Source organism: Hirundo rustica, chromosome 2, assembly GCF_015227805.2.
Source record: "Hirundo rustica isolate bHirRus1 chromosome 2, bHirRus1.pri.v3, whole genome shotgun sequence".
In the NCBI taxonomy this organism is placed as follows: Eukaryota; Metazoa; Chordata; class Aves; order Passeriformes; family Hirundinidae; genus Hirundo; species Hirundo rustica.
In genome coordinates this window covers 25567246-25693128 of record NC_053451.1, presented here as the reverse complement: position 1 = coordinate 25693128, position 125883 = coordinate 25567246, and the positions used below count along the sequence as shown (strand labels likewise).

The 125883-nt window shown below is 45.5% G+C and overlaps 2 protein-coding genes across 5 annotated transcripts; one reads left to right on the top strand and one right to left on the bottom strand.

The window, feature by feature from the left end:
* Window positions 1–28385: 28385 nt before the first annotated feature.
* On the top strand, window positions 28386–107547 carry ARHGAP31 (Rho GTPase activating protein 31). Of its 4 annotated transcripts, none has more exons than XM_040054716.2 (13): window positions 28386–28440; window positions 35232–35416; window positions 83306–83408; window positions 83898–84042; window positions 88680–88762; window positions 89370–89477; window positions 91154–91299; window positions 92589–92787; window positions 94544–94668; window positions 97084–97143; window positions 97965–98585; window positions 98914–99224; window positions 100116–107547. In XM_040054716.2, the coding sequence occupies exons 2-13, from the start codon at window positions 35398–35400 to the stop codon at window positions 102573–102575; spliced, it is 4380 nt and encodes a 1459-aa protein (XP_039910650.1). In that variant the 5' UTR covers window positions 28386–28440; window positions 35232–35397; the 3' UTR covers window positions 102576–107547. The 4 variants fall into 4 exon arrangements, with proteins under 4 accessions (XP_039910650.1, XP_039910649.1, XP_039910651.1 ...); XM_040054717.2 differs by lacking the exons at window positions 28386–28440; window positions 35232–35416 and adding an exon at window positions 47360–47494 and having other exon boundaries at window positions 100116–100293; window positions 100612–107547; XM_040054715.2 differs by lacking the exons at window positions 28386–28440; window positions 35232–35416 and adding an exon at window positions 46765–47494.
* Window positions 107548–113053: 5506 nt separating this feature from the next.
* Window positions 113054–124769, bottom strand: UPK1B (uroplakin 1B). The gene is made up of 8 exons (XM_040055941.1): window positions 124712–124769; window positions 119430–119517; window positions 118712–118912; window positions 117139–117213; window positions 116290–116400; window positions 115827–116006; window positions 114946–115029; window positions 113054–114316 (listed from the first exon to the last, which is right to left on the bottom strand). Exons 2-8 carry the CDS (start codon window positions 119496–119498, stop codon window positions 114266–114268), a joined length of 771 nt encoding a protein of 256 aa, XP_039911875.1. The 5' UTR covers window positions 119499–119517; window positions 124712–124769; the 3' UTR covers window positions 113054–114265.
* Between the last annotated feature and the right edge of the window lie 1114 nt (window positions 124770–125883).

Below are 125883 nucleotides of genomic sequence, written 5' to 3'. Positions count from 1 at the left end.
GCAGCCAGCAGTTGCTGCCTGAAGAAGGCTGAAAAGCCACTCTGCAAAGCTCTGCAGTTTCATTTCTCTCCCCCTTGAAGCACCAGAGCTGTACACTAATCAAGCTATTTCTGCTACAAGCTTGAGAGGAAAGAAAGAGGGATTGTTAGTGTTAATGCTATTTTTAAATACTTTGCAGACTCTTGAATAGGATGATGATGGGGGCCGGGTAAGGACCCAGACAGAGACAGATTGATGTGTGGTAAACACATCTGCTGTTCTGCAACTGGGAGGCAGCTCTTTCGGCAGCACCACTCTAAGGTGCAGTAAGGAGCCCCTGTGAGGGCTCACAGCCTCCGACAGGGCTTTGGCTTGGTGCTTCCAGTGCTCCCCGCTCCTTCCTTGGCACCTGCAAGGCAGTGTTACTGCAGAGAGGCTTAGAGCTTGCAAAGCCCCCAGGAATCTGCTTCCAGTCGCACAGCATGTGTAAAGGTTGCTGCATGCAGGCCAGAGCCCTCACACACCTTCTCTGTGGGGGGAGCAATTGCCTGCTTCTGCATGTACCTTGCACCCTAGGGATGGGGTCTGTCCATGAAAGGCTGGAGAGAACCTGAGTGACTGCCTTCCCTCAGATCCTCCTGCCCACCAGCTAAAGAAACGCAGAACTAAAGAAAGTCTCAGGTTTTGGCCTCATCCCTGCAGGAGAGAATGTCCCCTTGTGATCGGGAGAGACCGGGATGGGAGCAGGGAGGTGAGAAGGAGTGTTGTACTGATGGAGAAGTTTAAAGAAACCCTGAACCATCGAGCTGTTTGGACAGGGGCTCCGTGTGTACCCCAAAGATGACACTTCAGCATTCTTCCCCTCTGGAAAAGTCTTTCAAAGGGAAAATATGATTTACCTTTTGATTGATTTATGACCCATTCTTTAGTGTCAAGCAGAGAGCTTTATCCTGAGGGTTGATCTCTATAGAATGGCTTGAAAAAGGAAGATGCTCTCTGTTAAACTGTCAGCTTTAAGAATTATTTCTATACCATTCTGTCAGTCTTGTCTCCACTAAATTCCATAAGGCTTTTCCTTAAAAGTAACTGCTTTTGTAAGAAACTAGATCTTAAGTGTGCTATCTGCTGAAAGCATGGACGGATCCTCCATCCCATTACAGCGAATCGATGCACGAGTACTTTTGAAAGCACTGTCATAGAGACCCCGACCTCGACGAGGAGATGTTGCCACTCAACACACCCCGACCACAGCACTGCCATTCTCATCTCTCTGTGCTGCTTTTCCTAACAGTCAGTACCGAACTTGCATCCAGGAGGATGCGAACGGCCCTGCTTTCCATCACCGCTCCGCTGACAGTGATGTCAAATCCCTTTTCCAGAAGCCGATCGTGACACATCCTTTGTCTGTTCCTTCTGGGAGGCGGAGGGAGGCTGGGGGTGGAGAACAGAGGGCAGTTGTCACCCAGCTCCTCGGCTCTATGAGAAAGTGGCTTCTGTTTCCCAGCTTCTCTCTGCTCCATGTCTTTCATCGACATGGAATTGAACAAGACTTTCTTTTGTACGAGGGGAATGAATGGTCCGCGCAGGGGTCAAATAGCACCGCCTGCCCAGGCTGGGACCTGCCTCACACAGTATGGGCTTGTCCTGGGGACACACAATTGCCGTCAGTTGTAAGTGCCCCCAAGGCCGGCCTTCCCTCCTGGCACTGGACACAGGGGGGCAGAGTCCATGCATCCATCCAGGCACGGAAGGAGGCGAATGTCAGGGCAGTATCGCCCTCTGCAACATCCTGTGCTGCATCCATGCAACATCTAGTGGCTGGGGAGGGCTTTCCTGCGCTTGGTGTCCCTCACTTGCTGGGTTAGTGCTTGAATGCAAGTCTGAGCATGCCGGCAGTTCCATGTAGTCACAGCTGTGAAATCCTGTGTATGAAAGACCTACATGTGGAGGTCAGGTAGGGAATTTCTCTTGATGTGGTGGTGTTCTGATCTGGGTAACAGCTCTAGTCGTGATTTTTTGGTCTTTAAATGAGAGGCAGCTGCAAATCCCTATGGATTCTCCGAGTCAGCCACATGCCTCCTCCAACACAAGCTCGCAAAGTCATCTCATAAATGCGACAGAAGCTTTTGATCATCATCCGCTAGAACAGAATCTGCCTCCCGCTGTAGGTTATGCATCGCAGAAAGATGCATGTTGGTCTTTGCTGGTGAGCACTTAGATGTTTGTTCATCCGGCCTTCTAGTGCGTATGGGGCCTTCTGACTACGTCAGCCGCTGATGCCAGTCTTCTGAGGCTGGGTAGCCAAGTCTGGGCAGAGCCTACCCTCTTAGGAGGGCTGAATCTATTGATGAGAAATCATAATTTGTGAAGGCAGAGAAGGACATGGTGTCCGGTTTTCTTTGCAATGTCTTTTCCTCTAAGACTGCAAGCTCTCTCTCAACAAGAACAGCCTCTCTTACTCCAGTGTAATCCTACTTAGGTTTCTGCTTGGGAATAGCTTGGACATTACAGATTCAGTGCATTTAACATTCTTTGCTTTCTGGAACTCTCTTGAGCACTGTTCAGGCCAGGTGATTACAGCTGTGCTGAGCGGAGCAGCAAAAAAAGCCCAAGCCTGAGCCGAGTGCCAAGACAGGCTGTTTCTGTGTCAATCAGCAATGAAGAAGGCTGTGTCCATGGGCAAAACCAGGACATGAACAGGACAAGAGGCTGCAAATGTGTCTGTAGGAGAACTAAGGACTCGGTGATTGCTGTATTGTGCTACATTAGCAAATAAAAAGGCCACTGTGCTGGGCTCTTTGTTAAAGGCATCTCAACCTCTAAGCTGTCAGTTTTGAGTGCTTGTAATGCTTGCCCAGTTAATAATTTTTGTAACATGAAACTCTATTTCGGTCCTGAAATAGACCAGTGTGACAAGACAATGACATAAGAGGGCTCAGAAAGATTTCAGACCTCTGGACAGTGGATTATACTCCTGCTGATGGGCTGTCTTTAAGAACAAGATGCAGTGCCACCCATCCTGAAACAGGTGGAAAGACTCTAGAGCAAGGAAATGGGATGAGCTCATGACCACCGATATGGAAGTCCCTTCCTCTCCATCCTCCTCCATCTGTTGACCTCATCTCAGCACTGCAGAGGACACTCTGCGTGGGAGATTCAAATGTTAGTTCAGACTTTGGGCTTGCTCGGCTCTCAGCACCTCGCCCACACAAACCCTGCCAATAGTCATTATTGTGATGTCTTCAGAGCTGCTTCCAGTGAGGAATATTGGGAGAAAAGTGATGGGTGGATGTAATGTAATGTGCTGACACCCTGTGCACCTTGTACCCCACTCTTTATCTCAGTTTCATTTGTGATGAAAGGCCTCCTTGCTATTTCTTTGCTTTCCATCTCAGAAGCAGCAAAGGACCAGGTCAGGGATATGAAATGAACACAAATGTGCACATGCTCCATGTATGTGTGCATGCATGTCTCTTTGTACCTGTGCTGCACAAGGAATAAAGTCAATGATGTCTCCTCGAGTAAGTTATGGGTTACCTGTCACCTGTCTTTGAAGGTCTGATTTTGTCAGGCTGAAGACTGATTTTGTCAATAGGACATCTGTATGAAACATTGCCCCGAGAAGAGCTAGTACTCTCAGTGAGAAAAAGACTACATGTGTACTTTTGTATCCTTTAAGACTTGAATATTCTGGGAAGTCTGAGTTGTGTGGCAATAGAATAGCAGTTATTGCTCTAGCTATGTTATTTTAACTCCCTCATGTGCATAATCTGCTCTGGAATAGGAGTAATTACTCCAAAGTAAGAAAATGCTTTTATTCTGGAACAGCATCTCCCTGAGGGTGAATTATACTGAGAGCAGAGTGTGAACTAGTTTTTCCTGCCTCACCAGACTTTAGGATGCGAAAATTGTTTTCTGATCTGCACCAGAATAAGATTATTTTGAGATTTTTATCAGTGAAAATAAATCAGCGAGATCAGGAAGAGCTCCTGAGCAGCCTACTGATCAGTATCTGCTGTGGGTGGACGATGCACAGTTTGAGGTCCCTTGACTCTCTGATTCATGGATGGACATTTCCTTGGAAATCCTGCTTAGAGAGAAATGTCCTGAAAACACTTCACTATAATAAGTGCGTGTTCTGACTCTTTTTTTTTGTTTGGTTTTTTGTTTGTTTTTAATTTGAAGTGTCCTTGTCCTTGAGAAAAGTTTCATCTTTGATAAAATCAGTCGGTATTTTCCAAGGAAACACTGGTTTGTTAAAAAATTCATGACCAGCCTTGGTAGTATTAGCATAGATTTAATGGTATAATTATCTAACTATAGTTATGCTGGTCAGTTCCCTGAGGTACTGAAGCTCTAAGCTCATTTCTTCGTGTGCCTGCAAGCTCAAATGATAATGCAAGTCGAGTAATCCTCTCCCCTGAACATGGGCATCTCATCTCTTCCCTGAAACTACCCTTGCCAGTGGTGCCCAGTAGCACTTACCCGATCCTGCCATGCCCCCCCCCTGGGCTGCCCTTCCCGGGCTCCCCACACATATGCTAACAGCTGGGATTCCCCTGAGGCTCGCTCACCTTCCAAACAAGCAAAATCCCCGGCCACTGCATCCCTTGACCCCGTGCTCTGCGTTTTTCCGCGCTGCCAGCCCCCAGGAGCGCTCTGGGGCTGGTGACCTTGAAGCAGCAAGCTCTGTTATCTCCTCACCAGCCTGCCTGCCCACCAGCTTGCCTTTGCCTTCCCAGCGCATCCTCCCCCTCCACGGGTGCGCTTGGAGCTTGTTGCAGCATCTGCTGCCCTCTCATTTGGAGTCTCGGTGAACGCTGCTGCCCTCAGCTAACTGTCAGTATTTATCATGATATCCCATTAGCACAATCCACACTAATGACTGTGAAAGACGCATCCATTTCCATTTTCTAAAGGGCTCCCACTGGCTGGAGTCCAGCTGCAGGGTGAGGCTGGGGAGAGTGGCAGGGGGACAAATCTTCGTGTTGACAGAGCAAAGCGTACATGTCATTACCGAGTGCTCTTCCCTCCGGCAGCTGTCAGGGGCGAGCGAGGGATTCCTCTCCTGGCAGCTCAGCACTCGGTCGGGGCACTGCAAGGTGTGAGCTGGTCCAGGGGGGTGGGAATCGCCTCCCTTTTGCCATCTGCATGGACAGAACAGCTTTCCAGTTAAACAGACTGCAATTGTCCAAAGCTGCCGTTTCCCTCTGAAGTGTGTGCAGAGAGTTAAATCGGCAGTCGCACTCCCAGTGTGGAAGAGCCAGGAAACAGGATGCAAAAAGTTCATGGTCAGTGTGTATGTGCTGAGGAGTGGGGACAGGACTGGGGAATCATGATGCAACCTCTCCCTACCTTATACAGCCCTCGGTTCACCTGGTGTGCAGGTCTCAGTTCCTGGGGTCTATGTCTATAAGGTCTCTCCCCAAATGGTTCCAGTAAGGAAGAATTAATTTCTCCCATATAATCAGCACTGTTTCCCACTCCTTTTCAGCCCCTTCTCAATCCAAATCCAAGTTTGTGTCCCTTTTGTCTGACTGAATTGGACTTTACTGCAAAGGAACTGAGAGACTTCACCGTCAGTCTTGTGTAGAGAGAGGGAATGGGTCCATGGGAGATGCTCGAAGCTCTTGCTATGTCATTCTAGGTGGTGATAAATCAGTTCTGTTGCAGTGAGACAAAAAAATAAGGGTTACAAGAAATCAGATTTGTATTCTGAGCCCAATCCTCATTTCCTGCAGCAGTCCCTGGTGGGTGTTTTGGTTGGGGAGAAGATGGAAGAGCATATGGCAAGCAGAAACCCAGGGCAATCAAACATAGTGATGCCATCCCCTTCGTAGGACTTGACACCATTTTCTCCTTGTCCCTCTCACATCCTGACTCCAAAACCTCCCACCCACTGCTGGCACAGATCACTCTGTGCTACCCAGCACAGAGGCCTCAAGTGAAGTGGAGAGCTTCCATCTCTGCCATCAGGAAACTTTTCCACAACCCAGTGCAACTTTGGTCATAAAACTTACCTGATACTGCGTTGGAAATATCCTCTTTTGCTCCTAGCTTGTCTCCTGCCTCCCTAGCAACTTTGCCCTTTAGCTATTGATGAATAGCTGTATTTGCTTTTGGTCATTTATTATCCCACAAATATAGATTTAACTTCTGTAATACTTGTTGCAAATTTGACCTTCTAGCTCTCTGACTGGCCTCATCATTTTTCTCAGATCTCCAGTTCCAGAAATTGCCAGAAGTGCCACAAGTACACAGCTGATGTAAACTCTTGCCAGTTAGATTTTCCTCCACCTCTTTCTTAGGTGCCCAAAGCAACAATGACCATTTAAAGCACATTTTTATATTAAAACCTTCTGTTTAGTTGGTGCTTCTCTCCCTAGGACCTATGCTGTTACCAGAAACATTTCACATATCTTCTATTTGCTGAGTATGTGCTAGCAATATTTTAGCCTTGACTTTCTAAAATGAATCCCATCTGGATGTTTCTTGCTGAGGTTTCCAATCTCTCTTGCTCTGTTCCTGGTTTGCTTTGGTCTTCATTATTTAATCCCCAAGGAACCACGAAAGGTTTCTATAGTCGTCCTTTGATGTCTATCCTTGTCTCGCTGCCTGTATACTTTCCTTTTGCATTTTAATTCGCTGAGAAATTCCTTGCTTATCCAAATGGGCCCTGTGCTGAAATACCCAGTCTTCCTGCTGAACAAGATTTTTTGTTCCTAAGCTCCCAATAATTTTGTTTTAAGAATCAGTCAGCCACCCTCAGTACCTTAGCCCCTCACAGCAGCTTCTTTTTCATATGATTCTGTCTAGGAAGTCTCTTTAAAAAAAAAAATAATTTTGCTCTGGGAAAATCCAGAGTATTAACTGCTCTTTACTTTCCCAAACATTCTCTAGATCTTAAATTCAGTGATTGTATGGTCACTGTGGTCCAAACTACTTTCTGTGACATCATTCACCACTATTACCCCTGTTTGTGAGCAGGAAGAGCTTTGCTTTATCTCTGCAGTGTTTTGAGGTTCCTGGGACTTACTGGGGTTTCCTGTTGCCCTCCCAGCAGATGTCTGGATGGTTGATATTCCCTGGATCAGGGATCAGGGCCTGCACAAAGGAGATTTCTGTTAACTGTTTTTAAAAAGTCTCATTTACTTCCTCCTCTTGGTCAAAGGGTTTGTGATGGAACCCCAATGCAACCTCTTCATGCTTCTTTCTCTGCCCCTGCCTGTCTTTCCTAAAGAACACCCATGAACAGTTATGATTAACATCCTACCATGTCTCTGTGATACCACATGATCCTTCCTTGCTCACTGCAATTGGAAGATGGAGAGGAAGCTTGATGAAGGTACACACAGTTCCTTCATATGACTTCTCTTTGGGTAAGAAACCCCTTGCACCGTGTTAGTTCCCAGCCCTGTTCCCTTTCCTCGTGGTCATCAGTACTGTGGCACACTGCTTCCTCCCCTGCTGCAGCCTGGAAAACTCCATTGCCTGGTGTTACTGAGCAGAAGGAAGTGTTTTCTGAGGCATGACAGTGAAACAAAGCTAAAACCAACACAGAAAGATAGATGCTGAGATGCTCAGATTCAGAATGAGAATAGAAACAATAAATAGGCCTTACGGATAGAACATTTTTACAGCTCTAACCTGTTTTCCACTGCTGCCCTCTAGATTTGGTACAGTACATCATATGCTGTGACAGGGTGGTCTCGCTAAAAGCAAAATGATGTGTGATGTGAGTGAGAGACCCATGGCACATTGGAGACTGTCTTGTCTTGCTTGTCTGTCTGAGCTTTGTGTGAAACTGATACGCTCTGATTATCTCTGATAATGTGACCTGATGGCCAGAGGGAGCTCTGCTACACAACACTACAGCAGAAAGAGCTGTGTGAGACTTGGTTAAACATTTCCGAGGAGGCCGAGAAACTCTGATGGAGTAGAGCACTACTTCCAGTCTTTCCTCCCCGCAAGTAAAGCCATTTGAAGGTCTTTTGATCATCGCTGGATGGAAAAATTAGTGAAGAGGATGAACCAGGCCCGAAGAAGAAATGTAAGCAGGTGAATGGAGCTCAGGTGATTTTTGTCCTACATTTTGTGCACCCGGTGGGAGGTTGCACATGATTCAGCAGGACCTTCTCCGTTTGAAGTACTGAATGGCAGACAGCCTAAAGCCTTCTGGACTTCAGTCCAAAGCTAAACCCCAAACACTTCCATCACAGTTTAGAGATAATAGAGTGTAGTGTAAGGAAAAGCCTAGACAAAAAAAAAAAAAAAAAGGCAGCAAGGCAGGCTGGCTGATAAAACTAATCAGGCTGGCAATGAGGAAGAGCTTTATTGTTACTACCTGCAAGTGAAGATAAACTACAGGCAAAATGGCAAGAGCTGTTTGGGCTAAGCAGGGGAGGAAGTGGTGAAGATTATGGGATGGAGCAGTCTGAGGAGAACCTTTGAAGTTGATTTACTATGTATCCGGCCTGAATGAAATCCCAGGAAGCTCTGAACTGCACTTCATATGTGGAAGAAAAAAACCTCTTCTTTTTAAATTGTTTTTGTAGGTAGAAACACACAGTTGTGGGGGGAACAGGGGATATATAAGCAGAGGGATGGCTAGCCGGAGGAGCTAACATCTTCAGCGAGTTTGTCAACGCATTTGTACATAGGCAAAGGCAGCAATGCAGGGCAATGCATGACATCAAAAAGACATGCTTCTTCCCACAAAACAGTCCTCCAAGCGTGGGGTGAAGGAAGGAAACAGCACAGCTCTTGGTGTCTGCAGTGAACAGAATCCCTGCCCTTGCTGTCTCTTCACAGCCTTTCCCTTTGAAGCACCAGCTACCCTCTGCTTCACTGAGGTGGTCTGCTAGATATGCCAGACAGAAGCAGGTACATGGCCATATGAAACCTTGCCAGGGTGTATGGCTGATTGTCCCAGAGCTGGGATGCAAATGGAAATCTGCTCTGCCACCTCTGCAAGATTACACTGATGTCTGGACTCCTGGAGCCACAGGTGGTCTTCCAGCATCTCATGGATTTATTTCTGCAGCTCCGAGTGGAGGATAAGGCAGCCTAAAGGACATGATCTCTTACAGAACTGACTGCAGCAATGTTCAACCTCAGTGAAATTAGTCTGAGAACTAAACAAAGTGGGGATAACTAACTATCAGCAACTTTCTTTTCTACCTTTGCTGCTAAACATACACTGACTGGTTCAGAGAGTCGATACTTAAAGTATCTTAAGGACACTGGGAAAATCAAAACCAAGTAGTTTCTAAAGATGGAGTTGTAGGGGAAGTGCTGAATTACTATCTTCAAAAAGCAAGACAATTTTAGGGGTAGAAGATCATTATCAGATGTCTATTTTTGAATTTTTGCTTATTACCATGTTCCCTGACCAATTTGCTGGGGAAAAAAAAAAAAAAAAAAAGAAGCCAAAAATAAGAGAAGTAAATTAGATGGACAAATGTCAATGCACTTTTGATGCAATAAAGAAGGCCCTGAGACCAGAGCCAATGCTGATAAGCTCTGACTTCAGGATATCATTTATAGCACAAATGTATATGACCAAAATAGGACTGGTCACAGTAGCCAAAAGAAGGACACGAAGATCTGTGTATTTTATATAAGGAAGAAAATTTGCCCTTGGGAGCCACAGTACTGTACTGTGGAGAGGCTGCCTGGCACCAAGGCAGTTCTGCAGAATTTTCAAGTCTGTGCTTGTTGCAGTGAGAGGCCAGCATCCTCCGGCTTGCTTGAATACACAGAGACACACAGATACACACAGAGCAAGGTGCCACTCGGTTTCACAGTGCTGAGGTGAAAAAAGCCCTAAAAAATGGTTAATCCTGGGGAGAATGTAATCCACACATATGGGGAGCAACTGTGGGTGTGCACTGCACAGAGCAAGGGAGGCAGGACCGTCTGTCCATAGTGGCAGTGGGCTTTTGCTTCCCCAAAAGTGTAATGGTTCTCTGAGGAGCTGGTGGGTTAATCATGTTGGCAGGCAGCCTGATAAAAGAAATCTAATTGCTCACGGGCTCCTGTGTAGCCAGCAGTGAGCGAGAGAGAGGAGCAAGTGCTAGCTCTGGGGTGGGAAAATGTCTGTGTTGCTTTCATGAGGAAATTAAAAAAACCGGAAAGCTATTCTGATTTATTACTGAGATAAAGCTGATCACCGTTCCTCAGGAAAAAAATAATCCTCTGATTGCATGAAGCCAGATCTAATGCCAGAATCTGCCAAACATTACACACAAACACACACCTAATTGCTCAACACTAACAATGATTTTTTGCTCACAGCAGTAAGTTTCGTTCCCCCCCCATTTTTCCCTGCTCTATGTCCCTGCCTCAGCCGTAACTCACACAGGAAAACAAGCTCAGCAAAGGGAGTGGATTGCCTGGGGGTCAGGCAGTGAGTCAGCCTCAGAGTTTAACCAGAGAAAGTGTGACTTTCCAGATGCTTGCCCAGACCTCTGGCTGTTCTTCCTCCCCAAAGGTGCCCCCAGGCCCTGGGTGGGATTTCTCTGCTCAGTGTGCACTAGCAGAGAGGAGCTGCAGAGGGTCAGTCGTTTTGCTGACAGAACACTGCTTTACCTGAAGGATGCCAGAATTTCCCTTTCCCTGCATTGATCTTCTCCTAAATGACTTGGGAAAGAAACAGCCATGGAGGAAATGTTGACTACCAGGCTGGCAGCCTTGATGCAAATGTCCAGAGCGGCCAGGTCTTGGTGACATTAATCCTTTCAATGAAAGATTGTGGCAATAAATCTGTGTAAGGGGCGGTGAGGTCTGATGCATGAAGACAGTTTAAAACAACTAGAGATGTGTACTGTAGCTCGTCTGAACGATTCACACCTGCCAAGTGACACCCACACATTTTATTGTGCCTGTCAGTCTGCCCAAGCCCAGAAGGGGGGGGAAAAAAGCTGGTTTTCTTTTTCTCCTCGCCAGTCCTGTTGCTGCCCTTCTGGGCATTTGTGGGGCAGGTAACCTGCCTTCTCCCACTGACCCATTTGCTGAGGTCTCTCACACTGTGATACTGCATCCCGAAAAAAGGAAGCCAGTCAGGTACAGTTCTTTGAAAAGAGCCTCTGTGAAGAGTAGCAGACATGCAGTGAGGAGCCATTGTGCCGGGGCTTCCCCGGGGCAGAGTAGATGGAAATGTTATCTTCAAGAAGCGGTACACAAAGAGCACAGCTTTTTATAGCTCTGACCTCTTCAGACCAAAACTCCAGGCCAGAGAAGGAATTTTTTTCCAAGCCTCATGATTTGTGTCTGACTACAGGTCCTGCAGCATTGATGCCTGTCTGAACACAAGCCATGCCTGTGGCACGAAGGACTGATCTTCCCCAGTCTCGCCTGCCTCCTGGAGCAGAAAAGGCAGTGAAGGCTTAAAAGACGCACATTCTTCCTCTGCCCCTCTTTTCTTACTTCCTTGTATCCCATCATCTGCTCTCAGGAGGAAGATGAGAGACAAATAGACAATGCATCTACCTTTCCTCCCACCTCCCCTCCCCCTTCAAGCACAGAAAAATGCAATGAGAGCAAATTGTGCCTTGAGTTACCTTTACTACGCCCTTTTAGGCTTGGGAAGAGAAACAGGCTACTGCTAATGCCACCTTGAGATGCAGAGTTTCAGAAAGGAGAGAGAACAGCTCAGCCAGGAGCTGCAGGAGCAGATTTGGAAGAATGAGGTTGCTCCGGAGATGAGGGTTTCCAAAATATTTTTGGTGCATATACATGTTTTGGTGGTAACATGAAAGAAAGTACAAGCATCAGCTGGATGATGCTTAAAGGGGAAGGCTGGGAAATCTTCATCTTCAACAGGGTCCAAATCACTTTGGCTTTTATGCATCTTGAAACAATGAGTGTAAGGTTTTTTTAATTCCTCCAGCCACATATGTGAATGCAAACAGTGGGGGAATGTCCCTCTGCGTATGTGTGTGCGCGTCTCTGAGAAAGAGGGAGTAAAACAATGCACAGTCATCTTCTTTGCTTGGTCTAAAGTATGTGGGAAGGCATCTGACTCAGCATTTGGGGTTAGGCATTCCACTAGAGAGAGAAGTAACTCAAGACAAAAGTTGGAAGATGACACAGTTTCAGGGAATCTTAATGTAAGCTGTGCAGGGTTTTCATAAGTACTGTTCCTCTGGTTCTCTGACTGACAGCAGGTTGTGCTCCATCTAAAACCAGGGCAGCTCAGAGAGGTCTGGTAGGAAGACAAGAAGGGGTGGTCCATCAGCCTGGCTTAGCACTGTATCATTTAAACAGAGCTCTGCCTTCAATTCTTCCAGGGAGATTTCATGCATCTGATTTAACATCCTAAATAAGATATCAAATATTAATACAAAGTATTGCCTCTACCTCAGGGACTCAGAAGCTGTTCTTGCCATAAACTCAAGGCTTTCATTAAATAGGCTGAGGCTGCAGCTGCATTGTTCTTATAGAAACAGATAACTTTTCCTGTGTCAGGGCACTGCTGTGGTGGAGCTATGAGAGAGGGAATATGAGAGAAAATAGTATGGAACAAAAGAGATGATGGAAGAAGAGATACAGGGAACAGAGAACTGGAAAATAGCAGCTGGGGAAAGAAAGATCAAAGAAAGGAATAAAGGTGTACTGGTGATGGGGAGGAGAAAAGAGGCAAAAGAATGGAAAAGATATGTGTCAATTATGTGGCAAAAGAAAGAGAAAAGCTTGTTTCTGGTTCACAAGACTAATGCATGGTCCTGAGGGGATCAAGGAACTACTCTGGAAATTCTGGGAAACCACATGTGATTAATAACTGGCTGCAAGAAGGAGTTGAATTTTTTTTTTCCTTTTGGCTTTTTCCATTCTTTTGCCTTTACTCAGACTGCAAGGAGAAGTTCACCAAATTGACCTTCAGGAGCCAGCCCCTGGGCTGGCAGCAAAGAAATAATACCCAAGCATTCATACCTAAAACAGGAGGTTAGGTGCTCTGGTGGCCTCTGGCAAGTGGGTACTAGCACGTGGTGTATCACTGGTGGGGATACCTCATAAATCTGGGCAATTCCTACCCTCCTGTGGTCTGGGCTGTGCAGCCAGTCTGGCTCGACAACTAAACCAGCCCCCAACTGCTCTGGAAGTACTATCAGTGCTGTTTTGTCCTGTGGATTAAAGATCTTTTCTGGTTCTGCAGCTGCCTTTAGTTGCTCCTGCTTTGTACAAATTCTTTCCCTGCTACATTACAGCACAATGCAATACTAGCAAGTAATGCCAGAGGGTTTTAGCAAAAGACAGACTTTCAAATGAGAGAAGTGAGTTCAACACTCTCCACAATGCTATGCCACAAGTATCTTGTGCTTATGTTTTGCTGATTTTTATGGATTGCTACCCAAACCTCTAAAGGCAACAATAAAGAACACAGATGAAGGAGCAGCACAGTGTTAGGTTTCATTCTTTAGGGTCCTCATCTGCTTCCACAGTGGATGGTCAGTAGAGGGGAAAAACACATTTGCAGGTGGCAGAAAAAGACCCTTTTTTATTTTTCTGGAGATTAGATTTTTACAGTGTGGCTCATTTGACCAATAGAACACAAATGCAATTCCTGGGCCTGCCTCGTTTCAGGCTAAAAGGAGCCACAGTTTGATCAAACAGTCTGACCTTCTGTGCACTGCAGGTCTTTCTTATTCTTATTCCATTGCCACTATAATGGCAGGGAGAACTTGTGTTTCATGAAAGCATCTATTTTTCAGATGAGCATTTAGTCTTGATTCAAGAGAGCAGGGGATGTGACGTCCACATCTTATGTCAGTGCTGTTCCCTGGCTGACCATCCTCTTTGTTGAAATTCATGCTTTGCCTCCAGCCCAAATTTGTCCAGCTTTCAGTCAGTGACTCCTGCACTTTTTTTTTTCTGCTAGATTAGAGAGACCCCTTTAGTAGCTGGCATTTTCTCCTCATGAAAGTACTTGTAAGTTACAATCAAATCACTTCTCTGTCCTGGTTTTGATAAGCTAAACAAACTCAAGCCTGAGATTCTCATAGAAAGGCACTTTCTCCAGATCTGTAAAGATTTTAGTTGCTATTTATTTTTCCCTTTGATTTTTCAGCATCCTTTAAAGGATGGACACCAGATCTGAATGTAACATTCTTGACTTAGTCTGATTAGTGAGGGGAGACCCCACTGCAGTATACAGCTTCTGTGTGAGGGAAAGTGGAGGGACAGGTACTGATCTCTCCTCACTGGCAACCAGGACCTGAGGCAACCGCCTGACATTGTGCCAGGGGAGGTTTAGTTTGGATGCTAGAAAAAAGTTCTTCACCCAGAGGATGGTTGGGCACTGGCACAGGCTCGCCAGAGAAGCAGCCACAGCACCCAGCCTGACAGAGTTCAAGAAGTGTTTGGACAATGCTGTCAGGCACATGGTGTGACTCTTGGGGATGGTCCTGTGCAGGGCAGGAGTTGGACTCAGTGATCCTTGTGGGTCGCTTCCAACTCAGCATATCCCGTAATTTTGTAATACTGCCATGCAAACATAAAATAACCCTTCTACAACAGAGAAGTAAGAAATGCTTTTTTCTTCTGCATTGAAAGCTCTTATTATCTCTTTGTCAAACTATGGTACAAGATGATTATTGCTTGTCTGGCTTTGCCACTAGATCCTCTTCAGAGCTGACGTGTCACAAGACATTTATGGTAGGAATATCTCGTTTTCATTCTTCTTAGTTTTTCATTGAACCATGTCAAAATGCGTTGTGTCTGTAAGCATCCACTTGCTATGGAACGCACCTCAGGGTCTGTGATGGCTTTTTTTCTTATATTTACTACTCTGCCAAACTTTATCTCTCTATAAACTTTACTGGCTGTGATTTTTTTATTCACTTCCAGATCATTAGGCATCAGGCCCATTTCTGATTGTTGAGCTGTGTGAGACACCATCCCCATTTGAAGAGTTGTTCTTCCCAACAACTCTTTTTAAAGGCCTTACAGCTGTTTATTCTTAACCCATTTATGATGTGCTTTATGGATGTTGTAAAATCATCACAGGTTTGGTTTTTAATCAGAGTATCATGCACTACTAAGTGAAGAGAAATCTGTGTGGTTAACTTCTTCAGCTAAACTTGCAAGTCCAAGAAAATCACAGCAGGTTTGACATGTTGATTGTCATTAATTGTACTTCTGCTCATTAGCTGGTCAGCAGCGGACATCTGGCCATCTAACCTACCATTGGAGCAAGCTGCTCACATTTTTTTTGCTACATCAACACAGCACTAGAGTTTTCTTGGTCTTCGGAGATTTTGCCTCCATGCCAAGATTTGTTTACTGTAGATTACTGACTCTAATCAATAGGTGACACTGTGAACTCCCGTGGACTCTTGGGTAAAATTCATCCAGATCTGGAAACATTAAAATATCTAACTTTAGTGGGGGATGTTTAATAGCTTAAGACATTAATATACTGGATAGCACTTCTTCATCCTCTTAAAATGCAGCTGTGTTTTTTTAAATACAGACTAGAAGAAGTACTTAAGTCAGTCTTCTTTTTTCCAACATATAATAAAATATTATCTCCATTAGTCGTGAACCTTGATAGGATTTATTTCATTCCTTAAACACTGAAACTTTTTATTGTCCTTAACCTTACCACATACTTGTTTTCAACTTACGTTTAGTTTCCTTTATCAATTTTCTATATTCATGACTTCTAATTTATATTGACTGTCATCTGTTTTCTGATACAGTATAACTCAGTTATCGTATATGTCTTCCCAGTTTCTGATTGCTGCTTTGACTTTGAAGCTGAATAAGGATGATGAGCTCTCAAGGCAAAGCATCCCTTTGGTTGATTGAAAAGACATATTTTTTTTCCAGAAAACTTTTCTGTAAGACCTGCCAATTTTCATTCGTCTTTCATGCCTAATTTTTCCCCATCAATTTCACTTGTATTTTTCTTCTGCTGTTGAGAAATTAGCTCTTTGCAACTGCCCTCTGTTTGCCCACATTTAATGTGATCATCTCACAGTCATTATCATCTGTAATTTTAGAAACCTTTAAACTCTGTCAGCCCCAGCATATATCCTTATAATCAAAGCTCATTAAAACAGTGCTTTCATTTTTTTTCCCTTCTGCATTAGGTATGAAGAAGAGACAGGTGCTTAAAGAATAACTCACCTTATTTTCTGCTTTGATTTAGCACTCTGGAACATCCCTGTACCTGCGTGCCTCTTGAGTTTTATTAGGTAACATATGCATCCAACATTCTTTGGTTCTGGATTATCAATAACTCTAAATCAAGTAATGACATCTTTAATGCAGGCTGCCACCTCCACTTCTTTTTTCTGCTCACTTATTCCTAAACCCATTAAACCCATGGATTTTAACATTCCAACCGAGAATTGTCCCACCAGGTTTCAGCAATGCCAATTATATCAATGAGAATTTCTAATTCTTTTGCTCGTTACAGAGTCTCTTTGCACTGCAACGTGAGCAGCTGAAAAATTTCTTTCCCTATATGTTGCCATCTCAGTGCAGTTTGTCTGTGATGAGAGCTAAGTTCAGTGTCAGTTTTTCACTCCTGCACTCGTGGCTTGTCTCACAGGGTGTGGAGTGTGTGATCTGGTGTCAGGATTGTATCAACATCCATGTTTCATAACAGTGCTAGAGGCTAACTTTTAAGATGGCTTGCTCTTTTGCCTATAAGAACCATAAAAATTACTGCATTGGAACTCGGCTCCTGTCAAGTCTGCATTCTTCAGTATGCTCACGAAAAGATATTTAATGCCAAGACATACTAAATAAAGGAAGGCAAAGATGTCTTTGTTTGTCATATTTACAGCAGCAGAGTTTTGTGGGAGTTTGTGGAAAAGGTACTTCTTGTGCTTTGGTGCAAAGATGATGAGATAGAGTCCAGTTCACAGCTGGATCTGTGCAACTGTTCTGGAGGGAGGAAGTCCCTTAGATAGTAGCCATAAGGCAAGGCAGAATATTTCTCCATCTGCTTTTCAGCGAAATCTTTTTCTTGTATAATTGCTTTCCCTCTAGCTAATTATCACAGGATATGTTGAAATGGGGGCAGTGGTGCTGGCCGTGTCACATGCTCAGTTGTTTGGCAGTAGACTGGGAATCAGTGGCATCTCTCCATCTTCCCAAGGGTTTTCAGAGGGCAGTATTTTGACTTGTGCAGGCAGGAGCTTCCGAGGCTGATGAGCAACTGTCCATCATAACAGGATGCCTCGTCTGCAGCCTCTCTGGGGCCTGGGTTACAGGGACTGCTGAGCAGGGGACAGACAGATGGGAGAATGTCTTTGCAGCAGAGGACATCAAACATCAATAATAAGTGTGAGACTGGAGATCTGGAAGTACTGATACTCATACACATATGGATAGAGATTAAAATTTCATTATAATCCCCAGAAAAAAAATATTTCTTTTTTATAAATGGGCAATCCCACAGGTGTTGTGATCTCACTCATCAGTTTCAAATCCTTATCCTTGGGATCTCCAGGAAAAAGAAGTTGACCCAACTGACAAGTGGTTTCCCAGTCCATAGCAGGCTTGTTGGGGTCTCCAGGAGCAGGCCAGAGGGAGAGAGCCAGCATTGGTTCTTCCTGAAGCAAGATAAGCATCTACTCAACCAGCATCCTCACCTCTTGTGTAAGGGAAAAGCTTCGGTTACACTCCAACAATGGCTAATAGGGAAACAACCCAAGCAAGAAAAAACAACTCTCTCCAGCAAAACACATATCTTTATCAGAAATTTGCTTGTTCTCCATGCTTATCATTAGACTCTCAGCCACAATGTTTTATCACCAAGTGCAACACCAGACAGAGATGTTATTTGCTCATATGCCTCAGCTTGTTCTTGTTCAGCGTAAAAAAACAAACAGTAAACACCCATGAGGGCAATGAGAGGTTTATCTGGGAAATGCAGTATGTAAAATGGCAATTACTCTGAAATCTGCTTCTGGTGTACATTCACAACACAGCTTCTGTGCATAGACATGTGGGATATTGTTGTTCAGCTTTCTGCAAGCCATTGCCATTGCCATTGGACATGGGTCAGGATGGGTATCTTATTCCTTTGTCCCAGATAGCAAACATTTTCTCTGTCTGCCTTCATCTCTTCCCCTGCCACATTCAATACACTGTGAGTGTCAAGTCACCAAGTGCCAGCACTTGTGTCACTCTGGGCTAAGGAAAAGCCCAGGTACCTGCTGCAATGCAAATCATTCAGGAGATGCTTGGTCACCTCTCCGCTGAGTCAAGCATCTAAAAGAGAATACATCACAGGAAAGGGAAAATCAGCTGTTTCCTCAGCCTTTCATCTGTGTCTGAATGATAAAATGGAAGAGGAGCTCAGCTCCATCTGAATGGTATTAATCGTGGCTGGATTGTCAGTTGTGCTACAGGCCAAAAAGTTTAGCAGTAGTGTGGGTGAAGAGAAGCGTATTTGTCACAAGAGTTTAGGTCTCCTCTGTGCTGGCAGGGGGTTCTGGATTGAAACCCTGGGATGATGAGTGGGGTCAGGTGGCTGTTACCTTTCCTGACACCCTGACATCCCACTGAAGACTACAGACAAAAAAAAAAAAAAAAATCACAACATTCATTGCAAAATGCCTTGATGGTGCTTAAAGAGCACTCTTGGAGGAAGCCAGCTCAAGACATTGGCACCACAATTCCTACTGCCTAAGCTCTGAGCAAAGCATGATTTACACCCCCAGCCTTCTTGCACAAATGTGCTCCATGCCTTCAGGTCATGAAGTGTCAGGATTTATTCTACCAGACTCTGAGAATATGACAATATTGCATCTTCAACTAGATCTCACAAATTCTATCATTTCCCCCAGCATGTAGCTCTGCTTCAGTCCATCACTAGTGGCTCTCTTTCTTCCAGCAGGAATAAGATATTCATGGTAAATAAAAGAAATAGCAGATAACACTTATGTGTGTAAACTGTCCTATGGGTCATATATTCAGCCTGCAGTGGGAAGAACCAGGAGTATGACCAGAAGTTTAGCTTGCAATGGACAAATATCCTGCAGGCTTTCATAATGGACACACTACTATCCTGCTGTTATAATGTGCAGTGATTCGGGAACATCTGAATGCAAGAGTTTTCCAAGGTGATACAGTCCAGTATCAGCTAACAAAAGCAACTGTATCACAAGGCTTCTCATAAACTGATCAAGTCTTCATGTGGTTTGACCCCTCTCTCCCTTGGACCCCACAAAGGACCAAGGTTTATGAAAGACTTTGAAGCATATAAACAAAGAGAAGATACTTGCCATAGTGGCAGAGAAAGTTCAGCTGCTGAACATTGATACATCCAAGGGAATCATCTCACTGAGCCCTAAATATTACAGAACCCAAATTAGCTGTCCCTAAACAATCAGGTTATTGAAAACCTGTGCTTCATCCCAATGTTAATCCAAACCAAACAAACAGAAGAAAAGGAAGAACAGTACAGCACTCCCATATGTGTTGGTAGAAATATTTATTGAAACTTATGTTTGTAGAATTTTCATTCTGTGGTGGTTTGTGCTGACTGAGAGTGGTTACAGCTGTTGCACAGGATGGTGAGGCTGAATGCTGAGTGGGTACTTTGTGTCTTTAAGTCTGTCTATAAAGCTCACAGTTTTAAAAGATGCTGTATTAAACACTAGTTATTATAATAGTATACACATGCAAAGATGCTTCAGGCCTGGAATTTTCACAGTGTTTGTGTTACTGGGAAGAGTCACATGAAATGCTAACCCTACTTTTGGTCTTCCATTTGCTGTTATATATTTCCCTGACCTCACTCTTCTCATGTGTATCTTCTTTAAACTGAGATCACATCCTTGTCAATCTTTCCTTAACAGGAGTATCCCCAGCAGATAATTATTCATGTCATCCATCTCTGAACTACTTGCATTTCTGCTGCTACCACTTGATGGCTGGTGACTATGAATGAACACAATATTCCACATGAAGGCACACTATTGATTTATTGAATGGCTTTATGTTTTCAGTAATCTCTTTCACGCACACTTTTTTGCTACTGATGCTAGAGGAGTAAATGGATAAAAAATGTCTCTCAAATGCACTAAAGTGGAAAATCTCCAGTATAATCTCTTCCTCCCCTTGGAAAAGTTCCACATCTGACACCCTCTTTGTTGCAGAAAGTGCATATCCATCTTGGATTTTCAGAGAGGTGAACTTTTGACTTTTAGTGTGACTTATAAGAAAGTTGGTATTTATTGTGTTACTGCCCATTTGCAAAGTACCTGAGAACTGGGATTCAGTTAGCTGAAAATGTGAATAGCTTTTGTTGGGCTGAGATATGTTAAAGAAGGGAATGCTAAAGGACTTTTCTTTGCCAGTAACCATTTTTGAGAGTGGATTTTAGCTGTAGGCATCTGTAACTGTTTTAACAAAGTATTCTTTTTTCATATAAAATATATGGGTCTTCCATAACAGTTATGAATATGATAGCATAAAAATATATAGCTAAACTGAATTCCTGAAGTTCAGAATATGTACAGATGCCCTCAGACTAGGTAATAAATACCTCTTTTTCTTTAAGGCCTTTGTTCTGAAATTTCCCCTGTGAATTTACCATCCCTTGGAATGCAACACATTAGCAAAGTCTGTCATGCCCCTCAAAAACAAAAACAAAAACAAAAAATTAAGAGGAGACCCTCTTTTACACCATATCCTATGGAAAATAAATATCAAGAACTTTTAGGAAGTCAACAGTCACTGACTCCTGGCCACCTCTGGCATGCTCTTCTCAACCATCTCATGGATCCCTAATAGGTGTAGTTGGACTTTGAGAGTAGAAGGAGCCTTTTCCTTGTGTCCCTGAAGCAGCAGTGTGGACACACTCACAGGCAGCTGTGGACAGAATGCTGGCAGCCTTCTTGCTGACTCCGAGGTTCTTCTGCTCCTGTAAGGACTTAAGGATGAAGATTGCAGACATACAGGCACTTCGACTCTATCTATCTTGGCATATGCCAGTGTAGATAAAAGTGTATGGCTCTGTGCTGAGGCTGTCTGCTAGAGCCAATTGACAAGACATAAATGAAAAACATAACAGTTGTCATTATCACCAAGTGTCTTCTGGACACCCTCAGTGACCAGGAGCCCGAATGTGTAATGAAACAGGCAGTAGGATGACTTTGCATCCACCTTTCTGTCTGTTGTCCTCTCCAGAGTCCAGTACTGAAGTTTCTCAATGCACAGCCACACTGCATGGTCCACTAAATGGTTCAGGAGTTAGCCCTAATAAAAACAGGCAGCTGTGTGAGTAATGACAAGTAATTTACTCTATTTTTGGCATTGAAAGTCAGCTGAAGTTATCTTTATTGGTGTTGAACTAATCCAGTCCTGGAGAGCAATCTCAGTTTCCATTATAGCCATGACTACAGAAATGAATAGGAGAAATTTGCAGAACTTTATTATTTAGTCATGACACCACTTTTGTTAGCAAATCTCCTATACCTAAAGATCTTTTCTGGTGTTTATAACAAGCGCTGAGCCATTAGTATGGACTTGCAAGTACCCAGTATGAATCTTTAACTCTGAGTGTATCTCGGGGATTATGAACAGTTGTGCCTCTGAATTTTAGCCAACATGCGTTTGACGTCAGCCTACCTATCAGCAGGCAGCACAGGTGCTTAATAGACAGGGATGTAAAAAATAACGTCTAAGGAAGTTAGGGCTCCATGCAAATACCTCCGGATTAAGAGTTTGCTAGACATGACACATTTCAAAGCAACACGGAGAACTTCTCAGTCTGTTATTTGATCTTGCTCGTGTTTATCACCAAAGAATCTGAATATTTAACAGTGAATGCATCCAAATCCTAGAGTAAGGCAGCAGGTCTAGAGACATCTCTCTAAACAGCTCTTTCAGCTTCACACACTGCTGCTATGGCCAGAGATACTGCTGTGGTGGGAACATGAGGGGATAAACAGATGAATAAAATAGATTAAATTGTTCAGGATGATAAGGTTCAGGTCACTAACCATTAGTCTGATAGGTCAACTGCAGTCCCCATCCTCGAATGTTTCCAAGACCCAGGATAGACAAAGCCCTGAGCAACTCAATCTGATGTCATAGCTGGCCCTGCTTAGAGTGGGGGATCAGACCAGATGATATCCTGAAGTCCTCCCTTTCAATCTGAATTAAATTACTCTGTGACCCTGTTGCTAGGGTCCCAAATGAGTGTTCTGATGCCAGAGCTTCTTCAGCCTGTCATGCTTTCTTAGCTGACTCCAATCTTGCTATTAGTTTCACTCCTTGCAATGAACATTTTGAAAACATTCTGCATTCAATGAAGCCAAAGGTCTGGAAAAAGAATATCAACAGGGAATATCTGCGGCTGTGAAATTCACAGCCAGAGCTCTGACTAAAACTGATCAATGGTAACTATAAACTACCATCAACTTTCCCCAAACACATTTACATTTCATTAGGAATAGTAAAATATGGTGCCAGTTTTCCACTCATGACATCTCCTTGCAAATATATAGCTTTCAATTTTTTTTTGGTAGTTTCTGTCACCCCCAACTTTGTTTCATATAGATATGATCACTGAATCATAATTTCTGTTTCATGTGGGCCATCTCTCATCAGTCATATTAAGCAATTTCATCCTATTTAATTTCTGATACAAATATGTTTGTTTGTTTTAATACCCCTTCTTCAGACTAAACAAACAAAAAATTAGAGAAGAATCAAGTGCTTCTTTTATTCTGAAGAATTAAAATCTCTAAGGGAACAAGCACTTCTCATGAGCATTTGTTCCTTTGAAAACTCAGTTTTTGTTCACAAAAAAAAAAAAAAAAAAAGGAAAAGCAAGACTGATGAATGTATTAACAGTTCATTCTAACCAGGATAATAAATGAAATGCTCTCAAAGCAGAAAGAGCCCAATAGCCTCTTAAAACAGATAACTGCCTGTGATAGCTTTTTATGGACTGATGAACTTGGCACAGCATGCTCCTACCTTGCTTCCTCAAGACACTTTCCCACCTCCAGCTTAAGGCTACTGTGCTATAGAAATCCTTGTACCATGGCAGGAATCTCTCTGTGAATGTCTGCAGTGCATATAGGGGCTATATATAGTCTGAAATCAGGTTAATTGTCTATAGCAGTGCCCTTCACTCTCTTTGTCAAGTTTATCGTTGCTGAAAGATGTCATCCTGACAACTGCTCAGGCTGAAATCCCCCATCTTCCACAGGAGAGTGGAATATACTCCAGATGTACAACAGACTCCAGCAAGTTTTCATCCCTTCTGATGAGTTTGGGTATAAGGGGGACAACTGTGGTGACAGCTTTAACCTCAACCATTCCTCAAGAGCAGCAGGAGAGGATTGTCCACAAGAGGCAGCCATTTGTAGCCACTGGCAGCCACTTATGGTTACTTTTGAGTGGAGGAGGTTTGAGGCAGTCATATTATTTCAAAATCAGAAGCTTCACACATTTTTATGTGTGTGCATTTTGATGTATATGCATCTTTGCCACTCTGTGAACTCCTGGTGCAACGCCGTGAATAAACGACAGCTCCTTGGAGTATGATGTTCATGGCATAAAGCAACCAGGAGGAATTATTATCACAGAGGTGATCACAGCCCAGGTGGTGCCCTCATTGACCAGGCACAGTCCCACAGCACCAGGCAGGGTGCTGACTGAGGCAGAGTCCACTGACAGCCCCAGGCAAGGCAAAGTGAAGAGTAAAGTCCAGGTTCCCACCAGGGAACAAGACCAGGCCTTCTACAAGGTGGACCCAGTACATCTCCAGAAGAGGAATTAATTAAACCAGGACAGCACTGAGCACAGGTACACAGGCAACATTACACAGGAGATTTATTGAAGCTCAGGTCTGGGCTAATGGGTAGAGGTAAGCCAACCAGGGCAGTTCAGGTCTGTTAGTGCCCTCAAGGCATGGCAGATAAAATGTTGTAAATAAAGGGGAGCACCATTAAACAGAAAACGCGGACACTGAACCACAGGGAGCTGGCTCATGGCATCTTGTGAACAATTGCCTTAGGGCTGTGTGTGAACTGATTATTCAAAGATACTTTTTTTTTTTTTTTTTTTTTTTTTTTTTTTTTTTTTTTTTGTGAAGGGTGGAAAATATTTTCTTTCTGCATTGGAATACAGGCAGTAATACACAGACACACAGGATGCACATCACTCAGCAGAACAACCGTGGATTCAACACAACACAGCAATGGATGTTGGGGAGAAATCAAGGGCAGGGGAAAGGAATAGTTTAGCCAGTGCAAAACAACAGAATTTACAGAACAACCCAGTTGAGTGAAAACAAACTCCACTGCCAATTGTTGTGTGTCAAGGCCTAAATGGATCACAGTCAGGAAGGCATTTCTTTCCAAAATACACATGCAAACATGAGGCGTGTCATCAGCTATTTTACTACATCTTAGAACACATCTGTCGGATCATTTTTTAGGAGAGTGTGCTATGATGAATAGAGCTGCTCTAGCATGAAAATGTCCGCTATTCCTCTGGCTCCTTTGGATATGCCAAGCTGCATGCCTCCGGGAGATGGGCTGTGGGAGCCTGAAGCACAAGGTGTGAAAATGAGGCAGCAATGGGGATTACAATGATCAGAAGGATCTTTGTTTCTGTCTGGAAACACCATTGGGACTTGTGAATTTCTTAGGGCCGGTCTGTAGAAAATTGTGCCACACCACTGTCTCTGAGCTCTCCCTGCACACACTCCATGGGTTATTTGCACATGAGGAGGAGACTTAGACAGCAGATGCTGCAGAAAAGGGAATCAGTGAATATTTATTCAGATTCTGCACAGCTGCTCATCTCCACTCCTCCCCCACTGTCTTTTGTTTCTTATTCATGAGGACGGGTCTGAGTGGGGTTCTGTCTGCCATGTACGTTTGGGACACAGCTGTGGCGGAGGGGTGGTTTCTGCATTAGGAAGCAGAAATCTTGTAATTAAAAGCATTCTGACATGTAGTTCAAGAGATGTAAAGCACAGCACAACAGCGAGGGAGCCACTTACACGGCCTGAATGGGAGAAGGGAGCAAACTGCAGACACACCCCACTGAATGAAGTCTATTTGCATGAACCACTCATGAAATAATTACCAAGAGCAACAAAAAGCAAGGTCTGTTTGCTAATGATTCATGAGCTGGATAAAGACTTGAATTACTGGCATAATTTATTTGTAAAAATAATGTAGCCAGCTGTAATTAGAAGGCTGGATAGAATGATCTAGAAAGAGAAGGAAATCATTCCCAACAGCACATGACCTTCCAGAGGGCAGAGGGTGTTACTGTTTTTGAACAGAAGCATTCCTAAGAGCCTGTGAGCTTGCTGGGTTCAGGGTGGATCTGGTGGAGGCTTAAGAACCAGGATACTCTTCTTATTTATTTATTTTTTTCTTTTTAAGTGTAGGGATCCTTTCCTTTCTTGGCTTTGGCCTATTTGAGCAGTTGGTACTATTCCCAGTGGCTTTTGGGTGTAGATCAAAGCATTGCTGAAATCACTTTCAAGTCAAGCAGAGAGCATTTGGAATTAGATCAGCAACTAGCTTCATTTTAAAAGAGTTAGAGACTTTCTGTTGAGAAAAAAAAAGTTGTCCTTTTTTTTTTTTTTTTTTTTAAAAACATAGTAGGGCATTAACTTTCCTACAAGTTTCTCCACATAGCTCATATCTTCTCCCCAACTCCAGCTTGTACAGAGGCTGAAATAGGGATGCCCCTTGTGTGAAGCACCATCCTCTGGGGACAGCACCTCCAACCCATGATGAACCTCCACAGGCCTGTGTGTGATCGATCCCAGCGCTGCTCGTTTCGCTTGCCAAAGCCTTGAGCTCAAATGGTTCCTTGTCTGTCAGCTGGCCTGACCCTGACATGGCAGAGGATGACAATTGTGCCTTGTCCTCCTCTTTGCTGCAGGGCTATTCCCTTCCCCTCTGCATGGGGAATACAGAGGTCAAAGAACTTGGCTGAGCAGCCGGAGGATTGGAAAGGGGCCACAGGCAGGTAGGAAGCTCTTGGTGGGGTCATGGTACTGTGAAGAATAACCCACCTGTTGCTTTGCACAGTGTTTGCAGAGCATTGTCCCATCATCCTCCCAGAAGAACAAGCCAGCTTTTGCTATGGACCTTCCCCTCATCATTCACCTCCAGCCACATATGCATGCTAACAGCATGAAAATGGTGAGGCAGCTCCTTAGGAAGTTATCTGCCTCCCCTGGGCCAGTGAGGAGTTCTTCTCTGACCTCAGTCTCCCTGTTTCAGCCTAGCAAGCTGTGTGACTGGACCCTCCTCTGTTCAAAAGGAAAATTCTCTGGACAGAAAACAGGCACTGACTGACCCAAACATCAGCAGTTATGTCAAACTCACCTCTGCTGGTCTGCAGTTTAATCATCCCTGTCTGTTATTGTTGACCTGCTCTGAAGGCTTTGGAACAACACTTAAAGGGGCCTTTCCTTGAAATTTCCTTGCAATGAAATGTCAAAAGAATGGCTGCAGCTCCCCATTGCATGAGGAAGCAACAAAAGATAATATGCTAACCCTGCCCTTGGTTTTCTAACAAAGGGCTCTTCTAGGTGTCCTCCCTTTAAACTCTAAGAGTAATGCCTTACACAGGAGAGGTGACAAAACTCTCTTTCCTACTCATGAGGTGCTGCAGTTCAAGACAAGCCCTTCCCGACCTTCCCATTGCTGGAGTGAGCTCCATCCTGCTGCCAGGGAGGGCCAAGGCTCAGCTGGTGCCAATCAAAATAGGCTGAAAGCTTCATGTAGGGGTTAAAAGGACCTCACAAGGGGGGAAGTCTATTTTTAATTAGCTTAGCAAGTCAGTGTAATCATTTTAATGATTTGGAGATTGGTCCTCTAAGGTATATCTGGGAGCTACAGCAGATTTTTTATCTCTCCCAAGGGAAAATCAGCAACATTCAAAGAGAAGCAAGTCCCTTAGACACTGAAAAGCAACTGTTTGTTGCTATTCTGTGTAACAGTCCTGTACAGAGGGGTTTGAGAAAAGGGTGGGTGGGAAGGGTTTCCACCAGATCAAAATAAGACTGTGAATCATCAATGTCACACTGTTGTGAAAATGTGTAAGACCATACTAAGATGTATGGCTAGACTCCTGTGAAGAGCCTGGGTAGTAATCCTACAGAACCAGAGACTGGGATGATCTCATTCAGACAACTGGCATCACACTTCAAAATGTTTGTGCATCAACTGGACAGTCTGGGAGGAGGGTGCCAACAAAGGTCAGTGGTAGAGAAAACAAGATGTGTGAGAAAAGACAGAGAGTACTGCCTAAGCTAGAGAAAATGACATTGTTTGAGGAGGAGGATGTGATGCAGTCTTCAACACATAAAAGGCCACTGCAAAAAGTATGTGATTTTTTTTTTTTTCTTCATATTTTTGCCAGGGAAAAGAAATGTAATGAACTGCAGAAAGAGGAATTTAAGGCTACAGATGCGCTGAAGAAGATTGTCTTGGATGGGTGAGTTTCCATCACGGTAACATTAGATAAATATCTACCAGGAATGGCCCAGATATAGGTAATTCTCTTCTGTGCAGAAGATGGCTGAAATTAATGTTTGAGGTTCCTTTTAACCCATTTTTTTTACTAGTCTACATTCAATACGATAAAGCCTCCCACTAGTCACACACAGGGGGATAGAATTCTGGCACTGGTATGCAGGGATAAGGAATGGACATTTGTTCCAAAGGTTGCTGAGCCTTGAGAAGAGAATCGGAGAGTTTCCAAGTCAGAATACGGCATCAAAAAGGATTAATTTCATGCATTATAATGCCAAGCAGGATGCTGTCCACACATCATTAAGAGTCAAGGCTTTTAAGGTCTGCTCTACACTGGCACAGAAAACAAAATTTGTCCCAGTGGCCTGTGTGAAAGCCATAAAAATAAAATTCTCCCTCATGCCCGGCTGCCATGCACTGGGCTACTGAAGAAGATTTGTTTGTCACCCTCCAGCCCGGTGACGGTTGCCTTCGAGCGGCATTGCCAGAACGGCAGAAAGGTGCACGGAATACTTTGGGATGGAAGTTTCTCCCTACAGAGCCATATGGCCACAAGCAGATAACGTTGTGAGCAGCATTCATTAACAATTTCCAAATCTGCAGCAGCTGGAGCGTGGGATCATTTAAAACATGACTGATTTACTTCCTGCAGCCTTGAAAAGGAGGGATCGGTTGGAACCCAAATGCACAACACATTTCTCCGAACTTATCAAACGAAGCCACATGCGTCTCATTAGCATCACACACCGCACTCACAGAAGTTACCTCTCGGGGAGGGTACTGGAGAGGCTCACAGGACAGCTGCTCGATAGAGCATTGGCAGGAGACCAGGTATCCCAGTTGCTGGGGTGGCTCCAGAAATTGAGCAGAATGGAGAAAGCGGGAAGAATATTTATAATAATCCCGATGGAAGCAAAGTGTTGGGCTACTATTTTGTTTGAGCTGCAGCAAGAACAACAATAAAAGCTCTGAGGTAAGGGCAATTCTTTAGGCAAAACTGTTCTGTGAAGGCTTGTAATGAGCTGCACTTACCTAAAAATAGCGTTCAAGTTAGCACAGTGTACCCTTATTTGTGGGACAGTGATCCATCTTTGTGCCCACCAGATGTTACTTCATTAATTATTGACAACAACATGGCATTTCTATAGCACTTCATAGCATTAAGAGAGTTTTATAAATAGACAGATAAAAAATTAATCAATCAATTTTGTTAGACAATTAACTAGCATCCACCGTTTTAGACTGAGATGATGCCAAGATTCTCCTTTTTTTTTAAAGCATGCAAGAAGAGAAAGACTGAGCGTGCCAGAAAAAAGAGAGAAATGCTTCCAGCCTAAAAAATGCGAAATAATTTCTGAATGTTAAGCAATGGGGTTAAATGTTTAGCGCTTCCAAAAATTTTGGGCACTGGGATGGAATTCGTCTCCCTCCCTTGATTGAATGCAGATGTTTGCATCTAGGCTCGTCATTGCGTACCTCCTTTATAGTCAGCAGAAAGAAATGAACCATGCCCTTCAAGTGCCCGTTAGTTGTGGTTGATTTTAAAAAGAGATATTGTACATGTCAAGGCCTGACGTAGGCATTGCACAGCTGGGGGAGAAGAATCCTCCCCTGACATCTCCTTTGAGAATCTGTCAGGGAAAATATTTTGAGCTTCAGCCCTGGAGCTGCTGCAGTTTAGTTCTTTAAAGAGGATGCAGGATGGTACCTCAGGGGAAGGGTAGCCAGGCACGTGGCGGGCACAGATCCCAGCCAACGCAAGAATGGCACTTTCTCTGCAAAGGCATTGCATAAGGAGGGCACCTGCCAGAGGGCAGGGAAAGCTCTGCTCCTCCCGTGCCTCTGCGTGGGCTCTGCCTCTGAGCTGCACTGCTGCAAAGAGTAAGTGTCTGAGAGCCGGGTTGTGAAGGAAACTGTTGCTCGGGAATACATGGGCAGGTCTGTCCTGGCTGGCTGGTTTGTGTTTAAGTTGTGGTGGTGCTGGGGCTCCTGCTGGCTGCTGTAAGCACAGTGGGTCGTGGTCACTGGCTGCTGTGTACTCTGCCACCCTGTCTCTGTGTCTTGAGTGGCCTCTGTGGGCTCAGAGGGACTGAGGCAGTAACAGGAAGGTTTAAGCTGAAGAGTCATTCCTGATAAACAGGAACATTACCCAGAAACAGATTGCAGAAATCCTTGCTCTTTTGTGTCTGCAAAAGGGCATCAGAGCTGCTGATACACTGAGATATGTGACTTCTTTCAGCCATTTCTCCACAGCAAATGAACTGGTGTTTGTTTAGATGTGCAGGAACGGGAGCATAGAGAGCAAGGTGCAAAGGAACAAGAGAACAGAAAGCTGATATTGTGCAGGGAATACAGCATGTCCTTAAGGCTGGGAGATTTGCGGTGTAAAACACCGGGACCAGGATCCCCTCTCTGAATAGCAGAAACCAGCACCCACCTGAGTATTCAGAATTTCACCTTCCTAGCTGACAGGACTGCAGAATTGCTAGAGGAGACATAATGGGAGGAGAAAAGGGAAGGAAGAACTCCCATACACAGAGACAAAAAATCATATTTCTTCCTCCTGTTTTGAAGACCAAGACCAGAACCATTCTTACCTTGGGGACAGCAGCATACAACCCCACCAGCATTTTACAAATTTCACTAAAGACTTTCTCTGTCATTTTGTTTTAACATAATGTAAATTCACAGCAAAATGCAACCAATTTTTAAGAGAACAATACCATACAAAGCAAGAGCAGCACTGGTTATCATTATCAAGGTCATACTAACAAGAGAAGAAGATTCAGTTGCAATGTGTTGGGAGTCCAAAGACATGGCCATTATCTTTTCAGCTTTCTCCTATATAGGCTTTTCTGTGTTCATCTGAGTTACCACTCTCCAAAATATTATTGTGTTATTAAAAGAAATATATTAATGGAAACTTGTCAAGAGTACTCATAATGGGTTAACATTTCTAAAGAATGTTTTAAAATGTCAGAGTTTTTCTGTGTGTGTACTCCTGTGTAGCAATCTTCAATGGGGATTTCACTGGCCGTTCCCAGGAGTGGAGATGGACATGCAGCTACACAGGCTGATGGCAAAGATGGGATATGTAGGAGAAGACTGCAAGGTCTTTTATGAAGTAACGACCATATTTCTTCTGTTTTTCACTCTCTCCCTTGAAAAGAACTCTATATAATTTCATGTTGATAGTAGTATCTTGATTATGAATAATCTTTCACTGTTCTTGTTTGATAGTCTTCCTTTAAACCTCTATCACATTACACATGTCAACTTGTCAACCATGAAATTTTCTTTCACGATCACCACCAACTAGAAAACATAGAGATGCCACTGGCCAAGCTCCTGCTACTGCTAGATCTTCTCCTCTTTCTGTGGTTGTACCTGGTTTCTAGAAGAAACACTACCCTGTTTGTCCTGTGCCCCAAACGTTTGTGACACTCTCCTGGCAGATAGAGGTAATTCCTGCCTTGAGGAGCTCTTGACTTCAGTTAAGAGAAGAGAAAAGAAAATGCTTCAGAACTCTTATATATTTAGTTATATTTAAATACATGTACTATATATAAAATGTATTTTATAATTAACATTTATTCTTTTTGTTTCAGCAGCTATACACAGCAGGTCAAATTAATCCCTGGCAAATTATTACTAATCCCAATATACATATTAATCTAATGTTTCCAGGCAAACAGAGACACTGCCTGGCCACTCTTTATCTGCACAGGTTGCTTTCAGTGGGAAGAAGCAGATCTTGCAAGCTCAAAGGAGCTGCTCACCTTTGCAGTCCAAACTGCAAGCTTTGGACAGCATACAATTTCCCCATGAGATTCTGAGTATAGGCTGGGCTAAAATCATGTTTCTGAAGGGGTTAAGATACTTTCCCATTTTGATTGTAGAAAATGTGGAGAAGTAAAAAAATAAAGCACATTTCAATTTTTTGTAACCCTCTAGAAGTGTTAATTTGGGCTGCTGTTCAAATCACCTGAATAATTTTGCTCTTCCCTGCATTTTCTTTTAATAAAGATGCTTCTATCAGGGCATCATTATTCAGTTCCTAGCAGCAGAACAGCTAAGAAGACTCTTCTGGTTGCAATCATTAATGCCACCAATCAAACCTGAAGCTGAAATACCTCAAATTTATTTAAACTCAGCCTCCCAACAGACTTCCGAATTAACTATTTGCACGTCTTCTCTTGTTTTGTTAAGACCTTCCTGCTATTGCATAATGAACTAAGGGGTCATAAGCAAAGAGATCAAAACACAAATCTTAAAAGATGCTTCTTTTCTTCATGAAATATGACCTGGGTATACTATTAGCTGTTTTTCTGCCTTATTCAAAAGTGAGTGCAGGATAAAAAAAGCACATAACACTGATGTGTGGCTGTGCATGAAGCACACAAGCATACACCTCAGCTTTCCTGCGGCAGAATTGTGACCCTTGCACTCCCTGTAGGCGCTCTGGGATCATACCACGCGTTACCACTAGATGTCAAACTGTGTCCCAAATCCCACAAATGCCTCCCGTGTCAAGTGATGGAGGGCCCTACGTCCTGCTCCTGCTGCAGCAACCGTGTCAGAGCAGATTTTCATTTTATTTCAGAGGAAAATGCTAGACAAATGATTGAGTTCAGGGGCTTTAGTTACTTCAGACACAGGGATTTCTAAAGGGATACTTTGCCCAGAGAGGCAGGATCAGGTGTTACTAACAGCTACTAATTATGATTTTGTCCAAAAATTAAATCTACCTGCTTGCACTGTTAATGAAAGAAAAAATTAATATAGGTCGATAGGGGGAAAAGTTAACTTACCAGCAAGTGAGGCTGTATTATTCCTTTGTTCCCTTTTGGCAAATTTTAGTTGTTTTGAAACCAAAATCAGTAAGAAAAACTGAGCAGTCCTTTGCTAAGGACTGCAGCTCTAGCAGCATTCGTACACGAAGCACAAGAATCATGATCAGCATTTGGATCAAGGATTCCCCCGCGTGCAACAAAACCCACAAGAGAAGCTTATTCCTTCAAGTAGCTTAATCTGGAAGTGTTGGAGCTGCTCCCTTGCAGATGAGCTGCACACTGAAGGCCCTAATGAAGGGTGTTAACTACAAGTCCTGTGTTTTCCTTCCTCTCCTTCCTCATGAGAGGCCTATGGCGCTGTTACTCTAGGCAGGTTTGAATCAAACTGTAAGCTTGATTTCTCAGATGTGTGCTTCTTTTTACTAACCTTCAGGTTTAAATGACAGCTCTTTTACCAGCCAGATAGGGTTCTTTCTCAACAGGAGGTGAAGAAATTCCCATCTAACTGGGTGCTTTCTCCGTGAAAGCTGTTACGTAAAGGATAGGACCTTGCCTTTAGCATGTGTTGGAAAATACGGTTTGTTAGGTGTAGGCTTCTGAAAGGACATGGCTTGGGCTCTTTTTAGCCTCACCAGCATCCTTCCTGTTTCTACCAAAAATAAACACTGCGAAGCTTTTCTTCTTTAGCACTTTTAAGCTTTCTTGGCTTTGTCACAAGTTGTGTCACAGGATGTCCCACATCACCACAACACACCGCATCACCACAGCATGACATGGGCTGAGATCAGCCGTGTGTGGGGAAGTGTCTGGGCCTCTCCTGTCTCCAGTGGGAGATGATGAATCTCCCACTGGATCAAGAGTGATCAAGTACACGGGGTGCAGAACCTCCCTCCACAGCCTAATCAGGGGGATTTCATCATCTGGCCTTGACCTTCTCATTTAGCAGTGGTCTCTTCCGCCTCTGAAAGGCGTAAGGCACCCAAGCTCCCCCGCTGAGCAGAGCCTCAGTTCTTTCCCTGTCCATTTTCCACATACATTCAGCGTGCTCGTGTCCCTAATTGGTTCCTCCTCAATTCCCTCCTCCTGTGGTCCTCCTCTGTGGCTGGCAAGGTGGTAAGAGCCCTGGAGGCACAGCTCTGTAAGGACACAGGGTCTGGTCCAGCATGGCATGGTGGCTGTCTGCCTCCCACACAGGGAATGGAGGCTCCGGCTGCGGGACAGCCAAAGAGCCGTGTGGGAAGGAAAGGCTGGCTGGGCCTCAAGCCCTCATCTGGAGACATCGTGTCAAGGCCCACAGCAGGTCCTCTTTGGCAGCCTTGCTTTACTACATGGAGCAGCGGGTCTGAGAGCAGGGTCACCTGGACAAAACAGGCTGCAGAACAAGCATGGTTAAGAAAGCTGCTGTGTCTGGTTACTCGTCCCCAAAGCTGTCTCTCCAGCCAGAAAATTTCATCTTGACACATGGAGAGGGCCTCCTCAGCAAGTGTGCTCTATCCAAACCAGTAAAGAAAGGGCCTTGTGCCAACAAAACCAGGCCAAAACTATGCAATCAGACCTCCAGCACGTTTAAAAATATCTCTGGGTCCCTGTACATCCCACTTCTCCTGGCTCCCTTTCTGTTTCTCAATGAGAGGAAGGAATCTCTAGCTAGCGGAGGTTTGGGATGTGGTTGAGACGTTTCTGTGGTAAAAGGGTGGAGCTTCCTTGTTTTCTTCTTTTTCCACAAAGTGCTCTGGCTCTTGGACAGTGACTGTTGAACGAAATCATGTCGCTTTTCCCCTCCACCCCCTGCCTCTCCTTCCCTCACTCGGAAGGTAAAGGAAGGAGCTCAGGGATGACAGGAGCAAGCAGCAAGCCTGAGCTTTGCACCAAAGCTCTCATTAGAGCAAGGTGTGGCCAGCACACCACGGCAGAGGCCAGCCAAGACAAGCGCTTCCCTTCAAAGGGCCCTCCTTCCTACTACACCAACACTGGGACACCCTTTCATGGGATTTCCCTGCTGTGGCAGCCCACACCCACACAGTATTTAAAAGAAGGATGATTTTGGGATTATCCCTGTGTCACTACCTGCTCCACTTGCCTTAAGAGTTGCCTCCAGCAACCAAACAACAAATTATCAGGGGCAGGGATGGGGAAATAGAGAACACGAGGGTGCCCCTTGATAGCAATGAAATGAAGTGGCTTTTGGCAGCTTGACAATATAATTTCTCAGTCTTCATTGCTCTCTCTGAATTTTATATCTGAGGCTCTATCCTGTTCTGAATATAATTCAGAAGTTATTCTCCTTCAGTGGCATGCAGTTTTACACTTAAATTTTTCTCCCTTCAGCATCCTCCTTAAGTGAAAGATACAGGTGTAAAAGTGAACAGCACCTGAAGGTAATAATGATGATCTTTTTACAATCAAACACTGGCATGAGACTGTGCTCTTGATTTTTCTCAGGCCATGCTGTCTCACTAGTCACAGCTGGCCCAAATGCCTGAAATCACAACTAGTCAAAGTTCACAGTCAGTCCATGGAGGAGAGAAAGTAACAGCAGAAAACTTGCCAAATAGCCTATGATAATAACCTGTGGAAATTTCAATCTGTTCTGGGGTACTCCAAAAGTAGAAAAAGAAGTGAGATTTGCTGAATAAACATTTCATGGCAAAATTATTCACTGTGATTAGAATCCAAATAAAAGGAGGGAGAAGGATCCAGAATGTTTTATGGTAATAGACGGCATTATGGCATTGGCACAGGAGGAATGTACTTCCTAGGAGAGATGACAAAGGATCTGTCTCCTTATTGGCATTTTTCAGAAGCACAACAAGAGGCATGACTCTAGAAGAAAAATAGAAGCCGTTTTCATCCACTACCTATAGATCCTGGGGCCCCAGAGCTGAGCTGTCACATCTTATTTTTATATCCTACTCCCAGAGTGTGAGTGTTTTACCAAGATGTTTTCTTTTCTTCCATTTCGTATTTTCAGCATTTGCTATTGTTCTGCAGTCTCCAAAAGGGCTCTGGGAACCCAAGGACATCACGAAAAGCTGAAGTATGGGAAACATTGTACCCGGAAAGGGCAGAGCAGGAGGACTGATAGGGGTGAGAGAGACTCCAAGGTCTTCTGGAAACACGCTGCCTGACTATCCCTGATGCAAGAGCTGTACTCAGGTGCTGTGGTATTTCACAGAGAATATAAAAAGTGTTTATAACCCTCAGGTATTGAGTGGCTGTGGTTTCACATGCCTGCAATAAGCAGGAGCTAGTGTTAGCCTAGAGTGAACAGAAAAGGCAATGTTTTGTAATATTTTTTTCTTTTGTTTGGAGGTTGCTAAGCACATACTGAGTGCTGGGGGTCTCCGCTGCTATTTACCTCTTCTCTGGCCATAAAGAATGAGAAAAGCCAGCAAATACGTGAGAAATTGTGTTACTTATTGCAAAGGTTAACCTTAAAAGAGATGACCTTGCTCAAAATCAATTGAGGGTAGCCCAGATAGTTTAAAAGGGAGACAACTGTGAGTTGGCACAAATTGGGGTATCTTAGAAGAGCATTTGTAGTTTCCACATGACTGATATGTGATTATGCCTGTTTGAGATGGTGTGCTTTAAAAATATCAGCAAAAAAAGGATGATTGGTGTAATCTATTTTAATTATGCTTCATATTTGTAGTTATTTCTAAAACTCCATAAAAATTACCAGAAAACAAAACTAAACTGAACTAAAAAGGTTGCTTCCTGTTAGCTGGTAATTAAAACATCCTGATTTGAAACTAAATATAGCCCTTCCTCTAAATTTGGTAATTTTTTGCTAGACTGGGCTCTCTGCACATGTAAATAGAACAATCTAATTGCTCACTTTTATTCAAATTCATAATTTGCATTTACTTATGTTAGAAAATGGTGAATGGCTTTGCTTATTTATGTGATAATAATTTTTTTTAACTTTGATTTGTGTCAAGCTATTTTTAGATAAGAATTGAAATTCAATTAAGATGCAGAAAGACAGCATTTAAATTCTACTTTTCATTTGACAATGGAGCTACCCAGAAGTTGTGCAGGACATAGAAGCTGATAAAACTGATTTAGTAAGGAAAGGAAATAGTATCTGTTGGTGTGAATCTAATTGTTTCTTTTTGGTTCATATGTCTTACAAGGTTTTAGAGCTAATAGATCTCAGCCTTTCCAGCCTCACTTATAGTGAGATGAAAGAAGAAAATCTAGTCTTACTTGGTTTTCCAACTTGCTATGAACTTTGTAGTGCTGATAAGAGCACTAGTTGTTGATTCAAAATAATAATAAATAATGAATTAATTTAAGAAAACCTCCCAGAACTTCTAGGGAAAGGAGCTCTCAGACTTCAGCAGATTTTTCTATTTTTTTCACTGGTGACTTACCTTACATTGCTGGTGTGAGATTAAGCCTTCAGTACACAAAATTTCCCATTGATTTCTCATACAGGTTCATTGTCTAAAATGAAGGTCCATTTAATTTAAAAGCTAAAAACACAATTAAAAACCTCCAAACCAGCTGTGATTGCATCCCTAGCAGTCCTCCCGTTGCTCCCACAAATTTCACATCTAAACAGAAGTGTCTGCAAGAGGCTCTTCCCCGAACAGGACCCATTCTTCGATCACCAAATGCAGGCTTTTGTTGCATGTTCCTCAAAAAATTAGCACACTTCAGCAGCCATCTCATTGCCATCCCTGAGCTTCTCAGGATATCATTAATCCGCCTTCTCCTCCTGATTCTCCCTGCTGGCAACCTCCTCTGTTTCATGCTCACCTGGAGCCCAGGTCTTCTTCCACCTGACTGTGCTGCCACAATAGGTCACAAAAGGACCCCAAGCACAAAATCCCCCCGGCCATTCAAGCAGTTGCCTGGTACCTTTCTTTTAGGTAAGGGGCTGTAGCTCTATTTTGGAGAGTCAGAAAAGCATGTGGCTGCAGACCAATCCCTCTCACATCTCCTAAGCAACCACTGAAATAGATGAACAGTCTTTTCAAAATGGCACCATGATGAAGTGATTTGGCAAAATGCGAATATAATTTCCTGTTGACTGTTAAGGCTCCATAAATGAACTTTAGTCACTGAGCACAGTGGATCTGTGTTCTGCAATAAACAGCAAGTATGAAATAACCTCCTCCTGTATTGCAACACAAACCAAGATCACAGATTTCTTGTCCAGCCTGTGTGCACTAAATCAGGAGCTGCTACAGAGACATGCCTTTGTTTCTCAGCTTGACATCCAAATTTTTCCAAGTTTTAGGGTTTATATCTTTGAAATTTCTCTGTACACTAATGATTACTGTAGCTTTTTGGTAGTGCTTTATCCTGAAATCTGAGAGTTTTACAAGAAACCCCCTGACAGCAGGAGCTGGGACTTTAGGGCAGTTACTGTGAGACAGTAAAATTACAACTCAGAAAACCCAACACATACTGGCTTTTCTAATAACTCCCTTATCTCCTATGACAAAGGCAATTCCCAATTGCCTCAGTTTTATTAGGGGCCTTTGACTTACTCAAATTGTTTTCTGTGGTATGTTGAAGTGCAACACTGTAGACTCTTGCTTACTGTGTCCTACAGACCCTGTCTGCTAGGGGTCAGTGTGAAATACAGCCTCTCCTTGCTGCATTAATTTCTCCCTTTCTTTCTCCTGATTTACTTGTAAAACATGAATTGCAGCACTTGAGCGGTTCACTGTACCCTCCATTCTTCTAGTTTCTCCCTGAGACTGCTGTCCTACAAAGCCCATGAATCAGTGTTGTGTGCCCATGGTGTCAAAATATTATCTATTTATTTTTGCGCCAGCTACGTTTTTTTTCTGACAGCGTGCATTCTCCTAAGCTGTCCTTAAAAGTTGGTTCTATTTTCAAGTTGGAAATACTTGGTATTGTTACAAAAAGATGATATATAACTATAACTCAAACCATTGGATTTGGCCCAGCATCTCTTAAATTTGCCAGAGAACTGTGTGTATGGGGTGATCAGTGGAGTCAGAGCATGACACTGGCACAGGGGTTGCATTCACGCCTGCCCTCCTCGTCACAAGAGATTTATACCCCTCCTCTCAGGCAGGGCTACCAGATGTGTGGTTTAGGCAGATACTTTTCTAGCTAGTCTTTCTCTTTCCCTAAAATTTGCTATCATTCTGGTGCTCAGCATCTTTCTTACTCAGTTGGAAGTGTTGGCTTTTTAAAACCTCTCTAGTGCTTATAGGTCTAAAGGAAAACCCAAACCTGATCCAGCTGAAGGATGTTCCTGGAATCTCCCTCAGGGATACACATGTCCTATTCTGGCTAGAGATATATTGGCTCAGAGGGCCAAAAGAAGCAGCGAAGTTGGAACTTAAGGTAATGGAACAAATCCATTTTGGATGGAAATCTGTGATTTCCAGGCTCTCATCATTCAGGCTGCTGTGGATCAGGCCGACCTCTCAGTCTTAAAAGAAATTTTCATTCTCTCTTCTCCCTGTATGGCTTTTTTGTTTCTTTGCTTGTTTTCTCCCCCCTCTTTGTTTTTTCTTTGGCCCCATTTGTTTAAAAGAAGCAGAAGTAATCTTGTTCTTGCTCTGCACACTAGTAGGGCTGGGACTGCTTCTTCTCTCCCCTTACAGTGCTGCTGTAGCAGAGAATGGTGGCCAAACACCACAAGAGCACAGAAAGGAACAATTTGAGGGGTGAGGGAGAATGGCATCTGACCACACCTGTAACCCTATATGTACATGAGCAGCTTCTGCTACAACCAGGGCAGAGATAGCAAAAGCTTTCCAGGAACGACCTGCTGCTAAAATGTTCTCTGGCAGGAATACAGAATTAGGGGTGAGGGAGAACACAGAGCAGATCTTACATTGCTCCTTGCCATCCTGATTTGTTGTCTCTTGGCATCCTCCTCGTGTCTTCTGACACCTCCTCAAAGACAGTCCCTGGGACAGGGCCACACCACAGAGCTCTTAGCAAGGGGAAAAAGCCCATGGTGGAGGTTGAAGTGAAGAGTCACAATTGCTTCCCATCTCCCAGTACAGTATGTTACAAGGGGCCCATTGCAAAGCTTGGCCGCCTGACAGTTTTGTTTGCAAGAGCGTTGGCCCCTTTCCAAGCAATTCTTTCAGGTCTCATTGTTTGGTAGGAAACAAACAAGGGGAACAGCACTGGGTGGGCACACCAGAAGAGGGTCTAAATATAGCAGGGCAGCATTAGGGAGCCAGGCTTCTTAGCCAAAGCTTACTCTAAAGATGACAAACCCGCTCTGCTAGTCTACAGAAAAGACACCAGTTCTGCTGTAGGCACCCCAGTTACAGAGGAGAGGGCTCCCTAAATGTCCCAGTCTTCTTGGCCAGCTACAACGATGCTGCACTAGCCATAAAAGTTGAAAGCAGCCTGTTAAGCAGAGTAAGCAATTGCAAAGCACAAAGAGAATTATCACTGGTTCTAGCCTCAAGTCTTCTGAGTACTTTCTGCTATAATTTACACCCTGTATAACTTCAGCATGAGTCAGGAAATAATCTGAACTACAGACTTAGGCAATGGGGTGTCAGAATGAAGACAAGCCAAGCCCTTTTGACCTGTGATGGAAAGAAGATAACTTTGTGCCACCTTTGCCTGGAGGTGTTGAGACTCAGCAGGATTCAAAATAAATAATTTTGCTGACAGCACTGCAGAGCTGGTGACATTTCTGAAAGCAGAGGAAAAGAGAAAACAAGTGTGCTAAAGAAGTTTAAAAACACCCTTCATAGCTTGGCATATCCCCATGGAAAACACATCCTGCTAGAACAGCCAGGGCACAGGTAAGGAAATGTTAAAGGAGAAATGTGGCTTTCCCTGAGGGAGTATATGGAGAGCTTTAATTTTACACATCCTGAGCGAGGGGACACTCAAATTTCAGGCAGAAGGAATCTCCCCACAGAGCTGATTGTCTTGCTCAGTACCTTCAGCATTTGAGAGCACAGTAGAAAGGCAAGCTGTTTTTCCACTTAACCTAGGGGCACACCTGACCAAGAAGAGAGATGTGGCATGAGACAGGAAGAAAAAACACGAAGGAAGAGGGAATATGATCAGCCTTGCAGAGAAGACAATAGGAGATCATTTGTGCAGACCCACCAGAGCATTTCCTACAGGGATTTAGCTCAGCCAGCAGAAATAAGAAACAACAAATGTGCCAGAGCCTGCCACATGCAGGAACACCTGGCTTTGCCTGATGCAGCTGCCAGCACTCTGCCCCTCACAGCTGCCAGCCCTCATTAGAGGTGTCTGCAAAGAGGACATGTGGCTTTTGCAAACTTGTATTTCCTCTCTTCCCTCTTCCTGCCTCCAAATCACACTTTTCCCTGCTAGAGACAGAAGAAGGTGTGAAGCAGCAGACTGTCCTAGCTGAAGACCACCACCATATCTGGTGATTCTTCATAGGAACTCATCCTTGTGCTGAATGTTCAGGCACAATAAAAAGAATCTTAGTTGAAAGCTTGTGCTAAAACAAGATATAATCTCTCATACAAAAGATGATTCATGCAAGTGATCAAGAGAAGACCTTGGAATAAAAGAAGCCAGGTTTTAAGTGACTTTTAAAAATAGCATGTAACAGGCTAGCTTTTATCCCTAAAATAGTAAGTGTCCCCTGAGCTATTTGTTGGGGTTTTTATTTCCAACAACAACAAGAAGATTATTATGAAACGGCCCTTATCTTCTACAGAAAGTGACCAAAATGGATGATTGCTGGAGTGAACCCCCAAACTCACTTTTCTCCCTTCCAGCTTAGTCCTTATAATAGAGATTAATTCTCAGCCCTTAGCCTTGAATCACCGTTAAAATAATGCAAGGCTGCTGCAGTCAGGTTAACCCACAATTTCCTTCTCCCGTGGCAACATGATTAGCAGAATAGATGATAGGAGAGATACATCTGAAAGTGGAAATACAGGTAGTGAAGTGGGCGCTGGTTTCAGTGCTCTCTGCATGGTTGTGAGCTGGGCTAATCAGAAATTATACACGTGGGGTTTTTTACAGAGTGCTGCCAATGCTCTTGTTTGGCAGAACTGAGGACAGGAGAGACTAAAAGGAGAGACTAAATAGTTTTTGGTTTTTTCTTTAATTTTTAATTTTAGGCCTCTGGCTCAACAGACTTTTCATTACTGTTAGAACAGTGTTTATAGGCTAAAGGGTGGGGGAAACTGCAACAAAACCAGTGGGCTGCAAATGTGGAGGAAGAGATTGAAACTCTCCTTCTGTCTCTTAAGCTGTGGTAGTCAAGATCCCACACAGTGACAAAGCAAGGGGTGTCTGAAGGTATAGATAGATAGATAGATAGATAGATAGATAGATAGATCTCCTCAGGATTTTCTTCTCCAGCTGGGTTTTCTCAGCTCCTAGTCTCCATCTGTGATTAAAAATTCTGATTATCACTTGTATCCACGGGCTGGTAAGACATGAGAAAAAATGGCCTTATGGTTAAGACATTTCTCATGTTCACAGGTATAGATGATTGGGCTTTTTGCTGGACTATAGAGTCACAATGTAGTTTTAAGCAAGATTTTTAATTTCTGTAAGCTTCTTTGGTTAGCTGCTAAGGTGGAAAAAAGCAGGCAAAAACATTTCCTGGTTTGGTGGGAATCCTTTGTCGGTATTTGCAGTGTGGCAGTGTGTTAAAGGAATCACCTCTGTGACATACTACCTTGCTTGTACTCAGCATAAAGTTGCCAGCTGTCTCTTCAAAGTTATTCAAAGATTTACTGGCAAGATGCTCTCAAAAAGGCCTGTGTGACTTTGGAATGCCTCCATCATGGAAGGTTTGTGGTCTTCCTGCCTCACCAAATAGGTCATCCTGCTAGGAGGAGGTTCAGACCATACCTCTGAGATGAAGGAAGGTTTTGCTAGCTGTGTGGCTTGTCTGATAGATTTTTTCCCTCTGAATGTTTGTTTTACAATACCGTCATATATTACTGAGCCATCAATAGAGTTTTGCACAAGGAGACATAAAGCTTTTCTATAGTGGTCTTTATGTTGTTTAAATAAACTGTTTGGGTCCCCAGTCAAGAATTAGAGATCCACTGTGCTAGATGCGGGACAAACACAGAATTAGGTAAATGTCATGGCTGAAACAAGTTTGTGCTCTGGGTAAGGGAATGGAGATATGTTCCTCATCCTGTTTTCTGAATCCAAGACAACTCTGAAAGGACTGTGAACAGTGAGAGCAGGCAATATGGCTAAAAACATAGTTGCATGTTTTGTAGTTGTGCTCTGTATGGTACTCAGTACTGAATATCATGCTATACTGGGATACTTAGAATCATTTAGGCTGGAAAAGACCTTTAAGATCATTTAGTCCAACTGTTAACCCAGCAGTGCCAAGTCCACCACTAAACCTTGTACCCTTGGTTCCACTGTCATGTCATGGGCAGGCAGCCGGCAGCAAGGAGACTCAGTAACACGTGTGAGGTGCCTCCTTCGTTTGTACCAGAGGTGCCGGGTTCTACAAAGCAGCTGGCAAAACAGTTCCACAAGGCAGAGAGACACAGAGAACAAGGTATAGGTCAAGGGGGTGGAAGGCAAAAAAGGAGGTGAGAGCTGAGGAGACAGGGCTTGTGTGGTTGGGAACGGGTAAAATTAGGAACCAAGTGTGGTAGGTGCCCTGTGACAAGGATCAACCTCATAGTCTGTGGTCCAAAATGTACTCAGAGAAACAAAAGACTCCACGCCAGCCTTTGGCTTCACAATACACTCCAACTTTGGCCACAGAGATGGGAGTAGACAGGAAACTGCTCTGGAGAGGGGCAGGAGAGGAAAGAGTATGCTGAGGGGTGGGGAGGGAGGGTGAACTGGCGTGTCAGAGTCTAACAATGAACCGTCTGTGTCAGGAAAACAGACGTACTTGGCAGGGCTATTTTTAGGGGTTCTGATCTCCCCCTCTCTGAGTCCGTCTCCCCCCCTCTTCTGTGCTGAGTGGCGTCTGGCAGATCGGTGGAGATTTAAAGGCCACAGATAGGAAAGAGCTCAAGCACAATGAAGGAAATGCAGCAGGGAGGGGAGAGATGGGTGCCCAGAAATAGCCTGTGAGACGCCTCAGCCACAGCCCCCAGCTTTTAGTGGAAGGGGAAGAAATACTTAGCCCTAATGGCCAGAGCTTGTTCTCCAGGCTCTCGGAGTGCTTCTGGTGTCACCGATACCCTGTCTGTGAGAACTGTAAAGAACTGTAAAGTCATTATCCGCGCTGTGTTCATTCACACACAAGGCTGGCTCGCCACATCTGTTCTCAAGCCGAAGGGCGGGTGAGGCATCGCTGATCAGCAGCGAAGCGGGCTGGGAAGGTGCCCCAACTTCCTGTGTGAACCTCTGGCCCTCGCTGACCGCAGGAGCCTGCAGGCTTTTGTAACTAACTTAAAATCCTGACCTATATTTACAGGTTCAAAGGCAAGGAATTGAAGTCATTGTCAGGGGCCATGGCTTCCAGACTTTGGCTGTGGCACTGTGGAGCCACTGGCCGTTACACTCTGCATATGTTGGCAGAGATGAGGAAGGAATCTGTGTGGAGACATGGATGTTATGAGAACCCCGGTTTGGCTTGGTGTTGCTCCTATTCTGCATTCACTTTTTTCTTTTTCTGTTGTTTTTTTTTTAGGAGGGAGAGAATTTCCCTCTTCTTTTCCAGCTCTTTCAACCATGAATTCTGTTTTGCTTTCCATACTTCTTGCCTGAGAACTTTTCCTTCCAGGTTTGCCTGATCCTGTCTTTGAAAGCTTTTCCAGGAGGGGCACTGGCTTACTCCTTAGCCCTGCTCACTCAAACTAGTTCAGAGACTTGCCCTGCTTCCTGGGTTGCGCAAATCCAGACTTCCTATTTTTTCCTCTCTGGAGAACATCGCCCCTTTCCCTCAGAAAAATCCCTCAGCTCAGCACTGATTTCAGGCTCCGATATGAAGTGCTTTATTTGTAAAGCCTCCCTTGTTTGGCTCCTGCTCACCTTGTCTGACCTCCTTCTCCTCCCTCTTCTCCTCCTCCTCCTCCTCCTTCTTCCTCTTCTCCTCTTGGCCACAGGCTCCCTGGGCAATCCTGTAGCAACCTCCCCTCTGTCCTCTTGCTGAACCTTATCTTGGCAGGGGGAGAGCCACCCCTATAGCCCAGCCTGCCTGACAAGAGCTCTCCTGGAGCTCCTCATGTCTTTTTTCTCTTGCTGTGATGTGTTGACCCAGCAGTGCTGCTGAGCACCCATGCTCTGAGACTGTGAGCCTTGCAGCAGGGCTGTGCAAGGGAGGGGAGGGGGTCCATGCTGCACAGAGCTCTACCCTGCTCCTGGAGCCAGAACTACTTTGCTGGTGACATGAGGAAGCTTTACTCATGCAGGGGATGATTCTGTCTTTTGAATTTATCTATTTATTTACTTTAAAAGGAAGGCATCCTCTTTTGAAGATATCCTGTTTGGATAAACTTGCAAGAGAGCAGTGGAGGAACTGTATCTAAGGTGAGGGAGGGCAATGGAGATGGGGCAGGAGTGTGATGTAGAGGGTCACCAGATGAAAGTACAGGTGGACCCAGACCCTGTTAGTGATGTGACCTCCATCTGATGTAGAGCAGTGGATTAAACATCCTGTTTAGCTCAGAGAGGGAGGGGTCTGCCGAGGGGAGTTCAGGTCTTCGAAGAAGATGGTGTAGTTACTCGCCACATTGAACCTGTTCTCTCACCACTGGTCTGGTGTGGGGGCTCAGCCGTGTGGGAAAGGGCTGGTGAGTTCAGCAGGACATGCCTCCTCCCTGAGGGGGCTAGGACAGGGCTTTATCTTCCTCCAGAAGGCAGCCAGCCACCCAGACAGTGGGAGCATGGCCTGGCAAGACCTCCAGGTCTGAGCGTCCTGTTGTCTGTGCTAGCTGTGTGAAGTGTGGCCCTTGGCAGGCAGGCAGGATGCGCCGTGGCACGCGATGGCTTTGGCGGCACGCCGGCGTGGGGTGGGATCCCGTGCTCTGACTCGACATCAAGGTACTGTGAGAAGCCCAGGATAAATTCAAGGAAGTTCTGAGCATTTCATGAGGACTGAGGGTTCCTGAGACCAACCACTGGTCTGGTGGTGAGAGCTCAGTTTTCCTCCTTAGCCTGCGAGTGGGAGCAGGCAGGGAGGTGACAGGCCAGACATCTCTGTGACACATCCTGCAAATCATTTTCCCCTTAACCCATCAGGCATCAAGCTGTAAAATGAGGATAATTATGATAATTGAAGTGATAAACCGCTCAGTCTGAGTTATAATTGTACAAGGTCCCTCACTAGGTCCCTTGGTGCTTTTCCTTATGTGTGAAATGGTAACATCCAACACTTGTAAAGGAAAAGAAAGTCACCATACCAACAGAACCAGAACTGATTTTGGCACTGCTCAGATCTGAGAGAGGCTTGATTTCTCAGAAAAATTATTCTCAAGTGAATGAGGTGGTGAGTTTGCAGATGGGTTCCTCTGCCCCATGAGAGCGCAGAGCCGAGGCTTGTGAGGGGAGGCAGATTAAGGGTGTCCTTTGCCCTCTTTCCTAGACAGTTTTCCTCCAAACCAAAACTTCTTTCCTTGTCTTTGGCCTGATTTTTGGTAAAAAGCTGCAATATCCTGTTTTTCATTTGTTTGTTCATTTTTTAACCCAGACCCCTGCTGCTACATTTGGCACAGAGTAAGAGGAGTCAGTGAAGGCTTTGGAGAGTTAATTTTGCCTCCCCGGCTATGCTGGTGGGCATACCCAGTCCTGTAAAGCAAGCTGAATTTCTGGGATAAAAAAAAATGTGAAGTGCAAGGGCCCGCACTTATGAGTTGACATAGGCATGTACCAAAAACTGGACCAGAAAAGTGTTTGTGGGATGAAGGAGGTGATGACACAGACAAGGTTCAGGGCCTGAAGGCAGACCTGTGCCATTTCCCTTCTCGTTGTACTGAGTCATTTCGGCTCCTTATCTAAACCCCTTTGCTGGGCAGGGGGACTTTTTTGGGAGCTGACTCAAAAGTATGTGAACTTAGATGCCCGGACAGCATCTGTTTCTGCTTGCTGGGGAGGAGGGAGCTGAAGGTTTCCCTCCTTCCCCCTCTCTTTAATTTCCCACCTCTCTGTCCCCTTCTCGCACTTTAGCAGCTCCAGCCTGCACCTCCGTAGAGGAAGGCAGGTCCTGCAGTGACAGAGTCACTCTGGAGGGCAGGAAGGCACCCTGCAGGACCCGGCGAGCAGAGGCAGAGATTTATTGGAGAGGCTCCTGGTCTCTCTGCCCCTCGCCGGAGCCTGCCCGGCCTCTGCCGAGCTGCGGGCTGGTAGAGCAGGAAGCGCCTGCCCCGCAGTGATTTCCTCGCAGGCAGCCCGCTATCCGCCGCCTGTCACGGCAAACGCTCCCCTCTTCCTTCCCCCGTCCCCATCCCTGTTCCCCAGATCCTCTCCCCGCCTTCCCTCAGCCCCTCGCTCACACACACACGCACTTTACTGCCAAAAACCGTCCTCCGCCCCCCTCCTCAGCTAACTTCCTTTCAGCATTTTTTTGAGCTGGATAATCCCAGGATTTGTAAAACGGGGGAAAGGAGAGAGCGGCTGAGCGGGAGTCAGGACAGGAAGCCGCTTTCTCATTCCTCCAACTGTCCGAAGCAGGAGGAGGGGAAGGGGGGGGAGCCAAAGAGGAGCCTTGTGCAGACTCTTCCCCAGTCCCGTTTCATTAGTCCGTTTGAACTTCCAGTCTCCTCCGAAAGCCAAGAGGAGGACGACCGGACTGGGACGCCTTCTGCTGGAAGTGGCGACAGCGTGACTGACGAAACCCAGAAGGTGGCTGTGGAGGGTCCCGGGATCGCGCTGAGGGAAAAGACGTCCCCCCGCCATCTCCTGGCCCCAACTTTGCCAGCTCTGATGCAGGCACCCATCCACCACCCGCTTGCCTGTGATGAGAACCCTTCTGGGCTCAGGCTATGATCGCTGCTGCTGCGGGCTGTGGAGCCTCCTCTCGCCCTGACCCTCTCCTGCCACAGGAGCAACCCAACATCTGGTGGGGATTAATGTTTACTTCTCTGGCTGGACGCTGTACGGGACCCCCGATGTTGCTCCCTGGGAGCGGGACACGGGCGGTGGTCTGAGGAGAAGAGCAAGAATTTTGTCGCCCAGCGTGAGGCCGGGGGGAGGGGGGCAAGGCAGGAGGGGGGTGAACCTCTTTTGGGACTAACCTCATGAAGAACAAGGGAGCCAAACAGAAACTCAAGAGGAAGGGAGCCGCGAGCGCGTTCGGCTGCGACCTGACGGAGTATCTGGAGAGCTCTGGGCAGGATGGTAAATGCTTCTTTATTCTCACTCTGGCTGCAGAAAAGCCGAGCGCGTGTCCCCCTGTTCTTGCTGGTAGGACTGCAAGCCAGAGCTTTCCAAAAGCTCGGGGTTAGACAAGCTGGAGCTGATTGATCCCCGGGAAGTGGAGTCACTGCCCCATTACTCACGATGAATGAACGATCGGGAGATTGCCTTGGCGATGCGTCTGCATGACCCTTGCATGAGTAGTGCTGCGTGTGTGGAAAGGACTTGGCTGGGGTTCTCGGGCTGCCTATGTGTGTACAAAGACAGCCCGACAGCGGTTGTGATGCCCTCTCCCATCCGGCTGGCTGTGGAAGGGAGTAGCAGGCTTTTTAGGGAGTCGGGTTTGGAAATCTGAACTGTGCTTCAGTGTTCCCTCCTCCAGGATTTCAAAATCCAACTTAGGTTCATGAGGCTAGAATTTTGGAGGACTCGAGGGAGGAACTGGACTCCCGTACAGTTCCCGTGTTGTCCTTGGACTGCTGGATGGAGACAGGACAAACTGGGTTATGGGGTGGAGTACGGTGTGTGGTGTAGGAGGCATCTGAGCTAACATGTTCACCACCCTGTCTGTTGGATTTCACTCCTTCTCCCCTTGACCTTCATGGTCCCAGCTGTTGAATGAGAACACAGTAGCTCAGACAAGAGGTAACTCCAATAAGAGGGTCCTGAGTTTGAGATGGTCAGTCCTTGATGAGGGAAGGAACAGAATGTTTTTTCTTAAAGTGGGTTGGATGACAAGAGAAGCGGTTGTGAGTTTGGCCGGCAGAAGGACCTGCAATTTAGCAAGAGGGAAAATTAAATACAAGCCTGTTACCATCCCTGATGTTAGCATTAGGGTCCAGGTTTTACATTGTGTTCCAGTTTGAATTAACCAATTTTACCAGTGTCAGGTTATTTCGAGGCAAAAAAAAAAAAAAAAAGAAAAAAAGAAAGAAAAGAAAAACTACAAAAAAAATTCCAGCAGCAATGTCAGCTTCATGCAGGGGGAGAGCTGTACAATCAGGTCTTTCATTTGCTGATGAGCATGGCTGATGAACTGCAGTGTGGAACTGCACTGGCAGAGGGATGGACTACATAACAGGAGTGTTTTCCATTGCCCAGTGAAGAGGGCAGTAAATGTATCACTAAGATAAAATGTTATATGTGTGCATTTATTTAGGTATGGGGGAAAACCAGCCATTCAATTGCATTGTGGGTTGTCTGTGACAGGTACTGTATCTTTTAACTTATATAGCTGTTAACAGCAACTGAATTGAAATATCAAAAAAATAACAGACTTAATGAGCTGATGTCCCTTTGCCTGTGTGAGGTGCAGACAGATAAATTCCATCCAGTGCTACCATGAACCTCTGTGCTGGAGGAACTATTTACAGCTGTTTACAGGAGCACTGGAAAACAACACAGGGGAGGCGGGCACAGGCTGTATATTCATGGGAAGCAGCAAGGGGAATTTTAAAGACAAAAACATAGTGGTCGCAGTTGAAATTGGGCCAGAGGAGCAAAATCTATTACCTAAAATCCCATAGTTGTTTGTTTGTTTGTTTTGTTTGTTTTGTTTTTTGTTTTTTGTTTTTTGTTTTTTCATAGTCTTTGGGAACAAGAAGGAAGGACATTTTCTCAAATCTCATTTGTGGCATGGTTCACAGTTCCAGTGTACTTATCTCTCTATGCTGAGGAGCAGTGGGGGTGAATAAGAAGTTCCTTCCCTTTGTGGAGAACTGCTGTTTGTTCAGTAGCACATACCAATGCCCAGTGCTGTGGGATCCAGAAATGAAAGACTCATTTGTTATAAGTTTATTGGCAGAGGGAGAAAGTCAGATTGGAAGTTCCAATTCATCAGGACAAGGGGAAAAGAAATTTAAGTATTAGAGATATTAATTTTGTGGGTAGTAGGACTCTCAGGATGAATAGGAAGTGAGGTCTTGGGGAAGAAGAATGGTGAAATGATGTCTTGGGGAAAAAAATGAAGGTTGAGATGTAACCAGGACATCACAAACTTGCAACCAAATTAGAAGAGCATTTAGGATATGAGAGGTGGTTGATTTGGGGAAAGTTGAATTGTCTTGCTAAGAATTATTTTCAGTGAGAAGTCAGTGCTCCTGTAATCAGCAAGTTTTATAGAGACATAAAGCCGTAGCTTTCTCTCTGCTTTACATGGTGCTGTGTGTTTAACTGGTGGCATGCAGGATCAGGTTGTTCCCTGCTAGGAAGCAACAAAGTCCTAGGACTCTTCCTGGTATCTGCGAGTGAGGAGGAGCAGGAGAGCACTTTGGCTGCTGTCCAGCAAACGTTTTATTGTGGACCTTTCCGAAAGCAGGTTTTAAAGTGCACCCAGAAGGGTTAACTGGGAAAGAAGATGCTGTGGGCCCGGCAGGGCAGGACGTGAGTCATACTGGTTGTGCTTTCCGTGCTCAGGTTTGCTTTACACCATCCTGCAGTGCCGTTGTGTGTGATGGGAGCTGCATAGGCAAGGGGAGGCTGAGACCTGCTCTGCTGGTGCTGGCCAAGGGAGCACGGGGCATGGCCAAGGCTACTGAAGACGATTCAGTTTGGAATTTTCCCCTCTGGTTTAGTACGTGAGCTTTGCAGTTAGGGGGTGCTGCGCTACTTGTGCGATGCTTTGTGGAGGAGAGGCACAACTTGAGTCCCTACATGCTTGTGGTTGTTGACGAGCAGCTTGTGCTTTCTGCAAGGACCTTAGTCCCTGTGTTGTTGCCAAATTCCAGTGGAGAGAATTATATTCTGCTAAAGGTATCAGCATTTCCTCTCTTCCCATTTAACTCTTTAATAACTTGCTGTGGTTCACTTCAGAGACAGCCAAAGATCCCACTGTCTCCCTTACCAGATCCATGTACCTAAGGCTCTGTTAGAAAGAACTTTATGATGATAAAATAAAAGCTGCAGCAGAACTAAAAAGTATTTAAAAACGATCAAATAAGAAGACTTTAGCAGGTACAGTGAAGCAGCTCAGGAGCCAAAAATGTGATACAAAGCCTTTAGCCCTAAGTTGCTTCTTCAGATCTGACACAGGTCAGTGATGATGGGCAGATGTGGATGTCTGGTGGCTGGTTAGAAACTCAGATGTGTTGAATTTACTGTGTTCAAGTCAGTTCCTGTCAGTACCACATTTGACCTTACTTGGCCTTTTCCTGCTGGCAATCTCCACACAGACACTGGTCACACTCCTTATGGGGGCAGATTGCTATCAGTGCACACAAGCATTTGAAATCATGACTCAGGCCACAAAAACCACGACATAAAATCAATGCTGGGTTCTTTGTCCACTTGCTGTTTCCTAAAACTTCAGTGTGCATCTGGGTTATGTTTTTAAGTCTTTCTTTCATAAGTGGGCTAGAAACTTGGGGTAAAAGAAACTTCTCTTCCTCCTCACCATAATTATCAAACAATGGCTTAAATGGCAGCCTGTATGAGGACAAGCTCACATCAGACATGAAAGAATGATGTCTGGCAATACCACTGAGGAAAAGTTGTCTAATTTTACTTAGTTCCTCCTGTGCCACTTCCAGCACTGAATCCACACTTGAAGGAAAGTGATCTTTTGGAATATAAATGCTTAACTAGAAAGCAGTGTCCATGGCCCAGACTTTGGACATGGATAGGCATCCACACAGAAGGAAGTGACTACTAATGCCCTCTACTAAAACATTTTACTGCGCCAAACTTTATTGAAATGTATGAGTGCAACAGGCCTAACAGATAATAGTTTTTCAGGATTAACATTAGAGTCATGTTTTGGCCTCTTAATAACCAGCTTGGTTTCCAGAGAAGAAAAATGCATTCTGCCTCTGCTGAAGTCAGTGGGAGCTGCACATCAGGCTCTCAGTTCCTGTAATAACAACAGTATAATTTTCTGGTGACGAATGGGCCAGCAGAGAAGACAAGACACAAGTTAGTGCATCGTCTTTAGCTGAGGCAGGACACTCTGAACTGCTTAAGAAAACAGTCACAAAGAACAGTCTTGCTTCTGGTTATATCACAGAGGTGTTTAAGAGGAGGCTGTTTTATGAGTCAAAGCTGTTAAAGTAAGAAGAACTAAATCAAAAGGGAGTTTAATATTCCTAGTGCTTCTAGCTTTGGGAGGTTCAAACTGGTATTTCAGGTGCACAGCCAGGTACAACTTCCACTTTTTTTAGAATGGAGATGCACACAGCATCTACAAGAACTGGATTTTGATGGTAAATGATAATCCAGTCTTTTGCATATGAACTGCTACCGATCCAGACCTACCCTTGCTCGATATGCTCAGAGCCAGGTAGGACTTGGAAAAAGGCTGAATTGTTTCCTTTGGGTTTTTTGGTATGCTGGTATCTAGATGTTGGGTGCTATCAGGTCTGCATAAAGCCAATCTCAGACTTGATGCCTTGTAGTTGTGGTGCAGGTCAGCTTTGTGTGTCTGAGATTCCCCTATTTTCTGGAGAGTTAATTCTGCTGTTGCTGTACCCCTCTGTGGTTTCTTCCACATCTGTTTCCTGCCTTATGTTGTCTGGTTGGGTTGCAATGAGCTCAGCTTTTCCCTTCAACCCCCTCCCACACTCCCCACAGCTCCCTCAGTGGCTCTCATCCTGAGCCTGTAGCACCCAAAACACTTTCTATCTCTTCATCTAATGCAGCTTACTGGCCTTGTTTGTTACTTGCTTTAGAAAGAGGGCTGCTTTGCTGGAGAAGGTTTGAAGCCACCAACTCCCTTGTTCTCCCCACCTGAGGCTCTTTCTTGCCATGGCAGAGAGGGCAAAGCCTGCCAGCAGCACTCACTGAGGCAGGGGAGGGAGGAGAAGCTGTTGCCTTCAAATGTAGACAAGGAGACGTGAGGAAACCCCTACAAGTCCCTTGATTGTAGTATGGGAAAGGAGACCACAACATGGCTGGCCCATATGACACTCTCCTGTGCTGTCTGGCTGTGCAGTGGCTGCTTCTGCCTTGTCACAACTGTATTTGAATGAAAGAATAAGGAAAGTGTTCGTTTTGCATTGGTGGTCTCAAAAACGTGGTAGCTCTGGCCAGCCCTGGCTCCACAAGCTGGTTCTTAAATACGTGTGAGAGCTGCAGTAGGCAAAGACTTTGCTGTAGCGTAGGCAAGTAGTTCTGAGGTAAAGCAGTAACAATAATTCAGCAGTAATGAGCTGGGTACAAAAGGAAGGTGGGCTTGGATACTGCTTGCTTGTTTTGGTACAGCCCCTTAAGCACACTGTCCTCTGCATGATTTTGTCATTGTACATTTCACTGTGAAGCTGCTTTGTCCATACCTGGCACTCAGGAAAAAAAATCTTGCTTCAAGAAGAGACTCCCTTTGGAGCCAGTCATTAAACCTGCCACACAGATGTGGAAGAGCTTTTCTGGGCCCTGTGGCTTTCTTTCCTCACCCTTGCATGCCTTTTGGGATAGGAGCATGCCGGGATTAGCAGGAGGGCGCATGCAAGTCCATAGCACAAGTAAGTGTGTGCCACATAAGGCTGCATTTGTGTTCACTTAGGACATTTTTTTAAGCTGCCTTTCCTATACTGATGTTTCAAAGTGAAGGCATGCCCATACTTTTGGATTGGTGCTTTTGGTTGGTGAAGCATGCAAGAAGTCCTGAGAAAACTGCTGAAGAGTCATTAAAGGCAAAGTGGAGAAAAAAGACAAAGCTCTTTTTTTTTTTTTTTAAGTCCGCTTGGAAAAATGAAAATGCCACACACTCATTTAATCTGCTGCAGAAGAATGAAGAGCTGCTCAAAATCCCACTCTTAAAATTAGAAACTGTGGCACTGGGGATTTCTGTCTCAAGAACTGATCAAGCTGAAAAGAAACCTTTTTGTGGAGCCAAATTGCCTTCAATCTAGATCTTTTTCCTGACCTACCTTACTCTGTGGCTATGCAAACACTTGTCTCCTTTCAAGGAAGGAAGCAGCAGGAGCTGGGAGGAGAACAGGGCAAGAATGGTCTCCTGGGCTAGCTCAGAAATGCTTTAGTCCTCTTTTTTGTGTGTGTGATGTGCTGCTGGGGTCAGATCTACATTTTCACACTGCTGATATGCTGGGAAGCCACACGGCCTGCACTCTGTGGGGTCTATTCCTGGTCTATTCTAGTCACGCAGGCTATGTGGACATTTCAGACTGCATCCCCTCATCCTTGTGGCAAGAGCAAAAGGGACAATTGAATCCTGAAATTTTGGGGGAAAAGAATTGGGATTGTGTTACTGTACAGTGCAGGAGGACTGTGGCAGCAGAGCCTGAGAGCTGAGTACGTGTATTGGCAGGTGGAGGAGCTAGGCTGGGCTTTGAGGGGGAGACAGCTCCTTGACCTTTCAGTGTCTGCCAAAGCATGTCCGGTGGACAAGAGATGAGAGGCTTTGCTGCCAAAATGGATACTGTGGAGGAAATTATTAATAATGTAAATTCTTGCATTTTCTTCACCCTCTCTCACAAGTGGAGCATCACATTTTGAGTCCCAGATACTAGCTTCTATGGCAACAAGTGAGAGCAAAAAGACACTGGGAACAACGGGAACAGAAGCCATCTGTTTGCTTCTGTTACTTTGCTGTGCCTTCTTGTTTTGGATGATGTTTGTGTTACTTCCTCAATCTGTTTCTGGTTCCTGGGACCTGGATTTTTGTGTCTCTGTGGCACAGTGTTACTGTTGTTTAACATTCATGTTGCAAGCTCAGCTCCTTGTTCTGTATTGACTTTCCACTGCTAGCACTGTGTGATTAGCAGAGAACTCTTGCATGTTGCCTCCTGCTTTACATTTCCCTTACTGAGCCCTGCAGGAGGCAGATGTGTGGTTTGCATGTCTGAGCCCCACTTTGATCCTGCCTTCTCCCCCACCCCCTGCAAACAGCATGAATCACATCTTTCCTGCAGATTTTAGATTAGGACACATATTTTGATTTAGCTAATGTTTTCTCTTAGTTGGCAGCAGCTGATTTCATCTGAACTTGGAAACCAAGGAGTAGGGACTTCGCTGCTTGTGGTATCACAGCTCTCAAAGTTTCAGGGAAACAGCTGTAGTGGATGAAACATGGGCAGTGCACGGGGTGGATGTACCACACAGACCTGATGAACAAGTCAACCCCCATTGGTCTGAGGTGCTTGGGTCCCAGGCTTTGGTGTAGGCCTGGTTCTAGTTTGGAGTGCTCAGAAAGCATGCATCTGCAACTCGGGCTTTGCATATATGACACAGCTCTACAGCAGCAATGTTTGCTGGCAGTCGGGGTTGTGCCAAAAATTTATGTTCCAGTGTTTCTCCTTTAATGGTAATAAGGGAAATGAAAACAGCCTGTCAGTAATGGTATAACCAGCCCTGCTCTGAAAGGCCAGGGTTGGGGTGGCTGTCAGATTGACTGCCCACATCACGGCTTGGACTGGATCTCTCTCTGAAGGGTGGTTAAAGGATGGAGAGCTACCAGCATCTGCCTCCAGTCCAGCACCACCAACAGGGTGCCAGGTACACTTAGAGCTCTGACATGGAAACCTACAGATACCTTATTGCAATGGAAAGGCTGCTAAATGGCTGTCCTGCTGGTTATTTCAAGGGCAGCTAGTGTTCCTAGCTCCTTTCCATACATTCCCAGAGCCTCAAGCCTCAGCTGTCCTTTGCTCGCATGCCAGAGCCTTCAGTTTCTCTGCTGATAACTTCAGTTAATGTGTTTTGCATTGTCAACAAAAAAACCCCAAAAACTAAAACCAAACCAACTAAAAAAACCCAAACCAAAACAAGAAAACATTCTGCAGTATGTTTACAATGGACACAGATAGAGAACAGTGTAACATAAATTGAATTTAGTGTTAAATGAAATTACGTTGTGCAACTGTGCTGACTGTATTATTAACTTTCATACGTAATTCAATAATGTAGACTCTGTTTTCTACATTCATCTGAAACCACAAGCAGACTTTCTGATCCTCTGCACCAGTGTGATTGCAGATATCAGAGTACTTAACCATGGACCTAAGACCCACCTTTCTGTCAGATGCTGGGGCCTTTGCATATAATGAAGCTATAGACACCAGTACTAACCTTCACCCTCACTCACGTGCCAGATCACTGCTACCCCTGTGTGTGAAAGCGACGAGTTCAGTCCCTAACACTACAAGTCTTTTGGCATGTAAGTGCACAGGGAAGTGCCAGTGCTCTTCTGTTTCACCCCCCTGCCTTGAACACCACCGTGCAGCTGGATTAGATTCCCCATTTCCACCCAAGTGAGGGCCCTTTTGCTTTTAACAGTGCACCAAAAGGGGCAGAGCAGAACTCATGCTTTTTGCAGTTGCCTCCAGTTCTTCCACCTCAGTTGCTTTGTTCCCATTTGGGAGCAGTCACCTGGCCTAGGCTCAAACCAGCTTTCTTCTCTGTCCTGTCACTAGCTGATGATGTGTGTGACAGACTCAGTTCCAGGCAATGTCAGGATGGCTGGATGGCTGCCTCAAATGGGTTGATGCCCATATAGGTGGAGTTACCTTAACTGCAGTAGAAAATGTTGCAGAATCACAGAATTACTGAGATGATCAGGGACTTCTTGAGATTAACTAGACCAAACCCTATGCTTAAGCAGGGTCAGCTTGAGTCAGTTGCCCAGGATGGTGTCCAGTTGAATTTTTAATATCTCCACAGATGAAGATTCCACAAACTCTGTGAGCAAGCTGATCCAGCCTCATACTACCATTAAAGTAAAGAAGTATTGTGTTCAGATGGAGTCATATGGTTTTTAATTTATGTATCTTGTATTGTCAGTATGCACAGCTGAGACCAGACTGGCTCCTTTTTCTTTATTCCCTTTCAGCAGGCCTTCATTCACAGTGATAGATCCTTCCTGATCCTTCTCTTATACAGGCTGAACAATGCTGGCCTCTCCTCATATCAGACATGCTCCAGTGCCTAAATCATCTCAGTGGCCCTGAGCTTGAGTTTGCTCCAGAAGTCCTTTTTGTACTGTGGAGCCCAGAGCTGGACACAGGACTCCAGCTGTGGGCTCAGCAGTGCTGAGCAGAGGGGAAGGATCACCTGCCTCTAGCTGCTGGCAACTCACCTCCTAACTCTTCTGATGTTCTTAGTAATCTATACAGTTACTAGCAGAGATTTTCCTCGGTATTCCAGTTTTTGCTGGCAACTCAGTCAATAACTAACATGCAATCAGGAGGTTGTAAAGGATCCTTTCTGGCTTTCTTAATGCTCTTTCTGCCCTGGTTAATGCTCAAAAGGAATTGTCTTTTCATAAAGAGCCCCAGTTCTTTAATGGTTACTGAAGTTTTGCTGCTGGTCGGCCCCGATTAATTTATATAATACACTGCTGTGCTGCATCTTCTGAAAGCCATGAAGAGCTTTGGCTTAGTAGAAAGTCTACAGAAAATGCTTTGGGGCAGCACACCTTACTCAGGTGGTGTTTGTAAGATCTCCCCCTCTCCTCCCTCAAAGCCACGGTGCACAGAACCAGGGCACTGTGGCCAAGCTCCTATCTGCCAAAGCATGCCCAGCAGACTGGAGAGTGAGAAGCTTTGCTGCCAAAATGGTTACCCTGAGGGAAATTATTAATAATGCAAATCTTTTTCTCCGCCCACTCTCACAAGCGGAGCATCACATTTCCAGTCCCAGATACCAGCCTCTATGGCAACAAGGGAGAGAAGGAAGACACTGGGAACAAGGGGAGCAGAAGCCGTGTTACATCTCCAGCACGGGGATTGAGCAAGGGGAGGGGAAACTCACATCCCTTTGCAGGATTCTCAGCTGTGTCTGCTGCTCTTAGAAGTATGCCCTGAGCAGCTGACTTGGGTTCGTAGCAATTTATCTCCAGCTCCTCACTGCCCTCTTCTACACTCAGGGCTCAGCTAACTAAATGCCTTTGGAAATGCTATTATCTCCTGTGCTCTCTGGGGCGAGGAGCAGCGTGGAGATTTATCATCTGGAACAGGAGGCTTTGTTTAGTTCTATAAAGCACAGAAGAGTTAAAGAAAGAGCAAAAAATAAAGGCCAAACCAAATGCAAAACTCATTCTAAATCTCATGCCTTTTTTTTTTTCTCTCTCCAGTCTGGGAATGTGCATGTATTTTGTTTCATAATGTCATTGGATACTGTTACATGAGGAAATGGTTAGAGGAGATACACCTCCATCTCTAGAATAGGGGTTGAATACCCAAATGGCCAGGAGACATTCATGGTGTAACTAAGTTGTGTAATTTATTTCCTGAAGAGCATCAGACCAGGTCAGCTTCTCCAATACAAACTTCATTTAAAAGATGCCACTGCTGGTTTTCACTAAAGCAGCATCGATACTGCCTTTATACCTGAAAGATGCTGAAGCTGCTCACAAACTTTCTGTACACGTAGGATGCAAGGCTGAGAATCCAGGCTGGATCTGTGCCTGTCTATATTCACTGGCTCATCCAAAAATGCTGATTTAGCAGACAGAACACTGGGAGGGTGTGTGTGTGTGTGTGTGTTTATTTGCAGCTGAATATTTCAGTGAGGATATTTTTGATCCATTGGCATTCTGCATTTACCATCTCAGCAGTGAATGTGACTGTCAGTCCTGTTGCACGCAGGCAGCTTGGCAGCACAACAGAGCCATCCAGCATGTGGAAAACCCTTTGCTCCACACGCAACTTGTGCTGTTTTTTCTGTTCCTCTCCCACTGTGGTGCTGCTGCTAGTGGTGGCAGTCACACCTCAGGAGGTTCAGAGGTGTTATCAGGCAGGGTGAGCTTCCTTCTTGAGCCCTTGCATCTGTGCTCCGATTTGTGTGAATAAGCTGTCAGTGGGACTGAACTGTTTACTTTCTTTGTGCAAAATCAGAGAGGGAAACAGCTTCACCATTTTGCTCTTTCTGTTTTTATCTTCTCCATGTGCTCCACTTGGTATTCCTTTTTCCTTACCCTTGTTCTGGTCAGGTAATTTCAGATACATGAGAGGCTAAATGAGAACAAACTCCCTTGTGAGATTTATTGCATCTTCTGCTTCTAATCAAGCCAGAAAAATAGAGCAACAGACTTCCTTCTGTTATCCTGTTCTCTCCATTCCAGTCCTGACTGGAAACCAGAAGTACAACAAGGAGGAATGCAGAAAAAAAAAAAAAAAAGTTAAAACAAATGTCCTGGAATCTCTAAGAAGAGCGTGGGGTTTGGCCTGAGGTGATGGCCCAGGGGTGCAGAGGGGGCGTGGAGGATTCTCCCTTCTCTCAAATGTTTTCTATTCCCTCTACTTAGTTGGTGTTTTGTGGTTTTTTTTGTTTGGTGGTGGGTTTTTTTTTGGTTTTTGTTTTTTTTGGGTTTTTTTTTTTTGGTGTGTTTTTTTTTACCTCCCCCTGTGCTCCCCATCCCGTCTCTCTCCATTTCGATAACTTTATAGCTAGGTTGGCAGTATGCACATGTTGCCAAAGTCAATACATCAAGCTCTGTGCCCAAGGCAGGCTTCAGAGCAGTAAATGAGAGGAGCTGGTTTTGATCCATTGAGTCCATCATTCTTCCCTCCTGGCTCGAGAGTGACTTTCATACTGCTGCCTAAAGTTCGCTGTGTAAAGCCACAAACAGGGGCTGAGCTGGGAAATTCAGTTCTGTATCCCAGTAACTTCAATTTGGGGTCACTCTCCAGACTTGCCAGAAACTAGATAAGGAATGGAATCCCCTGCAGCCCTGTCTGTAGATCAGGTGGCTGTAGGTCACCCAGTGCCTGCTGTCCTCTTCGGGGTGGCAGGCAGAACGTGGTAGAGGCAGCCCTCCATCACTGCTCACAAACCTGCTTGAGGCAGGGAGGAACCGATGTGACAAACACAAAGGAGGGCTAGGAGTCCCAATTACTCCTAATTTCTATCCTGCTAAAATACCCATCTGTCACTCTGCTGCAATAATGAGATTTGAGAAGATTAACTGGATGCTACTGAGGCCCCTCAGCGTGGCAGCTCAGTAAGTGTGCCGCTGTTCAGCTTTAAGCCACGCTTGCAGCAACTACACCCCAAGCAGGTTTATGTCTGTTTAGCGCTTGCATGGGAGTGGCCCAAAAAAATCTGCTACAGGAATGGGGTGGGTGATTCAGAGGATGGCAAGCGTAGTACCAGCTCAGTCAAGTTGCTTTCTTGGCATCATTTGGGGAAATGTTGCCATTTGGGCACATGGTGAAGCAAGGACTCCAATATTTAAAAAAGATCTCTGGATGATCTTTTTCTTTCCTAGAGGATAGGCTCTCTTTTACACATGCACGTGCTGTGCTGCGTCTCTTCCTTTGCAGAAGCAATTTCTGCTGGAGCTAGGATTTGTTTTCTTATCCAGTGTCCTAAACTGTCACGTAGTGTTGCTCTGCCTGGCTCAACAGCTGCCACCTCCCAGCCTGGAGGTGGGTGGAGTGAGTCTTGTTTTTGCAGTTTGTGAAATATTTCAGGATGTAAGGCGCTCATTAAATTATTGATGTTAGCTCTTGGGCATTAAACAGATGTGAACTGCAGCTCTGGATCCTAAGGGCTTTAGAGGCGAATCCCTGCCCTGGTGATGGTTCCCTGCTTGAGTTTTTTCATGCATCTCTTACTACAGCTTTGAACTCACTGCAGGATGGTGGAAGGATTCAGGAGATGGACAAAGGGTGGCTGCAAGGCTTTTCTTTGCAACATTATATACCTGTGAAGCAAATCTAATTGAGCTTTGGTAGAAAAAGAGGAAAGACACCTGCATGTTTTCTTTAGGAGAATGGGAAAAATTAGAAAAATGTTTTTCTGCCTCTTGACAGAACATGTTTGCAGGGTATGAAAAGATTTTGAATAGTTGTGATTCAAGGAATGGTGCAAGTGCACCTGACATCAATTCTTCTGCTTAAGGAAAGATATTTTAGCTTGTAATGTACCTTATTTCTAGCTCTTTCCCCAATCCTGCCTCCTTGAAAAGTGGCTGACAGCAGTAGTGCTGCTGACTTCACCTCGTGGTGCAGGCAGGGTGGAGGTTGGGACTTCCAGTGCAGCCCTGCCTCTGCTGTACTTTCAGCTCTTTTGCTGGGCTGTGGTGGTGGCAACAGCACCTTGGCTGATGTGGGACAAGGAAGGGAAGGCAGCAAGCGTGGCACCATGAGCTGTTGAGATCTCTGGATAACTCTGAGGGCTGCTTGCTCTTCCCAGGGAGCCAACTGCAAACAAAACTACGTGTATGGCAGGAAAATCCACTCCCAGGTTTGACATGGGGTCCCGTGGTTGTGTTTGAATGGGAAGCTTTCAAGAGGCTTCTCCCCTCACCTCTCCTTGCCCACCCATTCTCCCCTCTCAGCTTTGTGGCGCTGTGGGGGCACAAACCCCTCCTGTTTGTTATGGAGCAGAAGAAGGATGAGGGCCATCCCTGACCCCCTCCTCCCCTTGGCAGTTTGCATGGTAATTAGCTCGTCCCTACTGAGACAAGCCCACAGCCCAACAGAGCTGCGATTCAGAGGCTGAACAATGTCCAATTATCCCAGCCCTGGGAGCAAGAGGCCACTCCCTGACACGTGGGCTCCATGTCCCTGGCCAGATGGCTCCTCAAACTCCCTTGGCTGGGCCAGCAACACTTCTTGGGGAATTTGACACGTGTCAGCAGTTTTGGCTGAGTGCTCTTGCGAGCTACCAGCAGCGCAGTTGCCTGAAGAGTTGGGAAGAGCTCTGCGTGCGCCCCGGGCAGTGCCACCCACTGCGTGTCCTGTGCTGAGGCAGTGCTGGTGGCTACAAGGGAACGTGAGTGTTCCCGTGTGGAGTGGGATTTCGCAGCCTCAGCTTGGCAACCTGCATCCCTCATCCTGTTTGGTGACCTGCTGAAGATGTAAGCAGCTTAAAAGCCCACCTTTTGCTTTTCTCTTTGCATTCCAGCGTTTGTGCACCAGTGAAGGCTGAATTGCTCGGATCGGAGTTTGAATTGCATGAAGGAGGTGGCAGGAGTCACATCCATGGCAAGCCACAGGCCGTGGCAAGCTCTGCTCCTGCCGATGCCTGGCTCAATGAGAGACCTTAGGGCACTCCTTTTTTTTCCACATTCCTCCCTAAGTGATTAAATGATGCTGGTGTCATTTTTTTTCGGTGCCAAGTTCCCATTATTGTTGTTATTAAATGGGAAGAGTCCTAGCTGTTTTCATCACCCAGTACTGAAAAGTGGGCTCTTGCAGCTCTGGGGAGTGACACTTTGGGTGAGAGTGAGCGCAGGAAAGGATTGGGCTCACCCAGCTTGCCTTTCTCAGCAGGTTCCAGACCAAGAGCCTCTGAGAGATGTGTGAGGAGCACCAGGGTGATGTTACATCTCCAGAGCGCTTTGTTCTGACTTGGTGAAGCTTCTGCCCCAATACGTGACAATTTAGCTTTGAAGAGAACATGACAGCCATTTACCATCTAACCTCTGGGGTTAGGAAATGGAAAAAACAATTCAGCATGGATCTGAAATAGCAGAAGAGATTACCCTAGACTGGAGCTTGGCCAGGATGCTTCTGCTAATCTTGCAAAAAAAAAAAAAAAAAAAAAAAAAAAAAAAAAAAAAAAAAAAAAAAAAAAAAAAAAAAAAAACCCACAAAAAAAAAAAAAAAACAAAACAAAAAAACACGCTACAAAAATCAAAAATTTCTGCAAGATTGCAATCTTCATTTTATAGTCTCTGATTTAGAAGGGAGAATATGCAATAGCATGGCTTTTCCTTTGCACACCATGGGATGGGTTCATTACTGACTCATGTAGGACTGCGCCTTACAAGTTGCCTGCAGCAACTTTGATTGATTCTGGTTTTGGGACCAGGCCCAACCTTAATTTATGGATAGAAGTTAATATTAATGCATCCAAAGAAACAGCTGGGAGGAAAGAAGTGTGGCAGAGAAATGGAAAAGGACACCAGAGGAAATGGATGGGAAAAGGGAATAAGGGAAAAAGTGGACTGGAGAGAAGCATGTGAGGAAATTTCAATATGCTTGAAAGGGAGGAGGTGAAGGTTGGAAAAACCTAGTCTGAGGGCAAAACTGACTGTATTGGAACAAATAGAGATGGCTAATAAATGATGGAAGAGCTGTAAGTGAGAACAGAATTCAAATTCCTGCCAGCTTTGTTAATAGGGGTGGAATAGAGGAAGAGATGCTGTTCTGGGTACAGACATCTGGAAGGATAGACAGGAATAAAGCAACATGCTCAAAGCAGTGACAACTCTTGTTATCCAAAACACCTCTTCCAGATTTTTACCCCAAACTGAGACAGGGCAAGAGGTAAAACTGTAATTTCTGACTCCTTTCAGCCCTTGAAACAAGCTTGTTTTTATGAAGGAGATGCTGTTAAGTTACTACGTTTCAAATGACGCATTTTTTTCATCAGCTAACTACATTTTTTTCATTCCCCTTTTGATGCCTAACTGATGTTAAAATGAGCTTCAGTCTCTGATTAGTTCCAAAGTCTATGGATGTGAACAAGAGCAGCTTTGCCTCGCTTGGATAAGCTTCCAATACTTAATGTTTAAATATGCTCGTCTTCAGCACCTCCTGAAGGATGCGGTGCATCAGCTTCCTTTGCTTTGGAAGCCTGTGCTTTGATTCATCAAAACTTCTCTTATTTACAGAACCTCCAGCAAGGTCCTGCTTTTAGATCATTCAGTACATCCCCCTTTGAGACACACCTGTGCAAGAACATGAACTTAGCCTGGAGTTTTCTTCCCTCTGAAACATGTCAGCCATGAACTAAAATCAGGATACAGGTCATGGCCTGAAGTGTGTGGCTCAGCTGTGCTGGCTGTGGAGAACTGCAAAGGCGAAGAGATGATTGACTTGTACAGCAGTACTGTAGCTATCAAAATGTGAGGAAGTTTGATTAAGTATGATCTCAACACCCTTTTCCTGCAACACCCCTTGTTGTGTTTGCAAAGTGTTTGTTAATGTCTCAAAGTCCTTAGTACAGCAAGATCCAGGAGTCAGAAAGACAAAAGAAACACAGTCCAGAAACCCAATTCCTGGACATTTGCCTTTGAGAAATGTAGTGCATTAAAGGATTTTTTCTTTGGTTACTTCCTCTTTCCTTGCTTCCTCCAGTCTTTGTTATTCCCAGCAACGACTTTATTTACTTATTTGCTTCTTCCCAAACCACTGGACAGACGGGGGCTTCATCAGGGAGCAGTTTAGCCAGAGTGGGCAAAACAATGGGGCTTTAATCAGGGTGCCTCCAGCAGCCACTGCTGGCCAGAGGTTTCTCTGAATTCCCAACATGGAACAGTTGCCTCTTTCATGGAGTGCCTGTGGGATGAGCACAGGATTGCTACACCCAAACCATTTTCATGCAGCCACAGCTCTCTGAAAGGAAACGCTGCTGAGGACACCGCCTTCAACGCCCCAAGCTACTGGGGTGACCAGCATGAGAGAGTCTTTCTTCCAGGCCTGGACTGTGTTTGCCTTCCACATGCAAGCTGTGAATGGCTCAGGTCTGGAAAGTGTTTAGGAGAGCATCTAACTTTTCTCTGAAAGGAGGAAAAAAAAAAATTAAAAAAAGGGAGGGGAAAAAGAAAAAGAGAACGTCAGGGATAAAGAAATAGTTTCCAGTGACTTGATGCAGTGTGGCCAAACTATTTGTAATAATTTCCTTTAAATTCCTTTTATATAGAAAGAATTAAATATGAAATCATGAATCAGGAAGCAGTCATCCTGCCAGCCAGTGACATGTACAGAGAGATCAGAGCAATGTGAGAAAGACACAGAACAGCAGGAGACTTGCAAAAACCTTTTTTAGCTCTCTCTTTTTCTTCCTCTTTTTGTTTAGTGTACACATTCATGTAGAACTAACATTTCTGACCCAAAAGAAGCTTCAGGAGTCTCCTGCTGTTCCTTGTCTCTCCGATGGCAGCCCTAAACCTTCCTGTCTTGATGTGTCTCATCTGTCTGTGTTTCCTGATGGATGTTGCAGTCCCCAGATGTTTGGATACCTGATTCATCTCAAATAAGACTGTGAAACATTAGGTATTTTTAAATACCCAGCTTTATAATTGCTTTGTTTAACTTTGCAGCATTCTGAACTCATATCAGGCAATAATAAAAATCACTGCTGTTTTCTTTCAGAGTTTTTTGCCATTGCTGCTTCTAAATTTGTGTGCACACAATGGCTTTTGCCTTTGTGCTAGCAAGGTTATAACATTCCTGTTTCCTGAATTCATATTTTTCCAATGGCTTTTTTTCAAACCCTCTGTAAATGTTCCTATCAGGAGTGCCCAGGCTTTTGTGTAAAGGAGGACGGACGTTACCCAAGTGCTACCAAACTGAAGTTAAGGAATTTCCCCAACAAAACCTGAAGTTGTAAGAAACAGACCTTGTGCCTGTTGTCTTCAAAGGTCTACAGGCCCACAAAGCTGACTTGAGTTGCACTTGAGTTTTGCATATCTCAGAATCCTGCTGGATTACATTCTGGAGCTCTCACACCGGCCTTTGCTGGGTCTCAGCCAAAGTTGGAGATGAAGATGCCTCTCTGAAGCCCTGTTCATTTCTTGAACTTATTCTTCTCAGATTGCTCTGATCAGGGATGAATTTGAAGTACAGACGCCTGACTTCAATTTTCTTGAAATACAGGGTGTTCAACTGCAGGATTTTTATCTGAGACTGTCTCTAGCTTGGCTCCAAGGGAAAGGAGGATAAATACTACAGGCCAGAAGACTGCAGATGCAAAAAATTATAGGCTTTAAAATGTCACTAGCTGAGCACATAATAGATATTCTTCACATTTTATGATTAGCTGTTGTGTTCTGTTGGCCAGTGCTGCCTTCCTGATGCAATTTATAAAGGAGTCTCAGGTCAGGGTGAGGCAAGCCAGATTCAAAACTGGATTTCCTGAGAACACCACTATCTTTTGCAACTTTTCCTTAGTTTTCTCTGGACAGGACAAGCTTGCCTGTGTACATCTCACTGTGACTCCCACCCGCTTTGCCATCTCCCTTTCCATTCCTAGTCCAACAAGACATCATCCACCCAAATATCTGCTTGCATACTGCAAAACCAACTGGTTTCTGAACCAGGTTATGCAGCTGAACCATGCCATCATGGCCAGCATTTCAGATCAAGGGAAGGGCATTATGTGTAGGATTTATACAACTGTCTCCCATCTCTGCCCAGAGCCGTCCTAGAGACTGGGATGACCGGAATGCTGTGAAACCAATCTCTACATGGGACCATCTGTGCCTAGGGGAACAGGGCCCTGGTCTTTAAACCTTGGCAGCTGTATCTGCACTTCATGGATTTTTACTGATGTGTTTACTTGCAACTCCTTTCATCCACTGCTCAGGTGGGCCAGAGGCAGAGATGGCCTCACTGAATGTCCCCTGCCTGGCATCCTCTCGTGTGTGAAGCTGTGGAGTAGAAAGGGCTGTGCAGAGCAGTGTGGCAAAGTTGGATGGAGCAGGGCTGTACAAGCCAAGGGATTCAGTTAGGAACATACCCCTTGTCTGTACGTTCTGCCACAAGCCTTCCCTAGCACAGGGCTCTTGTCACTCTGTGTGTCCTTTCAAGCACTCCTTACACAGAGTCTCTCACAGTGGGATGCAAGCAGTTCAAGGGATTTTCATGCTGTCAGAAAAAGAGTGTCTTCATTTTGTTGCTGTGGCTCTTAAAGGTTTTTCCAGCACCTTGCTGCTGACTCCTTGCTTCCATTTCAGCATGCTGCCTTTTACCTCTCAGCTCCTCCAGCAGCACAGCCTGCATGGCGTGGGGCCAGCCTCTGACCTCAGTGGTACTAGTATAAATCTGGGATACTGCAGCCAACTGGTATGGAAGGACTCAGCTCTGAATGTACAGAAAGTACTCCCAGCCATAGAGGGGCTTGTGATTTAGGTTAGTGAAACAGCAGACGAAAAGCGACTTCTGTGTGATGGGCATACTTGCAAATCCCTCTTGTGACAAAGTGTTTCTGCAGCATCCACACTTTCCCTGTTACTACCAGAGTGAGCCATGAATTAATCCCAAGGAAGTCCAAGGAATGCACCAGAACTCAACTGATGCTAAGAATGAAAAAAAAGAACCAAATTTTGGGTGGATTTATCGACAGAAGGCAGACTGTTGTAATTTGCTGCAATTGACATTGAAGACAGTGGTGCCGTCAGTTCCAAGAGGAGTAAGTTGCGTTGGCCTAAGACACTTCTCAGATTGCTGAGAGACTCTTGGTGAGGCTGGATATGGATCAGAGGAGTGCTCAAGTTGAAAGCTCCTATGACAGTGTCTGGATAGGAGGTTTTGGAGACCTGGAGACGAGGCATTGTCTGTTTTGAGTGCGCTTGACACAGAATGACCTTCCTTGAATGAAACCAAGCTGCACACGAATGTGATCTTTTGTGAGACTTGCAGCAAAATTCCTCTTTGGCCAGGATCCCTTTTTGCTGTAATTGAAGAAAATTAATTGATAATAAAGAGTGGGGAAAAGCATTGTGATAGAAAAAGATTAACTGAACCTGAGAGATGCAGAGCAGAGAGCAGGAAGAGCCTCAGCTCATTCCTACATTGGATCACATCCTTACCGTGATGCTTCCCAGGAAAGTGTGGTAGAGCAGCGTTGCTCAGGCTTCTCAGGCTGAGGCCAAACATGTTATTTCAGAACAACTGAGAGTTCATGACCAAAATTTTGCAGCATATTGGTAGGCAAAGCACAGAGAGTGAGCAGGACAAAAGCCCTGGAAATCCTGAAGATCTTCCTTGGTAGTGACACTTCAGGTGGGCTGAGGAGCAATGCTAGGGCAACCCTTTCAGGGCAGTGCAGGCTAAAAGTGTTTCCTGTGATGGGGCAGAAAAATATGGCCTGTGTCTGGTGGTCAACTCAGCTGATTTTCCCCATTCCGTCGAAGAACTCTGCCCTGGGATGCTGTGACAGCAGGCAGACACATTTTATGGGCAGTTCCCAGAGGTCAGGCAGAGCCTGCTGCTGGGCTCAGCACAGACTGCCCTGCCACCTTACAGGGAGCAATATAGGTCAGAAAGGTTCCAGGTCATCTCAGAGCAGTCCTGGGGGCATGTGAGGAGGTCTCTGGGGCAGGATATGCCTGGTCATCCCATCCCTACCCTGACATGCATACACTCGGATGTGAGAGAAGCCCTTTCTGCATGGAAGTCAGCAGAGCTAGAACAGTCATGAGATGTGAGTTCTGACAGCCCTGCAGTCTGTTGGCTCAGGAGACAGCAGTAATGCATATATTTGGAGTCTTCCTCCAGACAAAACAGGGAATGTGTCTGAAGGGGTGGATATCCATCCCAAGGAGAGTCCTGATCCCTCAGCATGGTTTTCCTCTCTGCCTGGTAGCATCAGCAGCTGCTGGTTTGGAACAGTCTGCATGTCCTTGTGCGAGTCAGGGCAGCTGGAGGTGGATTTGTTTTCTGCTGATTTCATGGCAATGTTGCTGCTTCAGGCCGCTGCCTTGGTGTGAGGAACAACAACATCCTAGAGGAGACACCCAGTGAACTGCTGACTGTTCCACGGCTACCCAATCCGCATGCCCAGCGTGGGAAGCGGTCAGACCACCCTGACGGCATCAACAAAGCCATCATGCTTGCTGACATTTCAAGGGAACATAGAAGGGAACAAAAGCTGGGAACAAAAGCTAGGAACAAAAGTCTTTGTTGCAGTTTAGAGCTGCAGTTGGATGATATGGGCCTGAACTGTAAATGGCAGATCCAAGTGCCTTTTTGCCGGGGAGGGATTTTAAACCTCCATCCAGGTCCCAAAGGTGGGGCTTAAGTCTGAATTCCAGGGAAAGAAAATTATACTGAAAACTGAGTTAGCTGTGAAATCAAAATGAAAGGTAAAAAAAGGAAAACAATGGGTGGCTGAGGAGATGGAAGAGGTCAGTAGACAAGGAATGCAAGAAGTGTGGTATAACTGATGTGTAAACAGAGCATCTTTTCCAAGGAATTCAGGCCTCTCCTCACTCACCCCCCACCCCCAACCTCCCTTCCCTGAAATGATCAGAATATTGCAGTTTCTCCCTAGATGACCCCTTGGTAGCGTCTAGCTATTATTGTGGTATTCTGTTATGAGACAACCATTCAAGAGGAAAAAAAAAAGAAAAGAATTACAAAAGTGACACCAAGCCACAGAGCACAGGACCAGTTCCAAACATGCCCAGGCACAGGGCTACTGAAGTCTGGTCTTTTGGCACAAACTGACTTCTAGGACAAACAATCCAAAAGGTTTCTCTGACCGTCTGATTAGCGATATCTGATTGAAATCTCCTGAGGTTTTAGCCTGTATGTTCAAGTTTAGGGTAGAAGTTTGGGTAGGGAGATTCTTTCTGGTTTGGTGGAAGCTTGGGGCAACTTGACCCTCCTCCAGGAGAAAAACACATTTGTGTGAGACTTTCAGCTCAACTTTCTGCGTCAGTGACTCTGACAAACCAGTTGCAATCTCTGCATATTTTACCAACTTCTGAATATTTGAAAGTAAGTTTCTCTTTGCCAGGAGTTGAGATACAGGAAAACTGGCTCTTAACCTTAGGTCTTCCACTATCTCAGTGCATGACTCAGGCTGCCAAATAATTTCTGCTTCTCCTGTTTGCACCTATGGGATGAGAATGATCCTTATCCTCTGTTAATTCATGACTCCTTGCCGAGGGCTTAGATTTTTGCTGACAGGAGCAAGGCACATTTTGTGAGACCGTGCTGGGGTTTTATCCTCACAATGGGGGACATGACATACAAGCAAGATTTCAAATGAGGGGGCTTTGTGTCCTGAGGGTTGAAAAGCAAAACACAGGACACTCACCTCTTTTTTTTTCTCATTCACTGACAAGAAACGCATGCAATATTCCGGGCTTCAGCTTGCAAGGAACAGTGCTGCTGTCCTCAGAAGTGTACAGGAAGGAGCAAACACTAGGCAGGCATTGATGATACCACTCGATGTCCATTAGAGCTGGTTCCTGTTTTGCACTGTACTGTACTCCATCTTCCCCTACCATAAAACTTCCTTTCATCCAGAACTGGAATACAAAAAGGAGAAACTACTCCTAAATAAAAATTCTCTAAAAGGTTTAATTACATTAGCAATAGCGATAAAGGAGTGAACGTATTTCACCACCTAGAAACAGTGTATTGTTTCTACAGTTTGGTTGAAAATTTCTAACAGTGTATTGTTTCTAACAGTTTGGTTGAAAAATTGAACAGAATCCATGCATTCTGGTGAAACATTTTGATTTTGTGAAATGCACACTTTCCCACTGGAAAATCTTTCAGCTGGATGATTTTCAAGTGGCCTTTTCTTCCCACATGCTTTAGTAGCCAATTTAAACTCCAGCTGCTGGTTGTGGTTGTCCCTTGCTGTAGCGAGTGCTGGCACTTATGCTTTCTTTTAACACAGCAAACTCTTCCAGGGAATCTTTCTGTGGCTTAAAAGGCATCACCTGATAACGACATGGGGAGGCCGGCGAGATGGTTTTGTCTTGGTGTCAGTGGCCGGCGCAGAACCATTCCATTCAGAATAATCTGGCGGATTTTGAATATCCACGAAGCCTGCCTCCGTCCCTCTGCCTGAGAAGGCAATTCTGCACGATACTATGTCTCAGTCTTAGGAGGTTTTCCCAGCTCTTTAATATCCTCTCACAGTTTCATTGGCTCATAGCTGCATGCTCCAGATCATGCAGAAGCAGCTGTTCCCTTGATGTTATGCCTCCCCTGTGCAGACCACTGCTGTGTGCCTTCATTTTTCTTCTGGTCATTCAGGCCAGTTCTGCCTATTTGCCATCAGCCCTTTGTTCTTCCTTGCTAGTTAATCCCTGTAGGTCCTTAGAGTTTCTGCTCCTTTTCTCTTCCTCCTCCCCATGTGCCGCATGGTATCCTGTTTTCCTTGTAACTGTAGCCACACTGCAGGGCTGAAAGACTCAAGGATTTTTCCATTAATAATCCCCACGCCCTTTTCCTGGTCAGTACACTGCTTAAGAGGGATTGAGGTAATTCATTCACGAATAGCAGGCGGTACTTGGAGGGGGAGGAGAGCGACAGGAAGATGTGGGGTCGGTGGGGTCACCTTCTCTCGCGCGACCCTTCATCCAAGGGCGGTTTTGCACCAGGAGCAGCTCGTGGGCCCCCATCCCAGTGTCATGTGTGAGCACTGGCACGGCTCTGGTTACGGGGGCACGCCTTCCGTGCTCAGGAATGTTTGCTCCAGTGTCAGCACTGCAAATTTCAGCAGCCCTGGCCAACTCCTGATGGGAGAATGTAGGTGGGCTTTTATCCTATCCTTTTATCCTATCTTATCACCCTCACCAGCCCTTAAGACGTTGCAATTGCACCTTGAGTAAGAACTTCTTCTGGTGAGGAAAACTAAGCCCCAGTTCACTCTCTTGCAGCTCTGCTGGCTCTGCCAGACTTGGGGCCACATCTGCTGTTGACTGCAGTTGCATGCAGCTGGAATAGTTTTGTCAGCCTCTGTGGCAATTTATGGACAGAAATTGGAAGTATAGTCCTTTGCTTAGTTACTGCAGTGTCACAGGAAGGTAACTAGTCCACAGATAGGAAAAAAGGAGAAAATCCCATTATAAGAATATATTTTATTGGCAAGTACCTGTGACTCATCCCAGAGGGCCATTAGGAGCAGATAGTCTGCTAAGGGGCAGGTCCTGTTCTGGTTATTGCTGTGCACCCCTCAGTGAACACCCTCCCCACTCCACCTGTTTGGTTACAGTGGTATGGACGTAGCACAGAAAATGCTATGAGCTCTATTTCCCCAGTCAAGGGAAACCCTTTCTTGGGGGTTGGGTCTTGGGGATCCAACTCCTTGCTCTGTGAGGGAGGCCATGGGACTTGTGTGGCTGGAATCCTGTGAAGGGCAGGCAGCACTGTTCTCCCCTGACTGGCCATGCTCCTCTCCCTCTGCCGTGCTGTGTGTCCCTGTAGCCACAGGCTCCACAATTGTTTCGTACACTGTGCAGCAAGCTGCAGACTTCCTGGTGGGATATGGGACAAGCCCATCAGCTTCTCTAATGGGACAAATGCAAACCTTGAATACCTTGAGCTGGGGGAGGCCTGAAATGATGTCTGGTTAGGTTTCCTCTTCTCTGCTGTGGCAGTGGCACACACAATGGCAGTCTGCGGAGCTGAAGTGATTCAGCTTGGTGTCAGCTGTGTTCTGCACATTTGTCGCCCATTTTCTCCACTGTTGATGAAACAGTGCTGGCAGTGGTAGTAATTCCTCCATTTGAGAGAATAAAAAAGAAGGCAATAGTCTGGTGTAAAGGTCCTGGCATTTCCTACAGCTTATGACAGCGCTGCTGGAACGCAGGGGCTGTGGCTGTAGCTATTCTATTGTGAGCTTACATTCCTTAGCAGTGGGAAATCAGCAGCTGTAATTAGTCTCTGATGTTCTCTGCTAATAAGTGATTTTCTGGTACTTGAAAATACCAGCATCCCTAAGACGTAACTGTATTGTTTTGACCTCTCTTCTCTCTCCTCCTCATTGAGAGGGACCCCAGGTGTTCTCCAAGACTACTTGGGAAAAAAACCATCCACCCCTGCTCCTCCCTATTACATCCCTTTCTCCGGTACTATTTTTTTTCTTTCGTGGCCACTGTGTAGGAAAATGGTTCCCGCTAGTCCTCATGGAAAAGGACACAGATGCTGTCAGGAAGCCCATTTGCTTTGGGAGGAAGAGGGACCTGACATCAACAGGAAGAGCTGTGCAGCAGAACTGCTCCTGCCTCTGAGAGAGGGGGGCCTTGAAAACAATGTCAGCTCGCAGTTTAGGACTGGCCGGCAGGAAACGCATGCACCCTGGTGTTTGCTGTGCAGAGGAAATGATAAGCACTACCTGGCCTGACTTGGAGCAGAGATAGCATGGGGAAAAAAAAGGCGGGGGGAGGGGGAGCAGGAAAGTTGTTTTTCTTCATCCTGGTTCAGAGCCTGTCCTTTGCAAAATGGAAAATAAAATAAAGAGTGAAATATGGAATATATTCAAGAATTTGTTGGGGGCTTGGAAACCAAGGAACACAATTGCCAAGTGATTAGATTTACTGCTTTAATAACTGCTAGACACTGTTTTTTTTCCCATTGTTAGCACTGAGAATGACCCTCAGTTTGATAACCCCTGGCATGCGTATTTATTGAGAGGTGAAAGGAACGAGAGGCTTGTATCCTTTGTGGAACTGGGAGGGGGTTTTTTTTGTGCAGGAAGGACATGGGGACAGTGCTACCACTGAGAGCAGAAGGACCTTGGGAGTACAAAGAAAAGTACTGTATAGATGGCTGTCTTTCCTGAGTTGTCCTTACTAGGTGAGGGGACAGAAGCCTTCTTGAGAAGTAAGGAGATATCATCATGAATATTTTATTTAGCTTTGTTTCTTTTCCTCTTTTACTGCTGTTTTTACAAGCAGCATTGTGCTTCCTTTCATCACTGACCATCTGACAGATTTAGTTGCTATTTCCGATGCTCTTACACCTCTGGCAGGCAGTTGCAGAGGTACAGTCCCTGCAGCTTAGCCTTGGAATACCATTCCTTGTGCTCTGGGTGCATCTCAGTAGCTGTGTGCTGGCATCCTGAGACAGAGGTAGACAGACACAGACAGCATGGCAGGAAACATTCTAAACAATCCTAGCCCAGCATCAGCCTCAAGAAGGCTGGGAGGCATTGTGACACCATCTGCAAATGTCGTTCTGCCTCCTCTGCCATCCTTGCTGATTCTCCCAGGCTCTGGAGAGCGAGCAAACTGCCCTCTTGCAACATATGTGAGCACTGATGTGCCACAAGGCTGGCAGATGGAGCAGTGCTGTGCTCCCTGCTGTTTCTGAAAGAAGCCCTGAAGGAGCAGCACCACATCCAGATGTCTGAGCCAGGCTGCTCAGCAGCTTCTTCTTGAGCTCTTTACCCTCCCTGGTGTATGGAAAGGAAGACAAGATCCTTGTGAACGTGGCTGTAAGAGTACACTTTAGAGTACTAAAGCCTCTGAAGATGAAAAGGTGTGGCCAATATGACCCATATCCCGTGGGCTGCCCTTCTTAAATACTGAGTGAAACCAATCCACTGAGACTTGTGCTGGACTTGCTGATGCAGATATCCGAGCATGCTTGAGGAGCAGCCCCCCAGACCAACAGCTTTCCTTGGCTGTGAGTGCTTCACCCAGCAAAGCCTTCAGCAGCGACAAGCAGGGCAATGCTACAACAAACAAGAGCACCAGCATGTCACGCTGTATCCCCCAGACCTATGACACTGGCCTAGCATGACTTTCACATCTTTTGACTTTGTTAGGCTTTGATTGACACCTCATTAAAGCCCAGGTATTTCTCTAAGGAGAGCTTCCTGGTAATGCACATGAAACCTCAAACGTTTATGTGCAGAGTTATGTGTGTCTGATCAGGTGCTGCTTCTGGCGGAATTTTCTCCATGTTTTTGGGACAGAGAAACCAAGCCCACGGACTGTTGTGATCATATACCCTGGGCTCTACTTAGGATGGGTAGAACAGCGCCTTGCTTCACCAGAAAAACATCAGCAATCCGAGTCACCCACAGTTTAATCCTCTTCAAATAAAGACTGACCTGTTTTCAGCCTCCCCTGAGTAGGGTTGGGGGAGCATTTCTAGGTGACCTTCCACTGCCAGGAGAAGTCTTAATTCTCCAGTCTGTGTTGAAACTTACACCATTATTTTGTGCCTCTGTAAAGCTGGTGAAAATGCTTCTATCATTCATCCACCTCCTTTGCTTTTGCATGTCACAGTAAAAGGTAAGAAGGAGTAGAACAAATTGATTTTATTTTATTTTCCTTTGTGGAAGATACTGTGGAGTATTTTTTTCTATGAGGGATTTTTTCCTGTGAGTATGTTTCTTTGGGTCAGGCCCAGGCAACCTGGCAATAAAAACACTCAGTCTAAATATATGCTCAGCAACTAAGCAAAGATGGAATGGATTTGGTGCTGCTTGTCTACAAATCATAATGACTGATTATTGCTAGTGCCTTTGCATGTTTGTTTTCAATCAGATTGACATCATAAAGCCTTATTTACTTTTTCACGAAAGTCTGTTTTCATTTGCCTTTCACTTCTCATTTGCAGCCGTTATGGGTTTGCATTTAGGCTCCTCATCTGTCTGCTTGTGATATGTAATGATCCTCAGCAATTTTTCCTGCTCTTTGCCCTAGGTTGTTGAGTGTCTGTAAAACAGCCCGTTTGGAATAACCTCTGGAAATTGCTGTACCCCTCTTGACTAGGAGAGCCCTAGAGGCAGGATCAGTGAGAGGCCTGAGTGAAAGAACATTGCTGCATAACCTAGTGTCAGTCTGCATCAGTCCATAAGCATGACAGAGGGCAAAAGAAAAAGAAGGGAGAAGATATAAATAAGTGCTGTGAGATTCAACCATGCCATTTTTCTTCCACGTGAGAGCTTGGCCCATGACCAGCTTCTCTGTTACTTTGTACCTTGCTGCCCAGTGTTAACCTGGGCTCTCCACCTGGGTGGTGGGCACCTGTTCTTCCTTTCACACACCTGAGCCCGGTGGCACTGCCATCCTGAGTTCACTGGCACAGCTGGATGCGTGCTTTAAAGCTTGGGAGTGGCTGCCACGTATGCTTGTGGATGTGTGGCAAACATGGAAAGAGAGCCATGAGTGCTGGTGGACCTCCATCCTCTCCTTGTGCATTTGCAGGGAAAACAGAAATTCCCTGGGGAAGAACAGCAGAGAGAACTACAGATCAGCCCACTTTGCTGCAGCACAGGTGTTCATGAGATAGCAACCCAGTTCCTTGCTTCATCCTGTCTCTTCCCCAGCCTTCCAATAGCATTTATTTGGGAATTAGTTGCTTTGTCACCACCATGCCATCATTACAAAAGTGAAGTAAGGATCTGTCGAACAGTGAGAGACCACTTCAGAGCAGCACAGAAACTGCAGGCCGATTCCATGTCCTCTGGAGATTGCTACAGATTTCAGTATATGGAGATGGTGTTTGTGGGGGGCACAGTACAAAAGACTTCAACACTGTTCAACTAGTCGCTGGTATTTTTCAGGTGCACGTCAAGACCTAAGCACTCAGAATTTCCTTCTAACATCCCCAAAAGTCTGCCTTATAAAGAGAAACCTGGAATCCCCGTTGCCTGGCACACTAGAGTCCAAGCTGAAAAGGACTAAGGGACAAACTAACCCTGACAGTCAGGTAGGGAGCATTGATCCCCTTGAATTGCTGCTCTCCTGATTTGGGGATCCTAAGATTCGTGTCTAGGAATCTCAAAGTGCCAAGGGAGATTTTGGGTTCTACATCCTTATAACAGTCAAGAAGTGTGTGTTAAAGCTTACAAGTTGCCTCCAGAGTAATTTTGGGACTGTAAGAAAATGAACAGGTCTGCATCAGGTGGCAGGCCCAGGTAAAAGATGGAGACTGCACTTATTTTTTAACTTTCTTCTGAAGCTCTTGTAAATAGAAACATGTAGATCAAAATCTGGTGAGAGGAGGAAGAAACTTATGGAGTTCATATAATTTTGTTGCTTTGCTGCCAGCAATTAAGTGGGTTAGCATGGCTTACTTTGGATTCTATGCTTAAGAGGAGAGCGGAAGAAGAAAGGAAAGCATGATACGGAAAACATGCCATAAGCTTGTTTATTGATATGGATGGAAGACAGCGGGCTCTCAAGCGACTTCAGGTGAAGCCTACATTACTGGCTTTCCATCCCATCACCCAACACTTACCTGGGCTCTTCCCTGGCAGGCTGCTTGTCCCAGCTCCCTTGAGCTGCAGCATCGGCATCGCCCCACTTTTGCACTCCATCAGCTGGTGCAGCCTTTGGATTTGTTAGTGGTTTTAGCACATGTCACCAGAATCGAGGTCAGTGGCAGAATTCCTGTCTTACACCTTGCTTGTTTTTCCAGTACCTAGGCATTTACCAAGACAGAGGTCAGTTCACTACATTCAGCTTCAAAACTGTTCTGATATTTTCTATACTTACACCCGAGTCCATTTCCAGGCACAGCATAAATTGTCCAGTTTCTCCTATCTTCGGAATTATTTATCCCAATTGCTTGTGCTGTGGTAAAACAAACAAACAAACAAACAAACAAACAAACCCCACAAACAAACAAACAAACAAAAAGCTGTACAGTATCCACCCTAATCTGCTGTAGATCAGGGCTGTTAGGATTTGAATGGTTAGCTGAGGACGTGCACCGCTCATTGACCTGCCATGAAGAACCTGAGCCACTGTTTTCCGAGGTGGTTGTACCACAGTCATAGAAGTTAGGAGTGGAGATATCCTGTTCTGTTATCTGGTCTTTCTTTTTTGCAGGAAATTGTCAGCAGGATGTTTTCCTAACAAAACTATTCTAGTATTTAGTACAGCCTCTTTCAAAAGTGCCTGCGTGACAGAATTTGCCAGCCATGTCAAGGTAAAGTCACATTTCAGAGGGGCACAGTGACCGCCGGGGCTGAGAGTCAGCATTCAGTGTCGGCTTTGGCAGTGCTTTCTCTCAGGCTTTCTTTGATGTGTGCTCTCTGTGAGCTGGCCAGGTCTGCCACGGGCTTTTTTCATTCCTGCTTCAAGCATCGCAGTTGTCAGATCTGCTTTGGAAAATCAGGTGTTCCTACATGTCTTATTTAGATATGTTAGATGTAAGCTGGGTACAATATCCATGGGGAAGAAAAACATCCTTGACGGCGGTGCCACTGACTTCTCTCAAACTCAGGGCCGAGCCTGCAGGTCGTGTTGAAATGCGTGTGCTTGAAATCAGAAGGCCACAACCCAAACAGCACTCAGTGTTTCCACTTCCCACGCAGGCCATGGAGGGTGATGGCTCGCAGCATCTGACAGATTTGAGATCTGTTTTTCCTACATTTTTGCCCACCAAATCCCAGCTGTGCACAGGATGGTGCTTTCATCACAGGGAATGGCACTGTTGTGATAACCTTTGTGACATTGCAGGGGCATTTCCCACAGAAGCAGAGGGGAAAAGATACATGAAGTGTGTGACTTACACAGTGAATCATTTGTGCTGTCCAAGTGGACAGGATCACCTTGGTGCCAACCATTCATCCTTTTAAGCTGTGTTTATGGCAGCTAAGGGAGAAAAGCCAAGGCGGATTGTAACAAGTTGGCTTGGTTTTAAGCCTGTTTCGTGCTGTTTACCTGTCTCATGCTGTTTAAATTCAGGGGTGGGTGTGTGTATGGAGGGGTTGTGGCAACTCAGCCACAGGTAACAGCTGAATTCAACACTGGAATTTGGGAGTAAGACAGGCTTTGGCTTGCTTCCTTTTTTTTTTTTTTTTTTTTTTTTTTTTTAAATTCTGTGGAATGAATTTAGTGCTGGTGGAAAGTACGCACAGACATCCTGGAGAGTGAAGCCCTTTGTCCTTGTAGTGTTTATGTCCTGACAGGGCAAACCATCCCCTTTCCCAGCTCTACCAACTTCATCTCTGAGCAGGAGAGACCCTCTGCAGGGATTTTGGATGCTGTGATCTCTTCTATCCCTGGCTGCCATTGACAAGGAGGCAGTGGAAGGCAAAAGAAATGCTATGTGGTGGGAAGGCAGGATTTATCCTTAGCTGCCACTGGTTAGGACTGTTCACTGGGAGAAAATCTGGTGTTGTAGCTGATGTGCTGCACCAGGGCTTGGGCGAGCTGCAGGAAGGAGAGCAGTTTGATCTGCTCTCAAATCTGTTCCTCAACCAACCTTATGCCTAGTGAAAATCAGGCAATGTCAGCAAAAAAGAAAAAAAAAATATAGTGAATCAGCTTTAAAACTCGTGATTTACAGTAGAAAGTCAGGAAATGTAAAAAAAATACCATATCAGAGATACTGATGATCAAGTATGTTGCCGTTTGTACAATGTTGTTCCTTTCCTGTGATTAGGAGGACAACTGAATATATAAGTTTGTTCTGTTTTGTTATTTTTTTGTTACAAAATAACAACTCTTGCTTAGTACAGACTGAAATACTTTTTAAAAGGAAATATTTCCTATTTTAGTCATTTAAATTGAAACAGGAGACTTTTGACCTTTATTGTTGTGGTATTGCCATAGCATGATAGGAAGCATGCACCACTATAGAGGGTAATTGAAGACAATTAATAAAATACTAATGTAGAACAAAACCAAAATGATGAAATAAAATAAAAATGCCCGCAACTTTTTTTTTTTTTAATGGTAGAGGATTCATTTTGGGGAGAAATTTAAAAAAAAAAAATCCAAACGATTTCCTGCAAGTCAAAAATCAAAAAGTTGGTGTTCCAGGTGAAATGAAAGTTCTGCTGAACTAAAATTAAAATAAAATTAGTGAGGACAAGAAACCTCCACCATGTGGCAAAAACCAACTACCAAGAAGGCCCTGTGCATCTCTGTCACCAGTGCTTATCCTTACAAGGAGTAGTCTGAGAAAATAACAGAAGGATGAAGTGAAAAATGAAGCCTGCTGCTGTTCAGTGCAGTTCAGTGCAGCGTACCCTGAACACATGGCCCAGTCCAGGTTAGCTAACTTACTGTCTAACTGGGCACTATTCACACTGACTGCTTAGGGTGTCTGATTTAGCAACCCCCTCCCTGGGGTCCCTCTATAGCCCATGGGGACTCAGAGTTTCTTCTGGAAGGTGGCACTGAAAGGCACAGGATATTGCCTGCATCTCCTGCTGGATCAACATCTTCTGCTCTTTTCTGGCTTTGGTGGGAGGCCAGGAGGCCATCCTCCCACTGGATGGGGTCACTCCCTCTTTTAGTGACCTCTCCTGCTTGGGCTGCTTGGGGATTTAAATAGGGACATGCTTGAAGGTCTCTGCAGATTAGATCCAAAATACTCAGTCCAGTGCCAGATGAAGTCAGGCAGGCAAAGAAGGGGCACCTTTCTGGCTGCTGGGGAGGTTTGGTGGGTGGCAGCTCCATGGCTGGGAAGGGACAGAAGGGAGAGCCAGCAGTGCTGGGAGGCAGGAATTTCAGTGTGCATTGCTGCCACTGGAAGCTGGGGGGATCAGGAGGAGGACAACGCGGTGCCTGACCCAGCGGGAGTAGCAGACACATGGAAAGGAGGTGGCATGAGCTGTTGTCTTGGAAGGGACCCCGGTGAAGGTGCATGTCTGGGTACACTGAACTTGGAGGTGATATCCAGTGAGAGTGGAACGAGTTACTGTGACTGCCCTTCTGGTTTATTTTTGTCTAGGGGAAGAGAAGTATTGTCTTTTGTGTGCAGTATGTTTATAACTCAATTTCCCTTCTGACTGATGCCTTGCTCCATGCTCTCTTCTCCTCCTCCATCTGGTTTCTATTGTAGTTTTAAATGAGGACAGTTTGGCTGCCTGGCAGAACAAGTGGGGTCTGTGTGACACCAGCTGCCCCTTCCAGCTTCTAAGCCTTCTAAGCTTCCAGCACAGTTTTAATTATAGGAGTGTCAAGACTGGGCTCCCTCCCCCCCATCTCCTCTCTGTGCCTGCACGTACAGCCCATGCTGCAAATCCCCATCCATGTCTGGTCTTCCTTTGGGAGGAACCCAGCCCTGTGATTTACATGCCCTGTAACTCTGATAGAAACCTGTAGTAAAGCACATGCCAGAGCCTGTACCTTCCTGCATTCAGGGTTGATCCCAACCTCAGTTCATCAGGAGCCACGTCTGAAATAATCCTACCAGCTCAGAAACTCCTGGAAGTGGGAGAGAGCTGCTCACTACTGCTCTAACCTCACCACCTCCAAAAGCCCAAAAGGCTAAGCTTTGTAGGAGTTCAGAGCTGCTCAGGAATGCCAGAGCTACAGGTCCTACTCAAAGAAAACATTTATTGTGCTCCAGTTCCATACAAGTGCTGCATTTAGGGGCTTGGTTTGCAGGAAGTCGATGTAGTCCCTTCTCCTCCAGGGATCTGAGGTCAAAGTCTGTAGTTTTCAGTTGCAAGTGAAAAGTGTCCTATGTGGATTTTTTTTTTTTTTTTTTTGACGTCACAAAACTGCTACAAATTTTGACATGACTGACTGTTTCTCTTCCTGTGAGCCAAAGACCTGGTATGGCAGGAAATCTCGTACATGATGAGTGAAGGGCACTGGCAGAGATATGTGAAAAGCCCAGAGTTGGAAAAGCAAGGAAAAGTGCAGGGCCGCGGTAAGAGATCCTGGCAGAGCTCAATGCATATTGTCTATTTGCAATCTCTAGGCTTCCTCTGCTGTGGAATTTTCAGCCACTTTTAAAATGGGTTGAATTTTATACATTTGCTACAGATTGTTCCTCTCAGGCCCCTGTTTTTTGCTTACCAGTCCTCAACAGATGGATCTAGCCTTCTCTTCTTCTGTGTAGAGGGTTTGCTTACCTGCCTGAGGCCTCTTGACCTAATTTACTGCAAGGAAACTTAGAACTCAGCCAAAAAATGGTGTGATTTAATAGGTCTTACTTTCAAGAGGTCAAGTTAGTCACAACAAACATCAGTATCTGCATTTTTAGTTGGTTTTCTTATTCTTAAAACCAAAGTCTTAAAAAATGTCTAATAAAGGATGCTTTGTGCACGGACCCCATTTTTTGGCAGCCAGGCACCATCATATGAGGCTTGTCTCCATGAAAGACTGTTAACCTTTAAAAAAACCTTGTCATGTGGCTATCGTGATCAAATATGTTTTCTGTTCAATTAATTCTTCTTTTTTCAGGTTGCATGGAGTTCAATGGTTTCATTGGTTCAATGGTTTTATTCTCTCACTCAGATGGATCTGAGGTGGACATGGATCTGCTTAACTTTCATTTTTGCTGGTTACATCTCATTTATTCCGAGACTCCTGCCAAGACGGAAATTTTAATATGCCATGTATGCATAGCTTCTACCATAAAGATGTTAAAGCCTGATTTCCAGAAATGGAGATGAGGCCTGAAGTAATTCGTCTTTCCCTTTTTTTGATTTTTAGCCTTCTCATCATCATATGATCTGAGTTCCCTACTGCAGTTCCAGATAATCTGGACTTAGTCAGAGATAGGAAGGTCCTCTTTTTTTTGATGTGTCAGTTGGACTTTTCTGGGAAGGATATTAAGGAAATTTCATTCTACTTTTTTTTTTTTTTTTTTTTTTTTTTTTTTTTTTTTCTTTTCTTTTTTTTTTTTTCTTTTCTCTGTCTCCTTCCACACCATTTAGCCCACATAGGAAGTAAGTGTTGCATGCACTGAAAGGAATGCTTCCCAGGTTCTTTCCTTTCTGGAAGGCTCTGACGTGCCTTCACTTCCAAAGTCCTTGAGGAGAGAATCCCATAACTCTGTTGTGGACAAAGCTTTGACTCTGTAGACTTCACCTGCTCTCTTTGCAATTTCATGGTTTCATGAACGCTGTTGTAGGCTTAGGACCTCTGCCATGAGCTCCACCCAACAACTTGAGAGTCTTGAAAATCAGCACAAGAGCTTTGAGTGTGACACAACATGACCAATGTACCCATGTTATGAGTGCCTGCTCAAAGAATCCATGAAGTCAGTTTTTCCCTGCTGTTTTGGAGAAGCTCCTTTGACTGAGAAGGTATTGTCTGTTTGGACTGTTCAGGCTTCCAAGTAATCACTGGGACTTTGTGTACTCCTTCATTTGGGTTGGCCAAAAGACAAGAGAAAGGGCACACAAAAGGACTTCTTTACTTCCCTCAGCAGGTCAGGAGGCAGAAGGGCAGCACTTCCCTGACTGACTGGCTCAGCAGTAGTGTGTCACTGGGGTGGGTGCAAGCTTGGAGCCCTTCTCCCAGAGCCTGCACCCTGCAGTGCTTGGCAGGGACAGGTCCACCCACGAGCTGGCTCTGGCCTCAGTGGCTCCCGTGAGAAATAACAAAATAATGAAAATTAATAATGTACTAACTGTTTTTGTTCAGGCTATCATTGGGGTGCAGTCTTTGGATGCCATCTGATGAAGCACATGTTAATATGTCATGATAGTCCTGAACTAAGAGCAGAAGAACTCAGGGAAGGTCCAGCCAGAGGCATGGTCTCTGGGGTGTCACCAAGATGCAGTAGTTGCTATGGCCTGGCTTTCCAGTCAAACCTATGGCTTAGTTGGTTTTCCTCCATACAGCTTTTGAAATGTGCAGTGCAGCAGAGTCAGCATTACAGCAGGGAACTTTTGACTTGTTCATTTACTGACTTTTTTGCCTATGGCTGTGTGAAGCAATGCATTAAATACACAGTAGTTTCTAGCACCTAATAAGGAAGGGCTTTCTTACTGTTATTGTTATAGCTTGGGTTGTTATAATACTGGGGACAGGGAGGCTTGATCTGACCAAGAGAATGGGGGGTTCTTATACCTATAGAATGGGGAAAAAATAAACATATACTTTGGGTCCAAGCCTGGATGTAAATGTTGTGCCTCAGGCTCCTCTCAGCTCTAAGACTGGTTAAGTCTTTGTCTAGTTATGCTGATGAAGTTCTTTTGAAGCCGATGTCAGGTTTTGTCAGTGTGCAGATCTAGTCAATATTTGAACTTTATACCCCCTCAGTGGGATTTATGAACACTAAACTGTGGGTATGTAGGCTTATATGGAAGTGTGAATGCTTCTCTGATTTTTATCCAAGCCAATGAGACCTTTTGGCACAATTCAGCGAGGCTGGAGCTCTATACTGGGGAGGGTGGAGGTTCCCAGGACCTCATGCTTTACCACATGCTTTCAATTAGAGTGAAAGAACTTCTTTTGTTTTGTTTTGGAAGAAAAAGGAAGAGAAGGAAACCCTACCTTTCTTTCTGCCATCTTAATGTGACTTCAGGGTCAGTCATTGTCACATGTCAATGAGCATTGCATGGCACAACCACAGCATATCCTCACAGCCACTTTGCAGTAGTTATTTTTTATTTGCCCTGTGTTTCTCTCATTGCTGTCTTTCCTTGCATCCACAGAGAGCCTCTGCTGTTTTTTCATGGAACTGTCTCCTCTGTGGTGACTTGTGGGAGCTTGTCAGTGACTTGTCAGTGTATATTCATTGGACACCTTGCTTTGCTTTCCTCTCGTAGTTCCTTACGTGCTGAAGAGCTGTGCGGAGTTCATTGAGACTCATGGCATCGTGGATGGAATCTACCGGCTCTCAGGAGTGACATCCAACATACAGAAGCTGAGGTAGGGCAATGTTTTGGAGTTTCAGAGGGATTCAGGGACATTGCTGGGTGCCTTTTTGGCATTAGTCCCTCAGGTACAGACTGTGGCCAAGAAAGCTCCACGCTGATGCAGAAGATAAACTGTCTTTGAAGCTGGTAACAGGGGAAGACAACATCTTAGGGATTACCCCAAAGAAACCTGTATCTCCCTCCACATCTGTTAGTGGGAAAGGCATGGAGGGTCTCAGCACCAATGCTGAGTTTCTCTCTCTCACTTTGTGACAAAGCAATGTCTTTATATCTATTTGAGGTCCGCTCCCTGTGTTAGGGATAATGGAGACTAACTGAAATCTCAGGGCCCTGAACTTGGGACACAGTCTGGGCCAGCCTGCAGAGACATCTCTGCTTTCCCATTTGTTTTTTCTCTAGCTGTAAACGAGTACTTGGGGTGGAGTACTGGCCTGCTACAGCTCTTATTCACCCATGTTGTTATGTTTCCATGTTGTTCCAGACAAGAGTTTGTTTCTGACCAATGCCCAGATCTGACAAGGGAAGTTTACCTCCAGGACATCCACTGCGTGGGGTCACTCTGCAAGCTGTACTTCAGGGAATTGCCCAACCCTCTCCTCACTTATGAGCTCTACAAGAAATTCACAGTAAGACCCTTGGCTGTTCCTGTTCCTCTCCAGCAGTGTGGATGTGCTGCAGATTCCTCCATGACAGCTGTTTGGGATTCACTCCTGTGTCCTGGCTTCTGGTGCATCTATTCGTATAAACACTTCTCAGTGCTCTTCCTTTCTCATTTCGTGTTGGCTCTCTTTCCCTGTCCTTGTTTCTTTTCACCTTTTCATGTTTATTTCTCTCAGTTTGTCTGCTGCTTCCTCCCCTTCGTCTTGCTCATTTTTTCACTGCGTTGCTTCCCCACTGCCTCTTTCTCTCCATTGTGCACCTCCTCCCAGTGCTACTAATTCTCTTTCTTTTCCTTATTACTGTCCATCACCGAGAGTCTTCTGGGTCACCCGGGCTTGTGATCATAATCACAGGGGTGCAGATTCCTCATCCCTGTCCCTCCAACTGTCCCTGACACCTGCACAAACCGATTGCCCAGTCCATGTGTAAAGCATCAACTTTTCTGCATCTGTCACATTTTTCATACTGTTCGTAGGACCGCAGATGAGGATACTGGTTGTGCCAGATACGGCATATCGGGTCCATCACGATCACATTATAAATACAAATGGCAGAGGAAAGTGGCAACTGGCCAAGCAGAAATCTCTAACCTTGTTTAAAGAGATTACAATTCAAAGAGTAGTTACTTGATTCTGGAAAACAGCCATAGATTATACATGGATACAGTTGGAGCTTAGGAGCAGACTGCGGGGGAGCAGAAATATAAGACCACAAAGCCTGAATTTTTAAGAGACTTGGCTAATTTTGATGACAGATAATATTTTATTAAAAGGTGGCACAGCAAGCTATGCTTGTTACTAAAGCTGCCTGTTTCTTAGCACTCTAAATCTGCTTTCAGGTTTTTACAACACCAACAAATTTACATCCTATCATTGAGGCTGAAATCTTTCGTGCTGAAGGTATGCACTTTCAGCTAAAAGAATTCACCAACTTCTCAAGATAACTGGTGTGGGGGGTGGGAAAGATTGTCTTCTCAGTGTTAGAAACATCCGTCCTTTGTTAAGAATTTCTGTCATCCTACTCTTTCCCATTGGCTGGGAGGAGGAGGCCACAGCCATTGCCAAAAATGTCAGAAGTTGCAGAGAAGTTCTGCAAAATCAGGTGTTGCTGTCTGGGTTGCTTCTATCCTGAATCAAGCACTTCCAAGTGACACTGCTGTGGCACTGGGAGAGACCCACGGGGTCCTCACGAGGAGAAGCTCCCCAAAGACTCCCTGTTGCCTGCTCTGGGAAGAGTCATCAGTGCAAGGGGTGCTTGCTGTGGGGCAAAGCCAGATGGGACCAGCCAAGCAGGAACTTGCTGTAAGAAGTCAGGGAGCTGTTAGGGATACGGCTCTGCTGGGGATCCTGGGGTGGGGAGCGGCTCGCTGGGCTGCCTGACAGACGTGCAGTAATGTTAGGGGTCTTGCTGTTCCAGTGCCAAATTTTAAGTAAGATTGGTCTTTGTTTCAAGGTGATGTACAGTCAAATCTTCAGGGGAGGTCCTGAGAAGATTTGAAAAACTGACCTGCATCCTCAAGATATAAGGATTCTGAGGATATGGGGTAGGATTGCTGGAGACAGTCTGGATGAATAAGATCTTGAAAATACAGGGTATCATTCAGCCATTCACTGTAACTGATGAGTCTCATTCTTGTTGGAGCTATTTGGCTGGTGTCTTCCTGGCTATCGCTACTGATTTATGAAAGAAAAAATGCTCTAAAGGAAACATTAAGATTTAGATGGAAACTTTTTTTAGGAAAGAATGTTTGCTGAAAAGTGAAGTTTAGGGATGATGACTTGCAGATTTTCAGTAGATACATTTGGTAAATAGCTTTATTCAAAAACAAAAGAGAAAACATTTCTGTAACTGTCTGAGTGGTTTTTTACAAGTCCTTTCTAAAGGAAATGTTTCAACATTCCATCAACACATCTAACTTACATAAAATGTCTTCCAGAAAAGGGTTAAATAGTTCCAAATTTAAATTATAATTTCTGCAGTTAATGACTGAGTGTGATGCTTTTGGTCAACCTTGAACAGTTGTTTTCTAAAATCTTATTCCAGCTTCCCAAAATGTTATCACTTTGGGTTGACCTGAAAGACTTTTTTTTTTTTTTTTTTTTTTTTTTTTTTTTTTTTTTTTTTTTTAATCTCTGGCTTTTCAGTTTTTCCACTTAGCCACGAAATCCATTATTCATGTAAGCCTGCTCAGCAGGGATTTCTAATTGGTAACCCAGCTGACAGGAAGCACAGTCAGATTCCAAGAGGAAAGAAAGAAAAAAGCCCGATTCCCCAAGGAGCAGAAAACCTGCTAGGAGCGTGTGTGTGCGTGGGGTGTCTGAACAGGGAACAGTGGCAGCTGTACCTCAGCAGACGAGTGCTGGTAGGAATAAAGAACACATGCTAATCCCAGCCTGACTGAGCCAGAGCTGTCTCTGAGTTGGGATAGGCTGCACTTTGAGTCACCACAGTGATTCAGAGATTTCTGTCTAAGGAAAGTCAAATTCTTAATGACTAGGGAGGGGTTGGCCTTGTGGTCATTACTATGTCAAGTTCACAGGTTTAACATCCTGGTCATGACCTCAATGGCTATAATTTTTTGCCAGATAATTGCCATCTTGTATCCTAGTGATGGATGGTTGTTTCTCAGGACAGGGAACGTGGTGCTGCTTGGTTTGCTCTAGCCTGGGCATAGAGGGACCAGGTACTCCCTCAGCAAATCAGCTCTAGGAGGCCGAGTTTACCCTCTCTCCCTGGACTTTATGCCACTTGTTAACCAGGGCTCATGAATTGTGCACTCCCAGAATCACTAGTGGAGTTAAAAAAAATCTTGGAAGGCATAAATTCATACCATGATGAACAGATATGCAACAAATGGAATTATTGGTTCTTCCTTGAATTCTGTATTCTGCTGCTGTAATCTGCAGTTTTGGAGGGCTCCTCAGATTTCAAAAGCACAGCTCGTGTGGGTCAGGCGTGGCTCAGAGGACTGAATGGGTCATGACCTCAGGGAAGCTACTATTCACTTGCTGTCTAATCATTAGGTCTTTGAGACTTGGAAGGTTGAATATGGGAATGAAAATGTGCACCAGAGGAGAAAGTATTGTGTACAATCTGGTTGAAATCTAATGCTTTAGGTGCACCAGTTAAAGTTTTTATTTCTCTCAGTCCCCGTCTTTGGACAAGGCTATTCAATTGTATTAAGATTACAAGAGCTCTTATGCTTTGGATTTCTATGCTTTTTTTTTTTTTTTTTTTTTTTTTTTTTTTTTTTTTTAGGAGGCATAGCCAGGTGTAAAATCACTAGAAGGAGTTAACCTGCCTTTAATTTAATTTGGGCAAACCAAATACATGTGTATCTCATATATACCTAACTAGTGAGCTCACTTACTTTGATCTGCTTTCAATTCTCCGGCCTGGCAAGGCTTGGTTAGGTGATGGCTGCAGAAGAGAAGTGATCTGCAGGGAGAAGGGCAGTGACAAAACCAGCGGTGGTAGCATCATTGCGCTGGGTGCTGTAGTGACTGCTGCAAGAAGATGCCTCTCCAGCCATGGCTGGTAATTTCAGGTTCATGATGTTTAAGCGATGGGTGGCTTGGGAAGGGTTGTTTCCTTCCTTTCCTTCCCTGGCAGTGATGACGTCTGTCTGGAGGCAAAGCTTGTGCTGGCAGTGTGGGTCACAGCATCTTCCTTTGAACTCACTCCAAGTTCCAGTGGCAGGCGGGTGGGTAGGAGGAGGTTCCCAGACAGTCATGCACTGTTTGAACTGGCTGGTGGCTTGTCCTCCCCCAGCACAAATATTGAAAGGGAATAGCTGAACAGATGAATACCAATGCAGTGAACTCCTAGGAATGCTGACAGAAGCTTCTCATGGCTCTCTGAGCTCATGGTCTGTAGGGATTTGCCCAAGACTGAGATGTATAACCTTGATTCTGTCTAACCCTGAGTATAAGAATGTATTAATCTGCTGGGCAGGGATTCTGCTACGGCTTCTTCCATCATAAAAGATGAAGACCCACACAAACAATTCCCTCAGGTATGTTCTTATGACAGTCAAAATACTGCTTATTTTGAAGAATATGGAACAAGTATATCCACAGTGTTCTCATAACAGAGAGCTTGAAAAAACATTTTATTTTTAACAGGTTATTTTTGGGGGGTGTCATTGCTTTTTGCTTTTTCCATTATTTTCAATTCTCTCTTTTCCATCATTTTCACTTCTCTCTTTCCTCTCTATTTCATCCATCACTACCTAAGTCAAAAAAAAAAAAAAAAAAAAGGGAAAAGAACCAATAAAATACCCCATGAAAAGCAAAGCAAACAAACCAACACAAGGCAAAAAGCCCCCTGTAATTTGTAACTGGAGGTCTAAGTCCTTGAATGCCCCTCTCCCATAAATACTGACCACCATGTCTGAACATCTGGGCATGGTGTACTGAGACATGGAATAGCAGTGCAGGAAATCTCTGCTATGCTGGGGACACAAAGAAACTTCTTCCAGTAGTTCTATTGGGTAACAAGAGAGCATTCCCTCTGAGACAGGGTGTCTCCTGTGACCCTTCTTATCCCTCTTCCTTTTCCCAAGTCCATAGCCAGGGTGTACTGTTTCCTTGTATCCCTGCAGGAAGCAGTGTCACGCTTCCCCGAGGATGAGCAGCTGGCACGAATTCAAAATGTCATCCAGGAGCTCCCACCATCACATTACAGGTAAGATTGTGTCCACAGAGGTACTGAGGATCAGCGTGGTGACCTCACCCTCATCAGGGAATATTGCCTGAAATAGCTCTGGGCTTCATTTCCAGAAATCAGTTTCCACAAGCTGACTCACCCATTTCCAAATCTGGCAACAATTTATCTGGCATTAAAATATCACTGAACAAACCTTTGTTAGAGACAGAACAAGGTCTCCCTGCTGCAGTCTTACCATCCTCTTTCCCCTAGTATGACCACTGTGGTGCCCTTGGGCAGTGTCCTGGGTGTGGTAAGGAGAAGATGTTCTTGCTTGAGCAAGATCTAAGAGCTCAGCCTTTGCAGTGTCCCTTTCCTTCTTCCACCCATCTCCTGTCTTCTTTGCTCCCATGGTGCTAAGGATGGTTCGTTCATGCCCCACCCTTGGCCACCCCAGAGCACAGCTGTTCGGGTTCACTGCCATCCCATGTAAGTGCTGGTGCTGCATCTCCTCTGCCCCATGGGCTCTCTTGTGCCATTGCAGACACCTGGGGAGAGGACAGGGCTGGCTCTGAGCCTTGCTGTCCCAGCAGGCAGGCACTGGTAACGTGACAGGTTTTTCTTTCTTTGTGTGAAACCACTGCAGAACGTTGGAATACCTGATCAAGCACCTGACGCACCTGGCCTCCTTCAGCAACATGACCAACATGCACACCAGAAACCTGGCCTTGGTGTGGGCTCCAAATCTCCTGAGGTATAGTAGAGATTTCCTCTTATCCAGAGCACCATGCTGAGCTCCAAGAGGAGTGGCAGCATCTGAGCCTGATGACCTATCACCTCAGGGAAATGCAAAGACAGGGAAAAGCTGAACAACTAAAGGGAAGAGCATAGCAGAGCAAACAGCTTTTCTTCCAGGTTGAATAATCTAAGGTTTTACTGCCAGCATCTGAGGAAGCTTGTGGGTTTGTGTGTTTCTTATTAAAAACAAGTTGTTATTTGCAAGTTGAGCACAGATTTAGAAATAAGGACTTAACTCATCACTAGGGAATGTTAATGACATTTTTGATGGTGCCAGTGCTTCTGCAGCAGGGCAGCGAGAGGCAGCAAGGATCAGAAAGGAGAGAAACGGGGCAATAATAGTACAGACCTGTTCCCAGATCTGCTTGTGCAAAAGTGAGATGAGCTTGCTGGGCTTGAAATTGCAGCCACTGTCAGATCTCAAGACCACCAGCTAGTTTTTCATGTTTGTTATGCCTGGCACTCTGCTGTGAAGAAGCCTGGATTAGATGCAGGCAGAGGTTTGGCTGCTATGTGGTAGAGCTAAGCAGAATAAGAAAAAATAGCATCTGAGAAAAAAATAAAATATTTTGTCAACATTCCCCTTCCATCCATCCAATACCCCTGCATTTAGAGGGATGAAGTATGCAGGGAGTGTCCAGGACTGCAGCTGGGCAGGAGAGGGGTGATGGCAGAGCCATCAGGGTGGCCCTGGGCTGGCAGAGGATGTTGGCTAGAGAGGTACACGCCTGAAAAGCATGCTCTAAAGAGTTATATCCCCCTTCTGAATCCCAAAAATGGCAGAGCAGGTTCTGAAAATGAATCAAATGTTGACTCTATTGAACATCATAAATTGGGCTTTTACTACTGAGACATTTTCATTCTAGCATCTGTCCTTGTCAGAAAAAAAAAAAAATAATTGTTTTTTCTTTGCAATCTTTTGTAAGTACAGGGAGGAAGAGAAAGGAGCAAGCAATGCAACAGCAGTCTCCTTACAGGGTTATCCTCTTGGCAATGCCCCAAGCTGTTATCTAACACACCAGTCATTAACTTTACAAAGGATCCATTGCCCAAAGATAATTTCATCAGCAACACTTTGGCATGTCAAGATAAGGAATGTTCCTTTGCTGAGAGCAAGACTGAGGATGTGGGAGCACAGGGCGGGCAGGGAAGAGACTGTTGGGGCACATGGCAAAATATTGAAGAAATTGGCATGGGGAAGACCTGAGCAGGCTCCAAGGGATTTCACTGGGAGGTGATTGAAGCATTGAGTAGGGATCTAGAAGCAGCATTTGAAGGCTCCTGTGTTGTCTTTCAGGCCCAGCCTTGAAATAGCTAAAATAGGAAAAAGGGAGAAGAATGGAACTTGGGAGTCACAGTTTTACCTGCTGAAGAATGTAAAAGCCAAGCGGGGAAAATAGCACATTTGGGAAAGGAAGTGACAGAGGTGGCAAAGAAAACAGACAAAATGATTTTTAAAAGAGTGAAAAGGCAAAGAGAGGATGAGGGCCTGTGAGGGAAGGAGAGGAAGAGGTACAGCAAGAGTGGGGAAATCATCCCTGTTGCCTTGCTTGCAGGAAGAAATCTGGTCTGCCCTTGCCAGGGGCTGTGTGTGGCAATGCTGACTGCTGGTACCTCTCTTTCCTCATGCAGGTCAAAGGAGATTGAGGCAGTTGGCTGCAATGGGGATGCAGCTTTCCTGGAGGTGCGAGTGCAGCAACTGGTGATCGAGTTCATCCTGAACCACGTGGATCAGATCTTCAACAACAACAGGAAAGCCAGCTCTGCAGAGGACATTGGTAGCAACCTCCCTGAGCCACTTCCCATGTCACTTGCTATGCAGTGCAGCTCTTCCTTCAACTAATACTACCAGCACAGTAACCCTTTCTATCACCACAGACTTCCCCAAAGATACCTTGGGCCCTGTATCTTATTACTCAGGTCTTCTTCAACATTTTCTTTTTGAATACTTGCCTTCTTTAGTGTTTTCTCAGGTTGCCTTATGTCTCATCTTTTGCATGATCTCACGTGGCCTAACTCTTTCCACAAAAGGAAGACCACCTGATTGATTCTCAGTCTTGGTCTAAGCTTTCTCTCTAAGCTCATCAGCCACAATCTCAGCTCTTCTCTCAGATTCCCCCAGTTACAATTCCTCATACCAACAATACCTGCCCTGCAGCCACTATTCCCACCCAAGTCAGAGGTCACACTCCCAGGCACTCCCGGGAAAAAAAAAATTAATCTTGTGCTCCAAAAACTTATGTCTTTTTCCAGAGGACATTTTATGAGAGAGATTTATTTTTTTCCTGGGACATCAATAGTATTTGGAGATGATGATTTTGCTGTTTACTGATGGTTTTTTTGGCAAAAACTGGGAAATGAGAGGGCATGGATCCACAGTGACCTCACATAATTGCAGAAATATGCACCTTCCCATTCTACACACTCAAAAGACTTCTGATACCTTCAGTACTCAAGCAGTATCCACCTTTCTGCTTTGCAGCCCCATGTCAGCTCATTCTGCCCTTTACCTTAACACAGCTTTGCCTCTGCCCCCATAAACAGATGCTTTCCGTTCCCTGGGCTATCGGTGACACTACTTTCTGTGGCACTGAAATGTATTGGAAGGTTAAAGTAATGCTGGTTTTTAGAACAATCCCCCATCCTGGAACAAGACAAGGAGAAAGATGTGGAAGTGAGAGAAAGAACTAGACAACAAATTTGGATCAGGGACTGAAGTGCTTCAAAATCGGGGGAGGGCGGGGGCGAGATGGAGGAAGGGAGTGGAGGGAATGTGTGAATCCTGGTGGTTTTCAGAGACACCTCCTTCACACAGAAGCATCTACAACAGAGGAAGCAGATCCACACCACACAGCCTTTGGCTGGCAAACATGGCCCCTGCTGGGAATGTACTCAGATGGATAAGGTTGCTGGGGAGCTGAAAGGCTTATCTGACAAAAAGCCTTTCTCCCTGCACGTGCCACTTCTTTCCCCCCTCCGCGGGAGATGTTCCAGTCAAATAAAGTCATGAAGCACTTGCTCTCATCTCTCCTCACCCCAGGCTGGAATGTATTTTCTTGTTTTTCAGAGAGCGCATCAGTTGTGAAAAGTTTGACCCTGCCCTCGGCCTCCCTGCCAATGAAGCTGGTGAGCCTAGAAGAAGCCCAGGCACGGAGTCTGTCTGCATCCCACCCTGCTCGGAAGGAGAGGAGAGAGAACAGCTTGCCTGAAATTGTGCCTGTAATTGGGTCCCTCTTCCACACGGTTGTTGACCTTCCTGACAGCAAGTAAGTGCCAAGAGGAGTGTAAAGCACAAACAAAAATGTGCAGGCTCCTCAGTGTGATTGGGAATGATTCTTTTGTTCCCTGCCGCTCTCCAAAGAAAATTCAGTGTCCTTCTCAAAAGAGGCAGAGCTGCTCCTGAGAAGTATTGCAGCTGCTGGGTTCATAACTTCATTAGTTCTCATCTCCCCATCAGGGCAGAATCTCACAGACCTCGTGCAGGAAGAATGAATCGTCTTGTGAATCCTTGTGCCAGCTCAGAAGTTGGCTAAACATGGGATGAGCGTGGAGCAGGTTGGCGCACAGCTCGTCTACGAGTTCCATCTGCTGGTGGCTGGTCCAGGGCACGTCTGGTGCCACTGACCTACTCCAGCTTCTTCATTCTCCTGGTTCCTCTGCAATTACAGCCAGGCAGGAAGGCTCATTTTCACTCTCAGCATGGAGAGGTTTTTACATAGTGGCACCTATGCCAGCTATGTCTGTGCCAGGAGAAGATGTCCGATTTCAGCTGATGTTGCCGCAGTTGTTGGCACAGCTGCCCAGAATGAGTATTTATCTATTGGTCTATCTAACTGGTAATATATAGCCACTCTACTGCCTGGTTCTAATAGATTATAGCCTCTGCAGCAGGAGGCTCATTAATCTACTGACCCAGAAAGCACCAGAACAAAGATTATTTATTGGCACTTGATATATTAAAGCAAAAAGGAGTCATCTAACAGAATCCTGGCAAGAGGATAACCAGCTTAAGACAAAAGGAAGTATTGTCCCTCTAGAGTGCCTTGTCCTTTCTAATTTGAAAAGTCCTATCCCCAAGATAATCCCCTTTGTAGGACTGATTTGTACTTCTCTGTGTTCTGATCAGAAAGAAAAGCAGAAATGTGGGGATAGAAAGCCCAATGTGAAGAGCAAGGCAGGGAGATAAAAGGATTCTTGCTCTGAAAGGGGGGAGATTGGAGGAGAAGTCAGAAAGAGTAGAAAGAATATGAAGGAAGTGAAACACAGCTTCATGAAGAAATATGTATACTAGAAAAAAAAAATTGCGTTAGGACAAGCAGCTTCTTTTTGCAAAAGCTGTGATTTCCAAAGAGACACAGAGAACTGGTGTCCCACTTACTTTGACAGTTACAAGAAATTGATTTAATTCCCTTAAACCTCCTCCTGTTCGGTTAGTACATTATGCTTGCATATAAATGTGTAACACCTGTGATTGAATTAGTGCTGGCCTGAGAAGCATTAATAGCTGGTTTTTCATTAAGGAATCCTTTTATTTTTGCCATAAGACATGGTCTTTAAGGCACAACTTCGTGCACTGAGAAATGGTACCGGTTCCATCAGTTCCTTGGAATTTATCATACACCGTGTCATTAAAACCTGTTAAAAAGGCAGTTTTTATTTGCTTTATTGCAGGATAGTCTGAGCCTTGGAAACCTCTTCTTTCTGGAGACAAGTATGGTTGATTGCTCAATCACTGTTGCTGTAGCATGGTGCCAGAGCAAGCTATCTGAAGGCTTAGGTGTCTTTCCATCCATGAAATAGTTAAATCAGCAGTATGGATAAATCCCTTACAGCATGGTTGGTACCTGTGTAGCCAGCAAGGGTTGGTTGTATAGTTATGCCTTGCATGCTTTAGAATTAAAACAGGTGTGAGAAGAAAAAAAATGGAAAGTGTTGAGGGGACAGCTCAGAGGCCTCTGGAGGATATTAAAAAGGTAAAAGTCTCTAAGGTTTGGTGACCACCTAAGCCTTTTTTCTTTCCAGGAGGAAATTATCCACCAAGTCCAAGAAATGGAAGTCAATATTTAATTTGGGCCGCTCTGGCTCAGAATCAAAGTCTAAACTGAGTCGAAATGGGAGCGTCTTTGTAAGGGCACAGAAGCTCTCTGGTAAGAACACACTTTTCAGTTGAACGTTTTGCTCTGAGCCTTTCTCTTGTGCTGTTGGTATCATGGGACAACCTGTGCCCACTTGCCACTAATGACATGGACTTGAGATAGTCTAAGGGGGTCGTGCTTGTCGCCTGGTTTCATGCACGTCTCATTTTCCTGTGATGGCAGGAAACACCCTTCCAGGAGGACTGCACAGACAGCTACAGTAAAAAAATGCATTTTGGGACCTGATAAACGGGCTCCTGCTGTCCAGTTGTCAAGGCTGGGGGCTAGGAGATGTTCTGTAGGTCTGGATTAGTCCACTATTCCTGCCCAGCCAGTCTCCGTCTCCTAAGGCTCATTATGTGGTGCTGGGTAAATGGCTGTCCTAGGCTGTCCTTCCACTAAAGGATATTAAAGAACAACTGCATTCAGTGTCTTTGTGAAAAACAAGGTAATAGGAGTGCCTTCAGCTCTGGCTCTAAGCACTTCAAGAGAAGCCATTGCTTTTGCAGAATTTACAAGAGAGAAGTTGTCGTTTCTTCTGGCTGTAATCCCAAGTTCTAACCTCTCCTGGGCTGCAATCTCTTAAACACTCTGTTTCCTAGAAAAATCACATGGCAGTGCCAGTTCCCAGTGTTAAGAAATGATGACTCAAGCTCTAAAAATCATGAACTTGACTTAAAAGTAATCACATTTTTAAAAAGAAAGCATGCCCTTTTATTTTGAATTCATAAAGAAATGTTTTGGGTTTATATATTCTTATTTTTTTAGTATCTCCAACTCAAGGAATTTACTTTCTATAGGGAGATGAAGGTGGATTTTTTTCTTTATATAATCTCATGACTCCAGGAGCTGGTGTTTGGAGGACCACTGCCTAACATTGCAAGACTTCAAATAAAGTAGTTAATATTAGCAACATGAGCTACCACCACATATAAAGGAGGCTGTATTTGGATCAGAAATGAGCGTGAAGCCAAATGCCGGATCCAGTTCTTTTTGGACCCCTGCCTTCCCCATGTTTTGCATGTACAGATGGCCTCACACAGTGTGCCCGTGACAGACTTCAGAATAGCTCTCTGTCCTGTTTTGATCACGGGATCACCTTCTCACCTTGACAGGGAATACTCTGTCTCAAAATAGCGCTAACCAAAGGAGGCCCAGGAATGATGGCAGCCCCAGTGATCGTGGAGGCTGAGCCTTGTTCCAAGGACAGCGCTGAGTGACAGGAGGCTGGACATTTTCACCAGCAGCGCACACAAATGCACAGCCGTGTGCAGAGTTTTCAGCACGGAAGCTGTGCCTTTCAGAATTAACACTTTTGTGCCGCTGTGTTCCCTTTTTTCAGTGCTCTCTGCTTACAGCCTAATGTGAGGGAACAGACGAAATTGCTGCTGAAACTCAGCACATGCTTTAGCACAGCTTGAGTCTGTGCACACAGATTTGTAAGTCACATAAAATGTGACTTACACAGCTCCCCAGCTTGAATTCTGTTCCTCCTGCAAAGCGGAAACAGTGCTCGAGACATCACGTCTTATGAACGTAAAAAGTAGCCAGGGCTCCATATAAATGTAAAAAGTAGCTGGAGTTTCTCCTATGCTCATGTGAGAGTTGGAGCCAGAAGCCTCAATTATATAAACAAACGAAGTCCAACAAGCCGGCTGACTTTCTGCTTTACCTACTTTGTGCAACTCTGTAAACAGCAAACTTTATTCCCAGACATTTTCCAGATCTCCATGGACCCATTTTGGGCTGCCAGAGACTAACTTGTCTTCCTTGCCAGCTATATTTCCCTACCTCCCTTCCTTTTTCAGAGCAGTAACAGCTGCAAGCTTACAAAACCTCTCAGGAACAGACCTGTAGGGTGTATAGTAACAAATGACAGCTTGTTTCTGGACAAGCAAGCCCAGTGAGGATGGCCAGCAAAACAGGTCACTTAGTGCCCTCAGAAATTTCCCAGAGTTCTTGCTGGAGGCAGGGTATGCTCACATCAGCAAAGAGCTGGGAGTGCAGCGTAAAAATAACCCACCATTTGCTATCAGGAATGAGAGGTGAGAAGGCATTTATGTCAGTTTAGTTAAAAAGTCCCCCACAGCCAATAGCCTGACTAAGTCGGGGAGGGGAGTGGCACATGACAGCTTTGGGGATGCTTAACTGCTTCAGAGTGGAGGTGGTGTTGACTGGCTGGGTTAAGTATAGCTCTCCACATGTCCAGCAGGTGCAAAGCTGTTGTTAGCACTAGCAGATCCCCAGCTGTGTGGACAAGTGTTGTGGGTAATAAGCCATGTGGTGTAGATACATGGGGGAATGCTTGGAAATGGAAAATGTCTGCCTGGCATGCCTGTCTATATGCGTGCAGCCTTTGATCTTTATGGGCTGGGGCCTGCAAAGCAACGGGATCTGATACCTGCTTCTAAAACTCTTTTTCCACAGAAAAAGCAACTATTCGGCCTGCAAAGAGCATGGACTCGTTGTGTTCCCTGCCAGTGGAAGGTGAGATGTCCATAGCCTGCCTGTACTGTAAGGGGGAAGGATTGCAGCTCTGCATTTTGAGCAGCACGGATCCCAGAATCACAGGATGGTTTGGGTTGAAAGGGACTTTAGGAACCTCCTAGTTCCAATACCCCTGCCATGAGCAGGGACACCTACCACTGCACCAGGCGGTACCAAAACTTGAACACTTCCAGGAGTGGGGGATCCACAGCTTCTCTGGACAGCCTGTTCCATTGTCTCACCACCCTCAGTGGATGAGCAGTCTGTGTCTATCTCACCATGTTCTGTATCTTCATATAGTTACAGCATGGTTGCTGATGTGTGTTCCCACCTCTGTGTGCGTGCATTTTTGACTCTTTTCTGTGTTGTTTATCTCAGTGCATCCACCTGAGAGTTACCACTGTGTTTAGCTGCACCTTTATGGGCAGCTGGACTGCTTTGATTTCTTTCTTGGTTATTCCGGACACAAAAACCCCATCATCCGTGGATGAAAAAGGCTTACAAAAGCGGACAAAGCCTGCCATGTGATAGCCCTAGATTAGGCTGCATCTGGTGGAGAAGGGTGTCTAATAAAAGTCTGAGCTGATTTCCCCTAGAGGGCATTCAGTCCCGTGGTGCTGCCTGCCCATTTTTTGAAGGAAGCCTTAGGGCTCGAGCATAGAAGGTCTTCAGTGCCTATTGTCTCCATCGATCTGGGGAACTGTGAGCGTTCACCAGGGCAGGACTCATCCCTGGAGGCATTGAGGAGGGCTCCTCACAGAGGAAGTTTGTTTGCTAGTGCTTTGCTTCCCATTGACTTGCTCCTGTGTTCCCGTCTCTAGGGGAGGATGACAAAAGCAGGTTCAAACGGTCAGTGACTACTGGAGGATTCTTTGTTCCCACCAAGATACGGACAGGAGGCCCGGGCAGCTCATATGACCTCAGCAAGGAGAATGAGTGGGAGCGGGAAGGATCTGCCATGGGGGCCAAAGGAAGTTCAGAGCTGGGTGGGGAGAAAGGCCTTCCCCGGACACCACAGATGAAGTCACCCCCTGAGCAGCTGAAGGTTTTCCGGGTAACAGAGGATGCTGAAAACGAGCAGACTTCAGCCAAAGGAGTGCTCATGTTCTACACCTCTGAAACAGCCACCAAGTCAGGCTTCCCAAGCAGCCTCTTTCCCTTGGAGGCCTCTCCTCATCACCAGAGGAAAGCCCTGAACATCTCAGAGCCATTTGCCGTCTCTGTCCCGCTGAGGGTATCCGCAGTCATCAGCGCCAACAGCACACCCTGCCGCGTGCCCACCAAGGAGAAGCATTCCCTTTCCAGTCTAGAGGAACTGTCTTCTCTGGTGGAGAGCACGAGCCCCTCCGCTCTGGAGGCAGGGACCCACACAAGGACAGAGCAGGCAGCAGAGCGCAAGGAGAAGCAGCCGGGGACAACCCTACTGATGGCAGCATCCAGAGGTAAATTGTATTAGAGAGAGGGGTGTGGATCCTCAGCTGGGCTGCTGGAAGTGCCCTGCGGCTTGGTGGTGTGAAGGTTTCTCCAGCCTGAGCTTGTGGCAGGAAAAAAATCTCTAGCAGGGTGGGTGTTGACTTGATAGCAGGTCAGGGTGGTGCTTGTTACAGAAAGGAGCCTGGGGAGGTGGGTGACCTCCCATAAACATCTGGTTGAGCCTGGAGGGAGCTTTCTAGCTTTGTTAGTTGGTGTTGGTTCTTGGCAGCACTGCTTTGTCCCAGCACACAAGTTTTTAGTCTCAAGTAGTTACATTTGTTCGTGTTTCTGATCCAGGCTCTCATCCTGAGGAGCTGGTGGCAGCCAGGAAACCTGAGTCCTTAGAAAGGCTACAGCCAGCAGCAGAAAATCAGGAGACGTGTGGGCAAAGCAGCTGCCCAAGCAGCACCAGCAGCCCCCAGCAGTCCTCAGAGCAGAGTCCCACCTCAGAACAAACACCAGCTTCAGAGATCCATAAGGGACCACTGCCAGCAGGCAAAGCAGAGCAAGGACAGCTCAAGATGAAGGATGTCTCCTCAGAAGGCAGCTGTGACCAACAGGAGATTGACATGGCTAAGACTGAAGAAAGATCACGCCCAGGAGATGTGGTAAGGAAAAAGGCATGAGAGAGGTGGGGGACCATGCCATGGTAGTGACGGTAGTTTAAAGTTTCACTGTGTGTCTGTAGTTATGAAAACTCAGCCTATAAGTTAGGCAAAGCAACATCAATAATTGACCATGAACTGATTTATTTCACTTGTGTGAAATCACCATGTGGTGAAATCACCTTTATGTAACTACCTACTGTCCCCTTTTGGTTATCTTTTTCTGTGACTGTTCAATTTCAGTCTGTACCATCTGTCTGCTCTGAGACTCTCCAGATGTGAGACTGTCCGGATGTCTGAGCATTTTGACCCGTGGTCTCTGAATTCCCCTTCTATTTTTGCTGTCCTGTTTGTCCTGGACAGCATGAACAGTCCTTTTTACTTCCATTCTCTACACACAATTTTATTTTTATAATTTTTACTATTTTTTCCTCCTCTGTATCTCTAGCAAAGCCTTTTCACCAAGTCTCTTACAGCGATACTCATCTCTGGACAGCTATTTAAAGATCTGTTGGCATATCTCCTTGAATAGATTATTCATTCGAGTTTGTGTGCAGTTTGGGAATGCATATTCTCTGGCAAGGCCGAGTGAGCCTGAATGGGAATTGCTGAGAAATGGGCTGGAACATTCCAGCTACCCATTCAGCTCACTATTTCAGTATGTCTGTCCAGGCCTTCTTTTGGCTGCACCTCAGACCTTCTCCTCCATAAACCCACTTGTTCATAGATGTGTTTTCTTCCTTGAGCTGGTAGCAGCCTGTGTGTCTGTTTCTGTACCTGTGAGTGTGCTGATCCAGGAGCCTGGCTATTCTAAGAGGGCTGTTTGGGGAAAATGGAGGGGTATTTATGGGTAAGCTGTGAGCTCCCAGGCGATGGCATTTCTCTGTTTTACAGACTGAGGAGGACCCGGCGAATGCCCTTCTAGAACCGCTGTGGCCAGAGATACAGCAGGAACTGAAAATTATTGAACCTGAAGAGGAGCTCTTGCTCTTGCCAGCAGCTGTTCCAAAGACAAGCCCAATTTCTGAATCCTCTTCTTCAGTACAAACAGATAGCCCTTCCTGTGGCCCAGGTCAGTGTCCAACACTCGCTGAGCAGAAATCTGAAAGCAGTGTGTCACAGATAACTCAGGTGCCTTTATCTGGTGCCACTGGCATGGAGCAACAAGACAGCCTCCCCAGCTGCCAGTCTGATACAGTTGTACAGCAGAGTGGAGCTTCAGCCCTACCCAAACTGGGCACTCTTCCAACGGGCTCAGCCACTCCAAAGAACCACCAGTCAATGGTGGAGAGTGGGAGTCAATGTCTCACTCCTACCCTGGACTGGAAGCTTCATAGTCAATCAGAATTTAGTGAGATTGTCACTAGTGATGTATTATTTTCTTCCAAAGGAGCATCTCCAGCATCAGGGAAAGAAAAAGATGGCACTTACCAGCTACAGAGGGAAAAGGATGGTGTTGCCAGAGTCCAGACTCAGAGGAAGAAGCATGAGATAATGACTACTGATGAAAGGGGCACATTCTCCTCCAAGGCACTGAGTGGAGCTGGAATCCAGGAGGTGAAGGAAGTCAGTGCTGTTAGCAGAGCACAGGATGCTGCTGACCAGGATGATGAGGATGCCTGGACAGATAATGTGCAGAGCTTAGAACTCGTGGAGCCTTGGGAGGATCACCAGTGGGTTACAAGCCCTCTCCATTCCCCCACCTTTAAGGACATTCAGGAGAAGATGACCCAGGAGTTTCACCCACAGAGCCAGAGAGCAGAGACAGGCCTTTCTCTCAGACCACGGTTCAGTCGCAGCCTCTCCCTGGACAGTAAAGACACGGTGCTGAGTCTGTGGACTACCCCATTCCCTTTCATAGATGCCACTGACCAGCAGCAGCCATGCGGCGACATTCTGCATTCGGTGTCTTGTGAGCTGTCCAAAACACAACCCATGTCCCCCTCTAGTCTGGGCAAAGCTATGCAAGATGAGAACGGCCCAAGTCCTCTCGAAGAACCTTCAAAACCCAAGTCCCCCCTTATCAGGGAGAAAGCACCGGGTGAGAAAGCAGGACCCTCCAGAGTCCCTCTTTTGGAGACAGAGGGAAAGAAAGTGCATGTGATCAAAGAAAACCCTTGGAGCCCAAAGCTCGAGTTGCCTTTGCCATACCAAAACAGCCCAGGCAGTTCTTTACAGACTACGAACACAAAGGAGGAGTTGTCCATCTCTCAGGACGCTGCTCCAGGAGGAGAGACTGTCACCAAAGCATTATGTTCTGCTGCCGAGTCACAGCTGAGTAATAAAGGTGAAGAAACGCCTCGCAAAGTAAAGACCAGGCCTTCATCCCTCAACTTGGATTCACTCCTCCCAGCCCCAGATTTCTTCACATTTGAGAGCCTGTCCATGCCATCTGCCCATGGGAACCTCCTGTATGGACAGAAGGAAGTAAAAAGCAGTGATTCTGTCCCATCCCTGCCGACACACTGCCCTGCTGCCAGTAGGGGTGTTCCCTGGGGGTCTCGTTTCCATGCCCCTGTGGATCTAGACTTGGATTATCTGGCAGTGGCCCATGCCACCACTGGCCGTCGTAACTCTGCCCCCGTCAGCGTCTCAGCGGTCAGGACCTCCTTCATGATTAAGATGTGCCAGGCTAGAGCTGTGCCCGTGATACCACCCAAGATTCAGTACACCCAGATCCCCCAGCCCCTGCAGGCCCAGAACGCTGCTCCAGCCGCTGAGAAGAAGGAAGCAGAAGCCAAGCAGGCCACCAGGCAAGCTCCACGGGTGGCATGGAGCCACCTGGAGGCCCCCAAGAGCCCGCTGACAGAGAAGAAAGCCAAAGCAGAGAAAGAAAACAGTGACCCTGCTCAAAAGGACTCAGCCTGTCCTTGGCACGGCAGCTTGGCCTCTCCACTGGAGCCGTCTCAGTCCAGTCATCACCCTGCTCTGGATGCCCCCGTTCTGCGCCGAAAGCGCACCTCTGGAGGGGAGACAGCTGGAGATAACCCACAGTCTTCAAAGATAGAGAGGCCATCAGGGTTCTCCAAACCCTCCTACAGATCTAGGCCTGGGAGGCCCCAGAGTCTGATTCTCTTCAGTCCCCCTTTCCCCATCATGGACCACCCCACCTCCTCAGCAGACTCCAGGGTAATGTTGTCACCCATCAGGAGCCCCACTCAGACCGCGTCTCTCAGCCCCATCTGTGGCGATCTGTCCGACCCTGCGCGGACCACGCCTGAGGGGGTGACGCTGCGGAACAAAATGACCATCCCCAAGAACGGCCAGAGACTGGAGACCTCTACCAGCTGCTTCTACCAGCCCCAGAGGCGCTCCGTGATTCTGGATGGACGAAGTGGGAGGCAGATTGAGTAGCAGCTGCTCTTCCTGTTCCTTTTCTGTGCTGGTTGGAATGGGAGTGTCCAAGACCAACTCTGTTGCCATTTTGCTGTTGTTGAAACTAATCTGTGCAAAGATGGACCTGAATCCTTCATGGCTTCCTGCAAAGCTTTTGCTATGGAAGGTCACCGTATCTTTGTCTTGCTTTTCATTCCCCTTGTCCTCTTGCTCCTGCCTAGTCTCTCACTGTCTGTTTTTTTTATGGTAAGCCGGTCCCAGGGAACTTGCATTTCTCACACCTGTTTTCTAACAAGCCCTGTGAAAGTCTCATCCTCCCTGTGGAAAAAAGGAAAAGTAAATCTCTGCATAATTAGAAAATAGGGCTGAGAGGAAACATTGCTATGAAACACTGCAGCTCAGGGTGCAGGGCACAACGTCTGCTGAGGAGGTAAGTCCAGATGTTTGGGAACTCCTGCTATTGTTTCCCAGACACCAGGGAAGGACTTTCTGATTTACACATTGTAAATAAACAGTGCAGAAGACTGGGGATAGCTAAGAGGAAGGTGAAGCTGGTATGAGCAAATCATACAGGGTGTGAGACACCCAAGGATGTTCCAGTGATAAACATACAACCTGAAGATGCTGCCTCCAGCTCTGTCCTTGCTTCAGAGACGTGCTCTTTGCAGCACGTGCAAGGGCTGGAATGAAAGCAGCTAGGAAAACGCCTAGTTCTTCTTTCAGACTTCCAGGTCTTGCTCACGAATTTTGTGTGCTCTGTCACTCCTTCCTTGGGCACACAAAATCTGTGTGGCTGAGGAATAAGTGTGCAGCTGGCTGCCCAGCAGTGGAGACCCCTCAGGCTGAAAGCAGTGAAAGCCAAGGCAAGGTCATAAGGAAGGCCAGTATCAGCTATTTTCATCTTCGCTTAAAGCCAGGTGACACCTCTGCAGCTGTCCCCAGATGAGCTCCACACTGCCAACAGCAGACAAAAGCAAGAGAATCTTCTTATCTCTGCGTCCTTGGGCTATTGCCCTCTTGCACTCTTATCTTTGACCCTTGGTCTTTCATTGCCACTGTGTGGCATGTCCCCAGGTGGTGCTTCTCCATTTCAATTTTGTCTCCTATGATTTTACACCGTTTCTTTGCAAGTGTGGCTGGTTGCCACCTCCCTGGACCTCGGTGCTTTCAGATTGAGTAAGAGTATGGTAAAGAGGATGATGTGTGGGACTGCAGAACAGATCATGAACAAGCCCTGAGAGGGGGATTTGAAGTGCATTAAACTCTTTCCTGAAGGGAACATTAATGTTACAGGCAAATAGGTGTTCAGATATGCAACAGCTGCTATGGGAATAGAATTAAAGCTTCCTTTATGAAGCCTCTAACTCTGCATTCACCTCAGGCTCATCTATAGCCTGATCTATGACTGTGGGTGATGGCAAAGTCAGGCACAGCCTGTGCTGTCTCTGCAATTTAAGTGTCACTGGTGACTACAGAGGAGACAGGAACACAGGTGTTGCTGCCAGCACTGAGATTGTCCCTGTAATGTGCTTGCAGGGGCCATCATTCCTGGAGATGTCTGAGTCTGCAGGCCCTCAGATGGGTGTGATGGGCTATAGTTTGAGCAGTAAATTGTTAGGAGGTGCTATAGGTGCCAAAATGAGTGTCAGCCAGAATTTCCCAAAAGATGTGTGTTTTGAGCTTTGTTTTGTGAAGTACTGGCCATTTCCAGTGGTTAGTAAACTTGACCCGTGAGCTCCTAGTCTGTACCAGCTGTGTCACTTCATTAGTGCCATTGTGGCTGGGGGGCCCTGAGCCCCCCCATACAGTGCTTCCTCTGAACTCTTTGACTGCTGATGGAGAGATATGCCAGAGTATTTTTGAGGAGTTACGGGCCCACAAATGTGAGGAATATATCTTCAGCATAATCTTCTCCTTGCATTTCCAAAGGGAATGTACAAAAACAAGAGGGCTTTTCCTTGTCACCAGCTGCAGTCTTTGATCCTTCCCACTGCACTCTTTATTTGTGTATAGTGCCACATGGGAACAGAGCAGATAACTAAGTCTGTGCTGTCAGTTTTATTGAAGGAGATTATTAAACCAGATGAGAGCCTGGAGTTCTTGTTTGGGTCCATGTTCTTTCACAGGCAGCAGCCTATGCTTTACCTGGGCAAGCTGTGGACAGCAGGCCCAGAATATGCAGCTTCATGACAATTGTATTATTCTACTCCCAGACCATAACATGCCTGTGCAGCCTCTTATTAAAACTAGGGAATTTGCAGTCCTTCATGCTCCTCAGAGCTAGCACAGCTCCACACTGCATTTACATGGCACTGCCTCATGAGAAAGACTTCAATCACCGTGGCTGGGTTAATGACAAATGGAAGGTGCGATACGAGGTATTGTGGTAAGGTTTTTAGAGGAAGTGAAAGTTGTGGAAATGATGCCCAGGTTTTTTGGCACCAACAAAGCAGTTTACTTTGGACAAGGACTTATCGTCTCTCAGTTCCCAGGAGTTTTGACTGCCAAGGCACCTGGAAGGGAGCTAGAGAGGCTCACAAAGTAATGCATCAGAAGGAAAAGAAAATGTGATGAAACCTTGGCATGTTAAAACTAATTTTTTCCCCCTCCTTATTCTCATATAAGCTGATGTACGAACAAGAAATGAGGTCTGGCAATCTGTATATAATACACTGTCTCAACTCTTAACAGCATTCCAGTAAGTAATAGTGCTTTTGGCATAAGTGGTGAAACTCCTGCAAGAGAAAATTATTAGAAGTCTTTACTTGATATTAAAGATCAGCCTCAACTAAAATCTGTATCCAGACTATACTTTTTGAGGGTGTTTCAGAATTTGAACTCACATCTGGGTCCTGGATTTTAATTAAGCAGAGATGCTGCAGTAATATCTCTATTTCGTAGCTTGATCCCATTTCTTACCTACAGTTTCACCTCCAGCCTTCAGCTGATGTATCCAGAGCGCTTAAAATAAAGCCCCAGGTCCTGCAGAGATGAAAGCACGTTCTTAGTTGCAAGGTACCCTGTTGCACAGTTGTAATTGTTCTCAGCTCTAGACTCAGCCTTGTGCAGAGTCTCTAGAGCTTGATGATGGATGCATGCTGATACTGGTGCCTGCAGTCAGCTTGAAGGACCAGAGCTTGGGAGCTGGACAGGGCCAGGAGCCAGATGCCACCTCCCATTGAATGGTGCTGACTGGGTGGCAGGAGCTTCCTGAGATCCAGCTTTACTAAGCTATCCCCAATGTCAGTTTCTGGGTCAGACCTGATCTCTTTAAGAAAGGATTTTCATCTTTCTTGTGTTTTTTCTCCTTGGTTTTGAGTTTGGTTTTTATTGTTTCTGTTAGTTTGTTTGGGGGTTTTGTTTCTGTTTTTTCTCCGTTTATCTGTAGACCATTTTGAAGAGGGATAGATTGGATTTATGGGGAGATGAGTCTGGCCCTGGAGAGCCGAGCTGGTTTTTCTAGGCATTATAGAAAGGACCTTCCTAGGTAGACTGCAGACTCATCATCTGCAGCCCCACAAGGATCACTTCAGGGACCCCGCAGTACATTTCAGTTCTCTTGAGACTGTGAAAATTAAAGGCTGTTTCCCAATTTGGAGATGGTCCCAGTATCAGACATGACAAAATACCACCAGCATGTGTTGCTTGTGGGCTTTAACAATTGGAAGACAAGTGAGTAAATTTCACTTATTCTTCCCATGTAGTCAGAGGGTTCGTGCAGCTTCTCTTAAACGTAGCTCAGAGTGAAATGGCTGAGCTGGCAGAGGCGAGAATCCCTGATGGAAAGGAGGGACATGGATAATGTTAGCTCGTATGGGAGCTGCCTCACTGGCAGGAGAGCAAACAGAAATGAAGGTTATATTTTACCTTATAAACCTCAGTCCTCTGAGCTGCCCATCTCATGCTATCACTGTAGAAAGACTAAAGTACTTATTTTATCACCTTTAGAGCTTCAGAGGAACTTAAGTCTGTATTAAAGAGCATCCATGAAGCCTGCAACATTTTCCCTCATCCAGCGTCCAAATGGTGCAATCAAAATATTTTTTTCTTTCTTTATGGATCCTGAAACGCCTGTAATGGTGAATATTTTTAAATTTTATATATATATATATATAAAAGATCATTCTATGTAAATGTATTAAAAAAAGGAAATGTAATTAACATGAAGGAATTGCCTAAATAGTATTTTACACATCTGTGAAACTTGGGCTGATGCGTGGAACTGTTTTCTGCTGCTACGTTTGCAGCACTGAGAGTGTGAGATCAAATGGCTTTTTGCCCACGGAGTAGGTAATTAGTTCTGGTTAATCTGTGGTGGGCAGAAAGCCTGAATGTGCCTTCCTGAGAAGAATCTTGTCCTAGGAAAGGAGGGACAAGATCAGGGGAGACCAGAGTTCAAGGGCTGATTTAACTTTCCACCACAAACTTCTCCCCAGGCCCTGAAAATGCAAACAATCTACTGAAGCATATACTACCTTTCAGCCATGCCCAGGTTTTGCAGTTGTCCTTCTTGCTTCTCTCCATCTCTAGAAAAAGAAGAACAAAAATCTCTAGGGGTGGGGGAGAAGCTGCAGCTGGTCCCTATTTTGTTTAACCCTTGCTTGCTCCTAACTGGTGTGAAGGCTTGGTGATAACTAATTCTGCTTCAAACAAGGAATGGAAAACTTCCCGTTGAGTTCGACTGGAGATGCAGTAGGACTTTAACAGCCCCAGAAAGGAAGGATGGCAGAAGGCAAGAACTTTCTGAGGGCTCCATACAGCAATCCAGACCTTGGATCTTGTGCTTGCAGGCACTAGTCCCCTTTGAAATATTATTTGCTGCCAGGTCAAGAGAAGGGCTGGAAGCTGGACACTATGAAGAGGACTGTCTCCATCCCGCTGGCCCTGGTTTTGTGATTATTTTTCCTGCTAGCTCGGATGAATTGCAGTTTTGTTAAGCTTTTGTTTCTCTGTGTGGACTTGCCTGCCTCTGTGCGTGATTGTTTTTAAAAAAAAAAAAAAAAAAAAAAAAAAAAAAAAAAAAAAAAAAAAAAGGAAAGAAAAACAACAGCCACAAAAGAAAGATGTTTTGCCAGGTCTCAGCCATGAGATTAAACTGGAGTTTTTATAAAAACAGATCTGTGCCCTAGTGATGTTTGGGAACATTTTATTTTTTTCTGTATTTGGTTTATGAATACAGTGCAAATGCTTTTGTCATCCTCTGACATGGAGTTTGAGCCCCTCTTTGTTTTGTGAGTGGCCAGGGCACCGATCTGTGTTTGTGTGGGCTTTGATGGTGGGGACTGAAGGTTAGGGCTGACCACACACTTTTCTGATTGGAGGTTGTGGGAACTGCAGTTGCTCTGCAGCTCTGAAAGTGAAGTGAGGGCTTGGAGATTTCTGTTTCAGAATTACTGTTATCTGAAATGCTTTAAAATTTTCAAGGGTAGAATAATCTTTTTTCTTACCATTGCTAGTTCTACCAGACTGAAGTTACAGTGATGTGCAGCCATGTACCTCCCATTTAGCACATCTGCAGAATTCTGCCTTGCCTGTGATAATGCAGAGCAATTCAGAGTAGAATATGAAAAAACTTTGTCACCCCAGTGCTTGTACAGCAGAGGCCAAGCTGGAACAGGAGACATTACTACAAAGGCCTCTGGTGCATCATGTATGCACTTCTGTTGATTTGTAAAGGACAAGCAAGAATTTTAACAAATTACGAATTTCATTCCTTGGCTCTCATTGACCCAATCTCTGACCTGTAGCATGGAAGTGAATATTGTTAATATGTGTCCCTTATTCCATCCAAAGAGAGGGAGAGGAAAAAAAACCCAAAAAAACAAACAAAAGAAGAGAGATGTTCTTGTGCTTATAGCCTCAGTGGACATATCTGCAGTGCAGCTTGCTCACTGTTCTCTCTAAAAGGCAGATGAATCATCAGGTTAAATGAAAAGGGTTTTTTCCTACTCAGCAGCTGAATTCAGGGCTTGACTCCCTTTCCTACCTCCTTCATGACTTCAGTTTCCCTTTAGGAAAATGCCTGGGTTGTATTTCCTGCTTACCATGGCAACTGGCATACAAATTGAGGGAGAAAACCATGTTTGTTGAACTCTGGAATTGTTGTTAGCCAGAGCCAATTATTAGTGCTGTATGAGAACCAGTATTTTCCAGAGTCTCGCAATGACTTGGCCAGGAGGCGAGGGGAGCACCTCAGACTGCCCCACAGCATTCCCACGGCTATGAAAATCAGGCCAAAGGGACCCTGCAGACCTGCTCATGCTCCAGTCGGCTCTGTGCCCTAAATCAGGGTGCTTGAGCACATGGAAGTGCTTGAACACTGTTTCAGCCAGTTTCTTTTGCCTGCCTGACTCAGGGCAATGCCCTGTGTAAGGTTGTATTGGAAGCCACAGCTACAACATTTTGGATACTTTCGGCTAAGCCAGGACTGGGATTAAGCAAGTTCCCAACCTGGCTGTTAACCAGGAAACAATTTTACCAGCACCAAGGACCTTTTGACACTGGTGTCTCATGCATCCTCACTGCTGTTAACACAGGAGTCCAGCAGCTCTGGACAGCAGGACATCCCATGGTATCCCACTGGTATCCCACTGGATGGGGCTAAAGGTCAGCTGGCAGCAAAGGGGAGGCAGGCAGTGCTGGGAAGGGAAGGGAGACTGGCACAAGGCACCACCACCAACAAAAAGAACAGAATCATAACAAGCCAAGACAGGGAAAGGTGGTGAGATTTCTGAGTTCATTTTCTGTCCAGACAGGATAAACTTTTAAAAGAACGTGCCTCACCACAAGGGTGAAGGATGAACGGTTTCCGAGTTAAGGGTTAGAAATGAATGGGATCTGCAAAGCTCAGACCTACCCAAGTCCTGATGCCTTCAGCAGTTAGACACAGTCTGAGAGTTAGAATTTGAATGTTTGTCTCACTCCATAATTAAACAGGGTAGGTATTTTCGTATGTGTTATTAGCAAACTGCAGTGTGAGGTGAGCTACGTTTTGCAAACCTAGACAACTCCTAAGAATTATGTTTGCAATTTGGGTCCAGACCCATCTTAAAATGGGACCTGTTTTCTTCCATAGTGCATCTGCTGCAGAGGGTACATTTCTCTGTCATTTAAATCCCTTATCTGAAAAGACCAGGAATTATTTGAGTTCAGTGAGGGGAAATGACTTAAAAAAACCAACTTTGTAGCTGCTTAAGAAAGAACCACAAGGCACACAAACATGGGAACAACTAGAACTGGAGAAAGGAGAATAACACACATGATGCTTATTCAACGAGGAAGTTTCTAGATAAGTAAAACCCAAAAAGGAAAAAAAAACCCACCCAACACTCAACAGCCATAAGATTGAACCAGTCTGAAGAATATCAGGTCATTATCTTTCCCTCTTCCTTCATAGGAATCAGGAAGAATAAATAGGAAAAAAAAAAAAAATAGTGCTCACAAACTGCTTTACTTTTTGTTTGCACTGTGGGAAATTTACTTTATAAACACCAAGGCTCAGACAGTGTAAAAGGACTAGGCTGGTTATTTACAGGGATTTTTTGAAGTCACTTGGCTTTAGAGTTTCTAGCCTCTGTCCGGCCACAGTACCCTGCTAAAGGTGAGCATTGCTTTGGGAAAAATATAGGAGTCCTTTGTTGGCTCACAGTTAGCAACAGCCCTGGGTAGCCAGAGCAGCTCACTGCTCACCCACTTGTGTGTCTTGCAGGGTTTATCTCTGGTAGTGATCGTGCAAGAACCGCACATGACCTTGCCTGTGATGTAATTTCACCTGGCGAGCAAGTCAGAAACACCCTCACCTTTTTTCCTGTCGAGGATAAACCCTCAGCAGTCGTATTCCACTCCTGCCAAAGCAGGATCTCCTAAAGATGGATGCCTGAGATTACAGGGAGAGCTCTTGCAGGAGGTTCCCAGCATACCACACGTTGCAGGGGATTTCCCCAGTTGCCAAGGAGGGCAGGGCTGCCAAGGGTTGGGAGTAGGAGGATTCATTCATGGGCCAGTTTTAGGTCATTGGTCCCGATAAACATTTGCTTGGCATGAGTCCCTGTTGTAAGGAATGTGAAAAATTAAGATGGCAGGGCAGTGAGCAGGAAAGGGAATAAATCACCTGAGTCAGAAGATACTCAGCACCACTGTCAGCCTGGTTCCTAGTTTTCCCAATGAGGTGGGTAGCTGGATGCAGGTATGGCACATAATGGCCATTGTATGTCGTACATGAACCAGCAAGGTAAAGAAAAACGGGGCCTGAAAGGGTCTGTGCAAAGAGGTCTCATGCAGAAGTGAGGGGAAAGGAGGAAGGGGTAGGAAAACTTGTTGGAAAAATGGGGTTGAGGCACAAAATACACAAAGGCAGCCCCACGTTGCCCCATTGCCTGAAGGAACAAACACCTTCAGTAGTGCCAGCAACAAACATTCAGCAGTGTGAAAAACAGCAGGTTACATTTCTGTGTGTGTGGGAGGGCAGCAGCTGAGGAAGTGGGATTCCTTCTGGATTGGAGGACACACCACTCCATCAGCTATGAACAGAGGATGCTTCTCAGCGAGACTCTTGATTTCTCAGAGCTGGGAGTATTGCAATAAATTAATAATCTAAAAATGCATTTGGTAACTCCATGGGAGAACTGAAGTGTGCTTTTATTGCCAAGAGAACTGTGAATATTCACACCTACAGAGAATAAATACATAGAGCAAATCTGCAAACAAACCAAATGACTTTCACCTGCAGCATTTTTTTTCTTCTCCTTGTCTTAGCAGGATGTATTTGCGCAGCAGTTCTCATGCACACATGCATATTGCCTGCTCTGAGGACCGCATACATCCCTGCCTTCAGGGAGCAATCCAAACAGCTGAGAATGACCAGGATTCTTTTACAAGTCTCAGCTGACACATAAGCCTGTTCACCACCATTCCTGTCACAGACTGCATCCCTTCCTCACCCTTTCCCTGGCACCCCAGGTAGTTTCAGAGTCTGGAATCAACCTTCAGAAGCCCAGCTTTTTCTGTTTTTTCAGCAGCATTTTTCATGACCCTGATCAACATTGCTCTGTCATCAGTCCAATCCTCTCCTTCCCCCTTAGTTCAGGCAGATAAAGCTGGGTTTTTCTGCATGCAATGTTTGGTACATCTGCACCGATCCACCATTGCCTGGATCACTTGGTCACAGCTTTTAATTTTTTAGTACACAAATCATAAAGTGCAATGTGAGGGAAAGGCTGAAGAAGCAGAAAGCAAAAGAAGAAAAAAGAAGAAGCAAAAAGTTGAGGAACTCAAACCGAATTGACTTGAGCTGCCATTTATGTAATAGGTCAATGGTATCATTTGCAACTGGTTGGGGCAGTTAATAGTGCAATAGTCCATTTAAAGTATTCTAGTTCCTCTTCTCCTTCAAAATCCTGCAGCATTTTCCTCTATATTTAATGCAGTGCTGTAATCATACCACATTTAGATGGAGCAGAAAGGATCTAAGCAGAAAGGTCAGAAGCAAAAGACCAGAGGAGGAAAAAGATTTGTTCTTGCCCGCTTCTGTGGTCCTACAGTTTTCTCCAGGCAGAATGTCCAGTGACATCCATATTCAGGCCTTACTAGCCTCTAGAAAGTCCCACAGCAAGTTGTTTCACCCATTTGCAGAGCTGCTTGAGTTTCAGAAAAAAACCCTAGCAAGAGGCCCTTATGCAGGAGGGCAGCTATCCACGATGGTTGCCAGGACCAGGAGTTATTGGAGGCGTTTGGCCAGGCAAGAACAGAGTCTCTGTGCCTGCCGTGTCCTTTCTGCCCCATTTCTCTCCTCTCTGCTGTTGCAGTTGGCAGGAATTTGCAGTTTCTGGCAAGTAGCAGAGAACCCAGCCTTTGCCATCGCTCCCCAAATTTGGCAGATGCTGATTCTCTTTAGATTTCTTTACATTTAGGTATTACTGTGGCTTTCAGCAGCATAAACATAAAAGCACCCAACCCTACCACCAAACCTCCCCCCCTCCCCCTCAAAAACCAAACTCTAACCACTGACATACACGGTCTGCAGGGTCAATCCATGACTCAAGTCTCACAGCAAAAGTCCTGAAGAGTAACTTCCTTATGGAATTTCTCAGAGTCCAGAGTCTCCAAGACAGTCACCCCACCACTGAACCAGGGGAGCGGCTGATCCGTGAGGACAGTAAGTTCTGAAGGCATAGTCATACAGAAAACTCTTTCCGCGTTCCAGGAGCCCATTTCTTCCTCAAGTTCTTCAGCCTTGTACCTGCCTCCTCCTCTCCCCCCGTACTCTGGCAAGGAACTATTTGGCTGCTGAGTTTCTGTAGCACGCTGCATCTCGGTGCTTTAGCATCTCTGTTACAGGACGTTAAAGCTTGTCACTGTCCTGCCCCACACGTCCCAAATGTAGGCCTTTATTATTTACCCTTCCCAAAGACACAACTTTGAACAAGAGAAAAAAGTCACTTCTACTTCTTTTTAATTAATATTTTGGTGAATATACAAAAACAAAGAATCAAGGCAGATGGCAAATATCCGGACCCGAACCAGTACATCTTTGGAAGACGCTTCACCTTAAAACACGCTACAAAGGAGCACATTTCTCACAATACATTTAACTACTGAAGCGTTCACAAGGAAAGACACCAGCTCAGTCTGGGCCAAAATAAACAGCCTTTATTGAACTGAGTGAAAACTGCAAACACTGATGCAAGGTCTGGGTTTGGTTCAGTTAGCTCCTCGCTTGCAATTTTTTTCACAGGAGTTACTCACTGCCATTATTTGCCTTTTGTCCTACCTGATCCAGGGATGTGGAAGGGGGATGACACAGGGGGTGTGACCATTTACACACAGGTAGCTGAAGCAAGAAGCAAACCAGGAGCATGAGCCACCTTGCAAAGGCAACTACAGCACAGAACCCCTTGTATTCTGCACGAATTCTAGCCCGTAGATGTATGAAATCTTGTGCAAAGTACATAACAGCATTTTTGAAGGAGTTGCTTTTTAGTAAGTGGAGCTTCTCCTGGACTGGCACTTCTGAAGGTAGGAGCACATGCAGTAGTTTCATCAGTGACAGGAGGTAGGCTTGCATATAGGCAGCATATTGCTGAGAAGTGAGCTAGCCTTTTATTGGGCTTGACTAGCAACAGACTTTTTATCTGTGACATGTTTTTATTGCTGACACACTTAAATGCTCCGAGTATCTGCCTTATTCTAAGGCAAGGGTGACAGAGACCAGCAAGAGAAGTTGAACAGTAAAATATAATAGAGAGGTCTGCAGTCTTCTCCCTTGCAGCATCCGTCTTTGTTGGTCACAGCAGGTTACAGTTTTGCTCACACAGCCCTTGCTGGGGCGTTATAATTTAAATTCAAACTAGTTTTAGAGAGACAATTTCCTAGAGCAAGTGTATATGGACATTTTCTTTTCTGATGTCATCCGAGAACAAATCAGATCACTTTTTTTCTCATGCTCCAGGATTTCTTGCACAGTGAAAGAAGGATTGTGCCTCAGCCAGGAGGAATTAAGGCTGCAGAACAAGGGGCAAAGCAGGGACAAGAAGATTCTTTCCTGCAGTCATCAGTCCTTTGCATCAAGTTTTTGGAGGGGCAAAAGTATATATATGGGAGAGGTAGTGGGAAAACTTCAAATCCTCCATGGCCTGAAGGAGAATGGAGCGGGAGACAAACAAATGCAGTTTCACATGGCTCTGCAGGATAGCACTGAGCACGCCAGGCCTTCAGTATTCAATTCCACTCCAGTAAAACATGGTGCCAAGGAGGACGCAGAACTGAAATGACAACACTATTAAGTTTCTCTGCCCCCCACTTCCTGCTCTCCACCTCTCTCCCAAGCCCCATTTAGTCCTACTGTCAGGAGAGAGCAACAGAAATCCTTGAAAAGCAAAGCCTGTTATGGTAGAAGAAACTTAAAGTTTTTTATCTGCACAGAATCTACACAGCAGAGAAAGAAGATACGTGCATCTATAACTATTTGACTGTATCACTCATCTCACTGGGGATTATCTGTCATGAAGCTGCTAAACCCTGAGTACTGAATATACTCATAGGAAATCTTCGAACTACAAACTGAATTATCTATCACGATGATCCAATACCCTCCACAAAGAAGCATCTGCCAGTTGTGTTTGCTGTGTTGTATTGCTGAGATGGCAGCAAATCGTGGCAGGCTGGAAGCCCATCTAGTTCCTCACCTCTGGAAGGCAGAATGGATGGGAACTTGCTATTGTAGCCCTGAGTGGAGCAGGCTACAGGCGGATTTGTGATGAATGAATGACGATATTCCGTGGACATTTTGAATGCGTCAGTCCTGTCATCCTCCTCCACCCAACTGGGTGTGGAAGAGCAAGAGAAGAGAAGAGAAGAGAAGAGGAAATAAAGGCAAATATTAAGTACTTACAGTCCAGCAGAGGATGGCAAAGCCAAACCAGGCAACGCCCCAGGCTTGTGTGTTCACTGGCCCAGAAATAGCATCATAACAACCCTGAAAGACAACCGGGAATGACTCAACAGCAGCACCGAGCCTGCACTGCAAGGTGACAAACTTACCCACCCCTGAGAGAGACTGAGGTGGCATGGTGGCATGCTCCTCTCCTACTGCAACTTGGGCAGCTCAGAGGGTCTCAAAAAACCATGCCAGAGATACACTGCTTATTGACAACTTGCAGATATCCTAGCATTTCTGACTCCAAATACAAAGTAGACCCTTCTCAAACACTTCAAGGACAACTTGCTGTGCCATCCACTTGCCAGGTACACTTAGATAACCAAACACAGTTGACACAGAATTGACCTCCAGAATTAAGAGGCTGCAGGCAAATTTGGAAGCTTGAATGCCTTCTAGAAATGCAAGCTAGTGCAGAAGGTGATGCCCATGACCCAGCAACCCAGTGTATAGGACATGATGATCTAATGAAAAGTTCTTCCTTGAGGAGGAGAACTGCTGACTTGCTCACTCACGTTGTATACGCTCATCTTTGGGCTAAGCTTGATTTAGCTACTGTCCATCATGTTAGAAATGTCACTTCTTACAAGTGGCTTGGGAGATTTCTCTCTCCATCAGGAAAGCCTTTATCCTAAAAAAACATTCCTGTCCTGTGTTCAGCAACATGGCCAGGTCTCTACAGGCATTCCTTCTCCTCCAGAAAGGAACACCTTCCCCTTCTTTTGAACACCTGTAGCTTACAGTGAAGGAGAAAGGCTATTCATGGTCTCTTTCCCTTCCAGCAAGGCACTTTTGACTGGCACATGCTAACTGTAAAAAACCAGAGATGGTCTTACATTGCTGTTAATGTAGCCAGGCACTCCAAGTTTGCAGCCATCGAGGTTGAAGGGAAGCCCTTGTTCATCCAGGACACAGCACGTCCGTGGCCAGGGGTAGTCGGCGTCGCTGTGCGTGAGGCGGAAGGCAGACGTGTACTCCTGCCAGTCGGAGGGGCCCAGCACCCCACAGCAGTGGTTCTGCAGGGACAGAGAAGGGAAGGTCTTTGTGGGCCCAGGTCACAGCCCTGCACATGTCAGGACACCGCTTGGGCACTAATCACAGATGTACGGGAGAGATTTTTGAAGCGCCTGCCTTTGACAGTCTGCTGTCTGATAAACGAGCTAAAGGGGGAGTGTGTCAGAACTTTCTTTAAGGTTCAAGGCAGATGCCATCCTCTTTATTATCCAGCAGCCCAAAGGAGGACTTGAAATTCCAGGCTTGCAGAGCATTTAGTAATTAGTGACTTTTCAGTGTTATTACCCGAATCATGAGATCATCCCATGTCTTTGTGAGCTCGTTGTCACTGTTACTGGCTGGCGCTGAATTCTGATATCTCTCCAGCATTTGCTTCAGAAGGAGCCCTGGAGTGAGCTACAGGAAAAAAAAAAAACAAAACAACCCAACAAATCAAAACCAGAGAAAAATGCAGAAACTATGTAAATAAGTGGCCATGTAAAGCAAATACAGGGTTATTTGGGGAGGATGTGTTTTCTTGTTTCAGTGTCCTGCTGGAGAACAGGAATGTTGCTTCTCCTCCGGTTTTACACACAAGAATAAAGAGCAGGATTTGAGGAGCGGGAGCAACAAAGATGAAGATCTCAAGCAGGCACTACTAGATGTAGATCACAAGAGCTGTGCAGAAGCTATGGATTGCATTTGGTATGTTGTAACTAAAGCACCATAAATAATTTTCCTCCCCACAGTATCTCCAATAATCCATGTAATCTTTCCCTCACCAGTAACACTGCCTGGGGCAATGCTGCAGATTTGTCTTCTCTGTGTATGATAGATTAATCAGTCTGTAGCTGAAAGACTAAACAGTGTATTGATGATTCAACTAACCCACGTTCATTATTTCCTTAGCTACAAGATTGTAAACAGTTCAACATGTTAAAAATAACAAAACTATGTTAGAAAGGACAAAGTTATTTCTTTGATTAGAATAATGATGTTGGAGTTCATCCTTGTGGGGTTGTCTTCTGCTCAGCAGTAATCCTGTGAGTTTACACCGTATTATCACAATGACTGTGCTGAACAGGATGACTGTGTGCCCTAGAACTTGTGTTTCCCAGCACAGTTAAAAGAATGCCTGAGGAAAGAAATACTCACAGAGTCTCGGTGAGTCGCTGCTGTGATGCAAGAAGCCATTTCAAATGCAAAAGTGATCAGCATCAGAATGATGTACTGTGGGAGAAAGAGAGCAGAATTAGCTCTCGGAGAAACAGTACAGCATATTTTTCAAGATTAAGCCGGAAACCCTGCTTGATGCAAAGGCTATCATATTCCCTCTGACCCAGCCTGAATGTTCTCCTAGCCCTTCCCCGTGCTCGTTTCAATTCGCAATCTGCTTTCTTGAAGGTGAATGACTGGAATTGTTCTCCATCTCAGACAAGATTTCATCAGAACCTCATGGGACTGAGGCTGCCCTGCTTCCATGGAAAATACTTGGTCCTTTTCTTTGTTGCATCTCATTGGCAACCTATGTTGTGTCATGCGTCCTCCTTTCACTTCCACTTACCAGCTGCAAGCTTTTCAGCAGGAAGCTGTTCACTCCTAGCAGGACAGATTGTATGTCGGGGAAAGGGAAGGTGCAGCTCAGGGCATCATTCAGATCCCCCTGATTTTTCACCATCAGATCTCCTGAACACTCTTACACTGTGAGCAAAGATCCTTCATGAAAACAGATTCCAAGGGTCACCTCTCATAGTCTCTTTCACTCTTTCTGTTCCCCTTCCAGCATAATCCCTTTGACATTTTCCATATTTTGTTTGGAGTTCTCATGTGTCTGTTCCTCCTCTCATGTTTTATAATGTGCTTCTGTGATTTAAGGCATTTTTTTCCTACTTACCCCAGCTTCTGTCCCTTGTACCCTCTCACGTATCCTAAACCAGAGCCTTGGGTTTCAGCCAAGACACCGAAAATCAGAGGTAAGGGAATGCTATTTCCTCAGCTGTTTGCTGACATATTCCCAGGCCCAAGGGTTCAGATCTCTGAGTGCCTCTTGTCTAAATCAGACACCCTGCAACCCCACAGTAATCCACGAGATAGCTCATTTCAGAGTTTTCATCTCTACCCTTTGCTAATGCAAGCACCAATTAAGTTTTGCCATTGCTAAATTAAACTACTAAGTAAGACATTGTACAGAGATTTGTCCACATCTTAACATTGTCCTTGGCTTATCCAAAGCTCTGTCCCCACCCCTGTAATTTCTGCCTGCCTGCTGATGTCTTATGTTGTTGATTGCACCCACATTTGGTATCCTGACGCTTACTAATGACTTGTACAGAAGTCACTGCTTATCAGCTCCTAAAGTGAAAAGTGTATGACAGCTGAAAAGCAGTAAGGGGTGGGGAGAAACAAGGATCTAAACCACATCCCAGCTCTATGTGATTGCACAAGTGCTCCTGCATTGCTTCAGGGCAAGGTCAGGGTCAAGCCAGTCAAACCTTCACTGTGGCTACCTCCATTAATGCCCTCAGCCTGGTTCAGGATCTTTTTGTACGTGAGTCTTCAGAGGAGTCACCTTCTGGTACACCACAGCCACGATCAAGAGAAACCTTTGGCTCCTCTCCAGTATAAAAGCTGCCTTTGCTCGCTGGTTGATTCCCAAGGTGACCAGGGACACTGAGGCAGCATTTGTTCAGTTTGGCAGCAGCAGGAAGGCGAATTTTGCTACACTTACCAGCAGCAGCAAGGTCCTGCTGGCCTTAATGACTCCAACGATTCCAAGGATAGACAGAGCAAAGAGCGCAAGGCCGACAAAGATGCCGATCCAGGCAGCAGCGTAGATGTCGCTGTTTTCTGTGGCTTTCAGCAGAGGGTAGAGACCATGGGGGTTAGACACAAAGTAGATGCACTCTGCTGTCAGGGCAATGCCGCACATCTGGGAAGCACAAGAAACCCATTAGATCAAGGTTCCCCGAGGAAATAGCAAAGACAGGAACAGGTGTAGACTGCTTTCCTTTCATTCAACTTCCTGCCAAGTGGGAGCTACCCAGCTCCTCCTCTGCCCAGCTCTACAGTCTCTTGTATTGGGACTTCTCAGAAGATTTGCGGTCAAATCTCACCCAGCCTTGATCTGAGAGGTCAGGCCTCGGACCTGAGGATGTTAAGAAAGAATGAACAGAACCATTCCACCACTGTGGAGGGAGGTGGCTGGAAAAATGTTGGTCTGCTCTTGCTAACCAAAGTTCTAATGCTTTTCCCCTATCACCCATCTTGGTATTGTGGTTCTGCCCCTGCTGCCACTTTCCCACCCAACTGATCATCTAGAACAACTCTCCTCATTCTCTTTCACACTATTTATGTGTGGACTTCACATGTGAAGAGGGAGAACTGCTGTTTTAAGAAGCATCATACTGGAAGGAGGCCTCCACCCATACTTGTTCCACTTCACTTACCCCAATGACCACATTCCCAAAGACTAACAGACCCTGCAAGATGTGTACACAATCATCGCTTTTTGCCATCTTTAATCCTTCATGCAACCTAGAAAAAACCAAACACAGTCTTCAATTAAATCACCGGTACAAAATGATTCACTCAGAAACACAAATTATCCATGAGGAGAAGGATAGACAGAATTTGCCTGCCTGTCTGTACACCTCCCATCCCTTGCTTTATAGTGGTTTCAGAGGAGACCTCCCCAGGTGTTAATCTGATAACTCAACCTCTCCCCGATACCTGAGCCACAGAAAACTGGAACAACTCTGGGGGCAGCTGTTGTCTTCAGCTCCCTTTTGGGTAGGATTTTTGTCATCACAACAGCACTCATAACAACCTCAGCTCATGGTGTGTCATTTCTACCTGGCCAGAAACACCAGCTACATCTGGATGGAGACAAATTCAGCACCCTCACCTCATCCCTCTTCCAAAGGGGCCAGCATTCCTCCAGGGCACACTGTCCTGGGCCATTTTGACCAGCACCACCACAGGTCTGAACTGGTAATCCAGCTGTATCCCACACACACACACCTACAGCACAGGACTTTGCTAAGAGCAGCTCCATCTCCCACCCGTGCTGGGAATGGGAGCGGAGTCCCCCAAGTCAGGGGTGAGGGAGGAAGGGAAGGATGGAGGGGCCAGCTCAGGTTGTGGTTGCAGGGAGTCGGGCCAAGTAGTATTCCTACTGAATTCCTGAGAGTGCTGTATCCTGCAGTCTAGAGTCAGGTGCTCTGGATCAAATCCATCCCCTTCCAGAGAGGGCTCCATAAAGGCATCAGTCAGAGGTGTAAGGCTTCTTGGAGAAAGAAGCTTGGACACCAGAGCCCACCAAATTTTTCTCTCGAAGGGATGGAGCACATGTGCATGGAGAGGGTAAGGGAAACAACCCCAACCCTGAGACAACTCCATTTACCAGGTGGTTCAGAAAATAGAAATCGGGAAAAAAATGCTGCAGTGATCCCAGCTTGAGCAGACAACAGGAAAAACTGCTTGAACATCCTTCTTCTGCCAGAGAACCTGCACTTGTGCCTCTCTTTTGCTGGGGCTACTGATTTCACAATTCTCCAAAGAAGCAGTTGAGAAATATGAGCAGACAAAGCTGCCAATGAAGGGGAGCCTACTGAGGAACAGAGCATTGTGACCTCTCTAACAATGCCATCTCCTGCCTCCTCAGCAGCTGCCCTTTTCGGGGTATGTAGGACTTTCAACGGTGACAGAAGAAAACCAGGCAATTCCTACCACTCTTTCTGCAGTGGTTTGAGGGTTAGGCATGCGGACATCTCCAGTACTCTCACCATTATATCAGTAGAGCCCCCAAGTATTTTTGCATGTAGGAATTTTAAAATAATATGTGGCCATTATTTTTAAGTTGAGAAGATACTTTTAGTCCCAGCTGGGTGTTTGGAGGCCAGACACAGTATACATGAAACTGGCTCTGTGTTGAAAATGGCGGGCTCATGAGGTCAACCTGAATCTCTGTCCCTGCCAAACTTCCTGACCAGCCAGGGTGTCCAGGACCTGTCTTGCAGGTCAAAGATGAGTCTGAGCAGTGTTCAGCCATGTGTTCTATAATACAACACTGCAGAGTCTGCCAAAGCTAAGATGAATCCTGGTCCTCCGCCCATCTGAAAGCTGGAGAGACCACTGCCTGGCTCATGGACCTCTGTGCTGCAAGCTCCAGGGATGTTAAAAAATCCTTCGGTTATCACCATCTAAGGGACAGCACAAGCCAGGCAGCAGTCCAAAAAGCAAGGAACTCTTTCCTGTTTGAACACAGGCACTTGAACTCTGACTGCTACATGGAAAAGCGGGTCTGCTCCAGTTGCAGGGTATAAAGCAAGTTGAGTGTGTTACCCTGTTCAGTGCAACAGCAGCACTCACACCTTGTACGTGGGCTGTCCGTCCAGACCAAGCTCTTGCCTCTCCACAAGCCGGCTTTCTTCTCCTCCTTGGCAGGCAGAACCTGCCTCACTCCTGTCTCCCCTTGGGCGGGTATTATTGCAGTCACACTAGCTGGAGAAAGCAAGCCCCTTCTCTTGGGGCTCTCCTATGCCCAGTGGGCTACTCTGGTTGTGAGGAAAGCCAGCCACAGTGACCACCACACATATCAGCTGGAAAATGGCAAGTTTCCAGACAACCTAAGGTTCTCTAGTACCTTAACTAAGTTCAATGGGATTGCAGTGCAGGGGGAAGCAGAGACACCAGGAAGAAGAAAAGGGAAAGAAAAAAGGCTTTACTCTAGACCTAAAAAACCCCAGTGTTGCCATATTTCTATGAATTATCCCTCTGCCTCCAAGCGATTGGCACCAAAAGAGTTCATTTTTTGGTCTCCACTTTATTAACCTGTGCCACACAGGTCTACCCCTTGTCTGACCTCTTCTCATTTGCAGATGGTCCAGTATCACCATCAGCAGGTGCTCCAAGGCCATGACAACAGCTGGGCAGCTGGAGAGCCAATCCTCCAACATGTCCCAGAGGAGAAGCTGCCGGAGATCGGGAGCTTTCCACCTGCTCCTCATGCCTCGGGGGTGAGCTGTGTTCAGCAAGAGCCGATTGCACGGCACTTGGCACAGGTACACGACCACAGAGGCATGAGGCAAGCTTGGCTGCCGTGCCCGAGGCCGGCTGTGCACAGATGTGAGCCACAGGCACCCCTGGGTGTGACAGTGGTGGGCAGCCACCCTCCCAACCCCTGGACACACAGCTGCCAGCAGCCTCTGCCCATGGACACAAACACATTTGGAGGTAGAGGAGCCTTCTTCCTGGGCTTGTTAAAATTAGTTTTATGACCCAAATGCAGTTTTCTGGGGCTTCAGGGAAACCCTTGAGGAAACCGGAGCTCCAGTTGCAACCATTATCCAAAAGTTCCATATAAGAAGGCAGCCAGGTCCTGGAATTTCCTGGAACCTTGACCTGCTGTTCCTTGGCACATCCTAGAAACCTTGCAATTTACGTGTGACTTATCTAGGTGCGAGGTATTCAAGTATCACTACCACAGATTTTGCCCCATGCTCTAAGCAGCTATAGAAAGGTGTCTGTTGCTCCCACTGTACCAAGAACCCCCGTGTCCCTCCTGAGGCACATGTTTCTTACTCCTTCTGACATTCCTACAACCAGTACAAATGGTTGTAACTTCTCCCCTCTCCTCTCCCCTCACACCCCCAAAACACCCCTTACACTCACGGGGGTCCAGCTGAGCTTGCCAGAGCCCAGGAGAAGTGGTAGCCTTGCCTGCCCCGGTACCCCACAAACTGCAGACAATCTATTATTTCTGTGCCCTTGAAGCTTTCTTGACCTCCCCTCGCTTCCTTTACTGTCAGTATTTCTTGAGACCCTCAGCACAACTGTGGGAGACGAAAAGGAAGCTCTTTTCTGCAGAGGCTGGCTTCTGCCCTTGTATTTTAGGTGTTAACCTCATGCAGGCTTTGAAAGAACGCTCTTCTGGCAACAATTCCTGGATTCAAATGGAATTAGGGGTCTGTTGTGCACCCCTCATGCACACTGCATAGGTCAGTCTTTCAAAGCCTCCACACCCTGTCTCTATAGGCTGGGACAGGCTTTCAGTGGCCTTATGGATGAATTCCCCCTTCTCAGCCTACCTCTACTCCATCTCTAGCCAAAAAAGCCAATGGATAACAATTCACTCGGCATTGCCCAACACAGACCCAGGTGGCATTTGGATTGCCTTGAGTTTTGTGCTAGCCGTCAAGCACTGTGACAAAGGGACGTCCCAAAACAACCCTGCGAGCATCATTTGCTTCTTCACCCTGCTCCTGGAGGTTTCTCAGCACGGTAGCGGGGCTTCTCATCACCTCTTGCCACCTCCCTTTCCCTCAGCGTCCCTGCTCAGGGCGTTGCATTCTCATGCCCTGGTGCAAGGAGGCAGAGACAAAGGATGCATTTGTTTTATGACTCAGGGGCTCTGCCCGCCTTGGCTGAAGGGCTCTGCACCACTCGAGCGCAGCTGAGCAAACTCGGCCGCTCGGCAGCAGGATCCTGGACCCTGCCCGTGCAGCCCAGCGGGGCAGAAGCCTGGGCACCGCCCCTCCTGTCCAAGCCCGGAGGGAGAGCATGTTTCTACAGGCAGAAGCAAGATGCCCAGGCTAGCCCTGGGGTGCTGATGGAGGGAAGTCATCCACGTGGAACCGCTGCCAGAGGTGCTGTGCCAAGGCCAGTGCCGGTGCCATGGGAAGCCTCCGTGAGCCTGCCCACACCCAGACCTCCGGTGGACCCTCTTGCATCAAGCAATAAACTTACTTTAGGTTTGGTTTTTTTTAAATTTGATATAATGGAGAATTTAGCCCCTAAGGGGCTTAAAAAGAAGGTATTTTCCAAGCGCTTGGGACACCTTGAGAATTACACAGTTTTTAAGAGGATGTAATTTAATACGTTAATGATGAATCGCTTGAACTCCACTGTAAGACGCTGAGTGTTTTACAAATGTCAGTTCATCATTTGTTTACTTATTTTAAAGCAAACATCTCCAGCGGACACAAATCCATGCACTCCTCCTGCCCTGCTGGACTTTCCCAATGCTCCACCTCCCCTGAAATGCAGCCACCTCTGACAGAAAACTGCTTGTGTGCTAGGAGTCAACCACACTCCGAAATGGAAGAGGCAGACAGTTATTTTGTGCTACCAGGGGAGAAAAATAAAGCAAAAACATAGCTCAGCATCAAGCAGGGGTCACAGAGTGATTAGGTTTCCTTTTGAAGAGATGGCTATGAAGTGAAGCCTGTGTGAACAGTGGTGTGGCTGGTAAATCATCATTAAGCATAATTACCTCAGAAGCGGAGCTGGGAGGAAGGTTTTTCCTCGCTCCTGTATTAGTTCAGCACAGCCAAAATGAGAGGGTTTTTTTAACTTTCCTACTTTCGCAAGTGATGGGGGAACTAAAAGATTCTTACTCCTCAACAACAATTTCTCCTTTTTTTAAAACACTCAGATTTACAGCAGATTTAATTTTTTTACCATCCCCTTCTCCCCAGTCTTTAGGAGAAAAAAATACAAAACAAATTAAAAGGGCCATAGAAAAGACACAGCCTGAGGTAAGAAAAATTAAATACTTAACAATTTCCTGCAGTTAACCTTATCCAGGTACCAGACTCCCACATACCAAACACAGTCCAAGGACGAAAATAAGAAACATTAAACATAAGAGCTGTCTTTTCTCCTAATGGACGCTTATGGCTCACATGCCTCTTTAGGAGGAAGACCATGATCAAAGCAAGCCACTCACCGCTCTCTGCTCGTGATGCTTCCCAGCAGAAATCCCAACCCACCTGCAAAGCTGAAAAGGTCCCTTTCTCCCACCTCCTCTGCTCTTTAAAGAGCCCAGGTTGCTTGAGGAGCGTGCTGTGTGATTGGTGGGGTGCCCATCACATGAGGAAAACTTTTTTTTTCTAGCCAAACCTGTTCCCCAGTCCTCCTGGGACCGGAGGGTGTCTCTGTGGCTCTTAGATCATATCGGAATGTCGCTGTGCTGAAAACACAAAGCTTTAAAGAATTTCTATTATTATACTCTCAAAAGGGTGGATGAGTGAGTCACTCATAGAGGTACTTGAACTCTAAAGAGGATGGGCAAGCTGGAAGGACGTAAATACACAAGGATTGCTGGATCACTGTTTCAACGTAAGGATAAGAAGAATGTAGGGAATAGAAAAAGAAAGTAAATTAATTTTAATGTTTTCACTTAATTATATAGCATGGGAAAAACCCAGTGGTTTGGGTTGGATACATTTTCGTTTTATTCACCCTGGGATTTTTTTTTGGAAACAGAAGTGTAAGTGTTGGCTACTCTGCAAGATATTGTGGATGACATGAAAAGTGGGGAGAATATTCCATTTCCTTGGGCACTCTGGATTTTTCACACAGTCAGTCCTGTTAGGGTGGAGCAAAGTCAAGCACAGATAAATATATATATATATATTAATTGGTCTGTGATGAACTGAGAACAGCTAAGGCTGAGGAACGCAACAGAAAAGGAATGTCTCTCACCTTCCCCTCCCTCCCTCATTCCAGCACAAGTTTGCCAAAAGTCATGATTCACATTACTGGTGACTTGAACATGTCTCTGGCAAAAGCACAGGTGGTTGTACTTGTTGTTCTTCACCCGCTGATGCAAAACCCAGCCAAATAAATAATGAGCTTGGGAAGGGTAATGGGAGTTCCCTCATGTTAGAGCCCTTCACAAGTCAAAACAAACACAAAAATAACATGTATATGTCCTATCGGTGGCCATCCTGGCAAATATTTTGTGTGAAATTAGAGTTCTAAAGTCTTATGGATCCCTTGGTACTTGTAGACAGCGGAAGAGAGATCCTGCTTTCCCATGAGATCTGTGTGAGATTTAACCCTGAAGAAAGGACAGTACTTTTGGCATTTCCAGTTCCATGAGGTATCACAGCCATA

Coding starts and splice junctions, on each gene's coding strand:
- UPK1B (XM_040055941.1), bottom strand. CDS start 119,498: ATGGCAAAAAGCGATGATTGTGTACACATCTTGCAGGGTCTGTTAGTC. Junction 118,913..119,429: donor TTGGGAATGTGGTCATTGGG/GTAAGTGAAGTG, acceptor TGTGCTTCCCAG/ATGTGCGGCATTGCCCTGAC. Junction 116,007..116,289: donor GGGATGATCTCATGATTCGG/GTAATAACACTG, acceptor CTGTCCCTGCAG/AACCACTGCTGTGGGGTGCT.
- ARHGAP31 (XM_040054715.2), top strand. CDS start 47,395: ATGAAGAACAAGGGAGCCAAACAGAAACTCAAGAGGAAGGGAGCCGCG. Junction 83,409..83,897: donor TCCAACATACAGAAGCTGAG/GTAGGGCAATGT, acceptor ATGTTGTTCCAG/ACAAGAGTTTGTTTCTGACC. Junction 97,144..97,964: donor GTGTTCCCTGCCAGTGGAAG/GTGAGATGTCCA, acceptor TCCCGTCTCTAG/GGGAGGATGACAAAAGCAGG.